Here is a 144179-nt window from a genome sequence, read left to right as displayed (position 1 = left end):
CTGTTTTAAGGCCCATAACTATATCATGGTTTTTAAACATAAGGGCCCTTCTTGAACTTTAAAAATTTTTTCCATCATCCAGGCTCTTTTGTTACTACCAAGAATAAGAATTTTTTGGCATGTTGTTCTAACTGCCCAGCTCTTGTTTTCAAACTTTAAATTTAAGGTTTTTTAGTAATTTGGTTGTTTATTTTAAGAGAGGCATTCTAAAAAAATAAACCACCCTTTGGTTTATAAAAACTTTCCCTTTTTGATTTTTTGTTAGAAAAACAAAATGAAAATTACAAAAAAACTATGATATATAGACTTTTGAATGTTTTTAAGGGTTTCTGGGAAATGGATTGGGAAAAATTTTGTAAATTTTAAAGGGTTTCCCTTTTTTGTTGTTTTAATTTAAAATTTTTTTCTTTTTAAAAGCAAGCTGGAGCCCATTTTTTTTTTCACCTGTTTATATCTCGAAAAAATGAAAAATTAAATAAAAGGGTTTATTTTTTTTCAAATTGTTGAAGAAAGAAACTCAGATTCATATTTAAAAATCCCTGAAACCTAGGCGATAATTGGTCTATAAAAGGAAAGGTTTTAAATTTATTTTTCTGAAAGTGAAATTATTGGCAATTGGGGCAGATCCTAACAATTTAAAAAATAACTTAAAAACTTACTTTTAAATGCTGGATATGACAGTGGGTTTTTTTCTAGAAATTTTTTTAAAGAAGAGAATTTTAAAAGCTTTTTTAAATTTAAAGGGCAAATTGAAGTTTATTTTTGCCTTTTCAGTCTTTGTTTTTACTAATACTGAAATAGTGGGGGTTTTCCAAATTGGTTTTTTTAATCATTTTGATTGAAAAGCTGAATGCAAAAAATGTTTGATTGTCTACAGAAGTTTCTGTAATATTAACCCCTCTGAGACAGCATTTAAAAACACAAAAATAATTCTATAATTTCCCAAAACCTTTAGTATTTTTGTTCATTGCTTCACTATTTTTTAAGAATAAAAGGGGGTCCCTTTAAAATTAATTTTACTACCCTGGGCCTTAGCAAACACACTTAGATTAAAAATTTTTTGGGTGCAAGTTTTGGGATTTTCCAAAAACTACAGAAAGGGGGGTGTGCTTTTTAAATTCACACAAATTTATTTAAACAAGATGGGGAAAAATTGTTCCATAAAATCTGAGTTTTTTCTTTTACAGTGATATGCCCGTTTTTTCTTACTTCATTAGCACTGAGAAATTTGGGGTGAGTGGGGCTCATATACAAATGTCATTTTACAGTTTTTTTTAAATTCTTTTTAAAGGGCTACATTAAAAAAAAGTTCCCAAATTTTAAAATGGGGCATATTTTTATTTTTTGCTTTAAAGTAAAACTTTTAATTATTACTGTTCTAGTTAAACAATGATCTAACTGTTTTTATATTTAAAAAATGATTGATAAAATCAAAGTTCTTCTCATTACCCCAGTATTAGAAAATTTTTTTTAAATGAACATACTATTTAATTTACATACCCAGTGCCCGTTATTAAAATTTGGGTAGTTTTTAAGTTAAATAAAAGTAAAAAGATAAAACCCGTTTTTGTTAAAAAAGAAAGTTTCTGAGGAATTTAAAAAATGTCTAGACACATGGGTCTTGGCCCTTTTTTTATTTAAAAATCCCGGGATCTTTGCTAGGTAGTCATAAAACATTATAAGAAATGTCATAATTTTAAATTTTTTTGTATAAAGGAAAAATGTAAAATGTAATTAAAGCCTCAAGTTTGGTGCCTAAAAATCCCCCATTCCATGTTTGCAAAATTGTGGGTTTGGGAAAAATGAAAGGTTTTTTAAAAAAAGATTTATCATAAAATCTACTTATTGTTTCCCTAAAATTGTTAAAAAAGTTAAAAACATGTTTAAAATTTTTGTGGAAGGTTTTATGAAATTTAAATTCCCCGAAAAAAGGGAAAATTTTTTTGGAAAAGAGGTTTTAAAGACCAGAGGCTAAAAATTATGTTCTTATTGCCAATAAAGCTTCCTAATGTTCTCACAAAAGCATTACTTGCTCTAGATTTACTGATTAGGGAAAAACATCCGCCACAGACTATAATCACAGTCCTTTTCATGAATTATTTTCTGTTATAATTCACCAAGTTTTTCAGTTGTTATTATTTAGGTATCTGACTTTGAATAAAATATATTTGTTTCAGTTTTATTATTAATATTCCACAATTAATCCAGTCCTTATTTTTACAAAATACATAATGCGAATTACATCTGAATTTCAGCAATGATATGCTGAATCTTACAACTTAATATTTGGAAGAAAAAAAATTTGTTCTGATGGATTTATTCTTGTATAACCCTTAAAAATTGTTATAAACACAAAACGATTTGTCAGTACAGTGACTTGCACCTGCGTGATGTTTGGCAGGCCATTTTTGTTACTGGGCGCAGTTGACATTGCAATCATTCATACGCAATGCTTCAAATTGGTAACTATTTATAGTAATAAGTGGTAAGACGCTCTTTTGGCCTATCCATGACTAAGGGTGTACGTTTACCGTATACGATATATTGCAATATGAAAAATAAATTTTTCGTACCGGCGGTACGATTTTGGAAAAACCGATTTTATAAAAATGGATAATTTTCAATTATTGCCTATAATTTTGTTACAAATTTCACATAAAATCTTTATTTGGCGAATTTTGTTGGCGGCCACGTAACATAATAGTATCCGACAACTAGTACAACTTAAAAGTCAATAAGCGGTCCGCATAATTTACATAAGAGGGCCCAGATGTGAAAGGTCACACGCGCTAGTTTTGTTTATCAAATTGGTGTGACACTTAACTTTCTATTTTATTCTTACATTTGTTATTAAGTTTCTACTAAAAATATATATATTTAAAAATTGATATATAAATGTTACTGCATCTTTACATCACAAAACTTTATAACTGACAATACGTATTGGCAATAATATTGCAATACGCTTCAGCAAAATGGCAATATAATTGCAATATCGCCTCTCTCTGCTGTATTGTATTACAACCCTATCCAATGACGGTTGATCTTTATTTTTTTTGATGACAGCCCACATGCTTTTTGAAACATGTTTTATCTTTAGAATAATCATTATTGTTTGGTACTATCAAAGTGTCCAGCTTCCTGCTGCAGACATTTAATGAGCGAATTTAAGGAGTCAGTTTGGTTGTAAAGTGTTCATATAGTGCAGCATAATGAGTTATTTTATTGGAACAGTTGGCTATTTTATGAGATAAAATGACATACAATGTAACACTTGTCTTGACTGTAAGACGCGCAGAAAATTAAATAGACATTAATTTAAATAATAGGTGATCTGGATAAATGTTTTTCGCCTGACAGGTATACAAGTAAAGTCTATTAAATCTGCGTGTTCTACAGACAAAAATGCAATCCTTGTAAGTATGTTTTGGCTAAAAGGCAAGTTTACACAATCAATGCAGAATATTTTTTTATTTAAAATACAAACAACCCCAAAACATAACAATGCAGCATTTTTCTTTTCATTTTCAATGTGCTTATTTCAGTGTTATTTTAGATTTTGTAGATATTGTTTGTGGTGATGTAAAGCTTTCTACCCTGAGACCAGATATAATTAATGGAATTGCTGTTTGAATAATGAGGATTATTATTTTTTGCAAAAAGTGACAGACATTATGAACGAGGTGGCAGTAAGAGTGGATTTCCATACCCACTTTTTTTGAGTTTTGTTGGTTGTAATAAAGTATGCAATATATAGTTTTAGAAAAAGCTTTATTCTATATATATATTTATTTTAGCATATAGGTTAAACAAGTGGATTTCAAATCTAAATAGAAGCTTTATCTAAAATTGATGAAAATTACAAACAGAGTATTTGATGTAATGGCGCAATGGCCAAATTGCAGAATTGGAAATAAATTAGCTGTAACTGTATTTGTGTTTTTGGTCAGGCAAGTATTTTAAAGGAGACATACAATGCAAAGATTTTTTTTGGCTGGATTTTGTTCTTATTTGTCATCAATTGATCTAATTTTGGGTACATATATGCTATCTGGTGTTCCATTGGTGCCCGCTTCAATGATCACATGAATACCGTACTTAAGTAATATAATTACTGACCAAAGTGGTTCTGTAACTTTTAAAAGTCTGTTTTTAATTCTTCATCAGATTATTTTTTCTGCAATTAGTTAATAAACATTTTTCCTGAAAATTTTCCCACTTTATCAGTATTAATTAGTTAATAAAAGTCTGTTTCTTTTTGGCAATTGAGACTAATAGTCAATAGTTGAAGTTTGCTTAGAACATCATTGACAAGATCAGTATCTCTCACACAGTGCTGTTGGTTGAAATCCTATTAGTGTATTAAGCCTTATAAGGAAGCCACAAGGTTATGGAAGGTTATTGAATCAAAGTTCCTGATTATGCCTGAATTATTCTATTATTTATTGGCTTTTTTGTCCTACACAAAACAATAATGATTTCATGGTAGTTTAAAATCAGCCATTCATGCCCACCCTCATAATGCATTTATAATAAAACATTTGTAACTATTTCTATAATTATAACCTTAAAAATATAAAAAAAAATATAAACAGACAAGCCACACAAACACGAACATTCAGTAATTAATTTTTATTGCATACGTTTCGGCTATATGCCTTCATCAGTGCAAAACATAATAATTTTTTTTTTTTTTAAATATGGCATTTATGCATACATTTTTCATTTATCAAATTTTATATCAGTGGCACTTACAAAATACTTCAATTTCAAGTATAATTACATAGAAAGGTTATACTGGATGTCACTAAATGCTTACTTTAAGTCAAACACAAACAAATATTTAAAGTTCTTTGAATAAATCAATATCCTATGAATTTACTTTTTCTGGGTGTACATTGAATGACAACAAAACGTAACATTAATATCTTCTTTTGAAGTACTAGTATACCTTTTAAGCAGCAAGATCAAAGAAGAATTTTTTACATGTACTGGTAACAAATTTGTAGTGTCCATGGATTCCTCAAAGAACTTAACAATTTTTTGTCAACTTTTGCATATAAATTATCTGAAACAGAATAGTGGAGGACATTTGTATAAGACTCCCTATCATCTAGAAAACAATGCAGACAGTCTACTGTGAGTGTTCAAACTCTGAGACTAAAAGGAGTTACAATATGTATCACACATAGCCTAGATTTTGGGGAAGTCAGTTGTAGAATCATCATAGAATTATATTAACTTTTATACCATGTATACAGGATAATGGCAACATATTTAGCTAAAGACATTCACTTTAAATTTAGAAAACCAGTTATTTTGAAATTGGAATGCATTTGTAAAGGGGATATTTGCATAATTATTTCAAATTTTATATTTTCATAATTTTCTTAAGAAGCATAGAAAATATTTGCTTCAAAATTGAATTAGTTATTGACTATCAAATTCATATTTCATAATCTACTTTGCCTTTGTTTAAATAACTATAAATTACTGGAGGAGTAAGCTGCTCCTTAGAAAGCTCTTGTTACTTTTGTAGCAATTTGTTTGATGTTTTGTGAGAGTTTTATCATAGTTATATTATCGTGGTTATATTTCATAAAATATTTATAAAATCATTCAGAATAAGAAGTATAATTTATACAGACAAACCTTTAGTGAGAATTTGTGAGAACAAGGAAATGCTAGGATAGATAGGCTGTGTTAATTTCCATGGTACATGGTTTTAGAACTTCTAGATAAAACATAAGTAAAGAGGCTGGGAAACACATATTATAGGTCTTTCATAAGTTTGCTTTCAAGTTGAATAATTTGTGCTGAACTCCAAGAGAACTGAATTCATATTTCAAATTACTGCAGTAGTTCACTAGGATTTGGTAGCTTATAATTCTGAGAAATCGAGGGAAAACTTGCTGTTATTGGAATTGCTGTAAATTCATTTGAGAGAATTTTATTATTGTTTTGTATTACATTACAACTATTAGATAAAGGGATTTTTAAAGCATGTTTTATAGAAATGTTATCACGGCTCTGTTTTTTGATGTGTTTTTGTGTTTAAATTTGTTGTTACTTTTATTCAGATATTGAGAAAAATTTTGATAGAAACTGTATTATAATATGGAAATATGGGAGTTTAGTGGTTATAGGAAAGAAATTTAATTAAGAAGTAAATTTTTTAACATGAAAAAGAATTAATATGAAAAACAGTAAATTTATGTGTAGAAAATGTTTTATTGCTGAAAAAAGTGATAGTGTGAACATAGAAAATAAAAATCCAACAACAACTGTTTTCAGAATTAAGGAATTTAAACTTGAAAAAATGGGTAATGTTTTGTTAATGAGAATCTAACTTAATGCACGGGTATCTTGTGAACTACCCGGCAAAAGCCGATAAAACCAAGAGACAAATTACGAAAAGGGCACGTGCTCTGAGTGCCATCTTTGAATGTAAGTATAAAATATGTAAAATATAGAATTTAATTTTACTGAAATTTAAGCAAAAATCTAAAAATGTAAGAATGCATGGCTAAACACAAATATAACAATATTTTAATGAAAAGTTTGTGCTATTTTCAGCAAGATCAATTGATTTTGAAGCAGCCTCCTTTGTTAAATGTGAAATCCTGATGCATCAGATTCTTGTATTTGTATTTGATTCTTGTAAAAGTGAATGGATTGTGAGGCTTTTTATAAACACTTGCAATAAACATTATTTAAAATGGAAAATATTTTAACTGTAAATTAAATCATAACAACAGCATCCATGACAATGCTAAAGATTTTAGCTAGATTATTGGCTACTAATTATTAGCATTAATGCAATGCTGCTCTGATTGTACTATGTAAATCTTATTTTCTCAATTTTCAAAGTTATATATTTCCACAACTAATCCAGTTCATAAATTTCATTCAAATATTCCATTATGTACCTATTGGTGGTTTTATAGCTGCATGGTTTTGAAGGAAAGTTGGTCTGGATGGTCACCAATGAAACTTTACTAATTGAATTGTTCATATGCAGATCAATTGTATTAGTAAAATACTAAAATCATTGTCAAAAATTTTCATATATATTAAAATGAAGGCAATGCCATGGTAGAAAAATCTTGAATTCCTAATGAGATTTATTGAAAATTCTGGATCGTGTCTATTTTCAGCCTGACGCAAATACTATTTCAAATCAGACCTGAATTTGGCTTTTGTTTCTCATTAAAAACATGTTTTTTTCTTCTTAAAGGCTGTAATAGATTTCTTATGACCAAAATGCAAGCTTAAAGGGACTCCACTGAGATTTTTTGATATGACAGTTCGAGATTAAAGTTCCATTTAATGTAGGTGTAGACAAATAACTTGTGTGCAAAACATTCTGTTTTGTTTGTTTCAAAATGATTATTCTTACTTTGAAAAAGAACAGAAAATGAAAAACGTTTACACTCTAATCAGACTAATTATAATACAAAAATACAAATTTCAATTTATTTCTGAGAAGTTTTCCTAATTATCCTGTTTTAAGTGACCCAGTGACCCTTTTGGACCTCAATGGAGTTCCTTTAAGTGTCTTTGTCTACCAAAAAATCTTGACTCTAAAAATGTTGCTATCTGTACCTTTATGCTCTTTTATTTCAGAATTATGTTAAGATTTTTGTTATAAACTGATAAAGATATTTTTATAATTTCAAACTAAGGAAAACTAGAGCGTGCAGACTGCTTTACAAATCTAAGCTTTTTTTTTGAGATTGTATATTAAACAAATTGTCCAAAAAATTGGCATTTTCTGGAAAGAAAAAAAAGAATGTTTTACTCTTATTTTAGTCATCACATATATAGCATAATGTACTCTTAGTGAAATTTTTTTCCACAGTGAACTCGCACTAAGAGTAAACAAAATTTGACTATAATGGGGATTACATGCCTGCAAAGACATTAGTATAAATATTTAACCTTTTCCTTTTATATGAAAGCTGAAGAAGTTGTTTTATAGTTTTTTTCAATCAATAATGAATGATGTATCTAGAATTATAGAGGGATATCATGTTTTTTAAGATCATGCAAGCTGTCAGGTACATTACACTGAAAACTTAGATTTTTAGCATTTTTCAACATCTTTAATCCAATTTTTGCAAAGAGGAATTTCAAATTCTGAAGTTGACCTCCCTTAAAATTATATTGCAACCTTGTCCGGAGCATAACTTGAAAAGTACTAGTTAGAATTCATAAGAACTTCATACAATGGTCAAGCACAATAAGAGGAAGTGCAGTGCACAAGAACCATAACTCTATCTTAAGTAATATAGTGTAATTGCCCTGAATTACTTTTTCGTTGCATTTTCCTTGTCTGGTCCTGAGCATAACTTGAAAACTAATGGTTGGTATTCAATGCAATTTCATACAATGATTAAGCACAATAAGAGGAAGTGCAGTGCACAAGGACCATAACTCTATTCAGAGTAATTATATAGTGAGTGCCATTTGTTACCTTTCCTTGTAATAGAGCATAACCTGGAATTCAATAATAGTCTGTACAATGGTCAGTATATTAAGTTCAGTGCAAAGGAACCATAACTCTTTCTTGACTTATTTTAGAGTTATTGCCCTTTATTACTTTTTATTGTCAGGAGCAATTACTTTACTTAAAAATTAATGGTTGGAATTCAATGCAACTTCTAAAAATGGTCAAGTGCAGTGAAATGTAGTACAGTGCTCAAGAACCATAATTATCTTTGGACTAATTACATAGTTATTGCCCTTTGTTACTTTTTTTGTTCAGTGCATTACTTGAAAACAAGTGGTTGGAAATCATTGCAACTTTATACAATGGTCAAGTTGTGACAGTGAGATGAAGTGCAATGCACAAGAACCATAAATGTATTTGGACTAATTACATAATTATTGCCCTTTGTTACTTTTTTTTTGCAGGCATGTAATCCCCATTATTTGTCCAGTGCATAACTTGAAAACTAGTACTTGGAATTCAATACAACTTCATACAATGGTCACAAGCATAGAGAGGAAGTGCAGTGTACAATAACCATAATTCCATCTTCAGTATTTGCAGAGTTATTGCCCTTTGTTCCTTTCCTTGTCCGGTACATAACTTAAAAAACTCATGTTTGGAATTCAATGCAACTGCATTACAATGGTCAAGCTCAATGAGAGAAAGTGCAGTGCTCAAGAACTGTTACTCTATCAGGACTAATATTACAGAGTTATTCAATAAAACTTCATCAATGGTCAACCACAGTGAAAGGAAATGCAAAATACAAGAACCACAACTATCTTTAATTGCCCACACTAAACTCTATTTTGATTCTTTTACATGGTATTCTGTTACTAGTCACTTTCTCTTTTCTGAGGGTATTAATCACATTTAGTGATAGCTCTAGTCTGAATTTCCATTTGACAAAATTTATTTAATAAAGCAATTTTTTGTCGGAAATTATAATTATTTTCCTTTAAAATTGCATGATAAAAGTTATTAAATTTGTACAATTAATGCTTGGTTGAAAACTTAACAGCAGAGATTCATTTAGCTGGGGAGGCTACTTTGGATTGGGGGGGGGGGGGCCTTTAACAAGTTATAATAATTTGTTTACTGCTTTTTCAGTGAGTATAGCATGAATATATAGTTGTAGTCTGCTTTTAACAAATTCATTTATTTATCTCTTAATAATGGCTGCATGATCATCATGTTAATATAATTCATTTTAGCCTATTAACATCTAGATCTAGATTATCAATTTTATAATAAATGATTGACAAATTGCTCGAGTCAGAAGAATATGATATGAGATATCTAATCATAGAAGGCCAAGGAAGATTGAAAGAAGTGATTTTGTTAAAGACTGCACTGCACTTCAGAGAAAACTTCAGCAAATCCCTTACGGATTCAGATATTCAGCCCGAGTGTAAAATATGACAATTTCCAGACTTTAGTCTTAACTCACTTCAATTTTCATATAACTTGGTCATAAAACAACAGCATAGTATTTCTGTCTATAGTCTGTCCCATCAAATTTGAACATTCCATTTTTTATTTAATATAATAGTAAAATCATTTAAATTAATGTCATGTTAACCCTGACGTCAATATCTCTAGGCATGTTTTTCATTTTTTTCATAAAGTCACGAATGTTGTCAAAATGCTAAAATTATATTTTTTCCCGTTGACTTACGTTGTAACCTGACGTGACGTCCATTTCAAAATGGCGGCGCCCATATAGACGTCATTTAGGGTTCGTCTCACAATTAGCGTGAAATATACTCGGTAATTATAAAAAAATATTATCCTTATTCACTTACTGGTCAATAGCTAAAGGTTATCATTAAAATGAAAAATGACAACAAAGTTGGAGTCAAAAAGGCAATTTTACTAGCAAACCATTATTTAAAATAATCAAAATCATTTGAAGTGAAAATATCAGTAAGGTTTATAAATTCTAACACACAAAGATTTAATTAGTTACCATGATATAATGTCGTATTTCATATTTTTTTAAGAAAGTGATTTGATTATAGCTTTTCAATCAAGCGCGTGAATACCGCAACGCGTCGTAGGGGAGCGGGAATACCAGCTAGAAGACTATAAAAATGGTTCTTCGCTAATCAATGTTTAATTTAAATAATTCTGTAGTTGTCTGAATTCTGTCCATTAGTGTGCATCATCTATTCAAAAATTAATAAATTGACCACGTTCGATGGGATACAAAAATATGTTACCCTTCTTATTTCGGGTGCGATGTTTGTGCGCTAAAACTTTCCGTAGGTTTCAACTTTCACAAGAAAACGCCAACAAATACTACATTATCATGCAAATCTGACAAAAAAATATTAAGAAAACTGATTCACTATACGTTCAGCATTGGTTTGCTTGTTACCACAGTGTCTACTTTAACTAACTCCGTCGCTAACGGGAGAACACAGACTCGCGTTCGGGGAAAATGTAAATTATAAGAATATAATATCATGCTTTCTAGTTTAAGCAATCAAACGTAGGCCTATTCACTTTAAGCTCGTAAATACATGTTTAACTTTCCGTCTCGCAATTCAACAAAATGTCCAGAAATACCGGCAGTGATTTGATATTATTAAGAGAAAGTTTGAATTGGAGTGTTCAATAAGCGACAATAAGTGGTTTTTTTGTAGACACAAAATGTTACATGTATATGTTAGTGTTCATCCGTGCTGTTCTACAGAAATTAGAAACTTCGACGGGAGCTATAGCGACAGGAGAATGTTTCTAATTTCTATAGAACAGCTAAAGATGAACACTAACATATTTAGTGTTAAGCTTTATTTGGCCCTTGATTACGTCACTACGCGGTACTATGAAGCACTATGAAAAATAGAAGGCGACTATGAACGGATTTCAATATAGTATCGACTTTTTATGCCACCGCAGCATCTGCGATGCGGTGGCATATAGCGATTCACCTGTGTGTGTGTGTGTTTGTTTGTGTGTGTGTGTGTTATATAGATTATATAGTGAACTTAAAAAATCTTCTTGTGAAAAACCACTAGTCCAATTTCAACCAAACTTGGCAGGATTGATCCTTGGGTGAAGGGCTTCCAAAGTTGTTCAAAGAATTTCATTCCATGCAGAAATCTGGTTGCCATGGCAACCAAAAGGAATTATAAGACTAAATTTAAAAAATCTTCTTGGAAATACCCAAAAGGCCTAGAGCTTAGATATTTTGCATAAGGCATTGTCTGGTAGACCTCTACCAAGGTTGTTCAAATTATAGCCCTAGGGTCAAAATCGGCGCCGCCCCGGGGGTCATTAATTTTCACTATATGTAGATATAATAAAAACTTAAAATACCTTCTTGTAAAGACCCAAAAGGCCTAGAGCTTAGATATTTTACATAAGGCATTGTCTGGTAGACCCTAACCAAGATTGTTCAAATTATAGCCCTGGGGTCAAAATTGGCCCCGCCCCGGGGGTCATTGATTTTCACTTTATGTACATATAGTAAAAACTTAAAATACCTTCTTGTAAAGACCCAAAAGGCCTAGAGCTTAGATATTTTGCATAAGACATTGTCTGGTAGACCTCTACCCAGATTGTTCAAATATAGCCCTGGGGTCAAAATCGGCCCGCCCTGGGGGTCATTGGTTTTCCTTATAGTAAAAACTTATAGTAAAAAAGTTTCTTCTAGCAATTGACAAATGCTAGAGGTTAGATATTTTGCATGAAACATTGTGAAGTAAACTTCTAGCAAGATTGTTCAAATTAGAGCCCTGGGGTCAAAATTGCCCCACCCCGGGGGTCATTGATTTTTAGTCCCCTACCGGTTTACCGGAGGGGACTTTAGGTTTACCCTCCGTCCGTCTGTCCGTCTGTCCGTCCGTCAGTCCGTCCGTCTGTCCGTCCGTCAGTCCGTCCGTCCACAAAACTGGATCCCGCGATAACGCAAAAAGTACTGAAAATATTTTAATGAAACTTGATATATGGATAGATGGCAGTATGGAGATTATGCACGTCTTTTTCTTTTCTTCCTATGTTGAAAATTCTGGTTGCTATGGCAACAAATAGACTGAAAATATGGGAAATTTTACACATAACCTGGATCCCGCGATAACGCAAGAAGTACTGAAAATATTTTTTATGAAACTTGATATATGGATAGATGGCAGTATGGAGATTATGCACGTCTTTTTTCTTTTCTTCCTATGTTGAAAATTCTGGTTGCTATGGCAACAAATAGACTGAAAATATGGCAAATTTTACACATAACCTGGATCCAGTGATAACACAAAAAGTACTGAAAATATGTTTATGAAACTTGACATATGGGTAGATGGCAGTATGGAAATTATGCACATTCTTTTTTATCTTCCTATGTTGAAAATTCTGGTTGCTATGGCAACAAATAGACTGAATTTCAAGATTTCTGATTCTAGTTTTTAAGTTTTTTCACTATAAGTTCTTTATTTCTTAAGGTATTTTCTTCAAACTTTAAATATAAGTTGATTGTCATCAACCACATCATATGTGACAAGGTTTACAACTCTAGCACAAAATTTATCAGAATTACCTCCCTTGAACTTAAAATTTTCATGAAAAAAACATTGTTTTTTTTTTTAATAACTTCTTTTTCTGAATGTATCTACTTCAAACTTCATATAAATGTTTCTTGTTATCACTCAACATTTGTGAGTGTTCAATACTCTAGCAAGACTATTTCCAGAATTATGCCCCTTTTGAACTTAGACTTTTTTTTGAGAAATTGGTAATTTTTACTCCAACTTCTTCAATAATGATAGGATTTAAAAAAATGTTACATTTTGATAACAGGGATGTTTAAAAAATAACTTTAGAGTGTCCTTCAGTCTATCTGTCTGTACATAAAAACTGTTTCCTGTGATCACTTTTCAAGAACTTTTTCAACAAATTTACTTAAAATAGGAACCTAAGTGAATGGCCAATGGCCCTTCAGAATGTTGCTTGGGCTCTTACCGGTAGGGGACTTATGGATTGCTCGCAATACTATGATAATTGCTTGTCAATATATACATATAGTAAAAAATCAAAAAAATCTTATTGTCTGAAGGTACAAGGCTTAGAGCTTTAATATTTGTTAAATGGTATCATCTTTAGGTACGCTACCAAAGTTGTTCAAATTTTGCCTCTAGTGTCAAAATTTGCCCCGCCCAAGGGGCCATAGGTTTTCCTTATATGTATATAGTAAAAACTTAAAAAATCCTCTTCTCTAAATTTACAAAGACAAGAGTTAAGATATTTTGCATGAAACATTATGTAGTGAACCTCTAGCAAGGTTGTACAAATTATAGCCCTGGGGTCAAAATTGGCCCCACCCCCCAGGGGTCATTGATTTTCACTATGTACATATATTAAAAAATTTAAAAAATCTTCTTGTCTGAACCTGTACGAAAATGCCTACCCTGACTACACCCTGATTTGACATGGGATAAGACATTTATTTCCAGCCAGGTTTTTTAAGCTATTCAGTTGACTATAGAGAAGACAGAAATCTATTTTTAGATTTTTTAGTATACAATATATAGTGTTTTCAGGGTGGATTCAACGAAATATTTAAATGAGCCAGAAAAAATACCACCCAGAAATGGAAATCCAGGGCAGAATTTTCACTCACACAGATTTCTAAAAATAGATTTACTTCTAGTTAAATTGAGAGCAATTTCAGGGTGGGATAAATTTGAAATATTTAAATGAGCCATAATTCACCCTGATTTCTGTTTAAAAAGTCAGGCCAGACTTTTTTCCTCCTGTTATTATCCCGCCCTAAAATTTTGCAAATCCCACCCTGAAATTAAAATAAAAATCCACCTAGATTCCTGATCATTTTAGAACCAGCCCAAGAAAATATTCTTAAATAAATTGCATCATATAATGAGCATTATGTATTTTAGAATAATAGGTGATAAAAAATAGCTCATAACAAACAAACAAATTAATTTGATGAACATTATGCTGAATTGATCATCTTCACAATTCAGTCACATGGCTATTTGCTTATAAATTTTCATCCATAATATTTGACAAAATAATAATTAATTCAGAATTTTGTTTCACTTATCTGTATTTGATTTTCATACAATTAAATACATTTCAAAAGGCATTCTTGTTTGATATTTCCACTAGATATCTGCCAGCTGTATTACATAATTCCACTGCTTCACAATCTGTAAACATATAAAATAAATAAATACATAAATATATGAAAGCAGTGTAGGAATATGCTATAGACAACTTTCAATTTATAATACATTAATCTATAAGAAAATGTTACACCTTAATAATTTTAGAGAAATATGACCATACAGTGTAGTTTTAAAGGTATATTTCATTAATTGCAATCAAAACATCAAAAGAACAAATGATTGATGAAATTATTGAAAGAAGTCCAGCATTATAGACATTTATGTACTGACTTTATGAAGTCATTAATACTACGATATTTGCAAGGATGAATACTTTTGATAATTAAAACTGAAACTAATTTTGATAGAATTAAATGAAGAAAATAAAATTACCAGTAATATTTCTTCCATTGTATTCTTTTGTTCTGCAACTACACCATTTTATTCTGCTTCATCCTCTTGTCACATGTTACTGAAATATTTGGCTTCAACCTAAATTTTGGATGTAGAAAAAAAAACAAATATGCAATCATGTTATAATTTTTAATTCATTTTAAGACTTCAGTGTTTTTTTTCTAGAATGGAATGATCAAAATGTATAGTTTATTTTAGAAAAATTAAGAATGATTTCTATTTTCCCTCCATATTTTAAAACAGGTTTCCTGGAAATTTATTTAAAATCTTTTCAGAATACTGGGCTTACAAAATTCATTATTATATGAAATATTAAAAATATCAAGAACTACATGTAATTTAATTATAACTTACCATTTATCTGTCACAATTGGCTGCTAATTTCCCTCCATTTTTTTTTCAAAATGAATAACGAAGTTTAACACTATTATGCTCCATGTCATATATATGTTTAAGTTTCACAATAAATTTTCCAAGAAAGTTCTGTATCTCTAGGGAAGTTGAATTCTTAAATCTCATTATCTATATAATTATCAAAACTCATTTATATATTAATATATAAGTGTAAGATGATTATTTGAATCAAATTCACAACTTAAGCCTCTAATCTTTCTAAAGAAAATGACCATGCTGGAAACAATTTTCAGGGTGTGATATTTGCTCTGGATTTTAAACTGCTGTCGGTCAATCTGTGCTAACTTCTCTATTTTCATCTGCCAGATAGCCCAGTTTAACATAAAGTATTTTGAAATACTGTATAAAGTTCCACTTGAAGGTTATTTGTTTATATAAACTGAAAGCTGACCTTAGACATTATGAGATTCTGTGCAGATTGTGAGATGGTGGATAAAAACTAAAAATCTTGAACATAACTTATTCAGCGGACCAATTTATGCATTAAATAAAAAATTGTTTGTCATAGGTTAAATATAGATACAATCAATTACTAGTAACAATTATCAATTTCATAGATAACAATAAATCATGTTGATTTAAATAATCCACATATTAATTAAAAAAAAAAATTCAGTAAATGAAAATAATTTTTGTTAAATGGAATTTACCATAAATCAATTGGTACTGCCTAGAATAAACATTATAAAACATTTTTTTCTGAATTTAAAATTCAATTTTGTCTCAACAACAAAGTAAACTGTATTATTAGTGTATTGCAATATTCATTTCTAATAACTCTAAGTCAGAAAAATCAGGCTGGAAATGAAGAACTTTAAAGAATGTATTGAAACTGGTTCTTGAACATTTTCTAACTTTGAAATATCTGGGTAGATTTTGCTAATATTTTTCAAAGTCAGTAAAATCTGTGTCAAAATATTTTCAAAGTGCAAATATTCCTGCCTCCACCCTGACTCTTACCAAAATGAAGACGGTGTCAGGGTAGAAAATACTTGAATTCCCATGTGAGATTTATTGAAAATTCAGGGTCCATGTCTATTTCACCCTGATTTTGCCAATTCTGGTTCAAAACAGGCCTGAATCGGTCCTGTTTTTCATAAAAGCCATGCTGATTTTTCGTACAGGAAGGAACAAGGCTTAGAGCTTTGATAGTTGGTATATAATATCATCTATGGGTCCTGTACTAAAGTTGTTTTAATTATGCCCCTAGTGTTAAGATTGCCCTGCCCAAGAGGCGATAGTTTTCCTTATATGTATAAAGTAATAACTTAAAAAATCTTCTTCTCTGAATTGAAAAATCTTCTTCTCTGAATTGACAAAGGCTAGAGGTTAAATATATGGCATGAGACTTTGCAAAGTGAACCTTTACCCAGATTGTTCAAATTATAGCCCTGGGGTCATAATTGGTTTTGCCCTGGGTGTCATTGATTTTCATTATGTACATAAGCTACAGCTTAGATATTTGACTTGAAATGTTGTTTGGTGGACTGTATCAAGATTGTTTTGAATTAAACCCTTGGGTCCAAAATTTTGCCTTGCCCAATGGGACAGTGACCTACTTTCTTGTCCTTTGATGTACAGCGATGAAATTTTGACCATGTGCACAGTTTTAGTTGTAAAATTGAACTTTGATATATCAGGTGACCTAGATTTTGATGATGTGACCTACTTTCTTGTCGTTTGATGTACAGCTATGAAATTTGAACCATGTGCACAGATTAAATCATTAAGATGTAAAGTGAACTTTGATTTCAGCTGACCTAGATTTTTACAAAGTGTCTTACTGTGTTGTCCTTTGATGTAGTCATGAAATTTATGCTGTGTGAAATATGACCTTCACCACCAAATTCACTAGACTCGAGTGCATTGATATATTCCTACTCTGATCTTTTATTGAGTTAACAACAGATTTAACCACTAATCTCATAATAAGAATAAGATTGGTCAGGGATCTATGCATTATGACAATCTTCAAAATTGTATAGAAACAAAAAAATCTGTTCCTACACTACTATTTAGTGTTGTATTAATGCGGTGGCATAGCATTTTTCTCAAATGCAATCTTGTTTTCTTCTATGAAAATTAACACACATAATTTTTAAGAAATACAGCGTTTTCATTGGATGACAAATAAAGCTGGACACTAAATAATTATTTTTTTTATATGAAGGGAAGATCGAGTCAAAGAGAAACATCGAGTGACGTTCTCAATAATTTTAGCCTTCCTAAAATTTGAAAATATTCAGTGTTTTACAAAAACAATAGATCTAAAATCTAGCATATTTTTCGCAGGAGAAAAATACCACGTATTGTATATTTTGTAGCTAAAAGAGTAAGATTTAAAGAAGTCTTGAATAACGATAAATATGTAGGGAAACTATTTCTGAGAAATATAAAAAATGTTCAAAAACATAAAATCAAAACGAATTTTATATGTAGTTAATGAAAGAAGTATTGTACTGTTGAAGATTCATGTCATTTTAAGTGTGTTTAAAATTATTTTTAAATGTTAGAAATCTATCAAAAGTTTTATATTATTAATATATGAATTGAACGTGGAATTTGCAAAATCTGGGTTTACAAAAATTATTTTAAATGCCATCAAGACAAATTTATCTCAACGCTTAAAATTATCTGTTTGAGGTTACATATGCCTAACCGCCCTCTGTCAATGCCGCAACTGTAATCATCCATAAAAAGCACGAGGCATTTTTGTTATGCCTTATTCTCATCGATTCGTGCCTTCTCATCGATTCGTGACCTAAATAATTGTCTGGTATAAATACTTCTGCGAGGACATACACCATCCGAAAACTACACAAGTTTTATTTGACACTCGATTTGACAATTCTATCCAATCAAAATGCGTTATTGAACAGGTGTAAATGACCTTACCCTACAATCAGCTGGTGACCTAATTACTTTAAAATAATCGATATTGATGTTTTAAATTATCAAACACACACTTAAGCCAAAAAAATATTCATTATGCTGTAAGAATTTACTTAAGACTTTGAAACATATATTGATCAAATCGGACTGAAAATAACCATGCGAACATTTAGTGGTGTGAGCACCTATATTTTTTACGTCATATATTTCGTCAAATGTTGTTGACGTAATAAAGTTTTTTTTCGTCAGGAATCAATAAGCATTGTGATGAAGACAACTAAAATTTATGGGCCGTTCTTGATTTATGGATTTGGAACATGCTAATTTATGATGTGTTTCATTTACATATTTCATTTGCTAACCCAGATAACTCCATAAATTGAAGAATGTTTTAATAATGAGACGGATTATCAGTTAAAAAAATCTGGATCATCAAAAGTGTAGGAGTCATGACTCATGTCATTAAGGATTTTTGAAGTCAAAAAGTGGGATCTACGGAACTGGATAGAAACTGGCAATGAAGGATTATCTTCATATGCGAATTTGTGGTGACGTTTATAAAGTTCATCGGATTCTATTAAGCTTAAAAGTAAGTGCAATTTCTAGATCTACTCCATGTGACTCGGTGTTCTTGTTGCTTATTTTTCATTTTTTAAAGTTTTCCATCATGCATTGCAACTTAACCGTTACATCTTGTAGATCCAGCTTTGTAAAATAATCATGAAACGACCCCGAGAACCTCATGTATATATTAGAAACATGACACGTGCTTTCTCCCGTTCCTCTTCAAATGAAGAGTACTTCGGCAATGGCTACGGAAAATAAACAACAGAGATTTTCCATAGAGAAATCAAAATTTGCTTTCACAAGAAAAGTAGACACTTTAGAGTAAAATCCTGAAAAATCTCGAGGGTGACTTTTTTTTAGTTTACAAAAATGTTTTACTTTTTATTCAGCGTCGTTTTGTTAATTCATACCAGGCAAAAGTTCATTTCCATTTTTAATGGGACAGACTATAGTATTTTTGATGCATTTTCTAATAAGGTCTAGACTTAATGTTACATTTTACTTCTGTATGGGTCATTATTTAAGTATCACATGATTAATGTAATGGCAGAGTCTACATGATATTGATGTCGTGATTTAGTTTAAAATTTGTGTCAGAATTCTCACTGCAGAAGTGATCATGTAAAAATTCAGTTTCCAAAATGATGGATGTCATTATTTAATTTGATTATGAAAGCAACAATCCCTTGTGCCCATAAAACAAAGATAAGGATTGCACATATTAGCAGTGTTAAGTTTGCACACAATGTCAATATTAAGTTTGCAAGCAATTTCAATATTTAGTTTGCACACAATGTCAATATTAAGTTTGCAAGCAATTTCAATATTTAGTTTGCACACAATGTGAATATTAAGTTTGCAAGCAATTTCAATATTTAGTTTGCACACAATGTCAATATTAAGTTTGCAAGCAATTTCAATATTTAGTTTGCACACAATGTGAATATTAAGTCTGCAAGCAATTTCAATATTTAGTTTGCACACAATGTCAATATTAAGCTTGCAATCAATTTCAATATTTAGTTTGCACACAATGTCAATATTAAGTTTGCAAGCAATTTCAATATTTAGTTTGCAGACAATGACAATATTAAGTTTGCAGACTGTCAATATTATGTTTGCACACAATTTCAATATTAAGTTTGCACACAATTTCAATATTAAGTTTGCACACAATGTCAATATTAAGTTTGCACACAGTCTCAATGTTATGTTTGCACACAGTCTCAATGTTATGTTTGCACTTATTAATATTAAGTTGATATTGAGTTTTCACATGATGTCAATATTAAGTTTGCAAATAATGTCAATATTTAGTTTGCACACAATTTCAATATTAAGTTTGCACAAAATGTCAGTATTAAGTTTGCACAAAGTCTCAATATTAAGTTTGCACACAGTCTCAATGTTATGTTTGCACACAGTCTCAATGTTAAGTTTGCACTTGATATCAATATTAAGTTGATATTGAGTTTTCACATGATGTCAATTATTAAGTTTGCAAACAATGTCAATGTTAAGCTGCTTTTGGTGTCAATACTAAGTTTGCACATTATGTCAATATTAAGTTTGCACACACTGTCAGTATTCAGTTTGCACATGACATCAATATGAAATCATTTCCAGTTTCAAATTTAGGTTTGCACATTATGTCAATATTAAATTTGCACACAATATCAATATTTAGTTTACACATGACATCAATATGAAATTGTATTCATGCAATGTCAATATTAAGTTTGCACACAATGTCAATATTTAGTTTACACATGGTATCAATATGAAATTGTATTCATGCAATGTCAATATTAAGTTTGCACACAATGTCAATATTTAGTTTACACATGATATCAATATGAAATTGTATTCATGCAATGTCAATATTAAGTTTGCACACAATGTCAATATTTAGTTTACACATGGTATCAATATGAAATTGTATTCAATGTCAATATTAAGTTTGCACACAATGTCAATATTAAGTTTCCACATGGTATCAATATGAAATTGCTTCCAATGTCAATATTACGTTTGCATATGATGCCAATATTTATTTTGGGCAAAATTTCAATATTCGGGTTTAGAATTTTTGCCAATTTTTGGTTTTAAACTTTGTTTGTCAAAAAATTTTTAGGGGGAAAAAAAGGGCATAAAAAATTTTAGATTTTCATATTACAATAAAAATTACATTTTAAGGCATTAAAATGTTACAGTTAAAAATAATTTGATGTTTTTAAATGCTAAAATATAATAAGCAAAGTTATATACAAAAGCAGATGGGACTTATTAACTTCAATAGAAATTTTATTAAAGGGCGGCATTCAGGATTAACCCCTGAAGCATTGCTGTTTAAATAACTTTCGGTTACCAGCAACTTTAAGGGGGTTAATACGTCGAACCAGAGAATTAATCAATGCAATGTAGGTTAATTTTCCGGGTTTTAAATTTATCTTTTAAACATTCACCCAGTCCTGATTGAATTAATTTAAGAAATTATAGATTCCCCGCGGATTACAACATTCTAAGCTGCACTATTTTGTTTCATTTTCTTCCAACGATTATTGACCCAATAAGGTATTTTATACAGATTCATATGCCAGAGGCAACAGTATAAAGTTTGCTGAAAAAAGGAAATTATTTGTGATATATACAAATAGTTCATAATGTGTTATCTGTTTTTGGAAAGGACTTTTAAAAGTGTTTGATTGATTTTTGCTGTACTTCTTGCATGAAGTGGGGCATAAGTTGCAGGTTTATATGTTAGAACATTTTAGCATGACAATATACCCTAGTTATAACTCTAGTTATAACAATGTAGGACAATATTTTGTGATAAGGTCCTGATTGAGGTAAACTGTGACAGAAAAAAAGATCAGAGCTGGTTTAAATGACTTGGTGAATGGAAGTAATGACAAGATCTGACATCTGTTTCTCCTTATAAGATTGGACTAAAATGGTAGAATAGAAAAGTGTGATACATACAACTATATTATGAATACTGGGAGAAATGAATGCAAATTGAGGGCGGCTAGAATCATCATTATTTGAATAATAACGATCAAGTCAAAACAGACTTTATAGATTAAGCGTTATTTTTGATGAAACCATATTGGCAAACTGTTTATCTTTGGATTTTCCGATGACTTTTGTTTTAGTTTTTAGTGCAGCAAGATTTTGAGAATGATACTGTTTTATTGTATTCATATTGTATTGATAAGCAGTGAAGGAATGTTAAATTGATTGATGCAGCTATCACTAATTATCCTGGTGGAATTTATATTTGATAAAAGTGTTTTTTACATGAATGATTCAATAGTATTGATGGAGAGATAAACCTGACATAAAAATGTTAAATGGCACAGTTGAAGATAGTGAAGACACTGGTCCAATTTGGATTGAAAGGAATGAGTGTAAAGGTTCTAATACAAAAAATGATTATGAAACTATTATAACTGATGGTCTTGATATTGGAAATTCAGTGCAAAACACTGACAAATCAAAATCTGAGAAGCCTATTTCTTCAAGTGTAATTAAAGATATTACAAAGAAGAAACCTATTAGAAATAGCAAACCTGTGACAAGCAATGGTGTTGAACTTTTAGAAGAATCATTAAACTTTGAAAAGAAACTTTTTAATCAATTTCAAGGTGATATAAGTAAGTCTAAGGTAGTAAAAGAATATTTTCCTTTGAGAACTTTTGAAACAGTGCATGAAGAATCAGTTCTTGATAACAACAATAAGGAAGAAGAAAACAGGATCTTGTCAAGCAATGATGTTGACAGAAAAGATGTTGACAGAAAAGAGCCAACAAAATATCGTAGAAAGAAAAGTCATGAAGTATGTTTTCTATCTTTTGCTTCATATTTAGGCCACCAGTGTTTCAAATACAGTAAAATTTGGGATATTATGGCCAAGATGTTGAAACTTTTACATTGATCATTATGTTTTGTTGGTTTTTACTCAATATAAATAATATAAGTCATACTGCTATAGTCAATATTGTCACAAATCCTTTGTAAGGAGAAAGCTTTAAAAGCCTTTATGCTTATGAGTAAGGCATTGGTCCTCTTCAAATGTTAAAGAAATCATGGCTCCAAAATGGAATTGGCCTGAGGTGCTACTTTTACTTTATTGATCAAAAATAAGAATTATTTAGACTCAAGTCTAATATATTTGGTATGAAGCATTGTCAAGAGAGTGTTTGGATTAAATATGTAATAAAAAGAATGGTTATTGGGTGACAAAAATGGCATTTGGGATCTATTTATATGCTGTTCTATTTACTCAGGATAGTACAATATAGCTAGGCCACTTCAGGGAAAATTAAACATCAGCTAAAATTGAGAAAGTTAAAGAATAAAGTGTGTAAAAATGTAGGGACATTCTAGCTGATGTACAATTAAAATGTCCTTATAAGTGTCATATAAACAAGTCAATGTCATTATTGCAACCGGCGCTTAGACTATTAGTAATAATGCTAAATTATACAATTATCTTTTATTCTTTGCCAGTGAAGCTGGTTGATTCATTAAATCCATGTACAGTGAATTCTGATACCATCTTGATCAGCTAATTAATATTGATTTAACAAGTATTATATACCAAGTACAGTCTTGCTTGTTGCAAGTATATTAACTAACTGAGGATTTAGTATACATGTTCTGTATAGGCCATTGGTTTCTTTAGCTATTCTGTACTGATACCCTGAAATATAGAGAATACATGGTTGATGTGGGAATGGAGAAGGTTTATCTGGTGAACGAGAAAGTGTATCTTGGTGAGCCTTAGCAAGCCTTGATTCACTAATTTGCAGTGAACCAGACAAACCTTCTCCATGTCCACTACAACCTTGTTTTTAATTTAGAATAATCAGTGTCTTTAATAATTTTGTAAATTTGTTTTGCTGCTAACCATATGATGTAATGACTGGAAATAGATAAAAATCTGGAAACAAAGTGATCCCTCGGAAGAATTAATCACAACAAAAATGCGTGAAAATTGTAGAGTCGGTTTGATTGAGTCATTGTACATGAGGGATAATGAATATATATGCATGACTGTGCAACACCCCTCTCGCCCCCTAGCACCGGCTTGAGCGGTACTCAATTTTCAACACTTAATAGTGCTGGCATCAATGATCCCGAGCTGATAATACAGACAGTAGCAGGATAAATGTGCTTTTCTAATAATCTTTTATATAGGATAACCTGATGAAGGGTTATATAGTACCCGAAACTGGTAGTTTAAATAAATATAGAAACTGACTTGGTGTTTTGATGTGTTGTTCTCCCCTCCATATCTTTTAATTTATCTTTTATATTAAGAAAGTCGATCTTACTGAAAAATCAAAAGGCATTAAGATCAAGTAATATTTTCAGATCCACTTGTCCTGCAGAACAAGTAGTTGCTAACATCTATGAGCAAACTACATTGTACTTGTCTTGCTAAATGTAACAACAGAGGATTGGTTAATGTTGATCCCTGAAAAGAATTTAGAAATTAATTAATGTCAGTTTGTCTATTTGTTCTATTTGGTACAAAGTTAAATGGCTTAGTTGCACTATCAGCAAAATAGGTCATATGGCCACTGTCCAGGTTTCGTGATGGATGAAGATCCCCTGGGGGTACAATAAAAGCATTAGTGCACACCTGTTCTAAGAACCACTTGCCTTCCTTAAGACAATTTGGTGGCATACTGGTTTCCTCAACATTTGTATACAAAGATACCAAGATCATTTTAGCCGCGTCACGACAAAACCAACGTAATGCGTTTGCGACCAGCATGGATCCAGACTAGCCTGTGCAGTCTGATCAGGATCCATGCTGTTCGCTTACAAACCCTATAATAAGTAGTGAAACTAATAGTGAACAGCATGGATCCTGATCAGACTGTGCGGATACACATGCTGGTCTGGATCCATTGCTGGTCGCAAACGCACTATGTTGGTTTTGTCATGGCGCGGATCATTTTAGTTTTGTAATGAAACTTAAGAGGGCCTTATCCTTCTGTATTTATTCAGTATCAGAACTTATTTTAATTAATGATTCCTCTGACCTTTACAATTGAATTGTCCTCAAGCAGCATGCCTCAAGTATTCATCGAGTGCAATTTTTTGTGAAAATTTATAAAATGTATTGAAAAGTAAAATATTTTGAAGTGGACAAAGAAAGTTAAATTTACACTTTGCACTTCACACTTACAATTCATGTAAATTACCAAAAAGAGGTCAAAAGATGCAAAAATAGCCCTTAAATGTGTTAGTCACACAGTAGAAATATGGTGATAATAAAATTTATTAGTAGTATTACTACGATAACAGTCATTAAGTAAATTATTACTTGAATCTTGAATCTTTTTACTATTCTTAAAATCTGAGTACATTTTGCCCAAGTTTGATTTTCTTGAAATATTTTGGCTGTTCTGGAGGCTGCATGCAGATTGAACACCTTTTTTTTTTTTTTTTAAAGAAAAAAAATGTTTGAAGGCTGTTGAGAAACAATTTTTTTTGTATGATTCTTAACTTTTATGGCAATTCTTTCAGTTATATGAAAATTATATGCATCTCGTAGAACAATTTACTTGTTATTTAAAAAACTGAAGACTAAGTATTATCCTGTAATGAATTGTTTACTTTCTGCTTAGAAAATGAAGGATGTGTCAGTGTTTCTAGATTTTCCCTGGAGCTTTGTTGGTTTGAATATAACTGCTTCAAATAACTCAATTTACAGTTAATTAAAAATGTATTTTGTAGAGAAAGTGGAAGGAATAATGGGTGTTATTGACAGGTTTCTAGTGATCTAAGTCATAATCTACAGATAGTGTTGACAGTGTTATACCTATCTGGAATATTAGAAGCAAAAAAATTGTAGATTTATTACTGAGACACCTCAGGAAACACCTAGCTTTTCTTGTGTGCTATTTTGTATAAGTGAGAACTGGATGTAACAGAATGAATGTTGAAATATTACTTTCCATTGTTTGAATCTGGATAATGTTTCCTTGGATGAAGTTGGAAACTTCTTAATAAATATGCTGCCTGCATGTTATATTTGAACCATTTGGCTGTACATGAGAGCGACCCTGTCCTTCTGTTAGTGCACACAATATCTGCTGAATTGTTACAGTTTAGGGGCTATCTAACACTGTATACAGTACAAAAGAGAACAATAGACTTTATTCTGCTTGACAAAATTGCATTTCACACAGGTCTGCTTTGTTAACTTATAACTATTTCTATCTTTAATTAATGTTTACTTTATGCTTAGCTTTTACTATTTTACAATATTGGCCTTTATTTAGCTTCAAAATCTATCATTAGACAGGCTGCAAATGGTCGCACATATACAGCTTAATTGGCCAGCATATCTTTGTTATATTTTGTTCTATAATTCTTTTGTTAGTAATATTCACATTATAACAAGTTTATATGAAGATTCTATCTTATGAAATCTGGTGGAGTGTTTTATTTTGCAGTAAAAAAAAAATGTTACACAAATTAACTAGGTTTTCAAATTTAAAAGTCTTTGGTTATTCAGTTTGCAAATGGGGGCTATTTTGACAGTCATCAAACAGGTGGTTTCTGGACAAAAGCTTCAGTTCAGATGATTTATTGTAATGAAATGTGGTACATGTATATAGCTTACTTATGTCGAGAACTTACTTGGGATTGATGTTGGGTCCCCAAGGGTTAAGGTCACTGTTGCTAAAAATAGAAAAATGATTTTGGCCCAATAGCTAGAGTCAGGAATGAAATAATGTAATCAAACTATGTTTGTAGCAAGCTCACTTGGAATTGCTTGGGAATTACCTTGTTTTGAGGTTAAGGTCACTTTTACTAAACAGAAAAATTGTTTCCAATCAATAACTTAAGTATGACCTTAACCTTGACAAAAGAAACTTGACTGTCAAGGTCAAATATGAACTTTTCTTTCAATTTTATAAAACTTAATTTTCTTATAGATGCACTAATTTGATTAATATTCGGGCAAGACAAAATGCTAGACAACATCATCATACTGCTTGCAGTGATTATGACTTGGAATCCCCAATAACCTTGATCAACAAGGTCATATTTTGAAAAATTTTAAGATTTCCAATAACTTATTATTGATAGATTTGGCTCATAATTGGACAAAATAACATTTAAGAACTAAAGCGTCATTTTAGTGATTAAAATATGACCTTGACCTTTGAATGATCTTCACCCTAAAAATTTAATCATCTTTTGAAATTAGAAAAAGGTAAGGGTTATAATATTCCCTGCTGACAATGACTGTGGTAAACCTGGTAGCCATGCTTTTTGTTTACTTTAAATTAAGGATCGATGCATTAATTTTTTTTGAGCCTTTAAATTAAAAAAGTATTGGAAGTATACTGTAATACTATGTTCTTCATCGATAGGTTTTAAAGACAAGTTTTTTTCTATAGATAATATAGGATATAATGATTGATCCGATAATTGGCAGTTTGTATTATAGTCTTTATAAGGCTTTTAACTAAAGCTGGCATTGTTACAGCAAGTCTTGCAATTAAATTATAGCTCTGTATAATTTTAAAGTCTTATAGCAAGAAAGGAAACATAACAGAATACTGTATAAACATTATAATTCTATTGCAAAACTCAAATTTATTGCAAAACTTGTAACATTTGTTACAGGGTGCGAAAAATATGCAGCCTGACCAAGACTCAAACTTTCAGAATACTGTACCGCGACTATACTGTCTGAGCTATCTGGCCGATTACACATCCTCTCCCTTAAAAAGTGAACAGTTCTAAACCATGACACATTAAAACTAAGTTTGCATAAAAAAGACAGATCTGAATCTTATAGGATGGTCATGATGATGTTACAACTGAATATAAAGTGATTATTGACCAAATAATTGGCAGCCTAATTGACAGTTGTCTGTGGCCATTATGTGAGATCAGACATGATGAAGAGTGATTGTCTTGCTGAAATTGGTCCCATCTATCAGACCTTCAGTGCTTTCGATGTTTCCTTTTGAATCAGTCTGGTTCAGTATGAAGTGGAGTGGTTTAGTATGAATTTTTTTATCTGAAACCTCACTAAATATTATACATATATATAATTCTCCTTCAGATAAGGGTATACACTGTAGAAGTCAGTTTTTGAATCAATTTAATATTGCTCAGGTAATTTGTGAAATAGTTATTTTAGTTTCTATGCTAATGTGTGAGTAACGTCCATTTCTATTTATGCTGAAGTAATCGATTTTTAGCTCAACTATTTGCAGAATAATCGAGCTAATGCAGTCACCCATTTTTTGGCGTCGTCGTCCCTGTGGTTAACTTTTTGCGTGTAAGCTGGTATCTCCATAACTACTGAAGGGAATGGATTGATACTTCACACACTTGTTCTCTGTGATTATCTAACGTGATTGGCACAAGTCCCATAACTCTGATTTGCTTTTTTGCATAATTATGCCTCTTTTTCGCCTTAGAAATTCTTGGTTAAGTTTTTGCGTGCAAGCTGCTATCTCAATAACTACTGAAGGGAATGGATGGAAACTTCACACACTTGTTCTCTGTGATTATCTAACATGATTGGCACAAGTCCCATAACTCTGTTTGCTTTTTTGCATAATTATGCTCCTTTTTCGACTTAGAAATTCTTGGTAAGGTTTTTGCATGCAAGCTGGTATCTCCATAACACTAAAGGGAATGTATAAAAACTTCACACACTTGTTCTCATTATGCTAATCTAACATGATTTGCACAAGTCCCATAACTCTGATTTGCTTTTTTGCGTAATTATGCCCCTTTTTCGACTCACAAATTCTTGGTTAAGTTTTTGCGTGCAAGCTGGTATCTGCATAACTACGAAAGGGAATGGATTTAAACTTCACATACTTGTTCTCTGTGATTTTCTTAGATGATTGGCACAAGTCCCATAACTCTGATTTGCTTTTGTGCATAATTATGCCCCTTTTTCGACTTAAAAATTCTTGGTTTACAGTTTTTGTAAGCTGGTATCTCCATAACTACTGAAGGGAATGGATTGAAACTTCACACACTTGTTCTCTGTGATTATTTAACATGATAACAAGCCTTTGTACCTTTTCGGACAATTTTATGTATTCATATAGGTAAGCATTATTATACTCAATGAAACACACTAATGTGACAACTTTTCGAATAGTCGAGCGTTACTGTCCTTCGACAGTTCTTGTTATCTATCAACTTTTTCTTGATAATTTTGCTCTTTCAAATGGTTTAGTAAAAATGGTGCAAGCCAATTGTCTTAAATTTTTGCAATGAAATGACTTATTTGTTAAATTTGACATTTTATGCCTGGGTAATATGAATAAATTTTTCATTAAGCAGAAAGAGACTTCTATACCAAATTCTTATTCACTATAATTGTATTTATTACTAAAACACTGAATAAGCAAACGATTGCTCAAAATATGGGCAGTGAGCAACATTTTGGATAATGCAACCTTAATTCTTAATTTTTTTAATGATAACATAAGGCTTAATGGGCCTTTAATTTAGTATATGTATATAGACATCATGGTTTGATAACTTAACCATAAGTGACGTAGTACAACTTTAATGAAAACTGAATTGTTTCTCATTCTGTATTCATTGGGGATTATGGAAGACAAATTGAATATAATAAAGTTTGACAGAAATGTGATATTATTTAATAAGAACAGAAGTTGATAGGAATCATTTGGTTTGTTTTATTCAGATTAAAGTTTTGAGGGATTTTTATCTTGATTCTTAAAAAAAAGTTTTTAAAATCTTCTTTGGAATGATACTTTGTTTATTATGAGTTATTTCATGTGGAGGATAGTTACTGAAAGTTCACTATCTATTCCAAATTTCAGAAATTGGTGCTTTAAGAAGTACAAAAAGTCTAAGAAATGAGCAGCGTCACGACAAAACCAACATAGTGCGTTTGCGACCAGCATGGATCCAGACCAGCCTGCGCATCCGCGCAATCTGATCAGGATCCATGCTGTTCGCTATCAGTTTCTCTACTTGTAATAGTGTTGGTAAGCGAACAGCATGGATCCTGATCAGACTGCGTGGATGCGCAGGCTGGTCTGGACCCATGCTGGTAGCAAACCCATTATGTTGGTTTTGTCATGACGCGGCTCAAATGAATACATATATAATGCCCTGAAGAATTTAGGACAATCTTGTGTTTTGCAATGTTCCCTGCGGAAATGATTATAGCCAAACCATGTTTGAACCATGTTTGAAACATGGTTGCTCATGTTTCAAACCTTTCCATAAAACATGTTCTAGCTTTGTGCTGACAATGTTATAAACATGTTTAAAACATGGTTGATGATGTTTGTAAATTGGCCCCCAGTTCCAAAACATGTTTGATCATGGACAATAAAAGTTATGAAATGACCATATTTCAGCAACATATTTAATACCATTAAATGGTTCTGATATGGTAGTCAGAAACATACTGCTGAAAAGACTATGTTTTGGCCATGATATAAGTGACAATGATGGGGCTTCGTTTTAGCCATGTATAAACCATGATGTAACCATGCAGAATTTATTACAATTACAGTCAAACCATGTTTTAAACATGATTGTTCATGTGTCAAAACATGTTCTAGCTGTGTTCTGACAACATTATAAACATGTTTGAAACATGGTCAATCACGTTTGTAAATTGGCTCCCAGTTCCAAAACGTGTTTGACCATGGACAAGTTACGAAATGACCATATTTCAGCAACATATTTAATACCAGTATGTGGTTATGATTTGGTAGTATGACACTTTTACTAAAAATACTTCTATAAATAACAAAAACAATTTTAACTGTGACCTGCGCCGCTTCAAGGCAAAATATGAAAAAATAAGTGGACTGTGTACACTTAAATATCAAAAATACACTTGTCAAATAATGGCTTATATTGTTAAGTATCAATTGTGCAAGAATTGCCTTTGTGTCACAAAATATGGAAAGTTCAAAACCATAACAAGTTATTTTACAATATGAAAAGATTAAAACGTTTGCGCCACATCACTAGAATTCTCTGAGTTAAGTTAAATTTACAGCTATAAAGCCTATAATCAACAACTTTTTTTAAAATGATTCCGCAATGATAGTTTTCAAACTCAACCTTGAAACTGTGAACAAAACTGTGTATTATATTAAAACAACCTATACATTAAATCATCCATAATATCCAGGGGTATATCATTAACTATGTCAGCGATATACACAAATCACATCAGATAAACTGTGCCAACGGCAACATCATTTAGAAAGAAAATAATGGCACTTGAAACTTAAATGTTACTTGAAAACTGATGACTTCAAGAGTAACTGTAACATCAAAGTAACTGGAGAGAATTACTCCTTCGAACACCTCCTCTGCAGCTTCTTCTGCTCACTGTGTATTTTTTTGCGTGATATCTTTATGTTTTATTGCTGGAAACTTACTCTTAAGAATAGATTTTATTTTTGTAATTTTTGTGAAGTCTAGTGCTTTATTTTAAAGACTCAAGATTCACTTTAGTATTAGCCCTCTTGCCACTGACAGACGATTGCAATATTGTTTCTTTGTCAAAGAAATGCAGCAGCAGTATTTCAACAGCATTGAATTCATTGTCAGCATTTTCCATCAGTTGGTTTAAATCTATGTTGGCCTCGCTTTTCTCTCCCTTTGTGGTATTTGCTGCTGCTGCTGCTTCTAATTTTCTTACTCTTCTGCGGAGGCTTCTTAAGTCATCCACAACTGCATCCAGCTCATCTTTGGTGACATAGTCTTTCTGGCTGAAATAATCATTATAGGCTATAATCATCCTGTGACTAAACAATAACAGAAATTATTTATAAACTATATTACATGCACAACTAGGCCTACTTTTTTATCACAGCTGTGAGGTTTTATTAAATGCAGGTAGTTGCAGAGAAATTACTTGGACAGTTTACCTCAAGATACACAGACTGACTGACAAACACCTGAATCCAATAAATTCCCATGTTTCATATCTGTGGTATAATTATGGAACAAGATGACTTAGTTGATGGTCTTATATCATTAATAAGACTTAAGAAAACACGCTAATTAATGTCTCTGAAAAACTATATTTTAGAAATAACATTAGCAATCCTTGTAATAAAAGGACACATAACTCTGCAATGCTATGCATCAAAATAATGTCTTGCACACCTACATTATCTAGTGATGGTTGATAGCAAGATTCAATGCAATCATTTAAAAAGGAGTTTGCAAAATAATAAGACCGAGTAGTCAATATTTCAAGGTTTTTTAACGATTAAGGGCACATAACTTTGGGCATACTGGTGTGATTCAGCCCATAAAGAACATGATGTTTGTGATGTTTTTCCATTTTAAGCCCTGGTGGCTATCTTGTTAGAGAGGCAGAATTAATTTAACTTTTTTTAGACAATGAATTTGGATAAAGTTGATTGTAAACGTTTTGTAGCAAATTTTAATGACAAATAACACTAGACATTTACAGTGTTCACAAAAAGATCCTCCTTGCTCATAATACTTACAGTACTCTTCTCTTGTTCTTCTTATGATGTCATCAGCAGTCTCTTCCTCAAAAAGAAGAGAATTCAAGTAACCTTGAAACTTCTTTCCCTTGCTTTTAAGAACCTCTGAAAAAAACACAGTTCATGAAACTAGGAAGGCATACACATCAAAGGTGCTAGTGGCATTGATTTGACCTAAAATGTGTTTAACCTTGTTATTTATGCACTAAAACATCAATATATTAAAAAAAAAAAAAAAAAAAAAAAAATTCACTTTTCAGGTACGAAAATTATGGGTACGCCGGTTATCTGTGTCGGGCGGTAATATCGTCGGATTTTTGCATGGAATCAATGCACAATATATTTTTCTATTACAATTTATTATTTACAGATCCCCAATTAACCGCTAGTTAATGTTATAAAGCCCGAAAGTAAGAAATCAGCAGTCTTGGGAGGTGGGGTGTGGTAAATTAATTAAACACCGATACTGCCACTTACGTTAAATATCTGTTACTGCATATCGTGGCCTGTCGCAAAATAGCTCAGTACCTAATGTTTCTAGTAAATTATATTTGAGTATTCTATATATAAAATCTCAACCGGACAATCATTCTGCAAACTGCATTTGCCGCGCACTCTTTGCAAAGCATCGACTTACTTGCAATTAAAATGGCTAGATACTTTTTGCACTTGAACTTCACTCGAGTTTTGGATCCTATTGTAGCCCCCGTCTCTAATGCTGAATTCTGTACCAATGACCAGGCACTCTCTTCTGGCCAGAAAACAAGACTTGTCTCCAATGCTGACATGTTTTTTCGAACGTCTTCCCGCAAATTAAACTCAATGCGCACGCGTCAGAAACCATGTGCTTTCTCAATCGCAACTTTTCGGCCCTTTCCGTCAGTCTTATAGATAATGTTCCGATTGGTGCTTTCTTCCCGGACTACGGCGGAAAAACACGAATATTTTCGGGTAGGTATAGCCGACGTCGAAACAGCCAGATAAACAGGTGAGTAACTTGTATTTATTAAAAAAATTCATTTATGTTATCAATCTTTGGTCTATTTTGTAAAAAAAAGAAAAAAAAAAGATATCGTTACGTTATCTCGGACATGATATTACTCACGTGGCTGTGCAATGTAATCCGTATATAAACAAAACAGGAAGCACACAAGTTTCATTTTGTTGTTAAAAAAGTAATATAGCACTCGCAGACACTGGTAAAAGTGATATTTATTTGAATTTAATTTAATGTGATTCAACATGTCGAAATATAAAAAGATGGAAAAGAATACAAGATCTCAAGTCACGGAAAACTAGTACGTTTAGTCATTTCGACCCAAAAACGTTTCGGCCCCAAATTACCCAAGACGTTTCGCCCCTTTACCAAAACTGTCATTTTTGTTCATAAAGTCTTACCTTTATGTATTTTAAAAACATTACATTAAATTAATAAGTAAATAAATTAATGGCAAACGTATAATAGTGCCTCATACTGTCATACAGAGCTCTCGTTTGACATGGGACACGTGAAAATCCGGTAAATTTATGAACACATTTGACACCTACATTTGTTCAAATCACACTCAATAAAAATGTCACCGTGTATTCCACACAGCATTGTTTATAGCATGTGCACTGAATCGTGACATCAGTGGATGTAATTTGACAGCGCTAAAAATAGCTCTACACAACTGATAAGAATTACATGCTTGAGATGTCAATTATTTTACAATATGTCTTTGATTTACTTGGAGTACCTGTACATTTGTTATTTCTTTTTTCGTTGAATAGTCCCTAGTACATTTTGGTATTTAAAATTTATATGATATAATTTATTATACAGCATACCAGTAAAGATAATTTTTGTAACTTAAAAATAATTCATGTTAGAAAAAAATGATTTGACTCCTGAACATTTTGGTCAAAGAATCTTTGACCTGAAAATTCTGACACTACTGAGAGCCCTGTTCTTACTTATACCATAATAAATGACAGAGGCATCTGTTTCAGAAAGGTGATATCTTTCCCGTGGCTTTAATTCCATCGGGTGCAGGGGAGAGACATGCATTTTTCACAAGAAACATCTTGTTATACCATTGTTTTATCCGCTTGGGTTATTCTTTTACTATCCTGTTAATTTTTCAGATGAATTCATCAAAGAAAGACTGTTGTGATGTTGTGAAAATTGGGAAAAAGACTAATTTCAGATGTACTCTTTGTGGAGCTCACCGTTCTACTAAAAACAGGGTTTTTTCACATCTGGTGGATTGTCATTCCTTAAGTAAGTGTAACATCACTGTCAAGGTAACCTGGTTCTTTGGACAGGCCATGTTTTGTAAAGTTTTGTCAAGAAAATGGACATTTCTCATGGAGAAATGCAGTGCACAAGAACTGTAACCTTGTAATTCCTCCCATAAGTTATTGCTCTTCTTTATTTTCATACATGTACTTCATTTTTGTGTCGCCTCTACGGAGCAGTGGCGACATATAGGGATCACTTCTCCGTCGTCTGTTTGTCTGTCCGTCCCTCCGTCACAAAACTTGTCCGGACTACTCCTCATAAACTACTGGTGCAATTTCATCCAAACTTTACAGAAATGATCAGTACCAAGTCTAGTTGTGCATATTGTCAGAATTTTCCGGTCAAATGATTTTTGTCAGAGTTATGGCCCTTTAATAATTTTTATTTTTAAAGTTTGTCCGGACTACTTCTCTTATACCACTAATGCAATTACAATGAAACTTTACAGGATTAATCTGTAGCTCAAGTCCTTGCGCATATTGCACGGGTTTTCCGGTTGAATGATTTTTGGCTGAGTTATGGCCCTTTGATAAAAAGGTGTTTTTTTCTGTGTGTTGCCAGATACACAAAAGCTTGTCCGGACTACTGGTGCAATTTCATCCAAACTTTACAGGAATGATCAGTACCAAGTCTAGTTGTGCATATTGTCAGCATTTTTTGGTTCAATGATTTTGGTCAGAGTTATAGCCCTTTAATTATGTTTATTTTTAAAGTTTGTCCGGACTACTTCTATTATACCACTAATGCAATTTCAATGAAACTTTACAGGATTGATCTGTAGCTCAAGTTGTTGCGCATATTGCACGGGTTTTCCGGTTGAATGATTTTTGGCAGAGTTAGGGCCCTTTGATAAAAAGGTGTTTTTTTCTGTATGTTGCCAGATACACAAAAGCTTGTCCGGACTACTCCTCATAAACTACTGATGCAATTTTATCCAACCTTTACAGGAATGATCAGTACCAAGTCTAGTTGTGCACTGTCTGTCTGTCTGTCCGTCTGTCACAAAACTTGTCCCAACATGAAATTGGCCATCATGAGGCGACACATGTGATTACTGATCGCTCTTGTTTTCTCTGGATTGTAAGTTAATTTAAATATCAAGGGTATTGTCATGAAACTTGATACATGAACAGAACCCTGAGTCTAAGTGTGGAGAAGTACAATATACAAGAACTATTACTCTTAATTTCTTGAAAGTACTAGATTTAGAAAGACAAATTCACATGGCAAATTTTGGTTGGAAGTGTAGAATTATGTTTACAATCAAATCATAAAAAGTTCATTTAATCTTCCAGTTTTGATCACAGGCATGAGTATCTGACATTTTTATGCCACCGCAGCATCTGCGATGCGGTGGCATATAGCGATTCACCTGTGTGTGTGTTTGTTTGTGTGTGTGTGTGTTATATAGGTTATATATAGTGAACTTCAAAAATCTTCTTGTGAAAAACCACTAGTCCAATTTCAACCAAACTTGGCAGGATTGATCCTTGGGTGAAGGGCTTCCAAAGTTGTTCAAAGAATTTCATTCCATGCAGAAATCTGGTTGCCATGGCAACCAAAAGGGATTATAAGAATAAATTTAAAAAATCTTCTTGTAAAGACCCAAAAGGCCTAGAGCTTAGATATTTTGCATAAAGCATTGTCTGGTAGACCTCTACCAATATTGTTCAAATTATAGCCCTGGGGTCAAAATCGGCCCCGCCCCGGGGTCATTGATTTTAACTATATGTACATCTAGTAAAAACTTAAAATACCTTCATGTAAATACCCAAAAGGCCTAGAGCTTAGATATTTTGCATAAGGCATTGTCTGGTAGACCCTTACCAAGATTGTTCAAATGATAGCCCTGGGGTCAAAATCGGCCCCGCCCCGGGGTCATTGATTTTCACTATATGTACATATAGTAAAAAACTTAAAATACCTTCTTGTAAAGACCCAAAAGGCCTAGAGCTTAGATATTTTGCATAAGGCAGTGTATGGTAGACCCTTACTAAGATTGTTCAAATGATAGCCCTGGGGTCAAAATCGGCCCGGCCCGGGGGTCATTGATTTTCACTATATGTACATATAGTAAAAACTTAAAAATACCTTCTTGTAAAGACCCAAAAGGCCTAGAGCTTAGATATTTTGCATAAGGCATTGTATGGTAGACCTCTACCCAGATTTTCAAATTATAGCCCTGGGGTCAAAATCGGCCCCGCCCCGGGGGTCATTGGTTTTCCTTATATGTATATAGTAAAAACTGATAGTAAAAACTTTAAAAAAAAAATTTCTAGCAATTGACAAATGCTAGAGGTTAGATATTTTGCATGAAACATTGTGTAGTGATATCAGCTGACCTAGATTTTGACAAAGTGTCTAACTGTGTTGTCCTTTGATGTAGTCATGAAATTAATAGGCTGTGTGAAATATGACCTTCACCACCAAATTCACCAGACTCAAGTGCATTGATATATTCCTACTCTGATCTTTTATTGGATTAACAATAGATTTAACCACTAATCTGATAATAAGAATTAGATAGGTCAGGGATCTATGCATTATGACAATCTTCAATTGCATAGAAACAAAAAAAAATCTGTTCCTACACTACTATTTAGTGTTGTATTAATGCGGTGGCATAGCATTTTTCTCAAATGCAATCTTGTTTTTTTATATTTAAGGCCTGTTATGATATATTCAAACATTTTTATCAGTCTGGGTCTTTTGATTGATCCCAGGTCTGATACTGAGTATTTTTAAGCTATGATTATCACTTTGTATCAAAATTATACAACATAATACATTGAATTATTTTTAGGTCCAGCTAAGCCAGTTTACAAACTATACAATAGAGATCTGAGTGTGCCTGTTCCAAAAAGAACTACTTCCAGACGAGTACTTGTACCTGATCAGGGTAATTTATAACATATTTTTTTACAAATACATAGCCAGTCAAGTAAGATAATTGATTAAATATTGTACTGGGTATGAGTCACACAATAGACCTTTCTCTGGTAATACTTTTTGAACATTGTGATTTTTGTGTAGTACAAGAAATAGGATAAATTAAACAATTATTCACCATCAGAAAATATTACAAATTACTGACTAGTTAAACTTTGAACATGCACAAATATTTCTTCTTCTGATTTGTCGCAAGTTGCCAATTTGCATACTTTTCATCATACCAAAATGAAATAATGATCCACTTATACAGTATTTCTTTAAGCCTTGGATGGTCTCCTACCAAAGTTGTCCTACATATGGTTTTGGTTTGTTGCATAATAAGGTCACAGTCAGATTTCACAAATCTTGTCCACAGCCAAAATGCCCAGAACTTTCACATTTGACATGCATCAGCATTTAGAGTTCTTCTTTTAACCAAACATAGTATTGCTGTGATGTGTATCTAAGTCTATTATAATGTATATATTCATTCTTACAGTTCCAAAAGCAGAAATCACAGATGAAAATCTGGCCTTACTGTCTTCAGAAAAGGAAACAGAAGAATCATCTCAGAATAAAGAAACATTTCAGATTGAAAATTTTATTAGTAATATTACAGAACATGAAACTTTTTGTGAAAATCATATCCTTATCGATTACAATGAAAATGGAAATTTGTTGACTGATGAAACAGAATCAATGCAGTCTTTAATGGAAATTGGTGATGGTTCTGAATCACATGAGGGGTCTGAATCTGATGATAACAGTGATGTGCTGGATAATACAGATTCTGTAAGTTCTGATACAGATTCTGTAAGTTCTGATGCCAGTAGTGTAAACAATGAACAGTGTGAGTCTGCTCAGTGCATTAATAAGAAAAAAGATTATTCATTAGCGTTCCTTTCATTTGCCATGAATTACAATTTGGCTGGAAACTGCATTGATGACTTGATACTTTTACATAAGTCAACAAATCCACAATCAAAATCGTGGCTTCAAAATAATTATAAACAACTATTAAAAAAAACTGTGCTTTCTGGACATCAGGATAATTATCGTCAACACCACTATTGTATGAAATGCTTCAAACTTTTCCAGCTGACGATCCAAATGAATATAAATGTAAAACACATGGGTGTGACGGACTTCAATATATGGGGCCGGAGAATGTCCAGTTAGATAAGACAAGAAAACATTATTTTTAAATAAGTATTAGGGCGGTATTTTTATAACAGAAGGTCAATTCATTTAGAAGTACTTGTTCAAGGTAATAAAAAAATATCGATTGACAAATACATCAGTGTGTTAGTTTTCTGTCAGGGACAAAATATGATACATGTCTTATATTTTTAAAGCAGCTTTAAGGGAGAATAGAAGGAAAAAATTATGTAGTGTGATTGTTAAACAAATTCTCAGACTGTAAAGTAGTTGTGGACAAAAAAATGAAACTGACTGAACTGCCATGTAGACAAACATGTTATGACTCTGATTTCAATAAATGATCTGGCAATGTTGTAGCTATCATGCCAGTTGTGGTCAAAACAGATGTAGTTCAAGCCATTATATTATCAAATGAAAAAAACATGTTATGGTCTTCATTTATTTGGATATCCATGATATGCTGTCATTTTAACTATGATTATTACCATGGTCAAAACATTTCTTTTGCTTTGACTATGATGATCCATGATATGGACATGTTCATAACATGGTCATACCACAACCATTTCATAGTCCCCAATTTATGTAATTGCATATCAAGGTCATATCATTGGCAACCATGGTGCAACCATGGTCGGCATTGATATGGATATGGTCATTTCCGCAGGGGTTTGTTTGTTGTTGATTTAGAGCATGTTAGATGCTGATAAGTATAAAAAGCAGGCAAATGGGTATAAAACAATTTTTCATAAAAGTTAGCAAAATATAAAAAAGTGGTATACAGTCAGCTATCGTTATCTCGACATCGCTTTTCTCGATATTTCGTTATCTCGATGAAATTTTGAAAGTCCCGATTTTCTTCCTTCTTTATCTATATTGGAAATATTTGTTTATCTCGATATTTTTATTTCGATATTTTCAGTATCTCAATGTACAATTTCAGTCCCAACAGTTATTTTCACACTATTATCCTTTGTTTATCTCGACTAATAGTTTTCTTTCGTCTGTTCCCTTCAGACGTGTGAAAAACACAAACTAGACGATAATTGCACAATAGCGCGTGTCATAATGATGATTATGTTTGTAACATGTTTAGCTGTTTTTATAAAAGTTAATCTATTTAGCGTGTTGATTGACTTATGCCCAAAATGAGTGAATTTTACGTTTTTTTATAAATATTCGTACACTGTATCAATTCATTATAACTTGAAATGTAAATGAAATAGTGAAAGTATAGAAACGCTATCGTTGCAATATTGTTTCACAACATCACCACCAAATCAATCAGCGGTCGAACAACATCGAGAAAGACCGGAGGATATCCGGATCAACCACCCTGAAAACAATGTTTTCACTATATTGGTGTATTACTGAGTAAACCTCACTATGTGTTTTTATCATACACACCAGTGTTTTCGCTGGTAAACATCCGCTAATGTTACTTTGTTAAAAATTGACTAGGCCTATGAAAACAAGACATGGGGATATCATAGTTTATTTGACATAAGGTATGCACATGTCTTTTGTAAAAATCAGTGTCTGCCTTATTCAAACCCTAATATGTTTATCTCGACATTTCGTTATCTCGATATTTTTTGGACGGTCCCGATGACTTCGAGATAACGAGAGTCGACTGTATTTAAGTCTTCCATAGAAAATAGTAAATAACTATATATATTAATGGCTAAAAGGCAAAAAAATACTTCAGCTGTTAGATTAATAGCTCTTTACTGGAAACTTCGGACTAAAATCCAAAAATAAATTTAAAGCTTTTATAAAAATAGTAGAAAAAACAATACAAAAATGTAATAGGAAACAACGTGAATGTTACGTAACGTGTATACATGCATAAAACAGATGAAATATTATATTGGAAAAAGTATATAACCATTTATAATGGAATGTCTACGCAAAAGAACTTACGGAAATAATTAAATGTCGTATATAATTTTTGCATTTAATCCAGCTGGTGAAAACGTCTTAAGCTTATGAATCCAGTAGGTTTCTCTACATAGACGCTTCATTGTGTCGCTGACAATCTCAAACGGTAAAAATGAAAAGTCATTAAATGAATGATCAATTGAATTAAAATGCGTTGCAACAAGAGTTGAACACGCTGGATCTTTGAAATTTGTAATATCAAATTTATGACTATTCATTCTACGTGAAACCGGTTGAGATGTCTGGCCAACATATTGCATATTGCATTTTTGACAGGAGATTAAATAAATAACATTATTTGTAGAACAGTTTGTAGGGTTTCTCAGTGTATATTTTTCGCCTGTGACACTGCTTGCAAAAGATACATCCGAAGTAATTCGATTACAATGAGAACATCTACTTCTGCTACAAGGAGAAGATGAATGAATTGACATTTGCTTTGAAAAGCTAGAATGCACAATATGATCACGGATATTTTTGGGTCTCTTTAACGCAACAATAGGTTTGTAAGTCTCATAAACATATTTTACAGTTTCACTTTTTGACAACTTTAGTAAGTCCCAATATTTGTTTAAAACGTGACCAATGTTAGGAAGATGAGGATTATAAGTAGCAACAAATGGTATGACAAAATTAGATTGGCTACTTTCTGTGAGTCGCAGTGCCTCATTTTGACTCATAGAATTAATTTTCTCAAATACGACGGATTTTATTCAAAAAATTAAAAATGTTACGTTGAAAAGCAAAGACTCATTATTAGTTACAATGGATGTATCTTCACTATATACATGTATTCCGCACTCTGACGGCATAAACGCATGTGAATATTTTCTAAATGAAGGAAATAGTGATCATTACTTACAAACACCAGTGCTCTCTAATCTTATACGGATAGTTCTTGAAAATAACTTTTTCGAATTTAATAATGAGTTTTTCGTGCAAACGTGCGGTACTGCTATGGGATCATCTATGGCGCCAGCATATGCCTCCCTGTTCATGGGGAAACTGGAAAAGGACTTTATCGAGTCACGAAATATCAAACCGACGCTGTGGCTACGTTTCCTGGATGACATTTTTCTAATCTGGGACGATACTTGCGAGGAACTCGAAAATTTCATTCGTGATCTAAATGATTTTCATCCGACGATTAAGTTTACGCAAACCATTTCCAGTTCATGTGTTGATTTTCTTGATGTGCGTGTTTCCAAAAATGATTGCACTCTTTCAACGAACATATTCGTGAAAAACACTAATAATCATCAGTATCTTCATTATACCTCTTGTCACCCAAAAGCGTGCAAGAATGGTATACCATACAGTCAAGGCAAGCGTTACCGCAGAATAATATCCGATGACAGTACATTCAAGGACTCTCTTGTTGATTTGAAAGACTTTTTTCTGAAACGTGAATACCCGAAAGAAGTAATTGACAATGCATTTGAGAAAATTAATTCTATGAGTCAAAATGAGGCACTGCGACTCACAGAAAGTAGCCAATCTAATTTTGTCATACCATTTGTTGCTACTTATAATCCTCATCTTCCTAACATTGGTCACGTTTTAAACAAATATTGGGACTTACTAAAGTTGTCAAAAAGTGAAACTGTAAAATATGTTTATGAGACTTACAAACCTATTGTTGCGTTTAAGAGACCCAAAAATATCCGTGATCATATTGTGCATTCTAGCTTTTCAAAGCAAATGTCAATTCATTCATCTTCTCCTTGTAGCAGAAGTAGATGTTCTCATTGTAATCGAATTACTTCGGATGTATCTTTTGCAAGCAGTGTCACAGGCGAAAAATATACACTGAGAAACCCTACAAACTGTTCTACAAATAATGTTATTTATTTAATCTCCTGTCAAAAATGCAATATGCAATATGTTGGCCAGACATCTCAACCGGTTTCACGTAGAATGAATAGTCATAAATTTGATATTACAAATTTCAAAGATCCAGCGTGTTCAACTCTTGTTGCAACGCATTTTAATTCAATTGATCATTCATTTAATAGCTTTTCATTTTTACCGTTTGAGATTGTCAGCGACACAATGGAGCGTCTATGTAGAGAAACCTACTGGATTCATAAGCTTAAGACGTTTTCACCAGCTGGATTAAATGCAAAAATTATATACGACATTTAATTATTTCCGTAAGTTCTTTTGCGTAGACATTCCATTATAAATGGTTATATACTTTTTCCAATATAATATTTCATCTGTTTTATGCATGTATACACGTTACGTAACATTCACGTTGTTTCCTATTACATTTTTGTATTGTTTTTTCTACTATTTTATATAGGAAATACTTGTATTTAATAATCCGTGAATGTTTATATATATATATATATATCGAAATCTTTATTAACTTTATTAATTTTTAAATGAAATTTAATATAACGTAACGTAACAATGTATGTTTCCCGCCATCTCGGACGTTGACGTCATGTGACGTCTCTTCCTGTTTATTCACTTCCTGTTTATTCACTGACGAAGAACATATTTGTTCGAAATCGATTTGAATATTAAAAAAATAACTGAATGTACGCGTGTGGTTGTTCTTTTTGGATTCATATATAAAAATAGTAGAAAATTTTGGGGAAAATTAACCTTTAAAGAAAGCATAGTACATTGTCAGTTTGGGCCTTAATTTTGTTTCTGCATATATAATTAATATTCAGCCTGCATGTATATGTGCACCAAGCATCATGCCAGATAATATACATTTACATGTATATACATATTCTTTAATAAACAAATCATGAGATTTCTAAGGTAACCAAAAATATTTACAATGAAAATATTTCTGAAAAATTCATCTATGATAAATTCATGGAATATTTTGGAACTTTTTATTTGAAGTTCTCTGTTTAAGATTGTACTCTTGGGATCCATGGTGTAATGTTAAAGTTCTCTGATACTTTTATTAGATACCACATTCATAACATTTCAAATAGTTCTTGACTTACTCAAGAAAACACATCATTAAATATTAATTGAAATGGGCTATAAATATGAGACTTTTATGAAGAAAACTTTCAAGTTTATATTGGAGAATAATTATTTCGACAAACTGCCATTAAAATTATTGCACCAATGATGAAACACTATCAAGGTTCCTTTTCGCAATTTCCTTTGAGAAATGATGTTAAACAAAAGAGATTAGAGAAAATATAGAGAAAAAATTGAATGTTCTCATTTTTGAGTTATCTGCCCTTGAATTGGACTTTTTCATTAAATTCAAGAGCAGATAATTTACAATGAAGCGAAACAATACATTTTTTTCTTCTTATTTTCATGAAAGCTTACCTTCGTCTTAGTCAATATGCAAAAGTTCAAGAACAAATTTAGAGTGCATAATGAGTTTTCCCCCACTTCTTCTCTTAACCTGTGCATTTTTTTTTTAACAAAATGACCTATTTTTAGCTCACCTGTCACAAAGTGACAGGGTGAGCTTTTGTGATCGCTTTTCGTCTGGCGTCAGTCCGTCCGTCCGTCCGTCCGTCGTCCGTCCGTCGTCCGTAAACTTTTACTTTAAATGACATCTCCTCATAAACCACTAAGCCAATTTCATCCAAACTTCACAGGAATGTTCCTTTGGTGGTCACCTTTAAAAATTGTTCAAAGAATTTAATTCCATGCAGAACTCTGGTTGCCATGGCAACCGAAAGAAAAAACTTTAAATATCTTCTTTTAAAAAACCATAAGAGCTAGAGCTTAGATATTTGGCATGAAACATCTTCTAGTGAGTGTCTACCAAGTTTGTTCAAATAAAAGCCCTGGGGTCAAAATTGGCCCCGCCCTGGGGGGTCATTGATTTTCCCTAAATGCATATAGTAAAAACTTAAAAAATCTTCTTTTAAAGAACCCAAAGAGCTAGAGCTAAGATATTTGGCATGAAACATCTTCTAATGGGTGTCTACCAAGTTTGTTCAAATAAAAGCCCTGGGGTGAAAATTGGCCCCGCCCCGGGGGGTCATTGATTTTCCCTATATGCATATAGTAAAAACTTAAAAAAATCTTCTTTTAAAGAACTCAAAGAGCTAGAGCTTAGATATTTGGCATGAAACATCTTCTAGTGAGTGTCTACCAAGTTTGTTCAAATTAAAGCCCTGGGGTCAAAATTGGCCCCGCCCCGGGGGGTCATTGATTTTCCCTATATGCATATAGTAAAAACTTAAAAAATCTTCTTTTAAAGAACCCAAAGAGCTAGAGCTAAGATATTTAGCATGAAACATGTTCTAATGGGTGTCTACCAAGTTTGTTCAAATAAAAGCCCTGGGGTCAAAATTGGCCCCGCCCCGGGGGGTAATTGATTTTTCCTATATGCATATAGTAAAAACTTAAAAAATCTTCTTTTAAAGAACCCAAAGAGCTAGAGCTTAGATATTTGGCATGAAACATCTTCTAGTGAGTGTCTACCAAGTTTGTTCAAATAAAAGCCCTGGGGTCAAAATTGGCCCCGCACCGGGGGGTCATTGATTTTCCCTATATGCATATAGTAAAAACTTAAAAAATCTTCTTTTAAAGAACTCAAAGAGCTATGGCTAAGATATTGAGCATCAAACATGTTCTAATAGGTGTCTACCAAGTTTGTTCAAATAAAAGCCCTGGGGTCAAAATTGGCACTGCCCCGGGGGGTCATTGATTTTCCTTATATGTGTATAGCAAAAACTTAAAAAATCTTCTTTGAAAAAACCCAAATAGCTAGAGTTAAGATATTAAGCATGAAACATCTTTTAGTGAGTGTCTACAAAGTTTTTTCAAATAAAAGCCCTGGGGTCAAAATTGGCCCCGCCCCGGGGGTCATTGATTTTTATGCCCCCACAAAGTGGGAGCATAAAGCTTTGCACTTGTCCGTCCGTCCGTACGTCTGTCCGTACGTCCCGAAATCTTGTGAACGCAACTCCTCTTAAACCGGATGGCAGATTTTGCTTAAACTTACAGGGATGAACAACCTTAATGTGTAGATGGTAGTAAAGGAAGGAATTTTCGCTGCGACCAAATTTAACAGAATTATGGCCCTTTGTTGATTTTTTCACTATATACAATGTAGAAATTTTGTGAACGCAACTCCTCTTAAACTGGATGGCAGATTTTGCTTAAACTTCCAGGGATGAACAACCTTAATGTGTAGATGGTAGTAAAGGAAGGAATTTTTGCTGCGACAAAATTTAAAAGAATTATGGCCCTTTGTTGATTTTTTCAATATATACCAAATAGAAATTTTGTGAACGCAACTCCTCTTAAACCGGATGGCAGATTTTGTTTAAACTTACAGGGATGAACAACCTTAATGTGTAGATGGTAGTACAGGAAGGAATTTTTGCTGCGACAAAATTTAAAAGAATTATGGCCCTTTGTTGATTTTTTCAATATATACCATTATATAGAAATTTTGTGAACGCAACTCCTTTTAAACCGGATGGCAGATTTTGCTTAAACTTCCAGGGACAACCTTAATATGTAGATGGTAGTAAAGGAAGGAACTTTTGCTGTGACCAAATTTAACAGAATTATGGCCCTTTGTTGATTTTTTCACTATATACTATGTAGAAATTTTGTGAAGGCAACTCCTCTTATAAACCTGGTGGCAGATTTTGCTTAAACTTCCATGGATGAACAACATTAATGTGTAGATGGCAATAAAGGAAGGAATTTTTGCTGTGACCAAATTTAAAAGAATTATGGCCCTTTGTTGATTTTTAGTTTTCAACTTGTGGCACATGTAGTGCAAAAAATATTTGACCTAGAGTCATAAGATTGACAGAACAGTGGCGTGTGGGGGCATTCGTGTCCTATGGACACATTTCTAGTCTTTATATGTGTTTAGCAAAAACTTTAAATCTTCTTTGAAAAAACCCAAATAGCTAGAGTTTAGATATTAAGCATGAAACATCTTCTAGTAAGTGTCTACAAAGTTTGTTCAAATAAAAGCCCTGGGGTCAAAACTGGCCCGGCCCCAGGGGTGTCATTGTTTTTAACTATATGTGTATAGTAAAAATCTTCTTTTAAAAAGCCCAATGAGCTAGAGCTTGTTTAGCATGAAACATCTTCTTATGGGTGTCTACCAAGTTTGTGCAAATAAAAGCCCTTGGGTTAAATTGGCCCTGCAACGTTGGGGGGGGGGGGGGGGGTGGGGGGCCTATATACAGGTGAGCGACTTCAGGGCCATCATGGCCCTCTTGTTATGAATTTAAAGTACCTTTATTTTCATTGAAAAAAATTAAGAAACTATAATTATAAGGAATTTCATGTAATTATGTATAATTATGTATTGTATTCAACAATAAAAAGAAAACATTATCCAGAAGTAAAAACAAGAATTCATTTACGTATGTATAAGTTATCTGCCCTTGAAATGACCTCAAATAAGTAGAAAATTCTGATTCAGGGGCAGATAACTCAAAAACGAGAACGGTGACCCCAATTTTTTTTTTTCGCTTAAAATGTTTCTGTTATCATATTCTACCAACATGCCAAGTTTAAAGAAATTCAATAGAACAGTTTTAATTTTGCCTATATGTCTATATGAAAACTCCTGAAAACGTCCTTAATGTAAAGGTATGAAAAGTTTTTGTTGTTGCTTAAATTGTAAAGTACTGAATTTTTCGTTTCAAATTACAAGAATGTCTAGTTTGAAATGGTCTATATTTGATTTTAGAGGTCATTCGATGATTCGAAATGATTTAACCATTAGCCTGATGACTGGATCAGATTCTACCATTGTGACCATTGCAGACCAAGGGCAGCAAACATAATTTTATGTCAACTGATCATTGTCCGCACTGCTCCCTGTCCAGTCACTACTGAAAATTTACGTAAAAAAAAAAAGAATGGTTTTGTCCAGATTGAAAGATGAAAATATTAGACACATAATTATATACTAATATTTGTTTCAGGAAAAAAAATCATTAACTGAAGAAGTATTATTTAGCACCAGTAAAAAAGAACTAACATTGAAAAAAGAAGAACTAAAAATAAACAACCATCACTATCTTTAGTCTGTAACCAGAATTATTACATAATGACTAAAACAGCCATGGCCAAAATGGTTAAAGGTTGTTAATTTTATAACTAGTCATGCCCCTCACTGCTGTGGGTTTGAATCCATTCAGGGACTTTGAATTGGGGGCCATCCAGTTTAAGCTTACAGAATGTCAGTGGTTCTAAACAACTGCCTGCTTGTGCCTGAAATAATGCACAGAGAGTCATTAGAGGTCTTGCTTCATAAGAAAAGCTGGATATTGTCACTTTTACAATGTAGGTGTGACTTGAAAATTTAACAACAACAACATATAATTATAGACATTAAAATTTTGTCTGTTATAGATTGATGTATTGCAAAAAAAACAAGGATATAGTTTGATGTTGAACATTATTTTTTGTAATTTTTCCAATATTTAAAAGTTTTGTATTTTTTTCTCAAGGTTACTTAGTCATAATGATGGTAAATTTCTAATGGAATATATAAATGATGATCTGAAGCTGTTAGGGCATTGGTATAAATCTTTGACCTTTCCTCTACAGGAAATTTACTACTGTAAATGTGTTTTTATCTGTTTATTTCTATAAATAATTAATGGAGGTAACAACATCTATGTATGGAAGTAGAAGGTCGTGTCTAAATTATGCTGAAACATCATCATACAATATACATGAAATTTATTGTACATTCGTGAATGATGTGACTGAAGATTGCAGACGGGCCTTAAGCTTGTAAGGATAGTGATTGTTTGGAGGTTAGGGTGCTAGCCATGCACTCATGCTTTCAAATATCATCAAAATCAAACTAGATATAGATAAAATTAAACTAGGAAATATTTTGGCAAAATTAGTTGAAAACCATTGCTATATAATTACCAGTGTGTGACTTTAATGTGTTTTTCTAAAAAAAAAACCTGATATTTATTTATTTGAATTTTCTCCAATCACATAGGCTATGTTTTCTGTCATATACCATAATTAAGTGCACAAAGACTTGACAGAATACACCAAATAAAAGAAAAGATAACTGGTTGATTTCATTATTTTAAAGAAGATGAATTTCTGTCAGTCATTGTAAAAAACTTTTGGCAATGATCGGAACTCAGTTTATTGAATATGAAAGTGACAAAATGTATACCGAAACTTGTTTAATAAAATTTGTCAAAAAATGTCCTATGTAAATGTCAGGATTAAAATGCTTTTATTAATTATATCTAATTATATCTTTACTATCTAAATATTTCTCTGTTTGGGCATCCTTGGCTGAATGGTTAAGGGCTTGAAATCACTTGCCTCTCAGACTCACTGCTTTAGGTCTAGCCGCAGAAGCGTCATTGGATTTTAAATGTAAGAAAGCTATCCAACTAGCTTACAGAACATTGATGGTTCTTATTATAACTCAGGTGCCCGTTTGTGCCAGTAATACTGTACAGAGGTGCACCTGAGGTCTTGGTTGTGCAATACTAAACCTGAGATAACATGAGTTTTAATAGATTCCCTACTGAAAAATTGACTGGGAATCCCACTGGGATGAGGGTGGGATCCCAGTGGAATTTTAATTTGGATCCCAGTGGGACACACTGGGAAAATTGGACAGGATCCCACTGGGATCCCACCCTTATCCCAGTGGGATCCCGACCAAATTTCCCAGTGGGATCCAACCCTCATCTCAGTGGGATCCCAGCACTATCCCAGTGGGATCCCAGCACTATCCCAGTGGGATCCTAACACTATCCCAGTGGGATCCCAACCAAATTTCCCAGTGGGATCCCACCCTCATCCCAGTGGGATCCGAACACTATCCCAGTGGGATACATGTCCAAGTAAAGCACATATACACAAACTTAATTTTGTTTAAAGACTAAACTGAAGAACTGATTTAGGTTCTACCTATTTATGTAAGATTGTTGAGAAAGCTTTTGTCAGCATACATTAATTTACTCTTGATGATTGCATCCTGGGGTTCTGACCAGTATCACCTGTCGTATATATTATTTAACAGTTTAAGTGATTGTAGAAGCCCAGCCAAATTTCAAAGCTGACTGCTCGAATTTGGAAGAAAAAGATTGGCCCCCTAGTTGATTTTGATGAAGAAGTTCCATGTGACTAACTTTGCCTATCTATTCAAGTGAAAGCAACCACCACAGAAAATTAAAATGACAGAATTTTATCATTGCCACAATTTGTCTGGCAAGTAGTCAGCATAAAATATCAGCATTTTTTTCTTTAAATGACTGATACTGGATAGCAGCACCGTTCCCAACAGAAAATAGACAATTTCCCAATTCTTGACTGATGAATTCCCAAAATAACACTGAAAATTTCTTCAAAAATCAGCAAATTTAAAGGTAAACAAAAACAGTAGTGCACATGCTTCCATATTGATAAGTGATATACGTAAACAACCAAGTATAACCACATGAGTGATATTCGTGCCCAGTTCATTTTGTACTTTTAGTGTTTCACACCTAAACATTATCTGTACAATTAATGTTATCAATTTTTTTTCAACCTCCAGTAGCAAAAAAAATCATTAAAGTTAATAATATATGGTTTTAAAGTGTATATTATGCATAATTTTCTTATCTCCCTGGATAAAAGAAATTTCCAATGAATATTTTGCAAATGCACCTATTTCCAGATAATCAAAATTTCGGACATTATGAACTATGACAAAGATTTTAGGACCAAAATTATCAAATGATTTCCTTTAACCTTATAGGAGGGACAATTCATGAACCCTGTGTGATTCTTAAGAAGCTCAATAATTTTCTGGTGTTAATCTAATTGATAAGGATGGGATCCCACTGGGAGATCTAAGTGGGATTGATATGCCATTTCACGAGGATCCCAGTCAGCGGGATCCTGGTACCATTATCCCACCAATATTAATTTACATCCTACTTAAATGATGATATCCCACTTGGATTTGATCATCCAACGGGATCCCACCGGGATCCCGGTCGGATCTCAGTTTGATTTTTACTGTAGGGTTATGATGCAATTTAAACAATGGTATTAAGATAAAGGGTTTTTGCTCATGCAGGTTCCCTTTATTTCATCTTATTTTGCCAATTTTGAGTATTGTTTAAAGCTCTCTGAATAGTATATATGTCTTGTAAATTTGTTAAATACATGTAGTGTTGTTACTGTATTTAGATAATTGATTATGCTATTCTTAGAAAGAATTATTTTCTTATTCTATCTTTATATAATTATATGATTAAATAAACTTTCTGTACAGCAGTACCACAATTTACTTTGGAACGATTTTAGATAAATTTCATTCTAACTTGATTTGTACTACATAAATTCAAATGATTTCAATTTTGTGTTCAGAATTTAGACAGTTTGAATAATTTAAATTCTTGGCAACCAAAATTTGATTTACTGGTTTCTGAGAAGTATTTGTCTCCTTACAAGTGCTTTAAACTTGCTATATAATTATATTTTATGATATTGGCTTTTATAAGTCTCATTGTGCATTGCACATACTGTTTGGCATCATTTTCATATGTAATCATGTTTATTATTATGCCCCCATTTTGAAAAAAAGGGGGTATATTGCTTTGCACTTGTCGGTCCGTCGGTCCGTCGGTCCATCGGTCCGTAGACCAAATGGTTTCCGAGTGATAACTAAAGAACCCTTAGGCCTAGGAACTTCAAACTTGGTATGGTGATTGGTCATGACCAGTAGATGACCCCTATTGATTTTGGGGTCAAGGGGTCAAAGGTCAAGGTCACATTGACCTTGAAAGCAAAAAAACGGTTTCCGATCAATAACTAAAGAACCTTAAGGCCTAGGAACTTCAAACTTGGTATGGTGATTGGTCATGACCAGTAGATGACCCCTATTGATTTTGGGGTCAAGGGGTCAAAGGTCAAGGTCACATTGACCTTGAAAGCAAAAACGGTTTCCGATCAATAACTAAAGAACCTTAAGGCCTAGGAACTTCAAACTTGGTATGGTGATTGGTCATGACCAGTAGATGACCCCTATTGATTTTGGGGTCAAGGGGTCAAAGGTCAAGGTCACATTGACCTTGAAAGCAAAAACGGTTTCCGATCAATAACTAAAGAACCTTAAGGCCTAGGAACTTCAAAACTTGGTATGGTGATTGGTCATGACCAGTAGATGACCCCTATTGATTTTGGGTCAAGAGGTCAAAGGTCAAGGTCACATTGACCTTTGAAAGCAAAAAACGGTTTCCGATCAATAAACTAAAGAACCTTAAGGCCTAGGAACTTCAAACTTGGTATGGTGATTTGGTCATGACCAGTAGATGACCCCTATTGATTTTGGGGTCAAGGGGTCAAAGGTCAAGGTCACATTGACCTTGAAAGCAAAAAACGGTTTCCGATCAATAACTAAAGAACCTTAAGGCCTAGGAACTTCAAAACTTGGTATGGTGATTGGTCATGACCAGTAGATGACCCCTATTGATTTTGGAGTCAAGGGTCAAAGGTCAAGGTCACATTGACCTTGAAAGCAAAAACGGTTTCCGATCAATAACTAAAGAACCTTAAGGCCTAGGAACTTCAAACTTGGTATGGTGATTGGTCATGACCAGTAGATGACCCCTATTGATTTTGGGGTCAAGGGTCAAAGGTCAAGGTCACATTGACCTTAAAAGCAAAAAACGGTTTCCGATCAATAAACTAAAGAACCTTAAGGCCTAGGAACTTCAAACTTGGTATGGTGATTGGTCCATGATCAGTAGATGACCCCTATTGATTTTGGGGTCAAGGGTCAAAGGTCAAGGTCACATTGACCTTGTAGGTAAAAACGGTTTCCGATCAATACCTAAAGAACCTTAAGGCTTAGGAACATTAAACTTGTATGGTGATTGGTCATGATCAGTAGATGACCCCTATTGATTTTGGGGTTCAAGGGGTCAAAGGTCAAGGTCACATTGACCTTGTAGGTAAAAACGGTTTCCGATCAATAACTAAAGAACCTTAAGGCCTAGGAACTTCAAACTTGGTATGGTGATTGGTCATGATCAGTAGATGACCCGTATAGATTTTGGGGTCAAGGGGTCAAAGGTCAAGGTCACATTGACCTTTTAATTAAAACGGTTTCTGATCAATAACAAAAGAACCTTAGGCCTAGGAACTTCAAACTTGGTATGGTGATTGGTTATGACCAAATCAGATGACCCTATTGATTTTGGCGTTAAGGGGTCAAAAGTCAAGGTCACATTGACCTTGTAGGTAAAAACGGTTTCCGATCAATAATGAAAGAACCCTTAGGCCTAGGGACTTCAAACTTGAGATGGTGATTGGTCATGATCAGTAGATGACCCCTATTGATTTTGGGGTCTAGGGGTCAAAGGTCAAGGTCACATTGACCTTGTAGGTAAAAAATGCTTTCGGATCAATAACTTAAGAACCCTTATGCCTAGGAACTTCCAAACTTGTATGGTGATTGGTCATGACCAGCAGATGACCTATTGATTTTGGGGTCAAGGGGTCAAAGGTCAAGGTCACATTGACCTTGTAGGTAAAAACGGTTTCCGATCAATTAACTAAAAACGCTTAGGCCTAGGAACTTCAAACTTTGTGTGATGATTGGTCATGACCAGCAGATGACCCCTATTGAGTTTTAGGTGAAGGGGTCAAAGGTCAAGGTCACATTGACCTTTTAAGTAAAAACGGTTTCTGATCAATAACTAAAGAACGCTTCGGCCTAGAAACTTCAAACTTGGCATGGTGATTGGTCATGACCAGCAGATGACCCCTATTGATTTTGGGGTCAAAGGTCAAGGTCACATTGACCTTTTAAGTAAAAATGGTTTCTAATCAATTACTCAAGAACGCTTAGGCCTAGGAACTTCAAACTTGGTATGGTGATTTGTCATGACCAGCAGATTACTCCTATTGATTTTGGGATCAAGGGGTCAAAGGTCAAGGTCACAATGACCTTGTAAGTAAAAACGGTTTCTGATCAATAACTAAAGAACGCTTCGGCCTAGAAACTTCAAACTTGGCATGGTGATTGGTCATGACCAGCAGATGACCCCTATTGAGTTTTGGGTCAAGGGGTCAAAGGTCAAGGTCATGACCAGTAGATACTTTATTACCCTTATTAATTGTTTGATCACTGGGTCAGACGTCATGCATAATAACCTTATCACATGACTAATTGGCTGCTGATAGGGGGCATACATGTTTTACAAACATATCTTGTTAGATAACTAATGTGTTCCATGAGAAGGTTAAGTGTCCAAACTCCTGTCATTCTAAGTTTCAGTTGGTCTTGTAAAGTAAATTTGAATTTTATTACTGAAAAGTAAATTCTGAAAAAATGTTTCTCCAATATTCTCGATAACTCGTTCTTCTGAAGAAATTGTGATGAATCAGATATTTCAATATAATATTGTACAGTGATATTTCAATATAATATTGTACAGGGGAATTTAAGTATAAAATTGTACAGAGGAATTTCAATATAATATTGTACAGTGATATTTCAATATAATATTGTACTGGGGAATTTAAAATGATATTGTACTCTAATTTTTTACAGGGGAATTTCAAAAAAATATTGTACATGGGAATTACAATATGATATTGTACAAAGGAATTTCAATATAATATTGTACTAGGGAATTTCAATATAATATTTTACAGTAGAATTTCAATAGAAAATTGTACAGGGAAATTTCAATAGAATATTGTACAGGGGAATTTCAATATAATATTGTGAAGGGGAATTTCTATATAATATTGTTCAGGGGAATTTCAATATAATATTGTGAAGGGGAATTTCTATATAATATTGTTCAGGGGAATTTCAGTATAATATTGTACAGTGGAATTTCAATATGATATTATTCTGGGGAATTAGAATATAATATTGTATGGGGGAATTTCAATATGATATTGTACAGTGATATTTCAAAATAATATTGTACAGTGAAATTATAATACTTTACTCGGGAATTTCAATATAATATTGTACAGGGGAATTTTAATATAATATTGTACTGGGGAATTTCAATATAATATTGTACTGGGGAATTTCAATAAAATATTGTGCTGAGGAATTTCAATATAATATTGTACTGGGGAATTTCAATATGATATTGTACTGGGGGATTTCAATATAATGTACTGGGGAATTTCAATATGATATTGTACTGGGGAATTTCCATATGATATTGTACAGGGGATTGGGGCTTTACATTGCATTGAAAAGACTGTTGTGTGTTAATAAGTCTGTTGTATACATAGATGCATTCAAACTATCCAAGCATTTTCCCGAGATTGACAGACAAACTACTTTTAAATAGGAGACTCATAGTTATATAGTAAAAAGTGTGGTTTTTGTTATAAACCAGCTTTCTCTAAAGGATATCTTTAAATATCACAAATAGAAAATAACCATTATTCTTCTTGTATTTATAATGCACAAGTCTGTTTTAGATATGCAAACTTAATTCTTGAATCAAAACATAATTGTTAATATACTCATACTGAAACAACTAGATTATATAAGGAGTTATTTTTCATCAGGAATTAGTTCTTATTTTCATTAACAACTTTCTCAATGTGTTCACTTGAAAATTATTTTCTGAAACATTTTATGAATTTACTTAATTGTATAATTACAGAGAATTTTTCATAAAGGGTTCTGGAAAAATGCACATGGGGAAACTGATGGAGGAGAAGTAAAATGTTTGTCTATTACAATATTGTTTTACATTATTAAGAGTGCCAATATTTTATTTCTTTTATTACAGTTCACAGTTACTAAGGTAACAGATTCTGAACAAAGACGAAATGCTCCTGTCACAAGTCGAGTGTCAATATTTGATACAATTGATGAAAATTCCGAGACAGTACGTTCAAATGGGCTTTCCAGTCCACACCTACAGACACCCTCACCAGTAACAGCATCACCGCATTATTGTCCAATAAATGGAGGGGTAAATAACATATTATTATCATAAATGATCAGTTTATACAGAATTTAATTTTCATTTAAGTCTGATTGTGTAGGAAGCTATAAACTTATAGACACATTCTCAAATCCATTCCTGAAACCAACCAATACTTTGCAATCATTAGCTTTATGGCAGTTAAAAGATTGAAATAAAATGTATATAAAAAGTACAGGCATTATTCCAAATGTTGACGATGAGTTTTTTAAGTCTGGCTTCGTTGTTGAACTTCCTTCCTCTGTCAGTGTCAACAAAATATAAACACATCATCTGTTATGTCTTCTTTAGGGTGGAAGCATAACACCAAACATTGGCCACAAAGCAATTTTTTCTGTCTGTACAAGTATATATTATGTACAAGTATATTTTCTCTAAATTTCTAATACTAAAGCTGCCTTGGAAATTTTCTCAATTTTTTGCTCTTGTATAAAGCAAAAGTGGATTATAAGTCATGCATACTAATGGTTATAAAGGTGGTAAATGGATAGAAGTCCATTGTCCATGTAAGCATTTTATCAGAGCAGGTACCTAGTTATAACCAAAACTGTTCTGTAATAGTTAGCTAGATTGCTGTCTGTTAAGATATAGGAAACCAAGCCAGGTTGCTTTCTGTTAAGATATAGGAAACCAAGCCAGGTTGCTTTCTGTTAAGATATAGGAAACCAAGCCAGGTTGCTGTCTCTTTGGATACTAATCTCCTTGAGCACAAGGAATCAATGTCTTGCGCAATTCAAACTATATATTAAGTCAGTGTGTGATAAGGGTGATTTTAGAGGTTGGCAACTTTAAGTACTAGGCCACATTAAATGTTTTAAAATTGAGATTTTATTTAGTTTAAGACAAAATATTGTAGATTTACTAACTTGGTTCAGTTTCAGCCTTTTCCCTTAATCTCTACCATGGCCATAATCATTAAGTTTCTTTGTCTATGGTATCATTGACTTTTTTAAAATAAAGAACTTCTAAATTCAACGTATAAGAGTGTTATATGAAGTCTGGTTAAAATGTTATTTTATTATAAACTGCAAGTTAGCATTCAAGAGTAAAATACCTTTGTTGTTTAGTATGTTTTGGAATTGCAAAAAAAATTCCCCATTTGACAAACTCAAGCTAGGTGAGTGTGCAGATTTTTAATGTTTACCCTACATTTTCTACAAAGATTAAGGAGTTTTACCTCCTGAAAGAATTGGATTGAACAACTTCAATAATTTTAATTCTCTATTTACAGGATATTTAAGTAAGACATTATTTTATTTGATATGTGTCTTTATCTGTCTAGGATATGATAACATGCATTGCAAGTGCACACAAACCTATACGCTTCTGACCGTTATATTTAACTGCAAGGGTTATCTGAGTGTGCAAAAAATAATCTTCTGTTTTACACTAATACATACCTTTTCTTTTATGTTATTATTGGTTAGTCTTGCTTTGAATTTGGAACAGTTAATGTCTGTTGATAATTTCAGTGATTTAAAAGGAACTCCACTGAGGTCCAATTAATTTCTTTTTATAGATCAACTGTGACACTTAACAAAAAGATTTGCAAAATAATGAAGAATTATACTCAGAAATAAATCTAAAATTGTAGTTTTGTGATTTTCGTAGTCGATTGATTGAAAAAAAGCTTTAGAACGCTTTTCAAATTTTTGTTTATTTGATCTCAATTAGAATAATTAATCTCAAAAAAACGGATTGAGCGTTTATTTTGAAATTTGGTAGACAAGTTATTGGTGTAGACCTTGTAACATCAATAGGAACACGGGTCTTAAAAAATTATTTTCAGTCCCGTCATGTCAAAAAACCTCAGTGGAGTCCCTTTAATAATGAGAGACAGAAATTTAACATTCATCAATAAGAAGTCGACAGATTATACCCATCAACCGGTGCAGATCAAGATCAGCTGTCTGTTCATGATCTGCACATGCACTGTTACTTAACTCAGCCTGTGATTACTTTTAAACTTTCTCTGTAATGAATGATAAATGGTTTCAAGAATGAAAGATCCACTTTGTTTGAAGGGGGTTGAGGATTAAAATATAAAATGAAAATTTTATTTAATGTGCAAAAGAAACAAAATTTAATAGTACATGCCAGATTTGAGATTCAGTGATAGTTTATAGATATGGTCAATATATAAGAAACAGTGTAATGCATGCTGTTATTGGTCAAAACGTATGATGAAAAACATCATTTGCACCTTTAATGATATATATATGCATTTTTTACTATTTCTTTTTTAACCTTAAAATAAAGATTATCATAATGTTGATACATATTTTTTTTTGTTTTTAAAGATTGCATAATATTTAAGACTCTTTGTATTTTCAATTTATCAAATTCTCTAATATTAAATTGAAAATTTAAATGTTTGAAGTTGGGACCTATTATTTAAGTGATCTACTATTTAAGTTCATTTAATACATGTTTTGCACAGAAAGTAAATTGAAGGACTTCATTTTGGATGACATAAAGTTCAAGTGCCAGTTAAAATGGCCACTCAATAAAATAAACTAATTACAAAAGTATGTAACCTTTCCATTTGTACTGTAAAGACTGACCTTTATGTTTTCTTTCAGTTCCTTCAGACAAACATAAATCATTTATAATTAAACAATATTATAACCTTGTTTTGAAAAAACAACAAACACTTATATAGGTGTGGTCAATACAGGCATCAAAAGAAAAAGAACGGGCACCCAAAAATCCAGAAATTTTCAATTTAAAACAAATAGCGTGAATATTGAATAAAAATTAAACACTTACTCATGAAGTGAAAACTAAAACGACCATAAATATTACTTCTTACAATTTTTATAAACCTAAATTTAAGGAAACAGACTGTCTCATGTCATCACTTTCTCTAACGTAAAGTCTTTAGCTTTATCGGGTTTTCCACCCCATGCTTCTTGATAAGCCTATCTGGGACACCTTAAGAGCTGTAGCTGTAGCTCCCCCAGACCTTAATGAATGGAGACCAAATTTCGACCTGTCTAACCCTAAAAGAGAAATATGATACAAAAATATTTCTCTCGCTCTTGTATAGGAAATGGATTTCCTTCCCTTAGCTTATAAGTTTTGATTTACTACAAAAAGAAATTTTTCGAAACAAAAATTCTTCTGAACTTTCAGAGATGCCTGATAAAAGCAAGTATTTCTCGAGAGCTTTTACTGGACATGTATCATTATTAGTTTTACTAATCAAAATTTTTTTACCTTTTTTCAATTGGTCAGTTTTAGACTCCCGAATAAAGATTTCAATATGATCCCGTTTAAAAACAATATCGTTTCTTCGTAAAGAAATAACTTCATTAAACCTTAAAAAACCAGAAAAACTTAATAAAGTCATTGTCATGAATCTCAAATCTAGGAGACATGTAGTATCTATATACTTTTCTACTATCAATTGTAATGACTGATTAGAAAGCGGCTCTTTAGAACAATTCATGGTGCTTAAAGATATCAAGATTCCTTCTTTAACAAAATTAACTAAAGGCGAATTGCAAGGATTTACGTATCCTGCTAATTTATGTGCATGGGAAATTCCAATAAAGCACACTGTTAATTTTTGACTGGGAGGATTATCTCTTTCCATGCAAGAAAGATAGAGTGAAAACATGATAATCAGAAGAAGGAACTGGTTTGAAATTATACTTGATACACCATTTGCAAAAAATGTTTAAAATATTGTTCATAAGACTTTAAAGTATTTAAAGCTTTAGAGTTTAAAGAAAACTTCTTAAGATTTTCATGTGCTGTAGAAAGATCCGGATGTACGTAGACAGTATCGATTTGTTTCCATACTCCCACTTTAAGAACATCTGTGAAATGTAAAATTTTTAGTGAAAATAAAATATAAAATCTTATTAAACTTTATATAAAGAAAATGTTTATATTTTAAATTCTACGACATGAATAAGAAGTTTAAGCCAACAAAAAACGCTTTAAAATGTAACTTAATAAAATTTATTTCGGTTTGAAATGTTTAAACATTCTGCTATGTAAATCCGACAAAATTGTATCGCTAACATGGTATAAATTTCTATTAAATATTACAGCCATTCCTTAAGAAAATCATGTAACAAGTAACAAATTTCCGCTTGTAAACAGTCTTAAGCATTCCCCTAAATATAACAAACTTTTCTTCTTACAAGAATACTTTAGCAATCCGCTAAATAAAACAAGCATTCCGCTTACAAAATAATATAGCATTTCGCTAATATACAACAAGCATTCCGCTTATGAAATACTTTAGCATTCCGCTAATATACAACAAGCATTCCGCTTATAAAATACTTTAGCATTCCGCTAATTATTATATAATAGAACAAGCATTCCGCTCCAAATATTTGCATTCCGCTAAACTTAAAAGCCAATCCACCTTCAAAATATTTAATATCACTTCTAGAAACACAATCAGCACTTTCAAAATTATTTAGCATTTTGCTAAAAAACTAGCATGATTAATTTACAGTGTTTTATCTTAAACTTTCCAGTCTACCACAAGGCTAAAATAGAATGGACAGTTAACCCATTAATTTCCGTGTCTGACCTGATTATTTGAACAAGCAACTCCCACGATTTCCACTGATAAAAAAATCACGAAATCATATGCAGAGAGGAAATTCATGATTTAATCACCTGTAAAAATATTTTTTTTTTTTTTTTAAATATTAAATGAACTATTCTTTACATTTACAAAAACAACCAGCATTATTTGATTCTATCCTTATAGCTAAGACTTTACTTTTAAATCTGCTAGAATCAAAAATTACTCCCGTCGATTTCAGTTTTAGTAAATATATCTTGCCTTCACTAAATTCAAGGACTTCTGAAATGAAATCTTTGTGAACAAAATTTTTTCTTAAATAACAATGGCCAAAATGGAGAACGTAGGCATTTTGGAACAACGATAGTACCTCTGCCTTTGCAATGTAACAAATGAGAAATGGTTTAGGTACCAGACGTACGGAGGAACCAGCCAGTTGTTGCATTTGCCCCAACACTGTGAAACGTATCCACAGCCTCAGTTTCGAAATCAACAATTTTTGAATTGAAACGTTTAACCTTTCTATTAAGATAGAGTGGCAAAAACGATCAATATCCGTGCGTCCCCACATTTTATCTAAAAAATCAAAAAACGCCCCCTGTCACCTGCCATTCATCTGCTACTCCTGAATTTGCTAATTTCATCAGCGAATTTATTTTGCTCCTTGGAACCCATTGAATTTGTAATCTATATTAAACTTTGAACAAAGTTCAAAATATTCATGGACTCTTCATGCAAGTCCAAGTTTGGTACTACCACATTGCACAATATGCACACATGATTGTGAATCAGAAAACCATTTCACCGTTTTACCTTTTAACAACTGAGAATAAGCCCTAAGCCCCAGTTTAACGGCCTTTACTCTCTGAAAGTAGAACTCTGTTGTTTTTCATAATCTGACCAAACGGATTGAAAAATACTATTTTCAAAATTAACTATAAAAGCGCCTGCTGCATAATCCGAGAGCATCAGAATAAACAACAGTTTTGTGTTGGTGAATATTGCAAAATGTACCTTTCTATTAGAAAGTTGCAAATTCTTTAACCCAAAATCTTAATTCTTCTAAGCAAGAACTTCAGAATTTAACTTGTAAACAGAATCCCAAGAAGTTCTACTCTCTATTTTCTCGATATAAATATCTAGTCAAAAGCCTAGTTAAATTACCTAAAACGGGCGACATTGAAATAAGTTTACCCATGCATTGAGCTAACGCCTTGCAGAAACGAAAGGCAGACCCTCAATGATAGATTTAATAGTATCTAAACAGTCTTTAATTCTTCTATCAGGAATACTAATATAAAAACCAGAACTATTCCAAAATATACCTGTCCATTCTAATTCTTGGACAGGGACCCAAATAGATTTTTCGTCATTTAATACAAATCCTGCTGAAAGTAAAGAATTTTTAACTACTAAAGCATCACTCTTAGCAGAATCATATGTACTATTAGTACCAAATCCATCATCAAAGGAACATGACTATCTTTATACTGTTACTTCTCCAAAATTTCACTAATTCACGCATACATTTTGTGAAAACAAAAGGAGCTGTACTTAATCCAAATGGCAAAACGGTGAAACAATAGAAATCACCCCGTACCGAAAACCTAGGAAAGTTTGATGTTCATAAAAAATATCAATATGATGATAAGCTTTACTAATGTCAAATTTATAAGAAAAAAACTCTCTTTCAAATATTTAAAGCATTTTTCCAATCCTCAAAGGAAAATGTATCTTTCCAAAGATGTTTATTGACTATCCTTAAATCTAATATTAACCTTTTCTTTCCTTGCTTATTGATAGAAACAGAAAGCGGATTAACTACATGAGGCATAAAAGGAGTTTTAATAACACATTTATTTTGAACAAGTTCTTCAACTGCAGATCTAAAATTCTAAATTTCAAAAGCTGATCGATTGTTTTTTGAAAATGATCTTTCAGGCATATTAAGAAATGGTATTTTATAACCATTTTTAATTATATCAAGAATATAAGAATTGCAACCAATGTCATTCCAATAAGAAAAGTGCTTCTTTAAACGACTTTTAACACAGGTATTGTTTTCTGCTGGTGAAAATAAAGTTTCTTGATATTCAAAGAACTCTCTTTCAAGGGCATTGAAAAAAATACTTATCATTTATCTGTTCGTTTATCTGCGGAGCTTTCTGAACTTGAGCTTCTTTTGAAGTTGTCCGGTTTGTAAAGCTCTTCGTTGAATTTGACCAGAATCTACACTCATGGCGGAAATGTCCTCGCTGTCCGCATGCGAAGCAAATATCTCTGATGGAGCTTTGTCGTGATGTGCCACGAAAGGAATAAGCCGGTTTTCCCCATTGAACAGTATCGGAAGGCGATTCTCTCGGCATGAAAGTAGAAACAGTACGTTTATAAGGATTGAAAGAAGGTTTACTAGTAGAAGTGGTTGCTTTGATTTTCCGTACAGCCCTGGCTTCCGCCTGTTTAAGGCGCTTTTCGTCCTCACTATCTGATCCAAGAACTGGCTTTTCATATTCATTGACGGTAAGCCAGCCCCCGGGGGAACTATCAGCTACTTTAATTAACTTATTTCTATGTTTGACCTTGGAAATAACACTGGACACTATCTCGAAAATTTCGGCAGGAATACGAAATTTATCGTCAGCAACCACTTCTAAACTGCGAAGAATATCAAGATTAAACTCATACTGAATACGATTAGCTTCTTTCTTGAACTTGACTGAAGGAGTATCATGTAATTTTAAATTCAAGTCCTTTTTAAAGTCCTTCAACTGAGTATCAAGATAATCTCTAAATAAAGAAAACGCTTCAATTGCTGAATCCCCCGGGGACTTACCTCCAGATTCTGGATAGCTAGCTCTATGTCCCCAATATTCTCTCTCCAACGTAATTTCCTGATGATGTGAACGCCCAATATGGCTGCTCGAACTATCTTCCATGACTAAACTAACCAGTTTAGTTTAACTGCCTGTATCTGACCTCAAAGTGACTTTAACACGTTACAACCCGGTTTATATATAAACCGCTTCCCGTTATAATTACCATATTTGGTAATTTCTCATGCAAAACATGACTCAGGGCTCACACTGGCTCAAATAAAATAATAGCCAATATTTTCAACTTAAAAAAATAATAGCCAAAAGTTCAGCGGACTTTTCACGAATTAGCGATTAACAACATAAGCACTTGATTTAATAAACATTACATTTATATAAAACTTTTTCAGTTTTATAATGATTCTCAAATAAACTGATACATTTAACTACCTTTTTTTAGAACTACAACTTTAATTGTTATTTTAGTAAAATTACTGTATAACAATAATATTAAAGATTTATTATAACTTTACATAATGTTGTTATCAGACAACTTCTTTTGTTTGTTCTAATCAAATTTTGTCAGCTATAACCACTGTCTATTTCCACATTTCACACAGAACTGGAGTAGATCTAGGTCATATTAGCCTATAGAAATAACACAAGTTTGCAAACTCATTCACAGAATGCAGCCTTTTTACTGAATAATTTACTGAAAAATATCATCATCACATACAATTTTTCTGCCATAGTAGTAAAGATTTTTAAACAAAACATAGCTTATTTCACCTTTGAATAAATATCAAAATTATCGGTGTCGCGAAAATATGTGACAATCGGATTTTTCCTGTTTTCTGAAGAAATATTCACAATTTTGGTTGTTGTGCAAATAGTTGTTTGGAAGTTAATACTTTTTAAATATTTTACCATTGTTTTCCACTGGCGATTTAGTCAAGTAGCTTAAACCAAAAAAAAATCAAAATTTACAATAATTACTTGTCTTCAATTCACGGTAAATTTTGGGTAAGTCAATATCCAGTTTATCAATTTTAAAACGATTTTTGTGGCTAATTGACGGATATTTGATGGCTTTTACAAATTCTGGACAATATCTTTAAAGTACTTATACAATTATACATCCCGTATGTCTTTTATCACCTCGGGCAATATAGTAAACAGCACGTGACCCGTAAAAAGTTGACACTCAATTAAATGCACCCCGCTGGTGTTAATTAGGTCTACTGCATTCTTTATCGATTTTTACACCTTTTATAAACACTGTTGGAAGTAAAAAATAATCGCCAGACTTTGTAGCCAAAATGCAAAAAAAATCGCCAATCTTATAAAATAATCGCAAATGGCGACTATGGCGACCGACAGCGTGAGCCCTGCATGACTTCAGTTATAACATAGAACAATAATAAATATATTTATCAGTGAAGATATATACCTAAGAATGATGTTTATATAATCATTTAATGCCAGAAAGTTTTATCATATCTCCTTACAGGGGTTAAAGCTTTCTTTTGACAGATTAGGAAAAGCACAGTAACAATTGGTATTTTTACAAATAAGAAGAAAAAACTTGATGTAAATTAAATTTTAGAGGACATTTTACTGGATGATTTTAAATAATTTTCTTTTGGAAGGGGACAATTGTTAAATGGCATATGCATGCCCTTACAATATCAGTCTGTCAGTCCGTAACATTTTTCATGCCTGCTCAATAACTTTTAAACTAATGAAAAGTTTTGGAAATAACTTGGCACAAATGATCACAATTATATCAGGTGTCAACCCTCATGGTCAAGATCACACATGATTTTCAAATGTAAAAAGATTCTGCATTTTGTGTCAGCTTCATGACTTTAAAAATAATTAAAATAAATTAAAATTAAGCTTGGCACAAATGATCACAATTATTAGATGATGTGCAGAGTGCGATAACTGGGTCTGTCAAACCTCCTAGGTCAAGGTCAGTCTTAAAGATCAAGTGTAAAAATGTCAGCATATCTTGACCACTCCATAACTATAAAGCTATTGAAATGTTTTTAAAATACCTTAGCACAAATGATCATCATTATAAGACAATATGCAGAGTTCAAAAATTAGGTCAAGGTCACAAGGAAAAATGTAAAAGTCTTCATTTTTGTCCACTTCATAACATGTAAACTGCTTAAAAGTTTTAAAATCATATAGAACAAACAACCATTATTATGAGATGATGCACAGAGCTGAAATACCAGGTGGCTTCTTCAAGGTCATACTTAAAGTTCAGTCAAAGGTTGTTCTGCAACAGGGATATAGCCCTTCCTCATTATAACTGCCTTGTTCATATTTATGCCAAGAAGTAACCTGTGGTCATCAGTTTAGGTACAGTTGTATAGGTTCCTCACTGGCATTTGTTTGAAAAGAATATGTAAAAAAAACCCCAGCTAAACAAACAGATTCTGAAAGAAAGCTAATCAAAAGAGTTCAAGGGGATCCAGCTGTTTTATTTAAGTTCTCGGTGAAGCACATTTTATATTATAAATTTTTATTTGCTAAGATTAACAAGCAGATGTAAGCATGCAGATCTGTTAATACAATTCATTGATCAGGTGATAAATATTGACTTCCTTTACTTTTATCTCTAGAAATTGGTGTAATTATATTTTTTATAACCTGGTAATTTATTCAAGACCTACCAGTCTGCCAAATATCATTCATCTTGGGGTTAATGCTTCCCACAGTGTATTTGAAAAATAAATCGTATTTAGAAAATGTCCCTTTAAGATAATAAAAATAATGTATTTGCACTTAACAATGATTTGACAGTAACGTTGTATCCTTAAGCTCCAATGTAAAAGAAAAATTTAAAAAAAAAAAAAGTCATTTTTTTTTCCTCAAAATTAGTCTCAGATGAGCAGTTATAGACTTTTTAGTAGGGATGGCAACGAATACCAAAATCAATACTCAAGTACTCGGTCATTTTTCCGATCGAGTACTCGGTTACTCGGATGATTTCCAATGATCTTTAAAGTTTTATCACACAATATCAACACCGTCTGCATGCTACTTTCATTTTCTTTTTTAATTCATAGAATTAGTAACTATAAATAGGACTGCAAGAAATACATATATAAATATAAACTTAAGAAATGTCAATGACAGCATTTATTATATACCTACACATTTTCTCCCTAAAATGCAGGATGACTTTGAAGCGCAAATACGCTTCAACGGATAGAAAATTCAATATTATGTTATTCATATATGGAAGTGCCGGACTATTTTTGACGATGGTTCCGATCTTAGCTGTATATAGTGTAGCATTTTGAAACGGAAACCAAAATTATAAAAGGCGTGGCCGGTTTTGCAAAAATTACGTATTCATCCGTCGGTCATAAATTTATTTCTTGACAGCTACATTTCATTTTCTGAAATTTCTTATAGAAGTGTAGTATAATGAAAATCATTTATAATTCAAACGAAAAGGTATATAATAAAAGGAAAATTATGTTGTAGCCTATGCATTTTTCTACTCGCTATGTTGGAAAATTGATATTTCGCTCGACCTTCGGTCTCGTGAGATATCAATTTTTCCACCGCTGCTCGTAGCAAAATACAAAGCTACAACATAATATTCCGTATATATTTACGTTTTTATAATTAACAAGTTTCGGCTTCAAACTGTCTAATATTTAAAGGTGATTAAATATCATAAGAGGCCGAATGACATAAATGACACAGGACTGTGTTTAATCCCATACCCGTGTCGAACTGATCGCCTCGTTAAACTTACGATAACATTTTCACACCTCTGCAAGGATGTTTTGATTGCACTTAACAAGTATTTATACAGATACGTGTACATTTTTGAATTTCTGAACTAATCTTTCTAAATCGCAAAAAAAGTAGAAATTTTAATTATTTTTTTACGAGTAATCGAATATCAATTTTGTTAACCGATATTCGGACGTTCGATCGAGTACTCGGTTAACCGGTTACTCGTTGCCATCCCTACTTTTAACACTAAGGAACTTAAATTTATTTAACTTCATTTCTGTTTGCTTGTTTCTTTCAGGATATTTCCAAGAAAATAAAAGACTATGGTGAGAAGACAAGGTTCAGGAAGAGAATAGTTTCCAAATGGGAGGTATGTTTATTGTGTAAATACTTGTTGTGTTGCTGCATGTATAGTCAATTTCTACATTCTTAATTTGTAAGGTGTGCAAGCTGGTTTAGCTTACTGAAATAAAGCAGTCAACAGATGTGCAAGTTAGTCTGGCTCACTAAAATAGAGTAGCCAGCAGATGTGGAAGTTAGTCTGGCTCCCTCAAGTAGAGCAGTCAACAGATGTGCAAGTTATTCTAGTTTCACTAAAATAGAGCAGTCAACAAATGTGCAAGTTAGTCTGGCTCACTCAAATAGAGCAGCCAGCAGATGTGCAAGTTAGTCAAGTTCACTTAAATAGAGCAGTTAACAGATGTGCAAGTTAGTCTGGCTCACTCAAATAGAGCAGTCAACAGATGTGCAAGTTAGCTTGGCTCACTCAAATAGAGCAGCCAGCAGATGTGCAAGTTAGTCTAGTTCACTGAAATAGAGCAGTCAACAGGTGTGCAAGTTAGTCTGGCTCACTCAAATAGCACAGTCAACAGATGTGCAAGTTAGTCTAGTTCACTAAAATAGAGCAGTAAACAGATGTGCACGTTAGTCTGGCTCACTCAAATAGAGCAGCCAGCAGATGTGCAAGTTAGTCTAGTTCACTAAAATAGAGCAGTCAACAGATGTGCAAGTTAGTCTGGCTTACTCAAATAGAGCAGCCAGCAGATGTGCAAGTTAGTCTAGTTCACTAAAATAGAGCAGTCAACAGCTGTGCAAGTTAGTCTGACTCACTGAAATAGAGCAGTCAACAGGTGTGCAAGTTAGTCTGGCCCACTCAAATAGAGCAGTCAGCAGATGTGCAAGTTAGTCTAGTTCACTAAAATAGAGCAGTCAGCAGATGTGCAAGTTAGTCTGACTCACTGAAATAGAGCAGTCAACAGGTGTGCAAGTTAGTCTGGCCCACTCAAATAGAGCAGTCAGCAGATGTGCAAGTTAGTCTAGTTCACTAAAATAGAGCAGTCAGCAGATGTGCAAGTTAGTCTGGCTCACTCAAATAGAGCAGTCAACAGCTTTGCAAGTTAGTCTGGCTTACTCAAATAGAGCAGCCAGCAGATGTGCAAGTTAGTCTAGTTCACTAAAATAGAGCAGTCAACAGACATGCAAGTTAGACTAGTTCACTAAAATAAAGCAGCCAGCAGATGTGCAAGTTAGTCTGGCTCACTCAAATAGAGCAGTCAACAGTTGTGCAAGTTAGTCTGGCTTACTCAAATAGAGCAGCCAGCAGATGTGCAAGTTATTCTAGTTCACTAAAATAGAGCAGTCAACAGATGTGCAAGTTAGTCTGGCTCACTCAAATAGAGCAGCCAGCAGATGTGCAAGTTATTCTAGTTCACTAAAATAGAGCAGTCAACATCTGGCTCACTCAAATAGAGCAGTCAACAGCTGTGCAAGTTAGTCTGGCTTACTCAAATAGAGCAGCCAGCAGATGTGCAAGTTAGTCTAGTTCACTAAAATAGAGCAGTCAATAGGTGTGCAAGTTAGTCTGGCTCACTCAAATAGAGCAGCCAGCAGATGTGCAAGTTAGTCTGGTTCACTAAAATAATGTGCATGTTAGTCTGGCTTACTCAAATAGAGCAACCAGTAGTTGTGCAAGCAGAGCTGACTTAAAATAGTGCAGCATGCAAATGTGAAGTTAGCTTGGCTCACTAGAGAAGCCAACAGATGTGTAAACTCATTTGACTCACTTTTTAGCTCACCTGTCGCAAAGTGACAGGGTGAGCTTTTGTGATCGCTTTTCGTCCGGCGTCCGTCCGTCCGTCGTCCGTCCGTCCGTAAACTTTTGCTTCAAATGACATCTCCTCATAAACCACTAAGCCAATTTCATCCAAACTTCACAGGAATGTTCCTTTGGTGGTCACCTTTAAAAATTGTTCAAAGAATTTAATTCCATGCAGAACTCTGGTTGCCATGGCAACCGAAAGAAAAAACTTTAAATATCTTCTTTTAAAAAACCCAAAGAGCTAGAGCTTAGATATTTGGCATGAAACATCTTCTAGTAAGTGTCTACCAAGTTTGTTCAAATAAAAGCCCTGGGGTCAAAATTGGCCCCGCCCCAGGGGGTCATTGATTTTCCCTATATACATATAGTAAAAACTTAAAAATTCTTCTTTTAAAGAACCCATGGAGCTAGAGCTAAGATATTTAGCATGAAACATCATCTAGTAAGTGTCTACCAAGTTTGTTCAAATAAAAGCCCTAGGGTCAAAATTGGCCCCGCCCAAGGGGGTCATTGATTTTCCCTATATGCATATAGTAAAAAGTTAAAAAATCTTCTTTTAAAGAACCTATAGAGCTAGAGCTAAGATATCTAGCATGAAACATCTTCTAATAAGTGTCTACAAAGTTTGTTCAAATAAAAGCCCTTGGGTCAAAATTGGCCCCGCCCCAGGGGGTCATTGATTTTCCCTATATGCATATAGTAAAAACTTAAAAAATCTTCTTTTAAAGAACCCAAAGAGCAAGAGCTAAGATATTTAGCATGAAACATGTTCTAATGGGTGTCTACAAAGTTTGTTCAAATAAAAGTCCTGGGGTCAAAAGTGGCCCCGCCCTGGGGGTCATTGATTTTCCCTATATGCATATAGTAAAAACTTAAAAAATTTTCTTTTATTTTAAGAACCCATAGAGCTAGAGCTAAGATATTTAGCATGAAACATCTTCTAATAAGTGTCTACCAAGTTTGTTCAAATAAAAGCCCTGGGGTCAAAATTGGCCCCACCCCAGGGGGTCATTGATTTTCCCTATATACATATAGTAAAAAGTTAAAAAATCTTCTTTTAAAGAACCTATAGAGCTAGAGCTAAGATATCTAGCATGAAACATCTTCTAATAAGTGTCTACAAAGTTTGTTCAAATAAAAGCCCTTGGGTCAAAATTGGCCCCGCCCCAGGGGGTCATTGATTTTCCCTATATGCATATAGTAAAAACTTAAAAAATCTTCTTTTAAAGAACTCAAAGAGCTATGGCTAAGATATTTAGCATCAAACATGTTCTAATAAGTGTCTACCAAGTTTGTTCAAATAAAAGCCCTGGGGTCAAAATTGGCACCGCCTCGGGGGTCATTGATTTTTCTTATATGTGTATAGCAAAAACTTAAAAAATCTTCTTTTAAAAAACCCAAATAGCTAGAGTTTAGATATTAAGCATGAAACATCTTCTAGTGAGTGTCTACAAAGTTTGTTCAAATAAAAGTCCTGGGGTCAAAATTGGCCCCGCCCTGGGGGTCATTGATTTTCCTTATATGTGTATGGCAAAAACTTAAAAATCTTCTTTGAAAAAACCCAAATAGCTAGAGTTTAGATATTAAGCATGAAGCATCTTCTAGTAAGTGCTAACAAAGTTTGTTCAAATAACAGCCCTGGGGCTAAAACTGGCCCCGCCCCAGAGGTATCATTGTTTTTAACTATATGTGTATAGTAAAAACTTAAAAAATCTTCTTTTAAAAATCCCAATGAGCTAGAGGTTAGATTGCATGAAACATCTTTTTGTGGGTGTCTACCAAGTTTGTTCAAATAAAAGCCCTTGGGTTAAAATTGGCCCTGCCAAAGGGGGGGGGGAGGTCATTGTTTTTCATTATATGTGTGTAGTAAAAACTTAACATCATGAAACATCTTCTAATGAGTGTCTTCCAAGTTTGTTCAAATAAAAGCCCTGGGGTTTAAACTAGCCCCGCTCCGGGGGGGGGGGGGGCCTAAATACAGGTGAGCGACCTCAGGGCCATCATGGCCCTCTTGTATAAAGCAGCCAAGAGATATGCAAGCTGGCCAGGCTCTAATCTGGTTTATGTTTGTCTTAGAGTTGAAGTTGAACTTTAATGTCTATAACACCAAAGTGAAGCAAGATTTTCTGTATATAGGATTTTAATTATGTTATGTTGCAATATGATCTGAATTGACTGTTGACTGTAGAATTTACAATTTATATTGGCAAAAAAGGAAATCTATAAAATGTAGAATGATTAAAGATAGCTGTCAGATACAGACATAACATTATCAATGTTTTAAATCTTTGTAGTCTAGATTTCTGCTTAAATATTGATATTAATGTATTTTGAAGAAACAGTTATATCATGTCACTGATAAAATTGTAGTTAAAGGTTTAGACAAAGATATGGTTGTCTAAATAGTTAGAGCTTTAATTTTGCTGTAAGTTATATGATATTATTCTTACCATTATTTTATTACAAATGCAGTTTTAGAAGCATAAATTGTATTTCTTTAATGCCGTTCACCACTCTGGGTTTGAATCTTGCAAGGAACTCTGGATTGTTTCATGTGAGGAAGCTAACTAGCTAGTTTATAGAATATTAATGGTTCTACTTAGGGGACAGGTTTGTGCCTGAAATAATGCATGGAGGGGTTTCTGAGGTCCTCCTCCACCAGAAAGGCTGTAAAGTTGCCAAATGGTCTTTGCAATGGTGGTTTGGGGTAAAAACCAATCTAAACAATAAATTTCTTTGCTGATAGAAATATGCTGGTGTATGAATTAGTTGTTTATCAATGAATTTTACCTGATGTAACTTAACTTGTAAAAATGTCCAGGATGTAGTTCCTACATTTTCATGATAAATCCTAAGTCTCAAGAGTTTCATAGTCTGCCTTAATATTTGTTAACTGTTCAATTATCCGTTCATTTTCATATTTCTACAGATTGAATGTGATGTTAGGGATGGATTACATCTTCAGAACAGTATTGAACAAGTATTATAGTATCATATAATTATGTTTTTGTTTTCAGAGTCTCAATTATGACACAATAGAGAATGACCTACATTGGCAGGAAAAAGATAAACCGAATATAAAGGTAAAGCTTTTTGTAATCATTCTAGAATATTATATTTTTATCCTGCATGATTCCATTTTAGCAACCTATACAATTATATAGTACATATATATACAAATAGTTAAAAATATATAGAAATATATTTACAAAATTAATATAAATATATAGAAATATACAAAATAAATAGAATGTAACATTTTGTTTCTACCTGTTATCATATACATATAATATATATTAATTATCAACATCATTATTTAACATCTATATAATATATCTATATATATAGAAAATATTATAAAACAAGATATTTGTAAGTAGAAAGCAGGGATCTAAAATTCCACTTGTTTGCTTGTATTTACTTGTAGAATCAAAGAGAATTTGCAGAATAACAATCTGGAGGCATGCTGCTTTAAAACAAGAAAACTAAATGTTTTATTGCTTTTACCATTAATATGTGATTTTATTGATATACTATCACCTTTATTTTAGTTCTCAATTGCTGTTTCATTAGATAATTATGAAAAGAATGATGTAAAACAGATATTACCCTAATCAAAATTTCAGTAGGTATTCAAAAGTGATATGTACTCAAGTGTAAAGTGGAATTTTAGCAGAAATAGAGTTTTAACAGTTAACAGTTCAGTCTGAAATCCAGTGCAGTGTAATTATGTTTGAAATGTTTGACATTGGCAGATACCTATAAATTAACTGTGAATTAAAGTATTTAGAATATTTTGTACATATCTGAAGTTAATTTTGCGTGGGATTTCCAGAGATTGATGTGACAATTCACAGAGATGGAATTCTCTTACCATAATTTTTAGATTGATGAGTAGAATTGTAGCTTAACAGGATTTGTTTAGAAATTAACAGTTTTAATGTATTATAATTATATACTTGTGCTCCTAAATTTTGATCAACAGGCATAATCTTATCTTTTTTAATTGTCGAAATTTACTGGAAACTTGAGGACTTTAGTTTAATTTTTTTTCTAAGCAATTGTTGCATGTGGTAACATACATTAATTTCAAATAATTTTGATTATTGTATTTTAAAACATAAATTTCCATTTATTGTATGTAGTACTTTATTGTATACTGGTAGAGTGTTTTATGAGATTATATTATTCAACCTGGGGGTGCTTGCTTTTTATTATATACTGTATACTATATCAGTTTTTGTTTATAGCCAAAGATAAAGCATGTCTGACAAGATATTCAAATTGGCTTTGTTCCCCATTTATCACTCACAAAACGTCCTCAATGATTGAAATTTTCTTTAAAAACCCCAAAAAACCCACATCACTACCTCATTCTGGAATATTATAAGAGATTTATTGGAAAATAATTGGCTTGTTTTTTTATTGAAAAATTGCATGTTTTCCATGAGAAACGTTAAATATCATGTAAGATAATACTACTTTATTGTCTGCAGGTTGGTATTTGAGAGAACAGAAATGAAAGGTTTCTAAGGAATCTGCTGAAAAATCTGTGAACCAGATTTATCTTAATTTAAAGGATTTCTTGAAAACTTTAGTGTTTGATGGGCAAAAGTATCAAACTGTAGTAGCAGAGCTAAACATGTTTAATGTACAATTAATGGAATAATACATGGGTTTTAAGGGGTTTTTTTTCGTGAAGACAGAAAGTTTTAAGAGATAGTACATATATATGTTCAAACAAATGAACCAAAGTAATTAAGTACAGTTGTATTAATAGGGCATTAAATTAAATAAAATGTACAGTAAAAGGCTAAAGATGTATTCTGTGACCAATGGAAGAGAGAAAGTTTATGTTTGCATTTTAATCTATTTAATTGTTTGATTTTCAGAACATATCGGTAATTTTTTTAAGTTTTTTCATTGTGAAAGACTTTTTCATTCTGTTTACAAAGTTTCCTTGTTATTTTTTGTCTTTATTTTAATTGACTGTAAGAATTAAGTGTTTTGACTTATTTTCAGTTGACAAAATATATGTAGACAATAATGAATTGTCACAATACCTACCAAATTTAGCATTAGTTTTGTTCATATACAAAATTGTATATATAAAATTTATGGATTGTTTCGTGTGAGGAAGCCATCCAGCTATGTTATAGAAAGTCAGTTGTTCTAATCAAATGCCCAATGTGCCACTTCCAGTGGTTCATTCTACTTAATGATGTCCGGTTGTGGCTATAAGTCAGATGTCCGGTTGTGCCTTGAGGTGAGTGGTTCTACTCACATGTTCGGTTGTGCCTGTAATAATGCATCGAGGGGCACCTAAGGATTTCCTCTATGAGTAAAACTGAAATATTGTCATAAGACCTTAACAGTATCTGTGTGACATATAAGCCTTACAAACAAAATGTAGGTTATTTATGGAGAAGGTAGAAAATGGTGAAATACCTTAAATATCAATAAAAAAAATATCTGTGCAGTTGGGAAACAGTAATAATTTGCTTTTAAACTAGTTCTGTTGGCTTGTATTAATGAAAATGTTATATTTATTTGGAGATGTGATATAGAGCTTTGAATATTTGACATATCAATTTTTGAAAAGAATACTCTTATAATCTGTACCCCCACCATTGGTTCATGGAGAAAAACTTTAAAACCAATAAAAACTTGGTTTGGCTCAGAACATAGTAGAAGTACTGGCCCTTTGTTGATTTAATTAAAGATAGTATGATGTTGAAATGATACATTGACCCTAAAACCAATTAATAGCTTTGAAACCCCAAAAAGCATCATTTTTTATCTTTAGATAAGTTAATTGTTTTGAATTCAATTTCATTTATTGAAAACTTCTTTTAAGTCTTTATCAGAGTTCAGTTTTCTTTATTTTTACAGATCTGATTTGGTAATTCCTTTTTCTGTGTTTAATTTTATATGTTATAACATTTTACAGGATGATAATTCAAACACTTTTGTTTCAAAAATTAATTCTTTTTCCTACTTTATTTTCATTAACTTAATTTATTTTTATTAACTTAATAAAGTTTAAAGTTGTGTAAAATGGTGTGATTATTAATTTTATTATAATAAATCTAATTAATAAATTCTCATTTAAACACAAATGTAGAGTAATTTTTTTCTAAAGAGCCGGGCACTTGATTACTAGCATCTTTTAAACTACATATAGTTTTATCTCTTCCCATTGGAAATTTAAACTTTTCTAGAGGTAGACTATTTTGCCAATGCTTCAGAACCTTGCGCCTTGCAAACTCATTTAAATTAATGATGTTACTTGATAATTCATATATTTCTTCACCATTTCTTGCAATTTGTTTACTTATAATTGTTTTATCTGCTTGACTTTAAGACTGATTGGTCTTATATTACTACCACCAGCTGTTAATCTTAATTAGTTTATAGTTGTAATTGCCAGCTTCTATAGCCACCAGTTCATTCAAAACCATATCCTCATCATAAGTTAGTCATTCTGTCATGATAGGATGTTGGTTTTGCCTGGAGGAGAAGATGCAGTTCTGTGGCTCAAATGTCAAGGTCACATATTCATAGTGAACTGTCAAAATTGGAGAATATTTTCTCATATCTTCCATATTTGGCTTAAATGATCACTTTTCAAAATCTAACACAGTTCTAACACAGATGTATTCACTATTATTGTAAAGCATCATAATCTTTAGTGACACATCTTGTTGTTCTGTCACTTTATCAAACGTCATAATAGTAATTCTTTTGAGGTTATTTCTTGTAATTTGACAGCAATTAATTTGATGTAGTGTTTTATCTATTTCATCATTTTTCAAGAATTAGTTTTAAGTTTCATTTTAAAAAAACTTAATATAAATTTGAATGGTGAAAATGAATCATTCATATGATTCTCCATGAAATAGTAGAAAAAAATTGATTTATATAAAAGCCTTACATTACAAATATTTATCTCAAGGAATTCTATGTTGAGGAATTAACTTTCAGATTTCCATTTGCATTTTAGGTATAGAGTAGGAAATTGGAGATTAATTAATAATGCATTAATGTCCATAGATTTATTCACAGTTATTATTTGTCATGATACTTTAAAATAACTCAGTATTATTTGTCTTGGCTGACATATTGTATTTATACACTTTTAGTGTAAGATGTATAATAGTAGATGAGAAAATGATATAGCCCGACATGTGTCCAACATTTCATGCCTTATATAGAGTGTGTTAACTTACTATGTTTCGCCAATTTCATGACCTATCTCTATATCTGGTTATTGCATACTTACGTCAGAGACAAGACAATTTATAGTGATACCTAAATTTACATATAGTGTATTAATTGTTCAATAATGATGTTTCTGGGAGTATTTATTATCAGAAGTGCATTATCAAGTGTCATTATGGTGCCTAATGTTGTTGTGTTTGTAAGTCACTAGAGGTTAAATGATCTTGATGCTTTGTCAGTAAAAATGAAAATGTACTATATTGACCTGAAATATTAATGCTCTTCGTTATATAGAGTTGCTGAAATTAAATGAAGCTCACTGTTTTATCAATATTGCAAAACATACAAGCCTAATATGTACATAAACATAAGGACTGGTGTACTATTGCAGTGACTATTGTCACCAGTTGTTGTGAGTCAAAGTAATAAAATGATAACTTTTAATATTCAGTTGAATTATTAAGATATATTCTCTGTCATTGTCACAGAAAAAAATACAAAATTGTCAATGTTTAATGCATACATAATGAAATAAATGTGTTAGCCTCATTTGAAATGATTTAGATTGCTACATTAAAGTAAAGCAATACATACAGGTGGTTTTCTGTCTGTTTTATTCATAACACTAACAGCTTAGACATGTAACACTTTGATAGCAGTCAGTCTTTAGTGCCAAGAACATGTTATAAATGAGGCTACAATCAGATTATAGGCAGACTTACACTCTCAGTGTGAGATAAGTCAGGTAATTGATTTCTCATTTTCACACTTACCAATGTTCTTATTATATAACACTTCCATCTTTACTTCCCCATATATCACATAGAAGTATTGGCAGTCTTAAAATAGTTTCACTGATAACAAATTTGTACTGAATACAACATTTCGTACTCAATATTGATGTCAAAGAATTTTTTTTGATGGATTTATTTCAAGGTTGTTTTTTTAAGTCATCACAGTTTTAGTGATCTTTCCTGTGTGGTGCATTATAGATGTTTGTATTGGAGAAACTCATGTTACAAAGATCACAGAACCAGAACGTGTTCAGGGTGTTTGTCTAATTAAACGTCACAGAAATCATAAAATAGGTCATCATAAACTTAAAACTAGGTCAGTAGGTCAAATTGGTAAAATTGTTCGACAAGATACTGATGTAACTATGTAGGTCACATTTGAAGGTAGGTCAATGGATAAAACCTTATAGTCACAAGTTTTGTCCAATCTTGACACCTTGGTAAGGAAGTTTGAATCTTCTTTCCAGTTTTATTAATTTTTAAAAAGAAAATTAATAGAGTGAAAAAATATTTTTACAGTTTTAAGATACCCGCTGTATATCTTCTTGTCGGATGATATTTTGAGAAATTTAAATAATGAGTTTTAAAAGGTTACTACATGACATACTAGGGTAGCTCACCAGGGTATATTAAATACTAATTACCTTATTATGTTCAATGCAGTTCTTTTAAGTGATATATAACTTAGATAATTATATACTAAATTTTAATAGCTCATTACTCTTCTAATAACAAATAAATAACATTCAAGATTTCAAGTACAGGTGAGATTCAAGTGTTTTCACTTAATTTGAAGTATGTTCACCCACTTATGATAAATCTTGTACTGAATATTGATAACAATTGTATACGACTGTGCTTCTGCCAAAAACAAACTTGGATTGAAATGAAATCATTCAATACTTCATTCCCTTAAGTTAACTATTTATTTTTTACCTTATTTATTCCATGCAGGTTCTGCATAATCTCTGCTACAAAATTTCAATTTTAAGTACATCATTATGATGTTTTGAAATAATATATTTGTAAATTTAAGTAAGCATTTATTGTAAATCAGATTAAATCACTTTGACTTTTGAGTTGGAAGTATCAGTGACTTACAATTAAAATCTTGTTCAAAGCTATTAGTGACTTAAGATGTTGATCTAACTCACTGTAGTTAAAATTAATAATTTACTCAATGTAGAAAGTTTTAGATACTGTCATTTAGATATAAGGCTTATAATAACTGGGATTTTTTTTATCTTCCTTGAAGTTAGGAAATTTTATTAGTCCCCTACCGGTTTACCGGAGGGGACTTTAGGTTTACCCTCCGTCCGTCTGTCCGTCCGTCTGTCCGTCCGTCAGTCCGTCCGTCCACAAAACTGGATCCCGCGATAACTTGAAAAGTACTGAAAATATTTTTATGAAACTTGGTATATGGATAGATGGCAGTATGGAGATTATGCACGTCTTTTTCTTTTTTTCCTATGTTGAAAATTCTGGTTGCTATGGCAACAAATAGGCTAAAAATATGGCAAATTTTACACATAAACTGGATCCAGTGATAACGCAAAAAGTACTGGAAATATTTTTATGAAACTTGACATATGGGTAGATGGCAGTCTTGGAATTATGCACGTCTTTTTCTTTTCTTCCTATGTTGAAAATTCTGGTTGCTATGGCAACAAATAGGCTGAAAATATGGCAAATTTTACACATAAACTGGATCCAGTGATAACTCAAAAAGTACTGGAAATATTTTTATGAAACTTGACATATGGGTAGATAGCAGTGTTGAGATTATGCATGTCTTATCTGTTCTTCCTATTTTGAAAAAATATCAGTTGCCTTGGCAACAAATAGGCTTAAAACATGGCAAATATAACAATATTTGTGATTAGTCAAAAAGAGCTGAAATTTTTTATGAAATTGCATCTTTAATTCAAGAGTTATCTCCTCTTTAAGAATTTTGCTTTTAAAATGTTATATTTTGGTAACAGGGATGTTTCAAATATTAACTTTAGAGTGTCCTTTAGTCCGTCTGTCTGTCTGTTCATAAAAACTGTTTCCTGTGATCACTTTTAAAGAACTTTTCCAACAAGTTTACTAAAAATAGAGAAAAATTGAAACATAAGTGAATGGCCAATGGCCCTTCAGAATGTTGATGGGGTTCTAACCGGTAGGGGACTTATGGATTGCTTGCAATACTATGATAATTGCTTGTTTAATTTTATTCTGTGTAATAGTAGTTTTTAAGAAATTTGAATTTTGGTCAAAGTTGAAAATAATGTAACTTTACACTTTTAACTTAATTAATATCTTAAGTTTTTATTGACCTTTATTTAAAAAGATCATTATAAATTTAATTAATTAATTTTTGATCTGGGGTTTTAGCCAGAATTACTTCATATAGGTAAAAGTTGGATTTTCAGTAACTAACTAACTTGAATATTGCTACAAATAATAATGAAGTGTTACATTTAAAGTTTTGATTAATTTGTAAATATTGCCTTAGCTGAATTTTTGAATGACTTGAGCCTTGTTAAGTTGGGGTTTTAGTAAACTTTAAATTTTTATCAAAATTGAGGGTAAAGTCTTCTTTAATCAAGGTCAAAGTTGAAGGTTATAGATTAATTTAGAAGTGTATATGCTGGTGAAGTTGACGCCGGGAAGCTGTTCAATAAATTTATATTTTATTTTATTTTTCAGAAAGAATTAACCTTGCAGTTTATTCAGAGATGGTTGATAGTATTTTTCACCGGACTATTCACAGCATTTCTAGCAGCAGTTGTTCATATTGTTGTAGAGAAGATCAGTCATGTTAAATTCAGCTTGATTCAATCATGTATCCTTTATATCATTGCCAGTATAAAATTAGAAATTGTCCATGGGAAAGTTGTAGCAAGTCAAACTGGAAGAGCGAAACTTAAATGTTTTGTATGAATCTAATACAAGTTTTATCGTTTTGATTAGCCAATTAATGAGTGACAATCCAACTCCCCTTTGTGGCTCATGGGTTGCCTTTAAAGCAGCACGCCTCCAGATTCATGCTAATTTTCATGAAAATTTTGAAAATGTATCTGAATGTTTGATATTGTGAAGTAACCAAATGGAAACAATTTACACATTTTCAATGCCACATACAACCCGCTTAAATTACTAAATAGTGGTCAAAATATGCATAAATAGCCCTTACTGCGTTAGTAACGCAGTAGAAATATAGTTGTAAATACTGATAAATCAGTCATTAATCGCACAGAACCTTTAAAATATTACTTGAATCTTTCTTTTTACACTTCCTAAAATTTTAGTACATTTTTCTTAAGTTTGATTTTATTGAAATACTTTGACTCATCTGGAGGCATGTAGCTTTAAGGGTTGAGGCATCAGAAGTGCAGCCACTGTTTGAAAGAGGCGACTAATTGTGTTCCAATTACTTGAGTCTATGCATCTCATAGTACCAGCAGGTGAGGTGGTTTGATCCCTGGTATTGCTTTAAGTTTGTAACAACCAAGGCAAGCCAAAGTCATCCTGTTTCAGCACTATATGACCTAAATTGTGTTTGTGTGTTGTAAATCAAATTAAAACAAAAAGGCAAACAAACCAGAATAACTTCACCTGCTTACCTTTAATTCTTTCATATTAGGAAGTTTTATCTAGCTAAATTATGTGGTTTATGGTTCTGATATACCTATTTCATGATGATGAAGTTTATATGGGAACTTGCTATATAATTTCACCTACATCTGTGCATTACTAGGAATAAAAACCCTATATAATACATTGATGGTGCATAATTATCAAGTCTGTCTTAATAAGATATCTTTAAATTAATTGTATTAAGAAATTCTAAAATAGAAGTCTGTCTTTTAATTCCATGTGATAACAAAAGCACTATAGCATGTGCAAGTATAATATAACATCTTTTGAATCCAGAATAATTCCAATATCTGCATTATTCTATCATTTCATCTTTCCAATTTAAACTTTGATTTTCTACAAAATGCAAGACACAAATCTTAATTCAGGTCTCTTGTATTAGGACAAGAATTTTAATGGCATAGTTTTATATTTCCAATCTTTGATTTAATAAACCTTGATTATTAAAGAAAGCAGTCTGTTAAACAGTTCTATTTCTTAGAAGTTAAAATAGTTTTTTGTTAATTTGAGAAGAGTGAAAAAATTCCTCCCACTCGAAGAGATAACATATAATTATGAAACATTAAGATAGTGCTTCTTCAGATATTTTATTGGCCCTGAAGTTTAAGTTCAGTATTTATGTTGGCACCTTTTTCATCTAAATTGTTTGTGATTCTGAAATGTTCTGTAAGAACTAGGCCATATAATTGAATGGTTAAAGAAGCTTGTAGAAATTCATGAACTGTAGCAAAAAAGGTTGCTAGTGAAAAATTGATAAAGTTGGATTCTTTTTATGCCCCTAAATTTTCATTGCCAAATCAATAACTTGAGAATGAATAAGCTGTAATTTTTGTAACTTGGAAGGGATATTTACCATGGCCAGTAGAAAGAACCCTTTCTGATTTTGTGAGCAATAAGTAGGTCAAAAGTCAAGGTTATGGTGGCCTTGACCACAAAAAGCTTGTCCAACTAATAAAGAATGTTTGGTATATTGTCCTAAGCTTTAGTGAAGTGGTCATCAATAGCTTGGGAAGTAGATGAAACTTTGTAGGAGCATAGTACATGACCTGTAGGAGACCAGCCTATTGATTTTGAGGTCAAAGGATAAGGTCAAAGCAAATGAAGTAGGGGCATTTCATTTAGAGTTTACTTACATCTTTACACTTAGAAATCTAGAATTTTTAAAAGAAATTCTACCATTTTAGTGTTACCACTGCTTAGGCATTTCCATGTACATATGATCTAACATTGTCAAATGAATGAGTACTGCCTTAAACCTGTATGCATTCTGCTTGTACAAAGTAGGAAATAAGATTTTTAAGTGAATTTCAATTGCAAAGTTCCTATTATATTTGAGGAGACACCTTTTGGGAAGAATTTAGTTCAAGAAACTGATATGAAAAATTTGAGTGATGAAAGTTTAAAAATAGAATTTTATGCTTTCAAAAATCCATTACTACATCATGATAATGTTTATGAATGGAGTTTCTGTTACAGTGAAATTTCACACAGCAGCATAAAACAATGATGGCTTGATTAATTTAAAAGCAAACTATAATTTATGGTATCAGGCACAGAATTTTTTATCCAATTATTTTCATGACTTGCAATTATCAATGTTTATGAATGGTATTTGTCAGAAACAGTTTCAGGGAAAATCTTCCAGGGAAACTTGATTTATCTGCTTAATTTTAGTATGAATGAATGATTTCATCATCTAGCTTGTGGAACATTTGTGATTCTTAACTCAGGTGCCATTTTTTGTTTGAAATAATGCACAGAGGAGCACCTGAGTGAGGTCTACGTCCAGCCATATAACCTTATACTGTGTTGGTGCAATGTAAAATCCAACAAAAAACACAAAAAACATTTCAGTCAAAATTGCCTGCCTGATAAATAAAGGCTCTGCACTGATTTTACCTGAGTTTTACATTGGAATCATTATGAAATTATACTTTTGGTGAACATATAAACCAGCCATTGTCCCATGTGATTCTCTGTCTAATGGTGTATGAAAATAACAGTTACTCTATTTAAGTTTGCCTGTTTCTGTTCTTGATGAATAATGAATTTTGTGCAAGAAATATGTAAAAGCTTAATCTTTGAAATACTCCAAAACCATTCAATTGCTTTGTTTGAGTGAATTTTAGGTTAAAAATTTTAAGATGGAATTTTTATGGTGGGTAACAAAAACTGCTTACAGAAATAAAAAACATCAAAATATGTACACTATGATGAAAGATAAAAATATATTACTCTTAGTTTTCAAAAAAAATAATATTGATGGTAAGTTTTAATTGCTTTCATTATAGCATGCATTTTTATTAGCTCACTGAGCATTATGCTCAGGGTGAGCTATTAGGTCATCACTCTTCATCCGTCGTCTGTCGTCCGTCGTACGTCGTCCGTTGTCCGTTCACACTTTTCAAACGACATCTCCTCTGAAACCATAAGGCAGATCATAATGAAACTTCACAGGGATGTTCCTTGTGTGAAGCCTTAACAAAGTTGTTCAAAGAATTCCATTCCATGCAGAACTCTGGTTGCCATGGCAACCAAAAGAGAAAAACTTTAAACATCTTCTTCTAAAAAACCCAAAGAGCTAGAGTTTAGATATTAAGCATGAAACATTTTCTAGTAAGTGTCTACAAAGATTGTTCAAATAAAAGCCCTTGGGTCAAAACTGGCCCTGCCCCAGGTGTGTCATTGTTTTTAACTATATGTGTAAAGAAAAAAACTTGACCAGCTAGACCTTAGATGTTAAGCATGAAATATCTTCTAATGGGTGTCTACCAAGTTTGTTCAAATAAAAGCCCTTGGGTTTAAACTGGCCCCGCTCTGGGGGCCTATATACAGGTGAGCGACTTCAGGGCCATCATGGCCCTCTTGTTTTCTTATGAAATAATTGCAATTAAATGGATCTTGTTTTTCAGGAACCTATTGATTAATTATTTTTTGATAAATCTATAGCATCCTTTTTTGAATTGCTGACTTTCAATATACCGTATAAGTACTTTTTTCTGCGGGAACTTTATTTCTGCTATTTCTGCGGTTCGTCACGACACCGCAGATTTAAAAACCGCAGAAAATTAAGACTTTCTCGGCTTTGTTTATGTATAAATGTGTCGGAATTTCAGCTACAGGTAATGTCTAACTATATTACCTAATCATGTATCGTTATCGGCTTTTAACGACATAAGTAGATTTTTCTTTCTGTCATGAATAAAAAATTATAAAAAAAATCGTTACTTTGCTTGTTATTTTTGTTGAAATAAATTTCATGTTGGTATGATTTTCGCTCACTCTTAGCTTGAATTATTTGATATAATAAAATGACTATAGTATATGGAGGTTGAAGGTGCTAAACGAGTCGAAATCTCAGGCGTTGGAGACAAACGGCAATTCACTGCCGTATTTGCTGGTACACTGCAAGGTAAATCTAAATTTTCTCTGCCGAATATTTTATATAATTAAATGCTTGATAAAACTTATATTTTTATCACTGCAATTAAATATTAAAATTGTGTTAAAAATGTGTTCATGTGCAGTGTATATCGTTGTTTATACCGCTGTTTCAGTTTAAAATATATTTAACAACACCATTATCAAAAACGTGATAAAATGACCATTGTTTGAAATTATCATTAAAACCTGCAAATAACACGCTTTTATGTACCACTATGTTATGTGCGAATTTGCCATTGTGTATTTTTCACACTTACCTGAAAATGTCCACTCAAGCGAAATGATCGAATTTCTTTTATTCAAATTGTGTTTTTTTTTTCTTACAGGCAAATTTCTTCCGCCGCAAATAATCTTCACTGGTAAAACAACACGTTGTTTACCAAGCTATAAGTTCAAGTATTCATGTTGAAAGAGTCGAACATTTTTTCCATGGATTCTTTTCAATGTATATACATGCATAATTTATTTGTTGTGAAATATATATATAATGAATATAAGGACTATAATGAACCTATAAGATAGTAAAATACATGAATGCTTCAAATTTATAGACAAACAGTATTAAAATTGTTGTCATTGCATTTTGTTGTTCTTTTTTCTTAATAATTACGTAATACCGGTATATAGTGTATATACTGATACATGATGATTACAACGAAACACATTATCAGTCGTCTGCATTTTACCAGAAAGAATGACACATCAACAAATCTTGAAATGCCGTTTATTTTTATTGGTTAATTGTGTACAAATACCATAATTTAAACGCAGAAATAAAACACCTGAATGGGAGAACGATGGCACCGCAGAAATAAGAAACGCAGAAATTTAAGACCCCCTATTTTAACGAAAATCGCAGAATTTTAAGACCGCAGAAATAAGTACTTATACGGTAATTCAGATAAGTTAGGTCCCTTTTAAATGTGCCTAGAGTAAATTATACAAAAACCCTTTTCTCATTTGAACAATGTATTTTAATTCGCCAATCTTGGTTTATATGATTTGCCATATGTGACCATTTGAGATACAAATGTAAAAAAAAAATAAAAAAAAAATGTTATTTTATAAACGTCAATTTTTTTCTGAAGAAAACTAAAAGTCAAAAGCTAAAGAAAAGCATTTGTTTTCATTGAACTGATATATCAGTTCTATACAAACATAAAAACCTGATGAGCTCTGTCTTCATGTTGAGTAAAATAAATTTTATTCATACTGATATAGACTGTGCAGGGCCATTAATCCAACCATTAGTGTCCCTCATGTGTGTATGCAGTAACAAAAATAGCTAATCACATTTAAAGCAATGTCTCCAGTTCCATGGTGAATAAATATCTTTCTGATAATGTTTTTTGTCAGTTTCTCGCTCTTGAGGATTTGCAATGTACTAAGTAAAACAACAAGTGTGTCTGAGTGTTAAAATAATCATGAGGCAGAAAATATCTAGTAAAACATGATATCTGGTAAGTAGTTTTAACACACAAGGTTTGATTTTCTCTGATAGAACTGTTTTGGGAGTGGTTATCATTATCAAATAAAATTATAATGCTCCAGTATATAATAATGTTCTCATTTAATATGTGAGACTCTGTGTTAAGTTTCAAGTTGAACTCGTAAAACAAGATTCTTGCATAAAAAACTGGGCACGCAAATATAAATTAATAAAGTAGAAAAGATGCATCTCCTCACATTGAACTGAACTTTTTAGCTCACCTGAGCAATGCTCAGGGTGAGCTATTGTGATGGCCCTGTGTCCGTCGTGCGTCATGCGTCGTCAACTTTTGACATTAACAACATCTCTGAAACCAATGAGTGCACATCAACCAAACTTTTCAGAAATGATCCTTGGGTGGTCCCCTTTCAAAAGTGTTCAAATGGTTCTGGTCTGTTGCATATGTAGGTCATAGGGCCAGAAAAGGATTTCAAAAAACACAAAATTAAAAAATCTTCTTTTCTGAAAGTACATGGGCCAAAGCTTTGATTTTTGGTATATGGTATCATCTATGGGTCCTCTACCAAAGTTGTTCAAATTTTGTCCCTCTGAGTGTCAAAATTGGCCCCGAGCGGGGTCATAGGTTTTTCCTTATATGTATATAGTAAAATCTAAAAAAATCTTCTTAACTGATTTGGCAAAGGCTACAGATTAGATATTTGGCATGAAACATTGTGTAGTAGACCTCTATGAAGATTGTTAAAATAATGGCCCTAGGGTAAAAATTGGCCCGCCCCGGGGGGTCATTGATTTTCATTACATACATATAGTGAAAACTTGTAAAATCTTCTGGTCTGAAAGTAAATGGCCTAGAGCTTTGATATTTGGTCTATGGTATCATCTGAAGGTCTAATACCAAAGTTGTACAAATTTTGTCCCTAGTGTCAAAATTGGCCCCACCCCGGGGGGTCATAGGTTTTTCTAATATGTATATAGTAAAACATAAAAAAATCTTCTTCTCTGAATTGGCAAAGGCTACAGGTAAGATATTTGGCATGAAACATTGTGTGGTAGACCTCTACCAAGATTGTTCAAATAATGGCCGTCGGGTCAAAATTGGCCCCGCCCTCGGGGGTCATTGATTTTCATTATATACATATAGTGAAAACTTGAAAAATCTTCTTGTCTGAAAGTAAATGGCCTAGAGCTTTGATATTTGGTCTATGGTATCATCTATAGGTCCAAAACCAAAGTTGTTCAAATTTTGTTCCTAGAATTAAAATCGGCCCCGCCCCAAGGGGTCATTGATTTTTCCTATATGCATATAGTAAAAACTTAAAAATCTTCTTTAAAAGAACCCAAAGAGCTAGAGCTAAGATATTTAGCATGAAACATTTTCTAATGGGTGTCTACCAAGTTTGTTCAAATAAGAGCCCTGGGGTCAAAATTGGCCCCGCCCAAGGGGGTCATTGATTTTCCCTATATGAATATAGTAAAAACTTAAAAATCTTCTTTTTCAAACCCAAAGAGCTAGAGCTAAGATATTTAGCATGAAACATGTTCTAATGGATGTCCACAAAGTTTGTTCAAATAAGAGCCCTGGGGTCAAAATTGGCCCGGCCCCGGGGACATTGATTTTCCTTATATGTGTATAGCAAAAACTTAAAAATCTTCTTCGAAAAAACCCGAATAGCTAGAGTTTAGATAATAAGCATGAATCATCTTCTAGTAAGTGTCTACAAAGATTGTTCAAATAAAAGCCCTGGGGTCAAAACTGGCCCTGCCCCAGGGGTGTCATTGTTTTTAAATATATGTATAAGTAAAAAACTGAAAAAATCTTCTTTTAAAAAATTTAACCCAACGAGCTAGACCTTTGATGTTTAGCATGAAACATCTTCTAATGGGTGTTTACCAAGTTTGTTCAAATAAAAGCCCTTGGGTTTAAACTGGCCCCGCTCCGGGGGACCTATATACAGGTGAGTGACTTCAGGGCCATCATGGCCCTCTTGTTTAAAAAGTGCAATGATTATTGTAGTAGGAAGAAAGTACATGTATATTAGGAGAGTCATTTCTATCCTCCAAGTTTAACAAGGCTCTGACTTTGGTCTTGCACATGACACACTATCTGACTAAAATGAATACATATGCCAAGCAATCTGTCAATCCATTAAGTAATAAGGCAAACAGGATTTGACCTTTGACCTCCAATAATGACCTTGACCTTGAAAATGCAGACATGAGTCTTGCATGCCACAAAATTAGTCGGACTATGGTCACAGACATAAGCCAAATATTTCAACTTTACAGAATCACCTTTGTTACCACGTAAAAATTTCTTATTAAAGTTATGCATGTGTGTACCTTGCAACTTAAAACAAATGTTGTCATTTTTATGACATCACTGACCCGACCAAGACTAATACTAGGTCTAGCATGTATTATTACTGAATAGTGAAAAAGCACAGTTAATTTAACCTTTGACAAATTAGCCAGTGGCAATGTTTATGCTATGACCACTTAACCATGTGGCCAAATGGTTACTGGTCAGGCTAGTAATCTAAGAATTGCTAGCCGTTGGGGGTTTTTAAACCCTGTCAGGGGCAACTGTTGTTTCCTTGAGAAACTTTACACCAATTGCTTAGTACTGGTTGGTTCTAGGAACAGATTCGAGAATGTTTCAATAAGTCATTATAGCTTCCAACATAATTGCAATGTTCTGTATTGTTAACATGTTTGCATATTTGAAAATAAAAATTATTGTTTGGATGACTTGTTTTTCAGATACTCACATGAAAGTTAGAAAGATGAAGATTTAATCTAAAAAATGATAAAATTTTATGTTTTCAAAAATCCATTACTACATCATGATAATGTTTATGAATGGAGTTTCTGTTACAGTGAAATTTCACACAGCAGCATAAAACAATGATGGCTTGATTAATTTAAAAGCAAACTATAATTTATGGTATCATACGGAGCCCCTAAGGTGACATTCTCGACACTTTTCTCCCGGCATTTAATTCGTTTTTACGAAATATTAATTCGTAATTACGAAATATCAATTCGTTTTTACGAAATATTAATTCGTTTTTACGAAATATTATTTCGTAATTACGAAATATTAATTCGTTAAAACGAAATGTTATTTCGTAATTACGAAATATCAATTCGTTTTTACGAAATATTAATTCGTATTTACGAAATATTAATTCGTTTTTACGAAATGTTATTTCGTAATTACGAAATATTATTTCGTTACTACGAAATATTAATTCGTAAAAACGAAATGTTATTTCGTAATTACGAAATATTAATTCGTTTTTACGAAATCTTATTTAAGGTCATTTTGTGCTTAATAAAGAACTTATTAATCTCACAAATGGGTCATTTACATGCCTTGATCAACTTTGCGATTATAAGCCGAATGGTTCGCAAGTTATTATATTTAAGTGAACAAGGTTTTTGTGTGAGAAGTCATTCTCTATCCAAAATGGTCTTTTTTTCCCATTGTCAAATACATGTTCCTATCAGCAATGTTTTAATGTTTGAGGCAAAATTTTACGACATGTATCTTTAAAACAGAAACATGCTATATTATTCCGTTCTTTTATCATATACATTAGTAAAACTAATGGGACGAGGGGTGGGGGGGGGGTCCAGACTTTCACTAATCTAATCAAGTTAAAATGAATATTTCCTCACAATTTATTATTAGAAATGTCCGTGTTTGGATTTGAAGCACAGGACCCCCATTTTAAGTAAATTTTCCTAGCCCGTGTACTATCACGGCTGTGGCTCAACGCTATTGACATGCGATTATTTTAATTTATATACAATAGTGTAAATTTTAAAAACTTGGGGAGAACAAAAATCACTATCTATATTACATGTACATGCCTTATATTAAGTCAGGAACTAAGTTTTGAGGCCTTATTTATAACTATTACCAAAACCCTTTGAAACGCTAGAAAAAATTTAATTCGTTTTTACGAAATATTATTTCGTATTTACGAATTATTATTTCGTAATTACGAAATAACATTTCGTTTTTACAAATTAATATTTCGTAATTACGAAATAATATTCCGTAATTACGAATTAATATTTCGTAAAAACGAATTAATATTTCGTAATTACGAAATAATATTTCGTAAAAACGAATTAATATTTCGTAATTACGAATTAATATTTCGTTTTTACGAAATAATATTTCGTAAAAACGAATTAATATTTCGTAATTACGAAATAATATTTCGTAATTACGAATTAATATTTCGTTATTACGAATTAATATTTCGTTATTACGAATTAATATTTCGTAAAAACGAATTAATATTTCGTATTTACGAATTAATATTTCGTAATTACGAATTATTATTTCGTAAAAACGAATTAAATTCCGGGGATAAAAGTGTGGAAAATGTCATCTTAGGGGCTCCGTAGTATCAGGCACAGAATTTTTATCCAATTATTTTCATGAGTTGCAATTATCAATGTTTATGAATGGTATTTGTCAGAAACAGTTTCAGGGAAAATCTTCCAGGGAAACTTGATTTATCTGCTTAATGTGTTTTATGAAAGAAATTTTTTTTCCTTCAGGTTATTACAGTTGTAATAGACAGCCATAAATAAATAATTGTCAAAGATTAATATCCTGCATTCATTCTACCTACTGACCCATATTTTGGATATATTTGAGATCATGATTTTGAAAGAACTTCAGACCAACAATTAGATGCTTTGTTTAAGTATTCTTTGGTCATAATCAGCAATAATTCTAGCCAGAACAATGAACAAGCATTAAACTTCTATGTTTCTAAGACAGTGAACAATATAATATTGGGGCCCGAAACCACTAGAAACCATCTAAACAACTAGGAAACTAGTATTCATAAAGGTATTAAAGTGATAAATAGTATATCAAACATATTTGTTGAATTAGAGAACCTTAACTATGAACTTAGATTTAGATAGATGTGCAAAGGAAGGATGTTTATGGCAGCCAGCACTAATCTGGGTGGGCCTTAATATTAGTATCACAGCACTGGGCTCTGCTTTGGTTGTATATTTACAGGTAAGTCGATAGTCATTCACATGTTTAAAATTTATCAGAAATCTACATCAAAATTTATATATTAATTAAAGAAATGATGTATCCCAAATAGTGATTTTATCGCTAAATGAAATCACTGTTTGGAGCTTGGATGCGAGGAATTACTCTACGATGGTATAATGATGCGTATGGAATTGATAAACAGTGATTTTTTCAAGCGACTAAATCACTAATTTGGATATATTTCGATTCTAATACGACATCAACAAATAAATGCTGCCATACCTAATATTTAGCTAAATTGCGTCTGATTTGTTTCCTTAATTATTTTAAGCGCTTCACATTTATAATGGTTACCATAGAATCACAAGAGTGATTTTATTGCATAATAACACACTTTCGGTCCTTATGTGTTCAATAGGGAAAAATGCATTTCGTGTTAGAATTTCTCTTGATTGTTTTATTAGTTGGTTTTTGTTGTTTTTTTGTGTGCATGTTAAAATGTGCTATATATGCAACAGTAGCCTACAGTCTTTTACATTACATTATGCAGGGATTAATAGCTTCTTTTATTAAAGGATATATTTTCATAAAAGAATTCTAAAGTTACCCAGGAATTTAAGGAGGGGTATTTTTACCAATCTTAAACAAATATGATTGTGTATTAGCAGACTTGAACTACTATAAGAATCCTACATCCCCTTTTCATCAGTGACTTTACAAAGATTTACCTTCAATAACTGACATTCTTGTCTTAGGAAAATTGAATTTTTAAATGAAAGCTTGCAATTGCATGTTTGCAGATTTCATTATTGATGCACCTTCAAAATTGCTATATTGGTTTTGGTAATTGTATACAGAATCTGTCAGTTCTATATCAGTCTACAGTTTGTAAACACTCATTCTGAGAATTGATAACATGTAGTCTTATTTTTGACATGCACTTGAAAAAGCTTTTACCACAAATTGCTTAGAAACAAGCAGTTGCACAAATTTTGCTCTGGTTTTCATTTGTTCATAACTTGTGTCTTCCTGTTTTGAAGAATATTTTCTTTCATTTGAATTTGTAAATTTCTTTAAATGTTGTCTTCATTATCAGACTAAAATAGATGATGTATGTAATCATTTTGGTAATATTCTCCCATATATCATATTGCCAAACCATATAACTAATATAATAGATAATGTATGTAATCATTCTTGTAATATTCTCTCATATATCATGTCAGCAAACTATGTAACTAATATCACAGATAATGTATGTGATCATCCTGGTAATATTCTCCCATATATCCTATTGCCAAACCATATAACTAATATAATAGATAATGTATGTAATCATTCTTGTAATATTCTCTCATATATCCTGTCAGCAAACCATATATAACTAATATCACAGATGATGTATGTAATCATTCTGGTAATATTCTCCCATATATCCTATTGCCAAACCATATAACTAATATAATAGATAATGTATGTAATCATTCTTGTAATATTCTCTCATATATCCTGTCGGCAAACCATATATAACTAATATCACAGATGATGTACAGGGCTCCAGATAATTTTTTAGGGCAATGAGTATTTACTCATTGATTTTTTTGTGAATGAGTAAAACTTGAAATCTGAAATTTGACAGGAGTATTTTTACTCCTTAAAATGTATGTAAAAGAGTAAAAGATTTATTATGCTTCCATGTTTATTGTATTATTATACGTGTAATACAAGATATGTCAAAGTCATTTCTTTTGCTTTTTGGACTCTCTTGGTTTATAATCTTGCATTTCCAAACGGCATACGTTTTATCTGAACCTGAGGCATGTTTCTGTTGCTCATACGTGGCAGCGCTAATTATTTCATTAATTATAACCGTCACAATTACTTTTGGGTCGATTTTTTTGCGGCTGAAAATACGAGTCAATCGTTTTAACTTTAGACAGCGACATTGTACCGGTTAATTCCACCACCTTACTATACATACGCTAACAACCGATGATAGTCGGAACTACAGGAAGTAACCGTTAGACGTTGCAAAGCATTCATCCGAAGTTAATTCCACCACCATACTATGCATACGATAACAACCGATGATGGTCGGAAATACAGGAAGTTACCGGTAGACGCTTGCAAAGCGTTCAGGCGAAATTGAAAATAAAATAATCACCGAGTTTACTTTCGGTTACGTTTACGCGAAAGAAATGTTGCTCAATGCGTAACCTGAATTTTGTGTGCGTTTTCATACGCTTAAATTTTGTTTTGAATGCGTAAACGGGTTATTTCCATGCGTAATTTACGCGTATACGCATCTTATCTGGAGCCCTGGATGTATGTAATCATTCTGGTAATATTCTCCCATATATCATATTGTCAAACCATATAACCAATATAATAGATAATGTATGTAATCATTCTTGTAATATTCTCTCATATATCCTGTCAGCAAACCATATATAACTAATATCACAGATGATGTATGTAATCATTCTGGTAATATTCTCCCATATATCCTATTGCCAAACCATATAACTAATATAATAGATAATGTATGTAATCATTCTTGTAATATTCTCTCATATATCCTGTCAGCAAACCATATATAACTAATATCACAGATGATGTATGTAATCATTCTTGTAATATTCTCTCATATATCCTGTCAGCAAACCATATATAACTAATATCACAGATAATGTATGTGATCATTCTGGTAATATTCTCTCATATATCCTATTAGCAAACCATATATAACTAATATCATAGAATGATGTATGTGATCATTCTTGTAATATTCTCTCATATATCCTGTCAGCAAACCATATATAACTAATATCACAGATAATGTATGTGATCATTCTGGTAATATTCTCTCATATATCATGTCAGCAAACTATGTAACTAATATCACAGATAATGTATGTGATCATCCTGGTAATATTCTCCCATATATTCTATCAGCAAACTATATATAACTAATATAGATAATATGTGTGATCATTCTGGTTATAATTTCTCCCATATATCCTGTCAGCAAACTATATATAACTAATATAGATAATATGTGTGATCATTCTGGTTATAATTTCTCCCATATATCCTGTCAGCAAACTATATATAATTAATATAGATAATATGTGTGATCATTCTGGTTATAATTTCTCCCATATATCCTGTCAGCAAACTATATATAACTAATATCATAGATAATGTATGTGATATGTTAAATGAATGCTGGTTTTTATGAGGTCATATTTTATTTTTTCAGCCATTAGCTGCTGGTAGTGGTGTACCATATATAAAATCATATTTGAATGGGGTCAAAATTCCAGGATTGCTCACACTAGAATGTTTTGTTGCAAAGGTTGGAGGTGTTGTTATGTCTATTCTTGGAGGTCTTGCCTGTGGGAAGGTATGTTTTTACATGATTATCTCATACAATGTAAACTTAATTATTTAAGTATATAATTCTAAGAAGACAACTGTTAAAATCCCCAGAATTTCTTTCCTTTTAACTTAGCTTTGACAGTAAAGATTATACATTGTATTAGGTTTTTCAAAATCTTATTATGTTGACCATGATTATAGAGTGTAAGCAAACATTAAAATAGCATCTTATGGCCTTTCTTGATTTACAAAGATTATTTTCCTAATCAGTAGACTAGCTGTTGCCCTGAAAACTCTTTTTATTCTTGAAAGAAAACTATACCGTATATATTTCTAATGTTTCTATGCTGTCATGTGTAAACTCAAAAGTTCTTTCATGAATAGGTTTGAATGCTATATTTTAGCAGGCTTGTATTTCAGAAATGAATAAAAAACAACAAAATTTGTATAATTTAGATATATGCTATCTAGACATACCTCAGATATTGTCATACAGTATAATATGTAGATAATGTTTTATTACAGGAAGGACCTATGGCTCACTCAGGAAGTATTATTGCTGCTGCACTAGCTAAAGGCAGGGTTAGATTATTGTGCAGGAAAAAACGAGCATCAGTAAGTTTTTATGTTCTTACATTTACATTTTTACCGCAACTAATCCAAAAATAGAATATACTCAATATGTCATTAAATCTAATTCTTAGTCGGCTGGTGGAAACAGATTTTACCCATTTCATCTGACCATGGTCTGCACTGTTCACTATTTAGTCAGAAAATGTTTTGAAATTTCCCTTAGAATAATGAATGGTAAAAATTTGCCCAGACTGAAAAATGGTCAAGTCCATATAAGATATATTTTATATATTTTCTTGAGTATTATAGGTATTTACTTAAAACACATGTCTTTATATTGATAGCACAATACGTAAAAGATAAATATTTGAGTGACCATTAACATGCTTTTTTCAAGAGTTGTCTTTGAAGACGAGGTCATTTTTATCATTTTTAGCTCACCTGAGCATGCTCAGGGTGAGCTTTTAGGATCGATGATTGTCCGTCGTCCGTTGTCCGTCCGTCGTCCGTTCACATTTAGTTGTTAACACTCTAGCGGTCACATTTTTGCCTCAATCATCATCAAACTTGGTCAGGATGCTTATCTAGTTGATAGCTCGGATGAGTTCGAACATGGGTCATCTCGGATGAGAAACTAGGTCACAAGAGCTAAAAATAGAAAAACCTTGTTAACACTCTAGAGGTCACATTTTTGCCTCAATCATCATCAAACTTGGTCAGGATGTTTGTCTAGGTGATAGCTCGGATGAGTTCTAACATGGGTCATCTCGGATGAAAAAGTAGGTCACCGGAGCTAAAAATAGAAAAACCTTGTTAACACTCTAGCGGTCACATTTTTGCATCAATCATCATCAAACTTGGTCAGGATGTTTGTCTAGTTGATAGCTCGGATGAGTTCGAACATGGGTCATCTCGGATGAAAAAGTAGGTCACCGAGCTAAAATAGAAAAACCTTGTTAACACTCTAGTTGGTCACATTTTTTGCATCAATCATCATCAAACTTTGGTCAGGATGCTTATCTAGTTGATAGCTGAGATGAGTTCGAACATGGGTCATCTCGGATGAAAAAGTAGGTCACCGGAGCTAAAAATAGAAAAAAACTTGTTAACACTCTAGCAGTCACATTTTTGCATCAGTCATCATCAAACTTGGTCAAGATGCTTGTCTAGTGAAAGCTCGGATGAGTTCGAACATGGGTCATCTCGGATGAAAAACTAGGTCACCAGAGCTAAAAATAGAAAAACCATTGTTAACACTCTAGAGGTCACAATTTTGCCTCAATCATCATCAAACTTGGTCAGGAATGCTTATCTAGTTGATAGCTCGGATGAGTTCGAACATGGGTCATCTCGGATGAGAAACTAGGTCACCGGAGCTAAAAAATAGAAAAACCTTGTTAACACCTAGCGGTCACATTTTTTGCATCAATCATCATCAAACTTGGTCAAAAATGCTTGTCTAGGTGATAGCTCGGATGAGTTTGAACATGGGTCAGCTCGGATGAAAAACTAGGTCACAGGAGCTAAAAATAGAAAAACCTTGTTAACACTCTAGTGGTCACAATTTTGACTCAATTGTCATCAAACTTGGTCAGGAAACTTGTCTTTTAGGTCATTGCTGGGAATAAATCAAACATGGGTCATCTCGGATGAAAACTAGGTCACAGGAGCTAAAAATAGAAAAATCTTGTTAACCCTCTTAACTGTTGTGATCCAAATATTCTGTTCATTCTAACATTCTAGTGGTCACATTTTCAACTCAATTATCATCAAACTTGGTCAGGATGCTTGTCTAGGTAATTGCTTGGAGGAGTTCGAAATCACATGTGAAACTAGGTCACCGGAGCTAAAAATAGAAAAATCTTGTTAACACTCTAGTTGCTACTGTTTTGATCCAAGTATCCTGGAAATTGGTCTAAAAGTTTGTTTTGATGATTTCTAGGTCAAGTTTGAATATGTGTCACCTGGGTAAAAAACTAGGTCGCACTGCTCAAATATGGATAATCCTTGTTAACACTGTAGTGGTCACATTTTTGACTCACCTGTCATGAGACTTGGTCAGAATGCTTGTCTAGGTAATTGTTTGGATGAGTTTGATAAGTCAGGTGAGCGATCTAGGGCCATCATAGCCCTCTTGTTTATATAATATTACCTTAAATCATCTATACTTACAAGTTAGAGAAGTCTCAAAATACTTGATCTTGATTAAAAAAATGCTTACACATCATACATGATAACAAGAGTTCAGGAAAATATTTTAATCAATAATTTTTTGTACTATTTTAAGAATGTATTATTCCTGAAAGATATGTCTATTTATTTAAAGAAATAAAAAAAAAAGTACAATTTTATATGATTTTAACAACCATTATAAGGGAATTCATTTACAATTACAATTTGTAAAGTGTAATAAATTTGAAAGAAATTTAAGATAACAATATTTGACTTGTGTTACAGATATATTCAGGTTTTCGAGATGATCATGAAATCCGAGATTTTGTGTCAGGTGGCGCTGCATCAGGTGTGTCTGCAGCATTTGGGGCACCAGTAGGTGGTACCCTGTTCTCTGTGGAGGAAGCTGCTAGTTTCTGGAGTCAGTCATTGACCTGGAGAGTGGTGAGTTTATTCATACATGTGAACTCTCCCACTTTTAGCGGGAGACTCACACTTTCTGCAGCCATATTTTCAAAGATTTTTTTAAAGTAAGGGGTATTAGAAATCTCCCTCTTTTTGATATCCAAACTTTCTTCTTTGATTATTGTAAATTCTAAAAACTCCCTCTTTTTGAAGAAAAATCTCCCACTTGATCATCGAAAAAAGTTCACATGTATGGTTTATTCTAGAATACAATATGAAAATAGTACATTGTTATTGCTATTAAAATTTGGCACATTATGCCTCAAAAATAAGAATAAATTTTTCAATCTTTAGAAAGGGCACATGTCAGGTTTCTAACATTTCAAAAATGGTTTTAGGGCATGTTAGATGAATATCACCTGAAGAAAGAAGCAGTGATTGTGAAATAATCTGTAGTAAATGTATCAAAATGTAAACAAACCGGTATTTTGACTTTCATACAAAAAACTTAATCACTATAACTGTACTAATTGCCAAAGGGCAACAGAAGCAAAAGATGGTTAAACTGTCCATTTTTAAAAAAAATCAAAAAAAACTTACTACAGTAAAAACTCTGAAAACCGGAATCCTCTGAAAACCGGACCATTTCAAAAGTCCCGTATTTTCTCCTTATATGTTCATTGAAAAAAAATCCTCTGAATTCCGAAAACCGGACGATTTTCTATGGCATCTAATGCTAAACATGCATAAAAAATCCTCTGAAAACCGGACAGCAATTTTAAGTGTCAACTTTGTGTGTATTTTAATGTATATTAAAACATAATCTTATCAGGTGACATGTTCAATGACCAGTTAATTATCACCTTTTTTTATCTATGCAGGTGTGAAAAAACTTGTTAGTGTGTACTAATTTTTTATTGGCAATTAAATTATTGCTCTTTCATTAAAATTGTGCCTTTCCCTGTATAGGTATGATTTTTCTAAATATTTTTTTTACTCTTTGATGTTGATTTAACAGTTTGTAAATTATTTGTATAATCTCTTATATTACACAAATGTTATATTGAAATTAAAAAATAAAATGTGAAAATGTGTACTGTATATTATATATATTTTAATTCATCAAATGTTGCCCAATAATTGGTAAGTGGTGGGGTTTTGTCCACTCTGTAAAATTTAGTGGTGGGGTTATGTCCACTCTATAAAATTTAGTGGTGGGGTTTTGTCCACTCTATAAAATTTTGAGTGGTGGGGTTTTAACTGGTGGGGTTTTGTCCGTCTTCCATTTTTAATGTGTTGTGTTGTTTTTTAAATATAAAATGTCTAAAAGAATTGGGAAATTTTTGTAAAATGATTCCTGCTTTGCTAAATATTTTGATATTTGTTTTGGATATTTATTATATGCAATAATAGTAATACTTTATTCGATTAATTACATATTTCAAAAGCCAATTAAAAAGATATATTTTAGACAATGTGTTGTTTTAGTTTCTGATTTTCTGAATTTGCATAATAAAATTACTTAAGACATTTATTGCTAAAAGAAATTAAAATATGACTTAGACAAAAGTGTTATTAAGTAAATACAAAATGTTTGAACAAAGTCATAGTTCAAACACATCATACTTATCAATTAAAGTATAAAACCTCTGAAAACCGGAATCCTTTGAAAACCGGACTTTTGGTCCAGTCCGGAGAGGGTCCGGTTTTCAGAGTTTTTACTGTAGTAACATTTTGGGAACAATAACAGGAAACCAAAAGTGAAAAGCTTTCGAGAAATAAAAAAAGAGTACAATTCTGAGCATAATAGGTCTGAAATATGAACAAGAAAGGCAAATTTTAATAGCACAAACAATGGTTGATTATTTCAAACGATTTGCCCCTCTCTGCTGTGGGTTCAAAGCTTGCCAGGGACTCTGGATTCTTTCATGTGAGGAAGCTATCCAGCTAGCTTATCCTGAATGTGTTGGTTCTACTTTGGTGCCGTTCAAGCCTGAAATAATGAAGGGTGCCTGAGGTCTTCCTCTTATAAAACTAGAATATTGTCTTATGATTTTTTATACAGTGTTAGTGAGATATAACACCAAAACTTTAAAAAATATTCTTATTTACTGTTCAATATGCTTAAAAGGCAAATCTCGTTCAATTTTTTTGCCAAATAACTAGTCTCCCATTAATTATATAAAAAACAATATTATTTCAGTTTTGAGTTGCAGTTAGTGATTGATTGAAAATGAAAATTTGAAGACATCATAGACGATTATTTACAAAACATGAATTCACATAATGGCAAAAACCTTGAAATAATGATGCAAAACATTCAAAATTGTGCTTTGAATTTTCAATCATGGCTTCAAGGTTTTACTTTTTATACAATCAATTGTAGTTATCTATTTAATTACATAATCTAGTAAGCTATCTAATAGAATTGAGATTGTTGTACTTTTTAGTACTTTTATATTGATTGATTTCCTGCAGCAAATGTAAAATTGGGGGAATATGTCAGCAGTTATTGAGCAAAGTCATGAAAACTTAATAGCAATCCAAATGGTGAAGCTGTGCATCTTTTATTTGATCATGTGTGTGAAGCTTAGATATAGGCTATGACTTTTCTTGTGTACTTAAAGGGAGACACAGGCAAAATTTTAATTTCTTAGTTTGGAATTTTTCATTCATTATTTTGTTAATGTCCTCAAAATAAATACATTAGACAGTCAAAGGAACAAAACTTTTCTCCATATAAAAAATAAATTGGCGGTTTCCTAACTTGACCCGCGTGGGTCAGGTTAGAGCGTTACGATTACACAACAGTTGTCACAGTAAACTCTGGAAACGTTAAAGAACATATCAAATGATTGACTATGACTTGTTTCTATCATACAATATTCACAATATCTGTTAATGTAACTTCCAGGATTGTTCAAGTCACATGACTTGTTTTAAAGCTATTCGGTGATTCTGGTAAATTTAGTTTAATATATATATAGATATATTTTCGCTTCAAACCCAAAATATATGAAATTTATACAGAAATTCATACTGGGACTTTAAAAATGTCATTTTAGCGTGATTTGAGTACATAAGATCATTTTAATATTTTTGTCATTATTTTGCCTGAGTATCCCTTTAATGAAGAGTTGTGTAACTCCTGTGTTGTGGATGAAGGTTTTGGTTGACTAATGAATCTGTTGTTCTTACTAAACCAGAGTAATTCAAACAATATCCTGAGCCAAAACATTTGATGTAACAAAATTTCTATGTTTATATGTTTATTTCAAGTTTATACAATTAACATGAAATATAGGCATAATAATATCAATATGTTTATCTTTTTTTTTCAGTTTTTTGCTGCGATGATAGCTTGTTTCTTCACCAATTTTTTGCTCAGTGCATTTCATGGAACCCCGAACCAGCTGTCAGCTCCTGGTCTTGTTAGATTTAATGTCTTCCCAGTAAGTGATTAATGACTTCTATAAATTCATGTATTATATAGCAGTGGTGTTGAATTCTGTATATGCATTGTTCAAGTAACTGACTTTAAATCACCCCTGTATGAATGAATCCAGTTAAACATGTTTAAGTCAGTCATGTGAGAAAGCTATCTGGTTACGTTACAGAATGTCTTCAGATTTATAATAATAGTGTAGGTATCATTCAAACATTAAAAGCCGAGGATATTAAATAATATTGGTAGAAATAATATCTGCACCTTACAGGGAAGATTACATTTAAACATTCACTGTTAATTATAAAACTTTAATACTGAAGATGATGAAACTCTGCCAGAATTCTCTTGTGAAAGAAAGCTGTAGATTTTGTGAATGAAAGATCTATGGTTTTACTAAGGTACTGGATAAAATAATGAATAGGTGGGAATCCTGAAGTCATCCATCACAAACAAAGCTGACAGGCCTCAACTCATTAAAGTTAAATACAGTGTATCAGTGTAACTTTAAAGTACAATGAAAAACAATCTACTTTAAAGTACAATGAAAAACAATCTACATAGTGAGCAGAGTGATTTATAATTTTACCATGAAAGTAGGGAGGATCAATTCTTCCAAAACCTTTTTTTTAAGTTTCAATACAATCTATGAAAAGCTTGCAGTACAGAAAGTAGAGTATGAATACTTCCAAACCTTTACTATTTAAGTTTTTCTTTTTTAATCCCATATGTGTAAGTGTATTGTGAGCCACTTACCTCTCACCTTTGTTTGTTCAGACCGCACAAGAGACCTTGAATTCTTTCATGTGAGGAAGTTATCCAGCTAGTTAACGGTGTCTGCTTGTGCCTGAAATAAAGCACGGAGGGAAACCTGAGGTTGTCCTCCACCAGTAAAGCTGGAAAGTTGCCATATTACCTCTACTGTGTTCATGAGACTTAAACCCTACCAAAAAAAGTTTATTTATTGGCGTCCGCGCCGAAGCGCGGCGCTCTTATGGAATGAGATCAGATTTTGTGAAAGGGCGACAGCAACTTCTCGAGCCTTTTAGTCGGTCATAATAAAAGCCGAAAATTCCGATCGGTATGAGGGTGCTTGATTATTAAATAAGAATGAAATGTCGCGATATGTTACAATGAATTTTCGCAATGCAAACATTTACAAATGAAATAACCTTTTCCGTCAATAAATCGCGCTCTTCGGGGTTTTTTATTTATATTTTGTAGTACACAGATCGGTTATCATGTCATGGTTATGTTATTGTTGTACATGTATCCTAGAATGATCAGTTGTTGACCTAAATATTCCAAAAACCTATTTATAGATATATCTTTTTATCACTCCTATCGGTAAATGCCGGTCTCTCCCGGTCTATTTTGACCAGGATTACTAGTGACCGGCGAATAGTACCACACGTTTATTGTCCGGTCTCTCCCGGTTTTGGAGTAGATGTTTGATATCGTTACAATTAGAAAAAAAACAACAATAGCATGTTTCATTTTATCTATATGAGATAAAAACAAATAAATATGTACACGGATTTTATATGTAATATAAATCCGTGATATGTACAATAATTGAGAAAAAGGTACATTTTTTATGGTATCAAAAATGACATTATCAACTTTGAAACATTTATTTAATTATTCAATTTGTTTATCCGTGTTTAGTAAAGATGCCGAGGAATTATTCAAAGTTACAAATTAGATTTTATGAATTATTCAATTGATCGATAATTTAAAAAATGATAAAGAAAAATACAATGTACATGTACATGGTTTAAGAATAAACAATATTTTATATATTGAAAGATAAACCATAATTTACTGACTTTTTCCAGTTAAGCTTTGACTTATAATCGTCGGTCAATATGACAATTGAATTCTTAAAATTTATTTTACAATTTTAATAAAAAAGAGTAGTAAAAACTCAGTATTAAAATAGCACACATAAACACAAAAAAGAAAACAATATTCATAAAATTTGTATTTTTTTAAATTAAAATTAATAGATATTACAATTATTGTATAATAAACAATTATGCTCAACATGATCAACATGGTAATATAACCAGTGTCATATTTTTACTAACTTAAAGTGTGAACAGATACCTTAAGGGGTCTTCGCTAATAGCGATAACATGTACATAATAAGGGACAAATGTGTGGTACGTGTTGATCATGCGTGACACATATGGATTATAAATGATTGCATACATGTATATCCGTTGCTATTAATAACCACGATCATAAAGAAATAACAAGTAATATTCTAATCTCTAGCATGCCAATCAAAGTTCATAATGAACAATGTCTTTCGTCCGCTCATTCATAAGTGGTATACATTTCTGGTAGTTTATAAGAATATCTTGTCATCATATGTGTACTAGTTCATCTTCACTTGCTGCATTTCTTGCTTGGACGCCCTTTGATGCTTTGCATCAATGCTTTTCTTGTTATGTTGTAAATTCAGGATTTCCTTAAGTAAAAGAATATTGATTTCCTTCATCAGTTCAGTTTTTATCAAATTTTGTCTTGTATTATCATATTTGAATGGAAGTTTTCTGTTATATTTTAGAATTTAAAGTTTGACTTGATAGAGATTCCTGTATTCCTAGTGATGGCTGTGGTTGGTAAGAAGATTTCTATGTAATGATTTGATTAATGACTTAAATCTACGCAAAAAAAAAATGTATATTGAAAGCATTTACATTTATTGAATTTACAGTCGACTCTTGTTATCTTGAAGTTATCGGGACCGTCCAAAAAATATCGAGATAACGAAATGTCGAGATAAACATATTAGGGTTTGAATAAGGCAGAAACTTATTTTTACAAAATATATGTGCATACCTTATGTCAAAAAAAACTATGATATCGCTATGTTTTGTTTTCATAGGCCTAGTCAATATTTAACAAAGTAACATTAGCAGATGTTTACCAGCGGAAATACAGGTGTCTGTGATAAAAACACATAGTGAGGTTTACTCAGTAATACGCCAATATAGTGAAAAACATTGTTTTCAGAGTGGTTGATCCAGATATCCTCCCGAGTTAGTTGTCGGGCTCTTCTCGATTGTCGACCGCTGATTAATTTGGTGATGATGTTAGGAAACAATGATGCAACAATAGCGTTTCTATACTTTCACTTATTCATTTACATTTAAAGTCATAAATGAATTGAATACAGTGTTCGAATATTTATAAAAGAACGTAAAATTCACTCATTTTGTAGCATAAGTCAAATACAACACGCTAAATAATTAACTTTTATAAAAGCTGCTAAACCTGTTATAAACATAATCATCATTATGACAAGCACTATTGAGCAATTATCGTTCTAGTTTGTGGGTTTTTCACCACGTCTGCAAAGGAAAACTATCAAAGTCGAGATAAACAAAGGATATAGTGTGAAAATAACTGTTGGGGCTGAAATTTTACATCGAGATACTGAAAATATCGAAATAAAAATATCGAGATAAACAAATACTTTCAATATAGATAAAGAAGGAAGAAAATCGGGACTTTCAAAATTTCATCGAGATAACGAAATATCGAGAAAAGCGATGTCGAGATAACGATAGTTGACTGTATTAAATAATTATAAATTATAAGAAATGACAAAGAGATGTAATATATTTTTTTAAATCAAAAATATGTTAGACTGGTTTACAACATGAACTATTGATGAGAGAAATAAGATGTCCCTGTTATTTTGTTCTGAACGAATTTTATAAAACAGTATATAGTGTATCTAAGTTCAATAATGGAAAAAAAAAACAACACACAACATAACTAAGACAGTTTGAAAACATGTTGACTTGTGTATTACAGGTGGTCTTATTGGTGCTGCTTTTGTTGTGCTCAACTACAAATTGACTGTGTTTAGATATAGGTAGGTTATATGTCTTTTTAATACTTCAAATGTTCATTTCTTGATCAGGACTTTGTAATGCACAATTACAGATTGATATATGTTTAGATATTGATCAGTGCATTATCTAGCTTTTCTACATATAAAAATGTTTAAATACTGTTCTGTGTACCGTACTTGAGGTGCTAAGGTACAGATGGACTTGTGTTTAGGTACTGACTTACCTGGAATAAATTATTGCGCATGAGCATTCAAACTGGAATTCCCCAGGTGTTGCTTACTTTAAAATGTAGAAAGTACTATGAATTGTCTTTAAATATTTACATGTTTAAATATTGGAATGTACATTTTACAACCACTGAAATGTTTATCTTGATGATGTTAATCACAATAGTTATCACAAACTATATATTGGGGGCTTCAGACAATCAGGAAGGTATTGACACTTATTCAATTATTTGTTTCTATTGGTATATATCTTTCAGTACATTGAATAATGAATGGTTGATACCATTATAAGAATATTTTTAAGCAACAGTTTCATATGACTCATGTAGTGCTTATTCTACATAAACAGACAGCAATAACTTGCAATATAAATATTAAGCCAGCGTCAGGCTATCTCTATATAACTATGGTCCTAATTGCTTTATATAAAAATAACAAATTATATTTTTGCTAGATATATCAAACTGAAATGGTTGAAGGTTGCAGAAGCAGGTCTTGTAGCTGCTGTGACAGGACTTGCATCTTTTCTTATGATCATCAGTATCAACTCATGTACCAATAAAACACCTTATGATGAAAGTTCCATAGTTTCACAGGTAAATATAGAGTAAATTCATGTACCAATAAAATACCTTATGATGAAAGTTCCATAGTTTCACAGGTAAATATAGAGTAAATTCATGTACCAATAAAACACCTTATGATGAAAGTTCCATAGTTTTACAGGTAAATATAGAGTTTATTCATGCACCAATAAAACACCTTATGATGAAAGTTCCATAGTTTCACAGGTAAATATAGAGTAAATTCATGTACCAATAAAACATCTTATGATGAAAGTTCCATAGTTTCACAGGTAAATATAGAGTAAATTCATGCACCAATAAAACACCTTATGATGAAAGTTCCATAGTTTCACAGGTAAATATAGAGTTTATTCATGCACCAATAAAAAATCTTATGATGAAAGTTCCATAGTTTCACTGGTAAATATACCGCCTCCGTGGTCGAGGGGTTAGAGTCGATGACTTCTAATCCAGTTACCTCTCTGGCGTGTGTTCGATCCCCGGGAGATGCTTTGGTAGTTTAGCACGGAGGAAGGTAGTCTTGTACTGGTGTAACTCTCCAGGAACGATGGTTAGAACTACCCGCCTATATGACTGAAATACTGTTGGGAAAAGGCGTAAAATGATGAAACAAACAAACAAAACACTGGTAAATATAGAGTTTATTCATGCACCAATAAAACATCTTATGATGAAAGTTCCATAGTTTCACAGGTAAATATAGAGTAAATTCATGTACCAATAAAACACCTTATGATGAAAGCTCCATAGTTTTACAGGTAAATATAGAGTTTATTCATGTACCAATAAAACATCTTATGATGAAAGTTCCATAGTTTTACAGGTAAATATAGAGTTTATTCATGTACCAGTAAAACATCTTATGATGAAATTTCTAAGTTTCACGTGTAAATATTGAGTAAATTCATGTACAAATAAAACACCTTATGATGAAAGTTCCATAGTTTCACAGGTAAATATAGAATAAATTCATGTACCAATAAAACACCTTATGATGAAAGTTCCATAGTTTCACAGGTAAATATAGAATAAATTCATGTACCAATAAAACACCTTATGATGAAAGTTCCATAGTTTCACAGGTAAATATAGAGTAAATTCATGTACCAATAAAACATCTTATGATGAAAGTTCCATCGTTAAACAGGTAAATATAGAATAAATTCATGTACCAATAAAACACCTTATGATGAAAGTTCCATAGTTTCTCAGGTAATTATAGAGTTTATTCATGTACCAATAAAAAACATCATATGACGAAAGTTCCATAGTTTCAGAGGTAAATATAGAGTTTATTCATGCACCAATAAAACACCTTATGATTAAAGTTCCAAAGTTTCTCTGGTAATTATAGAGTTTATTCATGTACCAATAAAACACCTTATGATTAAAGTTCCATAGTTTCTCTGGTAAATATTGAGTTTATTCATGCACCAATAAAACACCTTATGATTAAAGTTCCATAGTTTCTCTGGTAATTATAGAGTTTATTCATGCACCAATAAAACACCTTATGATGAAAGTTCCATAGTTTCTCTGGTAATTATAGAGTTTATTCATGCACCAATAAAACACCTTATGATTAAAGTTCCATAGTTTCTCTGGTAATTATAGAGTTTATTCATGTACAAATAAAACACCTTATGATGAAAGTTCCATAGTTTCTCTGGTAAATATAGAGTTTATTCATGTACCAGTAAAACACCTTATGATGAAAGTTCCATAGTTAAACAGGTAAATATAGAGTTTATTCATGTACCAGTAAAACACCTTATGATGAAAGTTCCATAGTTTCACAGGTAAATATAGAGTTTATTCATGTACCAGTTAACATTGTATGATAAAAGCTGTAGAGTTTCACAGGATATATATAGAATAAACTTTTGTACCAGAAAATTGCTTACAATAAAAACAACATAGTTTCACTGTAAATGTAGATCCAATTTTTAAATGAACCAATAAACACCTTATAAAAAAAGCTGTAGTGTTCATAGTTTAATGTAAATTAGACTAGGGTTACTAGTGAAACCATGTATGATGAAAGCTAGTTTTAAATGTAGTATGAAACTGGGGGAACCTGAGTGCTAATCCCTAATGATGAAAGTTCCATCATATAAACAACCTTGGTTTGGTCCATTACATGTGTCGTAAAAGGTTAATTTTAGTTAGACAAAATATAAATAAAATCACTCACCTTTTTACACGATTTAAATATCCTCACCAAAATAAATCAGAGGTGTCTTTTCTTAAGGCAATAAACAATTATTCTAAGATCTTATATAACAGTTTATCGACTATGAAATTACAGATTTCCCTTTCTGTTTGGAGATTTTAATCTACAATGTTTGTACTTTATAAATTCATACATTAAAGATTTATACATCATTTTAGATGCATTGTCCTGAGGGTGAAAGACATTCCTTATCAACAATATTCCTAGCTACCCCTGAAGGTTGCCTCAAGGCTTTGTTACATGATCCATTTGGTAAGATTGCTGGTTTACTTTTACTATTAATACATATGTAACATAGCTTTACTAATGATTATTTCATTTAATGCAATAGTGGCTGAGTCAGTTATTAACATTAAGTCTTGGTCAGTTCAGTGTGGAAATGACAATCTAAGAGAGTAAACAGTTAAGTTTTGCACTTATATTCTTAGAATTTAGTGTATTATTATTATATGATGGTTGGAAAATCTTCATTGCAGTCCACTTGGATTTGATTTAATTAATATTATTTTGATAATGTTAATTTTGAAGTTATCTCCTAACATTTAATTTCTTTCACAAATATCCCCTTCTTTTGATTAAAATTTTCATTTTCAATACTATATTCCTAGAAAAGATTTCGCGCAATTTAAGTTAGCGCTTTTTCGCAGTAGGCATGATTCCGCGAATCTTTATAGCCGCGAAAATGTCACATATAACAAAGTCGCGAACATTTCTAGCTTCAACCAAATAAAAACATAAACATGCAGAATATTTATTATAATCTACTTACACAAAAAACATATTAACACAGGTTCTATAGAAATGTGTAAAGAATTATGTATGTATGTTACAGATACCAATTTGAACCCTGAAAAAAATGTCAATTATTAGTAATTATGCTTATTGACTATTTGCTAGTTACGGCGTATACAAAAGCATTTACAGTTTGCGTACATTGAATGACTTTGATTATTTTTTGCTTGAAGAAAATGTAATCCTTTGTTAACAGTACAATAGCGATCAAGTGCTACATTATGTTATATACAGCTGTTTTGTTGTTATAATGAAAGCGATGTACAGTCCGATACTGTGAAAACAATAACATATCGACATTTTGAAGATAAAGTCAGTTTTGATTTAAATGAAAAGAAAAGCTAACTGGTCTGACTAAATCTTACTTAATCAGATAGTGAAAAAGGTAAGGAAATAAGTAAAAAGTGTTCACTGAATAACTGTCCGTGTTTGACTAGTCAAATGATAAAAAAGGTATCGAGTAATGTAGCGCTTTAGGCGCGACTTGTCAAAAAAAAAAGTGAAAGAATTAAAGTACCCAACAGGCAAGGTCATACACCAAAAATGTAGTCTCCAAAAACTGTAATTTAGACAGTAGCGACTTAGTATTCGCGGAATTTGTGGTGACTACACAAATCCGCGAAAATTTGTCTCGGCGAAAACGCGACGTTGTGAAACATGAAATATTGTATCCGCGAACATTTCTAGGAATACAGTACATTGTAAATTTAAAAGTATTTTGATATCACTTTACTGAGAAAGTGCAGTCAACAGTCTAGTCATACTGTATTCTTTACATTTATTGCAAGAGTTCTGCCATTTTATTACCTCTGATACTTCAAAGGTCTATCAACCACAATAAAATATTTCCATCTGTATTTTTTGTCTTGCATATATTTATTCCTGCAATAAACTGTATCATAAAACAAATTATGTGATGTATCAAGAGAAGGCAGAGTGAAGGTATTGCACTTCAATAAATTGTTTAGGTTAAAAGTAGTAGGACTTGTGCCAGTAAATTTCAGACAATTGTAGCTTTTTAGCTCACCTGTGCATTATGTGCTCAGAAATGAGATTTTGTTATGGCAATATGTCGGTTGTTCATTGTCTTTCATTATCCACAACATCTGGAGGTCACTTGATTTATATAGACTTGTAAAAAAAAATACATTTGAGTGTCCTTGTGTGAAACTAAATTGCCCAGTTCTTAGATATTTTGCATGTGGCATTGTCTAGATGACTAATAGAAGAGGGTGTATAAATCATGCCCTGGGGTCAAATATGGTCACTTATTTTACACCCTAGTTACACAGTCGTTGGTGATTGATTGGTAGTTTATTTAGACAAATTATTGAGTGAACTGATGACAACATATCTAACACTGATATCACCTATAGGTCACCTGTTTTCCACTGATCAACTGCAGGGGGTCACTTCATATAGACTTATAATATTGTAAACATCATGACAAAATCATAAAATCGCCTTCTCTTAAACTATAATATCAGAACTATAGCTATTTAACATGATGCATTATCTTGTTGACCTCTACAAAAGCTGTTTAAACAATACTCCTGCATTAAAATTTGGACCTGCCTTTCGGGTCAATTAGTTTCTACAGGAAAACACATTCTAAACTCTTTTTGTTGAAAATTACAGTGCCTACAGCTATGTAGCATAACCTTGTAATCTTCTACAAAAATTTCGTAGAGCATGCACTAAGATAAGAATTGGCCCCGTGGTCACTTAGTTTTGATAGAGTAAATACAATTAAATCTTGTGAAAAAAAAATCTACAATGCCCAGAGTTAAGATTTTGACATTTTTTTTTAATTCTATTTAATTACCAACTTGTGCATTTAAGAAATGTGTTTATTTCTAGCAATGAATCTCATGAGAGCAATCTGGAGCCACCATGGCATTCTTGTTTTTTGTTTATTTAAAATTTGAAAAGTGATAAAACATAGTTACACTTCTTTGTCTGGTTTTAAGTTTTTCCTCCCTGGCATAAAGTTTCTCTCAAGAATTAAAGTTCCAAGTTTTTATCATTTTAATTTGTAAACATTTCTGCTATAGCGTCTGCACTGTCAGACACAAGTTGTTCTTTATGAGAGATTCGTTTCCCCAGATCAATGCTTGAACTGTATATTTATTGTACTGTACTATTGTTTTATAACAGAGGAAATCTTTGTTTGAATCAAATAACAATTGTTTGAATCAAATTACAAACTGCATTGAATTATTTATATACATGTATCAATTTATTTCAAATAACTTTTTCAGCACAAAAATTGAGTACTTTGATATAAAAAATATATCTGCCTTCTCAGTATAATTATCATAATTATAGAGGTATCATAGTGAAAATAATGTTTTATTTTTCCAGGTTCATTTAGTGCTTTAACGCTGGTGATATTTGTTGTTGTATTTTTCTTCCTGGCTGTATGGACGTACGGTCTGAGTGTATCCAGTGGTGTTTTCATACCATCGTTAGTTATCGGCGCCACCTGGGGACGACTGTTTGGTATTGCGGTTGTCAACTTGTTTCCAGGGGACAGGGAGCATTATGTAAATATCTTTAGCTCTTACTTACTGCACACCTGAGTTAAGGAAGCCAATCAAAAATCAGCTAGTATTACAAAGATTTTATTTCATTATTATTTCAAACTTTATTCCAAGTATAATTGTAATTCCAAAAATACATTTTAATAGAAAGAAAAACAATTTCCAAATAAAGAAACATGATGCGTATTTGAACCAACGCTTAAATTATTTAAATACTTTAAATATCAGTACACTTATAATTAAGAATAGTCATCTAGGTCTCCTTAATTTGCATCACTATTTTTATATGAATTTTGATATAATCGTTATTTGTACATTTTAATTTGATTTTGACAACTACTTCTTTTTATGCCACCGCAGCATCTGCGATGCGGTGGCATATAGCGATTCACCTGTTTGTATGTATGTTTGTGTGTTATATAGATTATATAGTGAACTTAAAAAATCTTCTTGTGAAAAACCACTAGTCCAATTTCAACCAAACTTGGCAGGATTGATCTTTGGGTGAAGGGCTTCCAAAGTTGTTCAAAGAATTTCATTCCATGCAGAAATCTGGTTGCCATGGCAACCAAAAGGAATTATAAGAATAAAATTAAAAAATCTTCTTGTAAAGACCCAAAAGGCCTAGAGCTTAGATATTTTGCATAAGACCTCTACCAAGATTGTTCAAATTATAGCCCTAGGGTCAAAATCGGCCCTTCCCCGGGGTCATTGATTTTCACTATATGTACATATAGTAAAAACCTAAAATACCTTCTTGTAAAGACCCAAATAGCCTAGAGCTTAAATATTTTGCATAAGGCATTGTGTGGTAGACCTCTACCGAGATTGTTCAAATTATAGCCCTGGGGTCAAAATCGGCCCTGCCCCGGGGGTCATTGATTTTCACTATATGTATATAGTAAAAACTTATAGTAAAAACTTTAAAAAAATTTCTTCTAGCAATTGACAAATGCTAGAGGTTAGATATTTTGCATGAAACATTGTGTAGTGAACCTCTAGCAAGATTGTTAAAATTATAGCCCTGGGGTCAAAATTGCCCCGGCCCCGGGGGTCATTGATTTTCAATATATACATATAGTAAAAAATAAAAAAATCTTATTGTCTGAAATTAGGTACAAGGCTTCAAAAATTTAAACTACCTTCTTGTAAAGACCCAAAAGGCCTAGAGCTTCGGTATTAATGCGGTGGCATAGCATTTTTCTCAAATGCAATCTTGTTTTTTATTTATTCGATGGAAACTAGAATTAGAAATGTAATGTGTAGAATAATTACTTTAGCTATTCTCTTTCATAACATGCATCCTATTTTATACTTTACTAGCCAATTTTCCTTCGGTATAACTTTTTTTCTGAAATTATGTTGTCTCTGTTTTTAGTGAAAGGAGCCTTTTAGTCGTGATGATTAAATCAAACCAAGTGTGTAATCTTAATTTTCCCAAATAAATTTTTATCATGATAAAAAATGCTTTAGATAAAAGTTTAAGTTTGAAATGTCAGTTACACATGTACTTGATAGTTGTGCACTATCTGAAATTAATTTTCTTCATAGGCAGTTATATATATATATATATTTTTTTGTGCTTAATAAGTTTTGTTATTTCCATGAATTGGTGTTTAAAACCACCTTTTATTTAAATCATATTGTATTGAGAGCCACTTTTTAAGGCCATATATGGCCATAATTTGTCACTATTTGTCAGTATTTTCAATTTCACTTTCAGTCAATTATAAAATTACTTGACTGTAAAAATGAACAATCTACAAGATTCACGGTGCATATCCATATCGGTACCCTCTTTGCGAAATCTGCTGAAACGGTACCCTCTCTGAACATGCACAGGTCATTCTCTGCTAAAAACAAACCAGCGATGGATACCAATCCAGTAAAATTTCATTGTAATAAGGAAAGGAGGTATGTAACGTAGAAAAGATGTATACCACGGAACACTAGGATGTTTAATTGATGTGCTGATTTGTCATGTCCCCGATTTTCATGTACTGCAACTTAACAATAAGCTACAAAAAATCGACATGTCTTGCTTCGCCCATCACCTCGACATATTTTTCGGGCTGAAATGAACCTATGGCTTGATTATATATGCATCAAACATATTTAATATGTTCATATACATATCATCTTCGGACAAATGGCAGTATATTGTCAAAAATAAATGTAAAATTCATAAAAACACCCTACTTTCGGTTTTGCAGCGGCACGGGCTACCTCTCTTCATTTGAATTTTTATATTACAGGTACCCTCTCATTTTTTAACACATGGGTACCCTCAAAGCACGACATATGCTTTTATTTGCGTTAATCGTTAAGTATGTAATATTTACATAAAAGTAAAAAGTATTACATACACACTTAACGGATAACGCAAATAAAAGTATATGTCGTGATTTGAGGGTTCCTATGTGTTCAATAATGAGAGGGTACCTGTGATATAAAAATTCAAATGAAGAGAGGTAGCCCGTGCCGCTGCAAAACCGAAAGTAGGGTGTTTTTATGAATCTTATATTTATTTTTGACAATATACTGCCATTTGTCCGAAGATGATATGTAAATGAACATATTAAATATGTTTGATGCATATATAATCAAGCCATAGGTTCATTTCAGCCCGAAAAATATGTCGAGGTGATGGGCGAAGCAAGACATGTCGATTTTTTGTAGCTTATTGTGAAGTTGCAGTACATAAAAATCGGGCACATGACAAATCAGCACATAAATAAAACATCCTAGTGTTCCATGGTATACATCTTTTCTACGTGACATACCTCCTTTCCTTATTACAATGAAATTTTACTGGATTGGTATCCGTCGCTGGTTTGTTTTTAGCAGAGAATGACCTGTGCATGTTCAGAGAGGGTACCGTTTCAGCAGATTTCGCAAAGAGGGTACCGATATGGATATGCACCGTGAGATTAACACTGTTTACTTAATACTGTAATTATCTTTAGGGGCTTAGATTTCTCCCTCTGAAGTTAATACTATTATTGTAAGAGTTTCAATTGAATAAAAAATTTGCATAGAATTAATGGATGATATATCAAATTTATTAATTATCAGTTTTAGTCTTTGAAAAAAAAAGTTTTAGTTTACAATGATATTATCAGCAAGTTTCTTTAGAAATAATATTATCTGAAATATCCTTGAAATGTAGGAGACACAATTCTGTAAATAATGTTTACATAATAAAAGATGCAGAATCAAAAGAAGTGTAAATTAAGGTTTGAAATCAGAGTTTATCAAACAACTGATACAACTTGTAACAAGCTAATAATCCTGGCTTCTGATGTTTACAATACTCTTATGTCTAGACAGATAGATTAAAGAAAAGTTTATTTAATGTAATTTAAATATTTGTCTGAAGTTCAGATAGTTCTCTTAAAAATAATACTCAGAAGTTAATAAAGAAATTTAATTTTCAACAAATGAAGTCAGCAAATACATGTATACAGACAGACATTTTGTATCCACTTCACTAAAAGAATGCAAATAAATATATATAAAAAAGGGAGATCTTGCAAAGGCATTTCTTTCAGCTCACCTGAGCACAAAGTGTTGAAACATGAGCTTTTATCAACTGAGCATTTATTAAACAGCATCTCCTCATCTTAAATGTTGATTTTTACCAAACTTCACAAGAATAATCCTTAGTTGATCTTGTACCAATGTGATAAAATGGTTCCATTATGATGCATAAAGCTAAAAATTATTTGGGCCCACCCCAGGGGTCTCTTAGTTTATTTAGACTTGTATAGGAAAAGGCATTTTAATCTTTTTATGTGAAACAATTGGCATTTAGCATTGCGTGGTGGATTTGGACAATGGTTGTCTGAATCATGCCCCTCCCCCGGGTCACTTATTAGATTGACTATTATATCACACAGACTTTAAAAACCTTTCTCTAGAGCTTAGATGTTTGGTCTGTAGCAACACTTTGTGGTCCTAAACAAAAGTTTTATTTATCATAGTTTTTTTTAATCCTTTGTTTTTCATGTGTCAATAAGTGATGCCCCTTTTAAAATCTGATAATGATCCTTTTAAATAATGATCCTTTTAAAACCTTGTATTCCATTTTCAGTTTAGTAATGATCCTTTTAAAACCTTGATTTTTCATGTGTCTGATAAATAATGCTCCTTTTAAAACCTTGATTTTTACATGTGTCAGATAAATAATGCTCCTTTTAAAACCTTGATTTTTACATGTGTCAGATAAATAATGCTCCTTTTAAAACCTTGATGTTTACATGTGTCAGATAAATAATGATCCTTTTAAAACCTTGATTTTTCATGTGTCTGATAAATAATGCTCCTTTTAAAACCATGATTTTTACATGTGTCAGATAAATAATGATCCTTTTAAAACCATGATTTTTACATGTGTCAGATAAATAATGATCCTTTTAAAACCATGATTTTTACATGTGTCAGATAAATAATGATCCTTTTAAAACCATGATTTTTACATGTGTCAGATAAATAATGATCCTTTTAAAACCATGATTTTTACATGTGTCAGATAAATAATGATCCTTTTAAAACCATGATTTTTACATGTGTCAGATAAATAATGATCCTTTTAAAACCTTGAATTTTCCCTGTGTCAGTTTAGTAATGTCCCTTTTAAAACCTTGATATTTTTTATCAGCATGAGGGTTGTTTTAAAGTTAAAAGACTGTTGTTGAGTTTGACCCCCTGCTACTAAAATTTCTTAAAGTCTTCTAGATTATATTATAAACTGAGGTCCAAGAACTTATGCTTTTAACTTTTCATTCTGAAGAAAAAATTGTTACTCATGAAAGAGAGTATTGCTATATTCTAGCATTAATACTTGTAAATATTAAGACTCTTTATTTTTCATAATCAGTATGGGATACAAATGGCTAGAAGGAAAGCTTTAGATCTCCTGCACTGCTATATTTAACAGTTTTGATAATAATACTTTAAGAACTTTCTTGTTTACAGATATTTGTATTGATTGATTGGTTTAAAATATATATGAGCCGCGTCACGACAAAACCAATATAGTGCATTTGCGACCAGCATGGATCCAGACCAGTCTGCGCAGTCTGATCAGGATCCATGCTGTTGCTATCAGTTACTCTACATGTAATGGGGTTGGTAAGCGAACAGCATGGATCCTGATCAGACTGTGCGGATGCGCAGGCTAGTCTGGATTTATGCTGGTCGCAAACCCATTATGTTGGTTTTGTCATGACGCGGCTCAATTATTTCAAAATAACATGGCTAATGGTGACAAATTGTTGTACACTAATTACAACAATTTTTGCATAGAGCCTCTTAAATAATATTTTTGATATTCAGAAATACTATTGTACATGTATAGACAGTTATCAATTATAATTTGAATGCTAATTAACATTTGTGAGCCACTTTTTTGACTTGTATTAGAATATTTTATTTGAAGCACCTGCTTTGTTATCACTTAACACAATGAGAGATTTCCTACCATATACTGTACAGTGAAAACAATTTGCTGAAATTAACTTGTATACTATATTACCTATTTGATATAGTTCATAGCAATAAAAGGAAAACGTATTTGTTCATCAGAATCAGCAGTCAAATCTGCATATTACCATGATAAAATACCTTTCATTATTGTACCATGCTCGTGCTAGAATTTAATATTAGCAGCAAAGACCTCCGCTATACAGTAACATCCAAATTTTGCAAAGATTCACTTTATTTCCATTGTAATTTTTGTTGATTTATTTTTCTTCTTGTCAGCATGGATATTGTGGTATGTATCAAGAAAATAATGAGTTAACTCCCTTTGGTATGCCATTTGTATCACTGATCATCATATAAAAACAGAATCCAGTGAGCATTAAAAAAAATCCACAGAAATCATTGTTCTTGAAACAGAATGTTATGATATGTCATAAAGATAATACAGAGCAAAGATGTATAAATTAGTGCTCCTATAAGATAGGTTGGTGATGGAGCATGCAATTTATTGTGATCAGTAACATTTATTCAAGATGCATGGTGTCCTAAATAGCATGACATATATAGAATCACATGGGATCTGTTTGGTAATATTTTTTAAAGTAATTATACATACGTCTTCGGGGATGATCCACATATTATTATATTTAAGGTTCCGTATATTTGAAGAAATGTTTGCCTGTTTAAAGGGACTCCATTGAGGTTTTTTGACATGATGGGACTGAAAATATTTTTTTCAAATAAATGTACCATTTCATGTAGGTATAGAACACTGATCTTTGTGTAAAATTTCAGATCATTTGCGCACTTCCTTTTTCCAGAATAATCATTCAAATTGTAAAAAATGACCCAAAATGAAAAGCGTTTAAACACTTTTCACTCAGATCGGGCTAAGAAAAGCATAAAAATACCATTTTCAATTTATTTCAAAGTATATTTTTTAACTATCTTTGCATATATTTCTGTTTAAAGTGCCCCAGCTCATTTTATGTAAGAAATTCAAATGTTATGTTTTTAGGCTTTTAAACCTCAGTGGAGTCCCTTTAATATGCAAAGAAAACAGTTGATATGACTGGTATGACTTTAAAGGACGTTTATTTATATGGTTTAAAAAGGCTGCTAAAGAGATTAAATGGCATACTTGAGCAAAACATAACAGTATTTTAATGTTGTTGTGTGTGAATGGTGTGATTTAAAAACATGGTTTGTTCTATAACATTGTCTGAGATTGTAATATAATCATTGCACTTTTGTTGATTTGCTAATTGTAAATATTCTAGTGTCCAGGTTTACTTGTTATCTGCTAATTGTAAATAATTAGAATGACAGGTGATTGTGAATGTTGTGCTTTTTGAGTCAAAGCATTTGTGTTCAATGTTACGGCATACTGGGACTTTAATTTTCATTTATACGTAAGGTTGTTACTGTTAGAGGCACAAGGATTAACATTTACACTTAAACATGTGATGGAATTGATTTAAAACTGAAATAACAGATTGCTATTGAAGACCTGGTGAGAAGGGTAGAAGGGTTTTTATATTTTGATGCACACAAAATGGAAAACTGATTTTTTGGTTTATGTCAGAGATATAACCATATACTGCATGAATGCATCCATTATTAATATGCATGCATAGTATTATTATATTAATGTCTTTGATGATTTGTTCTCACTATTGAAGTGTTTAATTCTTTACTCAGGGCAAACCTGCTTTGTTATATTAAACTGATTGTTGATAATATATCAGAAAACACCATTCATGACAAATATCATGCTTTGAAACAATAATGCATTCCGATTTTCCTCTTTGCTTAGTACAGGCTTGTGTCATCATGCAACATTTGTGTATGGTTAGGTCACCACCAACTGTATTTGCCAGTTTTTCATTATTGGTTTATCTTTAAATATTTGGGGAAAAAAAAACAAACACCAAGTTCCAGGTAGATATTTGCCGATTCCAATGTCATATAATTGTCCATTGAAGTTCTTTTACTTTTCACATTCATAATACTTGCAGAAATTTTTCTATGCAGCAATATTTTGATGAAATATTGCAGTGTTCAATCTAGAATGGATTCCCAGGGGGTCATTTGATAAAAAAGGGGACTGACACTTAAAATGAGCATAAAATTCAAATAAGGTATTATACCTTTTAACTTCCTTTTTCCCACAACTGATATACATACTGTTTATCCATAAAGATCAACTCGACTAAAAATATTGATATTATCTGGGCCTTTTTTGAGAGATTTGTTAGCGGTGATGTACTCCTGGAATCAGCAAATATTACCTGGAACATGATGTATGTTAACTATTCAAATATTGAAAGATATAATAAAAATTATTAAAACCATTGACACTGACCAAATGTTACCTTAAACAAATGTCACAAGGACACCCACCCTGTTTATAGTTAATGCTTAATGGAGATAAAACATTATTCATTACACACATACATATGTACTGTATATGCAAATTATTAATTCATTGCACATAATTAACCAAAGTGGCTAATGCCAATGGGTATTAAATAAAGTAAACATATCTTGTTGCATTATCCCAATTGGAATTAAATATAGTAAACATATTATATTGTTGCATTATGCCAATGGGAATTGACTTCAGTAAACAGTCATCTTGTTGCATGATGATGATGATGGAAATCACAATAGTAAACATATCTTGTTGCATGATCCCAATGAGAAACACATCTTGTTGCATTATGCCAATGGGAATAGACTTTAGTAAACATATCATATTGCATGATGCCAATGGAAATTGGCTTAAGTAAACATATATTGTTGCATGAAGCCAATGGGTATTTATTATAGTACATATAATATTGCATGATGCCAATGGGGATTGGCTAAAATAAAGATATCTTGTTGCATGATGCCAATGGGAATTTATTTTAGTAAACATAATCATGTTGCATGAAGCTAATGGGTATTGACTATAGTACATATCATGTTGAATGATACCAATGGGAATTGGCTTAAGTAAAAATATCTTGTTGCATTATGCCAATGGGAATAGACTTTAGTAAACATATCATGTTGCATGATGCCAGTTGGAATTGGCTTAAGTAAACATATATTGTTGCATGGAGCCAACGGGTATTTATTATAGAACATACAATATTGTTTGATGCTAATGGGGATTGGCTAAAATAAAGATATCTTGTTGCATGATGCCAGTGAGAATTGACTATAGTAAACATATCATGTTGCATGATGCTGAAGGGAATCATTGTAGTAAACAATTCTTGTTGCATGATGCCAATGGGAATCAACTTTAGTAAACATATCATGTTGCATGATGCTTATTGGCATTGACTACAGTTAACAAAAAAATTAATGTTGCATATAACCATCATGTTGCATGATTCTAATGGGAATTGACAATAGATAATATATCTTGTTGCATACAGTAAGCAAATCTAGTTGCATGATGCTAAAGCTTAATGTGTTGTTGCATTTTCTGCATGATGTAAAATGGTGGTGGTATTCATGAATACATTTATATTTTGTATCTGGATACTGGACGTATATCACTGCATAATTATATATTTTTTATTGCAGGACATAACAACTGGTCCTAAGCATTGTCACATTAGGACCTTCAATTTTTTCACTTTATCTTGAGTAGCTTTTAATGATATCAATAATTGCTTTAGCTTGAACTGCCATATGCCTGGCCATGATATTAAACCTGCCTTTTTAGTTAATCACTGCCTAACTTTATCTTTACTTACTGATGGACCAGATGGCTTCATTGCTTTGCTCAAAATATTTAACTTGAGATGCCTTATACTAACTACATCTCTGTTTTTTTGTTATGACTGCCTAGCTTTATGTTGAGTTTAACTTCTGGACAAAACAACTGTTCTCTGGTTGCTTTGTCCTTGATTTTATCATGCATTGCCTTTATTTTGTAATCACATTTGGCCTGTGTTGCAACTTTTGCTTAATATTTCATCACTACATGACCTAACATTATAAACCTTCACAGCTTTGTCTGATCTTATGATCTCTGCCCACTCTTCTTATAATCTAGTCATTTATCTTAGTCTTACCTAATGGTGGAACATTTTTGGACACAATACTGCAATACTTTATCATTTCCTTGGCTTTACATTTACCTGTAAGTGCTGGATGCTAATGACATATCATTATACCATTACCTGATATATTGTCTCCGATTATACTTTGTATCACTGATTGACCAAATGAGAGTCTTGCATGATCTTTTACATCTGCAAGCCTTCTATTTTATCATCTTGGTGCCCAAATTTTATTGTCTTTCTTGACTGATTTATCATCTGCTAGAGTCATGTTTGTTTAATATACATTTTATTACTGGCTGGACCTAAATCAAATTTGTGGCCTATGTGATGTTTTTTTGGTCAAAATGAAGACTTTTTTCACTGTATTGTTGTGTATCAATAAAGGTCATGATAATGCACTGATACAAAAGCTCAAAGAACTATGTTCTTACTTGCATCTTCATTTCCTCTCTATTTATCAGATTTACAAATCCAAATCCAATTTATTGTGTACTACATGTATACATGCTGTTTGATCACATTGTGATATTCTAACAAGTACAGGCAGTGGTACCAATATTGAAAATTAATATTGGATACTGATTGGACTTGATAATAAAGCTAGAATTTATTTGAATATGAAAAATGACTTCTATAAATGTGTTTTAAATGATCATCATTTAAAATGTTTATTAAGGATCTCAACTGACCTTGACACTAAATTACTCAAGTTGTTTTATAATATATTCAGTCAATGATATTGTAGTTTATATATTCAGAATGAGTCCTAGGTTACAATGTAAACTGTAAAACAGTGCATAATTTGTAAATATAAAATTCTATTTGATGCCAAAGGGTAGGATATTATTGATACACTATAAATATGTGCTTGTTTTACAAAATCAGATTTAAAATCTTTGCTTTCATTCATTACTTACTCATGTATACGATGTTAGTCACTTTTATTTTGCACACCTATTTAATTCACCTTGAGTGTATTTAGTTTGATTTTACTTTATGATTATTTTGCTTCCATTGCCATACATAAACTTGCTACAATCATGTATTTCGTTTGGCTTTTATTTATAGCAAAGCCCTTTAACTTTGAATTATTTAAAAAAGAAACCTATGTAGGTTTTGAGAGTGATAAATCGTATATATTTTAATTGTTGTTTTATAACTAAACTCTTCAGGAGGCAGAGGTAGGAAAGTACGCTCTGATTGGTGCAGCGTCTCAGCTGGGCGGAGTTTTACGTACAACGATCAGTTTAACTGTGATAATCGTAGAATGCACAGGAGAAATTTCGTTTGGCCTGCCTATCATGATAGTTCTCATGATCTCAAAGTGGGTTGGCGACTTTATATCTACGGTAAGACCTGAGATCATCTACAGTTACAGCTTAAATTTATTGTCTGTCATTCATAAGTATATATTTGCTACTGCAGTATTTGAGATTGAGTTATAGACGCAGTTAATTCCAATTTAATATTCTCCCTTCCCTAAATAAGTTGTTGTACACAAGGAGGTTTTTTATTGTACACAAAGAGGTTTTATCTGTAACAGGTAAGAAACAAAAGAGATTTCTTAGTACTTTTAACTTGTGTGGTAAAGGTAGAAAAAATTTAATGATTCAAATGAAAAAAGTTTAAGGCACTTACAGAAAACATTTGTATATGGTTACAACAGTGATTTGACAATTTGTACTAATTGTAAAATAAAATGTAGAAGTAATCATTTGTATAATTATTACAATTCATTTGCCTTTTAGCTGAATTACAGGAAATAAACAATTATGCAGCATATTTCAGGAAAAAATATAAAAAGTTAAATTAATATTCAAGCTACATCCTACAATTGTAAAATTTTAAATATTTATATCAAGTTCCAGAAAATTTTTTCGGCTATAATTTTCATACATAGTTTTACTTTAATAATATATTGTATATGAATGTTTTTTGTTTTTTCAGGGCTTGTATGATATGAATATAGAGGTTATAGGTTTACCTTTACTTCCATGGGAACCTCCAGCTCTCTGTGATACTATAAAAGCCAGGTAAGATTGTCTATGTTACAAAAATATATGCATTGTAAAAAAAACTTTCGAAAAGGAAAATCTTCAGTTCAATAATTCCTAAATTTAAACTGTTATATGACACTCTGTCCATAATTTTCTATTCATCCCCAGCTGAAAATAAATTGTTTGAATTTTGAAGACTTTATTAAGAACTGGAACAAACACAAAAAAACAACCTATAATTTTAACAGCAATAATAGCATAGATTTTCTATAATGTTTTCAGTATAGGACAAATTCTCTATATAAGTATTTTTATTATTCTGTTTCAGTGACTTGATGAATGCACCAGCACTGTGTATGAATAAAATAGAGAAAGTAGGTCGTATTGTGGAAATTCTCAGGAATGAAACATTTTGTGGATTCCCAGTGGTCAACGCTAAAGGCAGGGTAAGTACAAATACTGAAAACAGATGATATACTTATATTTTAGGCAGAGTTTGCCCCTTGTGGCAGAGGGGATGCATTTATGGGTTGATGCATTAGAACTGCAGACACCATTTAAGCCTGTGTGATTGTAAGAGGCGGCTAAATGGGTTTGAATTATTGGGGTCTATGCATCTCATAGCTCCAGCAGATAAAGTAGTTTTGACCCCTGTTTTTGCTTTAAGTTTGTAACACTTGAGGTTAGCCAAAATCATCTTTTCTGTTTTTGTGCCATATGACCTATACTGTGTTGGTGCTCTGTTAACTAAAGCAAACAAACAATTTACTTATTTTATCACAAATGATTCCCGAAACACTAGACAAATTATATGTTATTAAACTTTACACATAGAAACAAACATTCTGTTATTCAAAATATTGTGTTTTTAAGCCCATGAATTATAGAATTGTATGCCAGTTAGTTCTTCCGTAACTGTTTAAGTTTCATTTATATACTGATGTCTAAAATGTTTGTTTCACTTACAAATGCCTGAGGGTAATCACACAAACACCATGTTATCTTGAAGCATCCAGTCTCTTAAGTAATTTATTTGCTAAGATTTCAATGGTTAAGAAAGAAAAAGCCAAAATATGTTGTTTTATTTTGTTGTGAATTAGTCATATACAGATATATTATTGGTTAAATGATTTAACTGTTTTATGTATTGCAGGATCACAGTAAGCCTTCCAAAGTGCGTGGCCTCATTTTGAGATCTCAACTTCTTGTTTTACTAAAGCATAAGGTATGTACAACTTATTTCATTGAGTTAGCAACTTTCATAAACAAAACAAAAATTGTTATCATTGATTTCAAATAGAAACAAATTGTTAGTGGTAAGGGGCTTCTGTGGCCAAGTGGTTAAGGTTGTTGACTTCATATTAGTTGCCCTTAAATTAGTTGCCCTTAATGGCTAGGTTCAAATCCTGCAAAGGACTTTGGATTCTTTCATGTGAAGAAGCTATCCAGCTACCTTATAGAATGTGGGCGGTTCTAATCAGGTGCATGGAGGGGTGGTTCTAATCAGGTGCATGGACCCCCCCCCCCCCCAAAAAAAAAAAAAAAAAAAAAAAAAAAACAAACAAACAAAACAAAAAAAAAACAAATGAAATTAAACAGGGTGAGCTTTTGTGATTGATTTTCGTCCAGCGTCCGTCCGTAGACTTTTACTTTAAATGACATCTCCTCATAAACCACTAAGCCAATTTCATCCAAACTTCACAGGAATGTTCCTTTGGTGGTCACCTTTAAATATTGTTCAAAGAATTTAATTCCATGCAGAACTCTGGTTGCCATGGCAACCAAAAGAAAAAGCTTTAAATATCTTCTTTTAAAAAACCCAAAGAGCTAGAGCTTAGATATTTAGCATAAAACATCTTCTAGTGAGTGTCTACCAAGTTTGTTCAAATAAAAGCCCTGGGGTCAAAATTGGCCCCGCCCCAGGGGGTCATTGATTTTTCCTATATGCATATAGTAAAAACTTTAAAAAATCTTCTTTTAAAGAACTCAAAAGAGCTAGAGCTAAGATATTTAGCTTGAAACATGTTCTAATGGGTGTCTACCAAGTTTGCTCAAATAAAAGCCCTTGGGTCAAAATTGGCCCCGCCCCGGGGGTCATTGATTTTCCTTAGATGTGTAAAGTAAAAACTTTAAAAACCTTCTTTGAAAAAACCCAAATAGCTAGAGTTAGATATTAAGCATGAAACATCTTCTAGTGAGTGTCTACAAAGTTTGTTCATATAAAAGCCCTGGGGTCAAAATTGGCCCCGCCCCGGGGGTCATTGATTTTTCTTATATGTGTATAGCAAAAACTTAAAAATCTTCTAGCTAGAGTTTAGATATTAAGCATGAATTATCTTCTTGTAAATGTGTACAAAGTTTGTTCAAATAAAAACCCTGGGGTCAAAAGTGGCCCCGCCCCAGGGGTGTCATTGTTTTTAACTATATGTGTATAGTAAAAACTTAAAAATCTCCTTTTAAAAAACCCAATGAGCTAGAGCTTAGATGTTAAGCATGAAACATCTTATGGGTGTCTACCAAGTTTGTTCAAATAAAAGCCCTTGGGTTAAAATTGGCCCTGCCAAGGGGGGGGGGATGGAGGTCATTGTTTTTCATTATATGTGTGTAGTAAAAACTTAACATCATGAAACATCTTCTAATGGGTGTCTTCCAAGTTTGTTCAAATAAAAGCCATGGGGTTTAAACTGGCCCCGCTCCGGGGGCCTATATACAGGTGAGCGACCTCAGGGCCATCATGGCCCTCTTGTTCTATATTCTAAAGAATAGTTTGAGGTATAGTTATAACATGGCATAGGATATTTAATGAAAAACACTATTTCTGGACTATTGCTACTTGACTGCAAGCTGTAGGTTGTATTCTATAGAGTGCTCTTAACTCTTAAATGGTCATTTTTCTGCAGTAAGATATTATTTATGTCTTGAGGTTACATGATTGTCTATCTTTTGGATTTAATTTTCTAACTTTAATAATATCTGCCTTTCAGTATGTTGTTTTATCTTAAATCATTTTGTTTTAACTGCCAATATATTGAATAGTATACTAATTTTGCTGTTCTCTATACTAATTGACAATAGGTCATTTTGTGTGATAAAGGTTTGTTTGAATTGCAGATTTTCAGCCCAGAAAATATGATGCAGCCAAATACAGTGAGATTGAAAGATTTCCAAAACTATTACCTGCATCATTTGAAAATACAGGTTTGTTGTTTTGTTTAAAATTTCAATCACTGTAAAAATGAAGTCATCAGAATATGTTAGTTACTAGTATGATTAGCTGTTAAGTCACTTATAGGCTATTTTATATGTAGGTTATACTTCACTTAGTCAATTCACCTATAAGTCAAGTATAAGTATTTTAAATGCAAATTAGATGTAAGTGCAGTATATGTCTGGCATTTTGACATGTAAGTGAAGTATAAGTTATATATAAGTCACATATATGTGACATGTAAGCCAAAGATATGCTCAACTTATAAGTAACATATAAGTGACTTATATGTTACATATAAGTGACTTATATGTTACATATAAGTGACTTATATGTTACATATAAGTGACTTAATATAAGTCACTTATAAGTAACATATAAGTCACATGTAAGTCGCATATATGTTGCTTGATGTCAAAAAAGCTTGAAATAAAATAAAAGTTTAGTAATTTAATTTCAAAAATGTTTATTAATTTATATTCATAGTCATATAAATGAGCAAAATACAAAATTCAACATACATATCCTTCAGTTCAATCATCTTACATTCACTATAACAAAAACAATATTCATTTGTAGCAGCAAGTTTTTGTTTTTTACTGGTTTTCTTTATTTATATAATTATTTTGCTGGAAGTCTGTCGGTGAGGAACTGTTCAGATCAATTTTTTTTTATTTTAAACTACTAATTCTTTTATTGATGTCTGTTTCAGTGCTCTGTTTCTGTTTCCTCAGAGAACTTCATGTGGCTGTGTTCATCTTTAAAGATAAAATTCATAATTAATTAAAAAAGATATGGAATAAATTCCGACCATTGTATATGCAGTTATATTTCATATTTTGTATATCATCAAACTATATTAGGTATTTATGCTTATGAATATACAAATATACTAAGTTACACAGTATCTCATTTTAGTGCACAAGTCAACAGTGTTGTATAAGAATTGCTAAAATCTATAAGAATTGATTAACTGCACTATTTGCAACAACATTTATTATGCTCTTTTCTGGGAAAGATTTAGAGATTAAAAAAATATACCTTTTCAGGCTCAATACTGCATATCATTATTCACCTGGCATCTCAAAGTAAGAACTGGTCCCACTAGCCTGCAATGTATGTAAAATGTAATATCAGATTTCTCCATTGAAAACAACAATAAAATAATAAATGATCAGGGCTCTCAGTAGGGTCAGAATTTCACGAGTCAAAGACTCTTTGGCCAAAATTTTCATGAGTCAAATAATTTTTTTCTAGTGTCATTTGACTACATGAATCATTTTTATGTTACAAAAATTTCTGTTTTGGAGGTCATTTTGTGTAGATTCTCAAGTCTAAATTGATAATATTTAACATGGAAAAATGCCTTGTTATAATGTATATATACCCCCCCCCCCCCCCCAAAAAAAGAAGAAAAAAAAGACAACAAAAAACAAACAAATAAAAAAAAATGAATAGCATCTTTACTGTGAAAGAATAAATTAAGCAGCAGCTTTTCTGATTAAAAGTTTAAAATATAAAGAAATATCTTTACTGGTATGCTATATACATGTATCATATTATTTTTAAATACCAAAATGCACTAGGAATATTTAATGGAAAATAACAAATTTACAGGCACTCCAAGTAAATCAAAGACGTATTATAAACCTTTAAAAGCAATCAATAATTGACACCTCAAGTATGTAATTCTTGACAGAGCTATTTTTAGCGCTGTCAAATTGCATCCAATGATGTCAGGCTATAAACAATGCTGTGTATTACACACAATGACATTTTTAGTGTGATTTGAACATGTGTAGGATTTGATAGGTAATTAGGTGTGGATTTAAGGTAATTATTATTGCATAGCTGAGAATCCCACGTGGCAAATTGACTCTTGAGCAGATGTTATCAGGTGTCAAATTTGTGCATTTCCTGATTTTGACGAGTCAAAACCAGGATCCCCGTGTCAATCGAGAGCCCTGAATGATTATGATGACCCTGTCTTATTCAGCTGCATAAAACTACTGATTGTACTATTTAGTTCTAAAAATTCAATTAATTTAACTATTTAATCTAGATTTAAATCAATTACAAGTATTAGTAAATCTAATGTATGAAGACAGCCTTGATCTCTCAAGTTACAAATTTTAGTTTGCTGCCATCTTACTTTGATTGTTTAATATATAACCTGTATCAATTCTGCATAAATGTAACTCAAAGGTATTTACCTGATTTTGTTGTATATCTTCTTGTCCAAGGTGATTCTTCTTGTCATTCTTATTTACCATAACTATACTTAAACATCTTAAACAAAACAATATCTCTAAAATTCCTAATACATTAAGTAGATTCTCTGCGATTTCCACCAGCTTGCTAACCTAAATGTTTCAGACTTACAACTGTGTACCTGGGCAGATCCAATGTTATGTAAAACAGGGTAAATCGAAAAAAACAAAGCACTCATCAGTTTTATCTTACAATCATTGAATGTGAAAAAAAATCAAATAACTAATAGATATGTAAAGTTTAAAAATCATTATACATTTTTGAAAAAGAAAATGCAATGTCCTTTTTTACAAATTCAGGATAGGAAATGTTATCTTTCCCCAAAATAATCACATGGAACAGTCTGATTTGTAGGAATGACCAGTCAAAAAATTAGTCATGCACATATGGTGGCAAAGGCAGGTGGCCAGTTTTATCAGACCTCTGATCTATGTGGTGTATCCGTGGATGTAGAAAATATAAGCAATCTTCAGGCATATTGGTTCCTTGATTTTGTATAGATTAAAAGGGCAATATAAACTGTTTATTTCAAGCACTGTTTTTTTTATTGTTTAAATATCTGAAATACACTAGGCCTAAATGTCTTAAAAATAACACTTGTATATTAAAAAAAATAGACCTCTTTTTCTTGTTAGAATATCTTACTTCAGCGAAATTAGGTCTGACTAAGAAGTAGAGTAGGTAAAAACATATAGATTTCAATGTCTGTTTCAAGTTAGAAAAAAAACAAGAGTAGAATTATGCATTGGGTGACTTTTATATGAAATATTTTCCTTGTGAGAAGAAATGACATGGAATTTCATTTCTGTCCATGGTAGCCTAGAAATCACTGATTGAATGCCATTTCTGTCCCAATTCCGCACAGAATATGTACCAAAATTTTTTACAGGTAATATACTTAATTGATAATCATTTTTCCTATTATCTTATTTAAGACCCCCAGCTGTGTTCAAAAATTAATAAGCAACATTTAAAAAAACAAATCTTAATTGTTTGTGATTAAGGTCTAAGATTATAGTATTTTAAATTCTGAGTATTTTGATACCCATTGTGTTAAAGCAAAGAATTACAAATCAACTTCAATAAATTTTATCAATTTTTCTCATGTTTTTGTACTTAGTAATTTTTTCAGCTTTGCTCAGTCTCGCAAAAGTTCTAAGTTTTCACTTATATCTAACATAGAAACTGGTTACTTCAAACTTCACCAGTATAAGGCACTTATAGGTGACTTGTATGTGACTTATATGTTGGGGAAAAAATGGCCAAAAGTGACTTATATGTAGCATATACCTATAACTGACTTAGACAGGTTTTTAGGTGATTTATAAGTGACTTATATGTAACTTATAGTTCTCTTATAGGTCAAGTATAGGTTGCATATAAGAAACATATAAGTCACTTGAAGTCATTTTGGTAAGGGTAAGTATTTTATAAGGTAAAAAAATTAATATGAGCATACCTTTATAACTAGCAGGAATGAATGTAGTGGCAAGAATGACTTGCTGTTACTGTCGGTATATAGTCAGGTAAGCCTATAAAACAGAGGCTTCAGTATAAGTCATACATGCCATAATGTCCTGGACTGTCCCGGAAGTCAGGTCACTGTCCCGGAGGCGTCCCAGAGATGATTTATGTCCCGCTAGAAATAAAAAATCTGAAATAATCTACTATGCAGTGGGAAATAATACATATTTATTGTTAAGTTACAAAGTAAGTATAAGTTTCAATACTTTTATACTTAATTGACTAATTTATCAATAAACGTCTATTGGAAAATTCAAAGTAAGGCTAAGTTGCTAATTAAGCTAGGTAATAAATAAGGTGTACGGGTATGTTAAAAGTCTGATATTTGTATGATTACAGGATGTTCCTATATCAGACGAGGAGATGGATTATATGATGGATTTAAGACCTTATATTACACCCAATCCATACACTATAGGACCTGTAAGTAAAATCATTTCCTAGCATAGTTGTGTAAAAACTTGTTACAGTTTTGTTTCTCTGTATAGCTGATAATAATAGATAGTTTTAATTTTTTCTCAGTTCATGTTTACATGATTGTCATTATCTATGCTTGATGTATTCGTTTTATGTAGATTGTAATGAAAACTGTCAGTTGATTTTAACCACTTATTTTTTATCTTTTTTAGGGGTAATGTCTTCAAGATGGTAATGCTCATAATAGTTTACAAGTTCAGGTTTTATAAGTGTGTTGTTTTGAATGCCTATAACACCAACTATAATTGACGTGTATTTTTATTTTTTCAGACATTTTCGCTACCAAGATTATTCCGTTTATTTCGAGGTCTGGGTCTTAGGCATTTGATAGTGGTTAATGATTGCAATGAGGTAAGCTTTTTTGTCTCTGCATACTTATTCTATTTTTCTTGTGCAAATTTAAGTTCTCCATGAAGGGCGTCCGTGGCCGAGTGGTTAAGGTTATAACTTTAAACCACTTGCCCCTCACCACTGTGGGTTCAAATCCCTACAGGGACTTTGGATTCTTTCATGTGAGGAAGCTATCCAGCTAGCTTATGGAACATTGGTGGTACTACAAAGGTGCCTGTTCGTGCCTGAATTATTGCACAGAAAAGTGCCTTCTTTCTCCACCAGTAAAGCTGGAACGTTGCCATATGACCTATACTGTGTTGATGTGAAGTAAAACCCAATCAAACAAACAAACAGTTTTCCATGAAGAGGAGTGCTAGTAATATGATTGACCATTTTTTGATTCAAAATGATTATACATACATTCCTTTTATGCATTGATGATAAATATTTTACCCTATAAATGCTTGAGGGAAATGGCTGTTTAAAGTTAAATATAGTTGACTTGGTCTGTAATTATGCCCCGCTTCAAAGAAGAGGGGATATATTGCTTTGCATTTGACTGTCGATCGGTCTGTTTGTAGACCAAATGGTTAAATAACTAAAGAACGCTTAGGCCTAGGAATTTTAAACTTGGTATGATGATTGTTCATGACCAGGAGATGGCCACTATAGATTTTGGGTCAAGGGGTCAAAGGTAAAGGTCACATTGACCTTGTAAGTAAAATTGGTTTCCAATCAATAACTAAAGATTGATTAGGCCTAGGAACTTCAAACTTGGTATGACGATTGTTTATGACCAGTGGATGACCCCTATTGATTTTGGGGTCAAGGGGTCAAACGTCAAGGTCACATTGACCTTGTAGGTAAAAACTGTTTCTGATTAATAACTTGACAACCACTGGACTGTTGGCCCTAAAACTTAGTAGGTGCATAGGACTTGGCCCGTAGATGACCTCTTTTGATTTTGGGGTCAAAGGTCAAGGTCATATTGACCTTGTAGTTAAAAATGGTTTCCGATCAGTAACTTGTCCTTTGCCTTTGGCCCTCAAACTTCGTAGGTGCATTGGTGTTGGCAAGTAGATGACCCCTTTTGATTTTGGGGTCAATGTGTCAAAGATCAAGGTCACATTGACCTTGTATGTCAAAACGATTTCCTATCAATAACTTGACAATCCATGGACCCTTAACCTTCAAACTTTACAGATGCATTGTTTTTGGTCAGATGATGACCTCTATCGATTTTTGGGGTCAAGGGATTAGAGGTCAAGATCACATTGACCTAATAGGTAAAAACTCTTTCTGATCAATATCCCAACAACACAGGGGCCCTTTACCTTTAAACTTCACAGGTGCATTGGTCTTGGCCAGTACATAACCCCTATTGTTTTAAGGGTCAAAGGTCAATGTCATATTGACCTTGTATATAAAGATGGTTTCTAACCAATAACTCAACAACTCAAGTTGCCTTGGTTGATATTTTTTATTAAACTTAAACTGCTTTTGGTATACACATTTCAAGGTCTTATTTAACATAACAAATTGGCTGTCATTAATGAGGCATACATGATTAATAAAATTTATGCATATATTATTTGGTATGGTTTGTGATAACTTTATCATAAAATTGCTGCACACAACCTTTACGGTCACAATTACCTAGTTGGTAACTAGGTCAAAAGTCAGTCATAATAACCTGATCACATGACTAATTTGCTGTTGATATAGGGCATGCATGTTTTACAAACATATCTTTTTGTTTTAATGCCTGTTAAATACCTTATTTCTCTCACTTTATTGATTGTGTTTTCAAGCATTTTCAAACTTTGTGTGACTATTTATTTCAGCCAGTTGGGATTATTACAAGGAAAGATCTTGCAAAATACAGAGTGGAATCAAAACGTGGGCTGGTGAAAGTAGAACAGTTAAATATTGAAGACAAATAAACACTGAATATTGAGAAGAAATCCTTCACTACATTATGATGCACCTTAGCTTATACTTTAACTGTATTCAGGGAATATAGAAATCAACCTTAGGTTATCCCTGCAACACAAAATCATGACCATTGTAAAATATGCAAACCTCTATTTGATACAAATTATGCACTATTTTAATGATAGTTATTAAAGACTTCATAAATGGATGCTTACACCTCAGTAGCTAGGTATAGGGTATAGTAGTTTTAACAGTTATTAAGGAAGCTTCTCTAATGCTGTAGTTTCAGTAATGCTCAATAAGTGTACTAATTGCTGTGGTATCAGGTATTTGGAATATTGCATTTATCGATTTATAATATTCTCTTTTATATATGATTGTTTTTAGTTTTATCTGATATAACAAAGATTTAAACTTATCATGATTAAACTTGTTGTTTAGCATGGTTACATGATGTTCTTTTGTCACAAGTATATTGTGAATGTCATGAATTGATCTAGTATTATTCTTTTTAAAATATTTTCTTTTGTACATTTAAAATTGCTGAAAGTTTAATAACAATGACATGTTATGAATCTCTCAAACATTTGTTCACTGGATTGAAATTTCCTAGAATCAGTTAGTGTTGAAAATTGTAAATAATTTCTTATCAACCACCAAGCTCTTTTAGCATTATTTCATGTTATGAGCATAGTTTACAGATTCATTGTTAGTGAATTGAAATTATTTTAAAAAACTGGTTTGATATTTTTTTATAATAGGATTTTGTTAAAGTTTTAATGAAAAGATATGTCTGTTATTCACCTATTCATTTCTTTGTTGAAATAACTTTAATATTAAACATAAAAATACATGTACACCTGAGCTTATCTTATAAATATATAATTATATGTACTTGTATATATTACATAACCAGGAAAATTAAAACAGTATGAAGTAATATGTGTTAAAGATAAGTTAAAATATGTGTTATCTTATATTTCAGTGCATTTGTTTTCTTTTCATTTGGATAGATATGTTAAGAAATCAGAAATTGTGAATTTGAATGCACGTATGTATTTATCTTTATTTATTGTTCATGTTTGAAACCATGCTTTTATTTTAAAGTGTTTACAAAAAGATACAATAATGATTTACATTAAAGGGTATTATATTGATTACCATGTTTTTTACCAGTTAGATGTTACTATAAGAGAACAGTTTTTTTGATATGGAGGGTACATAAAGTATTTACATATTTTTTTTTTCAAGTTTTTCAATATTTAATCACGAAAATGCCAAAACATTGTATAACTGCTTTTAACTTCTTAAACGTTATTTCTGGGTAGCAGTGTCATAGTGGTTATGTTTGCCTTTCAGCTAAAGGATCTCTGGTTCTAGCACTACTTGGGTCATTCCACTATGTGTCCTTTCGTAATACCAGTACAGATTAGTTTGATGCCTGCAAAAATGATAAATTTAATTGTAAAAACTTGTTTTCACAGTCAAGCTTGAATAATTATTGTCAAGTTTATGATTTTCACTTAATTTGTACATTTTCATTATAGAAATTTAGTAAAATCTCTCACAGCTTTAGGAGTAGATGCTCCATAGGAAGATAGATATACAACAGATAAAGCAGCATGCCTCCAGATTCATGCTTATTTTCATTTTTTTTTTAAATGTATTAAAAAGAAAAATATTGTCAAGTGAACAAAGAAAGTAATTTATATATTGCAGATGGCGTTTAAAACCTATGAAATTGACCAAAAAAAAACAGGTCAGAATGTGCAAACAAGCCTTTACTGTGTTAGTAATGTAGTAAAAATATAGTAATACCGAAAAAATCAGTCATTAATTTCTTATAATATGTGAATTGATTAATTCTTGACAAATGAATATTTTTACTTTTGTTAAAATGTTAGTACATTTTATCAAGTTTGATTTTCTTGAAATATTTTATCTCATCTGGAGGCATGCAACTTCAAGATGTATATTTGGATAATTTAGATAGATTGGTTTATACATGTTTTTTAATTGTAAGAAACAAACAGTGCTGAGTTTAAACTGATAGAATATGATTTAAGGGATTTGTTTTATAAGATTTATTAGTTAACTGTTTGGTATATTCTACCAAGTTTGTTGATAACTTGTGTTGTCATTTAATTTTACATTTAATCATGTATTAAGATGAAGATATCAAGTTATATAAGAGTATGTTAATAAATGGTTGGATAATAGTAAGTCAGTAAAACGTATACCAGCTCTTACATTACTTATAGGAAGATAATCTCTGGTTATCTAGATGGCACATTGTTTACAAACTAATATTAAATATTTATATCAAAATTTTGTGTGGATCATAATTCCTTAAGAATCTCATTTTATACTTTATGTTTTTGAATATTTTGTTAGAAGGAGGTTTTTTTTTTTTTTTTTTTGGTAGCTTTTTTTTACGTTGAACACTTATTTGGTTGTGGATTTAGAATTGTAAGTAACATGTAAACTTTGTCACCATGCTGCCAGTCATTACAATAGAGGCAGTAATTATCCACTTTGTTTAGTGTAAGTGACTGATATGTTAGAAAAGATTTTAGCTCAGTAAATCATGAGATTTGTATAAACAGATTTTGTAATTTTATGAAATATGTGATTTGTTGAGGATAATGTGATTTATAGAGGATATTGAATGAGTGGAGATTTAATACCAAATTTATTGAACAAGTTGAATAAACTCATATTATCTAAGCCCCAGGCAAGTATTATATAGTTTATTGAACAAATTGAATAAAATCATATTATCTAAGCCCCAGGCAAGTATTATATTGTTTTATTCAACGAGTTCAATAAACTTAATATTGTATTTACAGGATAATCATGTTTTTTTAACACATATTTAAAATAAGAACAGTTTATAGTTAAAAAGAGTCATTTTTCATTGACGTGCCTATAGTGTAACGCTAACCTTAGAGCTCTTTAAAGCTATGTTTATAACACAGACTTTAATTACAGAATTAAAGTCCGTGGTTGTATATTAAATGCAAATGACCTCATGTCAAAATGTTTTTACAATAGTGTAATACCTTATTTAATGGGTTAATTTCACTCCTGGTTTATGTGACAAAAACTATTAGATAAGAGGGTAATGATTTGTGTACCTTTTTCTTAAATCTATCAATTACATGTTAGTTGAATAAAAGAATCTCCTTTCAACAAATCTCCAGTATTGCAGACTATTTTACTTATGTGTGGCATTGAGCACATTTCTAAACTGTGTAGAGCTGTTGTACTGAATTACCAGTGTAGACATTTTGGCATGATACCCCTGTCAGTCATACTGGATTTATTTTTAGGTGAAACAAGAAAGAAATATATTTGCTTTATAATGGATTTTAGATGACATTGTTTTGTAAGTAAATTCATGGAAAAATATTAGTTTAGATGTTAAAGATGTAGATCAGCTGATCTACAAAATCAAGAAAGTTAATATCTCATAATTAATAATAGTGTTGCAGTAGTTAGTTAATATGGGTACTATTTGTATTAGGTATAAATATTGACATCTCATAAAATGTTTAAAAAAATAACCAGGTTTGCAAAAAAAATGGTTATTGATAAGACTTAAGATTATTTTGTGTAATGATAAAACTTTAGCCATATTCAGAAAAGATGTTTTTGCTGTAAATTCTCAGTTGGGGCAATAAAGCACAAAAGAGATAGGCTTATGCTTTCAGTGTAGAATCAGGCCAGTATACATATCTGTATAGTATACATTATATGTTTATATAGGTGTAATGTATGAAATCACACTTTATCTATAATATATCATTGAAATGTTCATGAATCACCTTATTTGACTTCACTGAATTATTATTATATAATTCGTATGTTATGTAGGTTATAGGATATATGACATTGTCAGGGTATTAGAAGTTTTTTTAGCTCGACTATTCGAAGAATATGAGAGCTATTGTAGTCGCCCCGGCGTCCGCGTCGGCGTCTGCGTTGGTTAAAGTTTTTTGTAAAGTCAAATATCTCAATTATTACTTGAGATATTCAATTGAAACTTACAATACTTATTTATAGTAACAAGGTACATCTGATTGACAAGTTGGATAACTCTGCCTACAATATTATCAGAATTATGCCCCTTTTTAACTTAGAAATTTTGGTTAAAGTTTTTTGTAAAGTCAAATATCTCAGTTATTGCTTGAGATATTCAATTGAAACTTACAATACTTATTTATAGTAACAAGGTACATCAGATTGACAAGTTGGATAACTCTGCCTACAATATTGACAGAACAATGCCCCTTTTTAACTTAGAAATTTTGGTTAAAGTTTTTTGTAAAGTCAAATATCTCCATTATTGCTTGAAATATTCAATTGAAACTTACAATACTTATTTATAGTAACAAGGTACATCAGATTGACAAGTTGGATAACTCTGCCTACAATATTGACAGAATTATGCCCCTTTGGAACTTGGAAATTTTGGTTAAAGTTTTTTTGTAAAGTCAAATATCTCAATTATTGCTTGAGATATTCAATTGAAATTTAAAATACTTTTTTATAGTAACAATGTACATCAGTGTAAAATTGCATAACTCTGACTGCAATATTTGCAGAATTATTTGCCCCTTTGAAACTTAGAAATTTTGGTTAAAGGTATTTACTTGAAACTTTACACATGCACTTAGGGTCATAATTTGAGGGTCATAATTGTATGTCACTGACCAAGTTCCATAACTCTATCTTGCATTAAGGCTGATTCATATCCCCTTTTCTACTTAGTCTCTTGGTTAATGTTTACATGCAAGTTTTACATATCTCAATAACTATTAAAGATATTTATTTAAAACTTCACATATGCATTTAGGGTCATAAGTGTAGGTCACTGACAAAGATCCATAATTCTATCTTGCATTTAGGCTGATTTTTCTCCCCCTTTTCAACTTAGAAATTCATGGTAAAGTTTTGCTTGTAAGCTGTTATCTCAATAACTACTGAAGGGTTTGTGCCTGTTTTGGGACAATTTTATGCATTCATAATAATAAAGCAGTGATTTACTTGATAAAACATCTTAATAACAAGCCTTTTTACCTTTTCTGTCAAATTTATGTATTCATAGGTAATTAGTATTATTATACTCAATAAAACACCCTTGTGACATTACCTTCCGAATAGTCAAGCCAATACTGTATAATTAGACTCTCTCTAAGGCCTATAACATGAATTTATAAAAAAAAAATTAGCCCTTTTGTGAACTTAAAAAATTTAAAATTATCAAGGCTCTTTTACTATCAAGCACTTAGAATAGTCGAGCGTGCTGTCCTACCGACAGCTCTTGTTTTAGAAAAAAAAATACCTGGAGAATTTTATTCTTGTTGATTTCCTTTGTTTAATCTTTAACTTGCTGAATTTGTAATGGATTTTATATTACCCTTCAGTCCATTGAAAATCTGAAGGGATTTCAATATGTAAATTGTTTATAAAAAATGAGCTACCAACAGGATCGAGTCTGGAAAGACTGCATGGATGTGCAGGCTGGCCTAGCTGGCTCTATACAGGTGTCAAAGACTAATCAATTTCAGCTTCAGGAGGTTAAGGGTTAAGAATTCCATCCTTGTTGTTTTCCTTTGTTTACACACTAATGCAAACATTCCTTTACAAAGTTTATCGTTATCTTTCCACATGATATAATGTTAATCATTTTTATCTTTATTTTTATGTTAATAAGAATGTTTGAATCTGGTTCTTTAGCAGATTATTGTGCACAGCACAATTTACACCAATACATTTATTTAACATAATGTTTATGTATATATTGATTTTCTTAATTCTTTACATTGTGATAACTATCTATATTGCCATAGTTACTTTACCAAAACTTTCCCAGAACGTAGTGCCAATAGTTTTTATGCCACCGCAGCATCTGCGATGCGGTGGCATAATGCTGCGGTGCGGTGGCATATAGCGATTCACCTGTGTGTGTGTGTGTGTGTGTGTTTGTGTGTGTGTTTGTGTGTGTGTTATATAGATTATATAGTGAACTTAAAAAATCTTCTTGTGAAAAACCACTAGTCCAATTTCAACCAAACTTGGCAGGATTGTTCCTTGGGTGAAGGGCTTCCAAAGTTGTTCAAAGAATTTCATTCCATGCAGAAATCTGGTTGCCATGGCAACTAAAAGGAATTATAAGAACAAATTTAAAAAATCTTCTTGTAAAGACCCAAAAGGCCTAGAGCTTAGATATTTTGCATAAGGCATTGTCTGGTAGACCTCTAACAAGATTGTTCAAATTATAGCCCTGGGGTCAAAATTGGCCCTGCCCCGGGGGTCATTGATTTTCACTATGTTCATATAGTAAAAACTTAAAAAACCTTCTTGTAAAAACCCAAAAGACCTAAGGCTTAGATATTTTGCATAAGGCATTGTCTGGTAGACCTCTACCAACATTGTTCAAATTATAGCCCTGGGGTCAAAATCGGCCCCGCCCGGGTCATTGTTATATAGATTATATAGTGAACGTAAAAAATCTTCTTGTGAAAAACCAATAGTCCAATTTCAAACAAACTTGGCAGGATTGATCCTTGGGTGAAGGGCTTCCAAAGTTGTTCAAAGAATTTCATTCCATGCAGAAATCTGGTTGCCATGGCAACCAAAAGGAATTATAAGAATAAATTTAAAAAATCTTCTTGTAAAGACCCAAAAGGCCTAGAGCTTAGATATTTTGCATAAGGCATTGTCTGGTAGACCTCTACCAAGATTGTTAAAAATATAGCCCTGGGTCAAAATCGGCCCTGCCCCGGGGTCATTGATTTTCACTATATGTACATATAGTAAAAAACTTAAAATACCTTATTGTAAAGACCCAAATAGCCTAGAGCTTAGATATTTTGCATAAGGCATTGCCTGGTAGACCTCTACCAAGATTGTTCAAATTATAGCCCTAGGGTCAAAATCGGCCCCGCCCGGGGACACTGATTTTCACTATATGTACATATAGTAAAAACTTTAGATACCTTCTTGTCAAGACCCAAAAGGCCTAGAGCTTAGATATTTTGCATAAGGCATTGTCTGGTAGACCTCTATCCAGATTGTTCAAATTATAGCCCTGGGGTTAAAATCGGCCCGCCTCGGAGGTCATTCGTTTTCCTTATATGTATATAGTAAAAACTTATAGTAAAAACTTAAAAAAATTCTTCTAGCAATTGACAAATGCTAGAGGTTAGATATTTTGCATGATACATTGTGTAGTGAACCTCTAGCAAAATTATAATTATAATTGTTAAAATTATAGCACTGGGGTCAAAATTGCCCCAGCCCCGGGGGTCATTGATTTTTAATATATACTTTTAGCAAAGAATAAAAAAATCTTATTGTCTGAAGGTACAAGGTACAAGGCTTCAAAAACTTAAAATACCTTCTTGTAAATGCCCAAAAGGCCTAGAGCTTAGGTATTAATGCGGTGGCATAGCATTTTTCTCAAATGCAATCTTGTTTTGTTTTTTTTTCTGTATTTTTAAATCCATTGTTTTTGTGTCGCCTCTACGGAGTAGTGGCGACATATAGGGATCACTTCTCCGTCGTCTGTCTGTCCGTCTGTCTGTCTGTCCGTCCGTCCGTCACAAAACTTGTCCGGACTACTCCTCATAAACTACTGGTGCAATTTCATCCAAACTTTACAGGAATGATCAGTACCAAGTTTAGTTGTGCATATTGTCAGGATTTTCCGGTTCAATGATTTTTGTCAGAGTTATGGCCCTTTAATAATTTTTATTTTTAAAGTTTGTCCGGACTACTTCTCTTATACCACTAATGCAATTTCAGTGAAACTTTACAGGATTGATCTGTAGCTCAAGTCCTTGCGCATATTGCACGGGTTTTCCGGTTGAATGATTTTTGGCCGAGTTATGGCCCTTTGATAAAAAGGTTTCTTTTTCTGTGTGTTGCCAGATACGCAAAAGCTTGTCCGGACTACTCCTCATAAACTACTGGTGCAATTTCATCCAAAATTTACAGGAATGATCAGTACAAAGTGGTTAGTCTAGTTGTGCACTGTCCGTCTGTCTGTCCGTCTGTCACAAAATTTGTCCCAACATGAAATTGGCCATCATGAGGCGACACATGTGATTACTGATCGCTCTTGTTTTTTGTTATAAATGTTATTTTTTCTGTCTGAATATGTGAAACGTTTATTTTTGGATTTTTGTGTGTGCTGTGATACAGTGCAACAGAGTTATTTTATTTTTATACCCCCGCACAACAAAGTTGTAAGGGGGGGTATACTGGAATCAGCTTGTCCGTCCGGCTGTCCGGCCGGCCGTCGGTTTTTTCTTGTCCGCCCAATAACTTAAGATTCCTTTGACCCTTAGTCTTCATATTTGGCATGGAGGTTAGTCATGATTAGTAGATGACCCCTATTGATTTTGAGGTCACTAGGTCAAAGGTCACAGGGCCTTGACTTCAAAAAGCTTGTCCACCTAATAACTTAAGATTCCTTTGACCTACAGTCGTCATATTTGGCATGGAGGTTAGTCATGATTAGTAGATGACCCCTATTGATTTTGAGGTCACCAGGTCAAAGGTCAAGGTCACAGGGGCCTTGACTTCAAAAAGCTTGTCCGCCCAATAATTTAAGATTCCTTTGACCCACAGTCTTCATATTTGGCATGGAGGTTAGTCATGATTAGTAGATGACCCCTATTGATTTTGAGGTCACCAGGTCAAAGGTCAAGGTCACAGGGGCCTTGACTTCAAAAAGCTTGTCCGCCCAATAATTTAAGATTCCTTTGACCCACAGTCTTCATATTTGGCATGGATGTTGATCATGACTATAAGATGACCCCTACTGATTTTGAGGTCACTGGGTCAAAGGTCAAGGTCACAGGGACCTTGACAAAAAAAAGCTTTTCTTCTCAATTGCTAAAGAATGTCCTGTCCGCAATGTATTGATTTTGACATTTTCACATTTGAAGCATGTAGAATACATAACTTAACAATGCACTGGCTTAGTAACCCCAGATTTGGCAGGGAGGTTGTCCTTGAGCTCTAAATGGCCACTGTGGATTCTGACAAAGTGGTATGCGGGGGTATTCACGCCATGATAGTGGCAGTTCTAGTTACTACAGAAATAAAGAAATCCACCTACATTTCCTTGTTAATCACCTGTATATAGCAGTTGAAATTTTTTTGCAGGGACCTTGACATTATAGTTACTATAGAAACTTAATAGACTGCCAATTTATGATTAATATGATTAACATATTTCTTATTTTGAGGCTCAGTGGCACATTAGTTATGGTCCCTGATTTGTGACTTCACACCACCCAAGATTAGGGCTTTATATCATTTCAATAACATTGGATTATTCCATGTTAAAAAGCTACATTGATTTAGTTTGTGGAAAGTCAGTATTTCAAGATGCCAAATTGTGCCAGAAATATTCTTTGTAAGGATCATCCTCGAGTTTCCATCACCCTAAAAGCTACAAAAGTTGTACTGCAGCATTAAGATTATTTGTGTGAAAGAAAATGATTATATATTGTTCATATAGCAATTTTTACAAATTAAAAAACATTGCTGGGGCAAACTGAAAATACTGTACGGAATCTTCTACAAAAACATGGATAAAAATATTTTTTGAACCTTTATGGGTGTCTAAATAAAATTACCTAAAAATAGTATGTCATCAAGTGGTGTCAAGGTCATTGCAAGCTATTTCAATCACTGGCTTTATCTTTGTTAATAATATTGATAGTTTAAATTTGTTATAAACCTGTATGCTGTTTACACAATCACAAAAAAACACACAAAAAAACATACACACTCAAGCAAAGTAACATTGATGTTATATTATACAAAGTGACCACCTACTTATATTGATTATTAATTTCTAAATATATTTGAACCAAACTATGCAATTTATTTTTGTAATGCAATAGTTATATAGCCTGCAATATATGTATATAAATTTTATTCTTTTTAAGCTTGCTTGCTTTTTATTAAGTCTTCTATAAGAGTTAAATATTTCTTATGTTAAGAAATATTCTATAATCAGAAACACTGTTCTTATTATATATTGTTATGTTTGAAAATCTCCAGATTTACCATATTAAGTAAATACTTTGTAAATATGAAATCATTGGTTTGTTGTTTATTTGAACTTCCTTTATAACTATTAGACTACAAGGTCTTGATCATTTTTCTGTATCATTTTGTGATAAATTTCAGGTCCAATAATTCTGTGTTGAGATATTAGGAAAGGATGAATATTCCAGCATATATTTTCACCTGATGCAATCAAGTAATTCTTCTAAAACTGCTTTGTGTGCATAATTTCTTCGTACTTTAATTTGTCGCCTTATAAATTAAAGGAATTATTATAAGTACATAACCTGGAATATGCTATTATTGAATAGTCCTCCATTTAGAGTGTTACACAATAAAAATCTGCAGAAGATTAATGAATTATCACTTTTCTTGGTATAAGGAATCCATGAATCCTCTTTCTTGTTTATTCATAACAATGACGCTGGGAAAAAAGAGGAATAAAACAATCTGTAAAATTTTGTAGCATGAATAATTTGGTGCACTACCAAACAAATACATAGATGATATTGAATGAGTGTAAGTTCAATACTGAATTTATTGCACGAGTTGAATAAAATTATATTATGCCAGCCTCTGAGCATAATATTATTATATTCAACGAGTTCAATAAATTCAGTAATGAACTTACACGAATTTAATAATGTATTTATCACACACCCAAAATTAAAGACCGTTTAAAGTGAGAAAAAAGAGGCATTTTTCACTGACGCGCATATAGTATAACGCTAACATTTAGCGCGTCGTATAACGCAAATGACGCGACGTCAAAATGTATGCACGGCCGTGCAATACCATTTTTTACGGAATCGCAAAATCGGCACGGGTGTGTGATAAATGAAGAAATGAACATTTTCTTATCCTCACCTTGTCAACAAATATTATCAATACCATCTTTGCATGGTCAGGTATGTTCAAATTTATGTGCGTTGGGAGCCGTCGGACATTTGCAAAATACTGGTTAAGTAACACTGATGACTGATTTTTTTTTTACTTTGTCTCAGCTGAAAATTTTGTTCAAATTATTCTGAAAAAGAGAAAATAATCTATATTAAATATATTAAATAAAGTAAAATTGGCCTGATTCTGTCGATTTCAAACCAGACAAAAGAAAAGATAATGCTAACATAACTACATTATATCGAGCGCAAATGAAGTAGCAAACGAGGAATACCAAAAAAAAAAATCTAATATAATTGCCGTAGATCAGCCTCACAACCCATCTTAGTAGTGGTCTATTCAAACAAGGTTTCACTCCATAGTCTGTCATGTATTATGCATTCATACTAATGTTTAATTCGTATATTAATTCCAATTGTCATTGGTTTAAAGCATAGTAAGCTTTCAATTTCAGAAACCCTAAATAAATGTAACTGAAAGGAAACAAGTCATGCAGGACAAACTGACTACAATATTCTTCTCAGGAAGCAAAAAAGTAACAAAAGTAACAAAACTTTAATGTTTCACATTCAGCAATACATGGATAATATCCTAGATATGTCCTAAAATACAATTAATTTTCAACTTTTGTGAAAAAAAAACAACAACAACAAAAAAAACGAAAAATAATTCCTCAGATATCTGTAATTTGATGGAAATTAAGTGTGGAAAGATAGTGTACCACACTGTAGCATTGTACAACCCTTGTATCCCTTATCATGAGTGAGTGAAAAAGAAATGTGGTTTGTGCCATATATGCCGTGTTTTGTCATTGGTTTAAAGCATTGTAAGCTTTCATCGCAGATCTTGCGTATGTTTCTGCACCGTAACCCATTTTGGGTCCAGTAACATTTCAAAAAGGAGGAAAAAAAACCCAACCCAAAATATGTCTGTAACACGCATTGTCCTCGAACATTAACCCTTGAAGAATCAACTGGGATAAAGTCATATTTAGTATGAAAAATTGAAGCTCTCGTCCCCGGGTATATTTGTTTAAGTGTGAAGGTTTCATCTAAAAATGTAATAATGTTTTCGTGGCTAAAATAAACTTTAACACTTCATTAGATTTTCCTCAATAAAACACTTTTGAAATGATGTAACTGTCAAATGTTGAGCATAA

The 144179-nt window shown here is 32.2% G+C and overlaps 3 protein-coding genes and 1 long non-coding RNA gene across 6 annotated transcripts; 3 read left to right on the top strand and 1 right to left on the bottom strand.

The window, feature by feature from the left end:
• Positions 1-30102: 30102 nt before the first annotated feature.
• LOC132760235 (uncharacterized) lies at positions 30103-33406 on the bottom strand. The gene is made up of 3 exons (XM_060752174.1): positions 33073-33406; positions 32436-32540; positions 30103-31685 (listed from the first exon to the last, which is right to left on the bottom strand). The coding sequence occupies exons 1-3, from the start codon at positions 33221-33223 to the stop codon at positions 31633-31635; spliced, it is 309 nt and encodes a 102-aa protein (XP_060608157.1). The 5' UTR covers positions 33224-33406; the 3' UTR covers positions 30103-31632.
• On the top strand, positions 33406-39194 carry LOC132760234 (uncharacterized). Of its 3 annotated transcripts, none has more exons than XM_060752172.1 (4): positions 33406-33634; positions 34563-34698; positions 37523-37618; positions 38150-39194. In XM_060752172.1, the coding sequence occupies exons 2-4, from the start codon at positions 34563-34565 to the stop codon at positions 38827-38829; spliced, it is 912 nt and encodes a 303-aa protein (XP_060608155.1). In that variant the 5' UTR covers positions 33406-33634; the 3' UTR covers positions 38830-39194. The 3 variants fall into 3 exon arrangements, with proteins under 3 accessions (XP_060608155.1, XP_060608154.1, XP_060608156.1); XM_060752171.1 differs by having other exon boundaries at positions 33406-33733; XM_060752173.1 differs by lacking the exon at positions 33406-33634 and adding an exon at positions 33781-34224.
• Positions 39195-41517: 2323 nt separating this feature from the next.
• On the top strand, positions 41518-135949 carry LOC132760239 (H(+)/Cl(-) exchange transporter 7-like). The gene is made up of 24 exons (XM_060752177.1): positions 41518-42357; positions 55359-55415; positions 55610-55673; positions 67118-67188; positions 71934-71999; positions 79623-79758; positions 90411-90520; positions 93765-93908; positions 94409-94498; positions 96914-97072; positions 100375-100485; positions 103054-103108; positions 104310-104370; positions 105032-105173; positions 107556-107649; positions 110554-110735; positions 121456-121632; positions 122231-122316; positions 122609-122726; positions 123434-123505; positions 125392-125478; positions 129623-129706; positions 130031-130111; positions 131938-135949. The coding sequence occupies exons 1-24, from the start codon at positions 41518-41520 to the stop codon at positions 132034-132036; spliced, it is 3186 nt and encodes a 1061-aa protein (XP_060608160.1). The 3' UTR covers positions 132037-135949.
• Positions 135950-139376: 3427 nt separating this feature from the next.
• On the top strand, positions 139377-142151 carry LOC132760233 (uncharacterized). Its single transcript, XR_009629831.1, has 2 exons — positions 139377-140459; positions 140598-142151. It is a non-coding gene; the product is annotated as an uncharacterized LOC132760233 (long non-coding RNA).
• Positions 142152-144179: the final 2028 nt, after the last annotated feature.

This window comes from Ruditapes philippinarum, unplaced genomic scaffold (assembly GCF_026571515.1).
Source record: "Ruditapes philippinarum isolate M1 unplaced genomic scaffold, ASM2657151v2 ctg2196_1_1_1_1, whole genome shotgun sequence".
NCBI lineage: Eukaryota > Metazoa > Mollusca > Bivalvia > Venerida > Veneridae > Ruditapes > Ruditapes philippinarum.
This window is presented reverse-complemented; position numbering and strand designations above follow the sequence as displayed.

Bases quoted from the DNA above. Each gene is read 5' to 3' on its own strand.
- LOC132760235 (XM_060752174.1), bottom strand. From the start codon at position 33,223: ATGTCAGCATTGGAGACAAGTCTTGTTTTCTGGCCAGAAGAGAGTGCC. The intron at 32,541-33,072 runs GTAAGTCGATGC...TGTTTTTTTCAG, and splicing joins TCTAGCCATTTTAATTGCAA to AGGTTCTTAAAAGCAAGGGA. The intron at 31,686-32,435 runs GTAAGTATTATG...TGATTATTTCAG, and splicing joins AAGAACAAGAGAAGAGTACT to CCAGAAAGACTATGTCACCA.
- LOC132760234 (XM_060752172.1), top strand. From the start codon at position 34,563: ATGAATTCATCAAAGAAAGACTGTTGTGATGTTGTGAAAATTGGGAAA. The intron at 34,699-37,522 runs GTAAGTGTAACA...AATTATTTTTAG, and splicing joins GGTGGATTGTCATTCCTTAA to GTCCAGCTAAGCCAGTTTAC. The intron at 37,619-38,149 runs GTAATTTATAAC...TCATTCTTACAG, and splicing joins AGTACTTGTACCTGATCAGG to TTCCAAAAGCAGAAATCACA.
- LOC132760239 (XM_060752177.1), top strand. From the start codon at position 41,518: ATGGATGTATCTTCACTATATACATGTATTCCGCACTCTGACGGCATA. The intron at 103,109-104,309 runs GTAAGAAGATTT...TGTGTATTACAG, and splicing joins CCTAGTGATGGCTGTGGTTG to GTGGTCTTATTGGTGCTGCT. The intron at 107,650-110,553 runs GTAAGATTGCTG...TTATTTTTCCAG, and splicing joins TTTGTTACATGATCCATTTG to GTTCATTTAGTGCTTTAACG.